This window comes from Perna viridis, chromosome 14, assembly GCF_037379345.1.
Source record: "Perna viridis isolate PV_CMFRI_1.1 ecotype Kerala chromosome 14, ASM3737934v1, whole genome shotgun sequence".
NCBI lineage: Eukaryota > Metazoa > Mollusca > Bivalvia > Mytilida > Mytilidae > Perna > Perna viridis.
The window spans coordinates 17783614-17927792 of NC_142458.1; the positions used below are offsets into that span (position 1 = coordinate 17783614).

At 32.5% G+C, this 144179-nt stretch overlaps 5 protein-coding genes across 14 annotated transcripts; 4 read left to right on the top strand and 1 right to left on the bottom strand.

Annotated features, from left to right (window-relative positions):
- Positions 1 to 21068: 21068 nt before the first annotated feature.
- On the bottom strand, positions 21069 to 50623 carry LOC148598462 (WD repeat-containing protein 35-like). 2 transcript variants are annotated; one of them, XM_088560424.1, is made up of 33 exons: positions 50466 to 50623; positions 48352 to 48469; positions 46403 to 46477; positions 45504 to 45596; positions 44493 to 44594; positions 42239 to 42318; positions 41768 to 41848; positions 41010 to 41175; positions 39921 to 40066; positions 39412 to 39537; positions 38618 to 38710; positions 37575 to 37667; positions 36382 to 36578; positions 35361 to 35433; positions 34555 to 34575; positions 33300 to 33353; positions 32714 to 32823; positions 31883 to 32024; positions 31362 to 31430; positions 30508 to 30636; positions 29794 to 29882; positions 29220 to 29337; positions 28688 to 28773; positions 28163 to 28306; positions 27110 to 27242; positions 26774 to 26836; positions 26136 to 26348; positions 25577 to 25720; positions 24749 to 24881; positions 23716 to 23802; positions 23208 to 23337; positions 22401 to 22469; positions 21069 to 21643 (listed from the first exon to the last, which is right to left on the bottom strand). In XM_088560424.1, exons 1-33 carry the CDS (start codon positions 50487 to 50489, stop codon positions 21478 to 21480), a joined length of 3567 nt encoding a protein of 1188 aa, XP_088416550.1. In that variant the 5' UTR covers positions 50490 to 50623; the 3' UTR covers positions 21069 to 21477. The 2 variants fall into 2 exon arrangements, with proteins under 2 accessions (XP_088416550.1, XP_088416551.1); XM_088560425.1 differs by lacking the exon at positions 34555 to 34575.
- A 94-nt stretch (positions 50624 to 50717) lies between these two features.
- On the top strand, positions 50718 to 55124 carry LOC148598463 (large ribosomal subunit protein eL30-like). Its single transcript, XM_088560426.1, has 5 exons — positions 50718 to 50777; positions 52335 to 52391; positions 52726 to 52871; positions 53854 to 53984; positions 55050 to 55124. Exons 2-5 carry the CDS (start codon positions 52371 to 52373, stop codon positions 55094 to 55096), a joined length of 345 nt encoding a protein of 114 aa, XP_088416552.1. The 5' UTR covers positions 50718 to 50777; positions 52335 to 52370; the 3' UTR covers positions 55097 to 55124.
- Positions 55125 to 57899: 2775 nt separating this feature from the next.
- On the top strand, positions 57900 to 60101 carry LOC148598464 (uncharacterized). The gene is made up of 2 exons (XM_088561665.1): positions 57900 to 58181; positions 58553 to 60101. Exons 1-2 carry the CDS (start codon positions 58147 to 58149, stop codon positions 59235 to 59237), a joined length of 720 nt encoding a protein of 239 aa, XP_088417791.1. The 5' UTR covers positions 57900 to 58146; the 3' UTR covers positions 59238 to 60101.
- A 3298-nt stretch (positions 60102 to 63399) lies between these two features.
- Positions 63400 to 119573, top strand: LOC148598465 (uncharacterized). Of its 9 annotated transcripts, XM_088561250.1 has the most exons (36): positions 71809 to 72162; positions 72858 to 73230; positions 74166 to 74216; positions 79224 to 79333; positions 79995 to 80062; positions 81379 to 81545; positions 81872 to 82105; positions 82718 to 82807; positions 83382 to 83699; positions 83902 to 84129; positions 84488 to 84628; positions 85895 to 86131; positions 86746 to 86838; positions 87699 to 87809; positions 89653 to 89763; positions 90038 to 90164; positions 91881 to 91994; positions 93805 to 93854; positions 95381 to 95576; positions 96184 to 96464; positions 96930 to 97072; positions 97385 to 97541; positions 99867 to 99971; positions 102011 to 102151; positions 103157 to 103492; positions 104646 to 104762; positions 105126 to 105234; positions 105712 to 105767; positions 106233 to 106366; positions 106982 to 107198; positions 108068 to 108178; positions 108763 to 108873; positions 109965 to 110132; positions 110905 to 111261; positions 113237 to 113344; positions 114613 to 119573. In XM_088561250.1, exons 1-36 carry the CDS (start codon positions 72079 to 72081, stop codon positions 114726 to 114728), a joined length of 5670 nt encoding a protein of 1889 aa, XP_088417376.1. In that variant the 5' UTR covers positions 71809 to 72078; the 3' UTR covers positions 114729 to 119573. The 9 variants fall into 9 exon arrangements, with proteins under 9 accessions (XP_088417382.1, XP_088417380.1, XP_088417378.1 ...); XM_088561256.1 differs by lacking the exons at positions 71809 to 72162; positions 105712 to 105767 and adding an exon at positions 63400 to 63523 and having other exon boundaries at positions 105126 to 105290; XM_088561254.1 differs by lacking the exons at positions 71809 to 72162; positions 105712 to 105767 and adding an exon at positions 64362 to 64904 and having other exon boundaries at positions 105126 to 105290.
- A 1689-nt stretch (positions 119574 to 121262) lies between these two features.
- LOC148598466 (S-adenosylmethionine-dependent nucleotide dehydratase RSAD2-like) lies at positions 121263 to 135897 on the top strand. Its single transcript, XM_088561259.1, has 7 exons — positions 121263 to 121851; positions 123109 to 123270; positions 126487 to 126623; positions 127232 to 127324; positions 127846 to 127995; positions 131235 to 131267; positions 133302 to 135897. Exons 1-7 carry the CDS (start codon positions 121455 to 121457, stop codon positions 133464 to 133466), a joined length of 1137 nt encoding a protein of 378 aa, XP_088417385.1. The 5' UTR covers positions 121263 to 121454; the 3' UTR covers positions 133467 to 135897.
- The last annotated feature ends 8282 nt before the right edge of the window (positions 135898 to 144179 follow it).

The window sequence follows — 144179 nt, forward strand, 5'->3', positions numbered from 1 at the left end:
GTTAAAATTAAAAAATAACAAGCGAAAATGAAAAAAGCAAAGAAACTTGTTTTCTTTGAGGCTCTTCTGTCGATATCTTAAGTAGCACTCCAGCTAAGAATCATGCAAAATGAAATGTGATTTATGGGTAAAAGGCCTACATATTTTAATTTTTGATATTTTGTTTGAATTGCCATAGTAAACAGAAATTATCATTGAGTTATTCATATAACCCGTGATATATATAGAATGCACTGTAGATTTCAAAATGAAGGGAGATAACTTTGTAAATGACACTCAAATACATAGAATCTATTGGAATTTCAATGTTGATTATCTCCTAAGAGCATACAGATCTGAATGAATAATTACACATTTCATAGCATAGACCCATGAAACAACTTAATTACAAAAATAAAAATATGTAGCCTTTTTTTGGAGTGTATCATATTTTTCAGATTTTGCATAATTCTTACAAAGGCATCCACTTAAATCTAATGATATGATAATGATATTACCTTTTATATCTTTTACATCTGCTTTTAAAGCCGTAAACTCAGGAAACATTTCCAGAACTGATTCCTCATTCTGTTGTATTGAACGCCCACAAAGTAATGCAATTATAAAACCGAATGTAATTAACTTCATCTGAAATTTACATTTAATGTGATTATTTAACATTGCTGTACAATAAAATGGTAATTCTGTCTTTTTAATAGCAAATTTTACTGCATATTTTAATGAAACCATACATATTCTTATAATCATAATTAATTAAAACAAACAAGTGACTTTTTCTAAATTATTGATGCATGTATTTACAAAATATAACAAATGGCTATGGTAAATATGTCAAAGAGACAACAACCCCACTGGGATAAAAAAAAAAGTTAGATCAAGACAAATTGTTTTTCAATGAATGACGAGGAAACTCTCACACCACAAGGCAGACAGCAGCTGCGAAATGATTGCCCCATATACTCCAGCAGCATGAAATAAACTGAAGGTGTAAGCGAAACAATATATACAGAGACATGGTCCTGACTTGGGACAGGCAAAAATGTGGTACGGTTAAAACGAAATACAATTTGCAGAGTTATTCATACAAAATGGTACCAGGTACATCTATGCTGACGACTCATATTTAGAGTCTAAAGTTATATTTAAGTAAGTTTTGTTTTCAGCATATCATATTTATAGTCACCAATAGAAACACCTTCAAAATATTTAAAAGACTCACATCCTTAGAATATTAAGAATTATATTCAGTTTTTGATTCTTCCAAAAGTGTATGAAGCTCGGAAATGGTCATCTACCCCAGAGCAGTTGCCTCTTATAAACCTCTTCATACACACATGTTGCCAAAAAGTGTTTTAATTAACTCTTTTCATGGTATAGAATAGTTTTCTAAATTTAGAATTATAATACCCACGTTGCATTGACTGTTTCCTCATTAACACATAAAATAAACGTTTGGTTTAATTGTACTTTTATTTGAATTTGAACACTTGTTTTTAAATATCTTTATGCATTTCTCTGTTAAAAATACAAAAATACCAGTTTTATATATTGTAAATTTCGATATGCTGTACACGTGTTTCAAGAAGTAACCTCTCATCAGCAGCATTAAGATCAAACATATGGGAAAATCATAATCAAAATATTAGTTGTATACAAGTAGTACTCATAACCAACTCTATCGAAAGAGGAAGTCACGTCCATCACCGATCATCATCATCTTGTAATACTAAGGAGATTAATATTCAGCACGTTAAATAGTTACCAAATAAAAGAAATAAACGGATGAGCTTGAAGCATCAGTTACTTTGAACATAGTAATTGAAATACCGACAATGATTCAACAACTGCAATAATTTAGCGTAAGGGAATTGCTAACACAAATTGCGACACCAAAATATGAAAAACACCGAAAAACTCCAACAAAAACATGTAATCTGCATAACCATGTTCAAATGCAATTCAGGGAACCATATTCTAGGGGAAATTAAAAAATATATATTCCATGGATAAAGACTACATATTGAAACTAGACACACGCAACAAAACATGAAATTACCAAGAGAACACGGACAAAGAGAAAAAGTAAGTGGTTACACTACAAACAGGGAAAATTGACAAGGTGCACCGATCAGGAAAGAATCTTCTGCTGTTCTAGAAACACTCGACGAGTTGCTCACGAAATGAAAAAAGCAAACTATGACACGGTGAACATTTTGGTTCTTATGGATACCCCAGAACGATCCAAGGGATTATAATGACGACCATAATTTTTTTTATTTAAACAATATAACACTTTTCGATCCTGAAGCCTAATTGTCAGAAGTCTAGCAAGGAACAAACGTGGAAATAGATTCTGCAAGCTCTGATGTAACACATGAATTTTAATATCAAAACACAATACGCAGTAGCTGTAGGAATGTTGCCACGGATGATAAGGAAGTTTACAATATAAAATGACAAGTCATCGCGCCAATGACGAACGGAGCTAATTGTACATGTTACCGATGATGTCTCGACAACGTGAATTTGAACAATTTCCTTTGACACACACTGTGCGTCTGCTTTAAGAGTAATCAAAGCAAACGAGATTCTTGCGGAAATCAAAAGAATGTAATCCAGGGACAACGACATGGAGATGAAACAAACACATCAAAAAACATAAATATATCAAAGACATGGAAATCAAACAAACACAACAAAGAACATAAATTAACCAAAATAATACACTAAGTAACAAAAGTAAATAACTCGGACTCTACTGAAAACTGGGAGCAGATGCCACTAGGTGGTATGCCACTGTGTTACAGTGTCTGTAGTATCCTTTATCTCAAGTTCTTTGAGGAAGATGTGTCTAATCCCCTAAAATGTGATTGTTTAACGATAATACGTCATATTATAGCGGAAAATGAGATTTCAGTATCTACCTAAACGATGTTCCTTCTTTTGGATTAGATCAGCTATAGTCAGGCAAATAAGGATGAGGGAAAGGGTCAGCAAGTAGAAGAGCACAATTTTTACACATGGGAATGCCGACCGCTTTAAAACATTAAACACTCACTTTTTAATTGACACCATTAAAGTTTGTCACATCCGAAAGAGCGATTTTGAGCCATTCCAGTTTCTACAGGACTGCATTGACGCTCTCTCTATCCCTATTACGCAACTATTGTTTGAGTGTTTTCAATACAAAGCAAAGGCATAAAACGTTAAAAAAAATAATGCAATGTTTAATATCCAAATTTCAGATACATGATTAATGAAATTAAAAAAGAGATTGTTGAAATCTTCCTCCATTATCATTTTTTTAGGAAAGAGGTAAGGATGTATCAATGTTCTTGTTTACTTCATTTTTGTCAAATGTACAGTCAAATATTTTAACGTTTGGGAGCTAAATAATGAGGACAAACTTGTTTATATTAGTATTATGCTATAATTTACAGTGAAGCCGAGTTGACGAACCCAATTATTTATACGTCAAGTATCAGAAGAGTATAACACATGTCTATTATACATTAGAAGTATTCCTGTTATAATTACTGTGCCTATTTGAAAACTTGCAAATTCGTTTTATTACATTGAAAGAGGAATCAAGGGAACCAAGGTTATAGCGGCAATCAAAAGAATGTAATCCAGGGACAAAGACCAGACATGGAAAACAGACATACACAACAAAAAACATAAAGTAACTAAAATCATACATACAAAGTAACAAAAGTAAATGAGCAACTCGGACTCCACTAAAAACTGGGAGATGGACCAGGTGCACCGGTAGGGTAAGCGTCCTCTTCTTTTCTAGAAACTTAATTGCTATCACTTTATCATGTACATTGTAGCATAAGGTTCATAAATGTTTTAAATAGCAATCTATTATCGCATTTATTTTTGTTTTATGATTGTAGGCTCTGGTAGATACATTATTACAAACAAGTTCATTTTGCTATGCAGATCTCTCACGACTATCTCTCCATCGATTTGGGCTTGGTACAGCAGGCAGTGTATGCACGTATTGACTTGTATTTGTAAAACATGCATAGCCCAGTTGACAATATATTTTTTGTAGGCCCACATGTGTCTTATTTCACAAACTACTTTGATTATTTTTTTAGTTTGTTTTTTTTTCTGTCAATTCTTAATTATAGACTATACATAACTCTTTCGATATGATTGATTGATTGATTGATTGATGGGGTTTAACGCCCGGGCAGCAATATTGAGCTATATTCAGGCGATGGACATGAAGTGGATGATAAAAAGAACATGAAATGATGATGAAATGAAAAATAGGATAAGACACCAGGATAATGAGGTCAACAAATTTTGATTGCCACTGGAAATAGGGAGACGTGGGTATGGTCGGGCAATTTAGCCTCCTGTGGCTGAGCCCTATGGTTCCTACTCCAGGATAATATTCCAGAGGGTTATTTAACGTGCGAGGAACGTGGCATCTTTCCCAACACGGTGCAAAACTATGGTTTACGGTCTGGTTTTCCGTATTATAGCTTGACAACCCCAGCATGTAACACGCCAGGGGTACCCCATTCCACCACCTTGGGCACACAACCCAGTTGCTCTGTGGGCAGAGCGCCCTAGCCCCCTCCCCCCCCCCGGCTAGAGTTTTAAGCACTATTTAATCGCCTTTTACGACAAGTTCAGCTCTGCTTCAGGCCTATTAGTTTGATATGTACATGTGCCACACATCCAGAATTGGTACTGCATACGAGGTCTTCTTGTTACAATGCATGTTGGAAATTTTGTATCAGTTTGGACAAAAAGTTCATCTGAAATTAGAAATTCAATATTTCTCAGTCAATACAGAGAGTATGATGCGTTGAGTTATCACTTCACAAGAATTCAGTTTTGGTTTTATTGGGGTTTGTGCTGCTTGTGTTCCTGAATTCGTCACCATAGCCTAATAAATTGACACACAGTGACTGGTACCAACGTGATAAACGACTTCATTCTTTCGTAGATATTATTTATTATGATTGAATAAGTGACCCCAATCTATAAGACCAGTACCTCTCTTCTTGGAAAGTTTAATACATTTCTACGTAGCCAATAATTTCCAAATTATAAATATGAAATTGATGTCTTTCCTGGCCAAAAGTATACAGGTAACAGTACCCAGTTGATAATACCACCATTTACGCCCCTTCGGTAGTGTATCAAATAAAGTAATATAAAATCGTGTCTAGACAAAGCAAATTCTCTACACTTGCATTATCGCTAACTCCGTGTCAGCATGTTTCGTTACTTCCATCAGAATATTTTTAGCCATTCATAGTTCTGGTCTTACATTCTACATACATGTATATAAAGATGTTGCTGATGCTCATTCCATATAAAAACAGGTTAATATTGCTTGTTAGTCCTAGAATATATTTATCCAATCGCTTCTTGGTCTAATGTTTCCCTTCTACCATTGTGGCATTATTAGAAAAACAATACATTACGCTTCAAATTGTCATTTTGTGGTCATTTAAAGAATGAACTTGGTCGTTATATTACATTAAATGATAAGTTATTGAGGGTTCATAAAACAGTTTCTACATTTTAGTTAAAAGGTTTATCGAATACTGAGTAAATCAGATGTTAATGTCTTTATGCAAGGCCAGTAAGCAAACAACATATAGACAACGCTTTCAAAGGGATGCTATTACATTCAAAATGTCAACACTTACCAATCAGGTATACTGTAGCACAACTCCTACACTCTGCTTTACTTCCTCTATTATCTTTAGGAGTATGTCTGGAAAAAAAATAATATGCTGCTGGTGTTATCCTCTAAAAGGAATGGTTATTGGAATAACAAGTTAGCACTTTAATGTTGTCCTTAACTTAGGATAATGCCAGATTACGAAAAAAAAATACAGAAACTTACAAGCGAGTATAGGTGCACGGTATCGTGAAAATTCTGTTTCAAACTTTTAACCAAATTTTCTAAAATGTCTTCATTAATGGTGTGAATTAACATTTAAACATAACTTTTAGAAAAGAAACACTTAATTAGGGTTGAAGCATGCATTGAAGAATTTTTATGCCTTTTTCAACCCATTTCTATGCTCATTCTATCTTACCTCATCATTTCTTTGACTATGGAATTGAGAATCAATGTCAACATATTACAGTATGTCTGCTAGAAAATCTTTTTAAACAATATACTTTGAAAATTCAGTTATGGCTTAAACTATAAAAGAAGTCTCTTTTCTAAACACAACTTTTACCCATAAAAATTGTTCACGATAATATTTTTATGTAATAGCTTCAGTATTAACCTGGTAAAATTTTCTAAGGCTATCTCTGTTCCGGTGTTTCTGAGTCTCAGGTTTAATGAAGGTTTAAGAAGATATACCGAAGGCGTTTTAGCTGTACTACTAGAGCTAAACAAATTTATATGTTAACGGGAAAAAAAGAATACTAAAATTAGAATTTGTGTATTCCACAATCCTCAATGACAGTAGTTAGATTAACAACCAATTAAATATACCTGCAAAAAAAGGATATGAACCACTTGATATGTATACTTCGTTTAGTTAAATTCAAACAAGCTGCTTCAGCACTATGCAAACATGTGCAGTATGTAAAGAAGTTAATATACTTTAGAATTTAAAAATATTCACTTTATGTCTCCATTATACAGCTACTATGCTGTTAATCTTTAAAACATTTGTACATTAATGAAGATAAGACCGGCAATTCCAACCTTTTGTAAATTACGACTTACAAAGACTTTGGCCTTCTTAAAGGGCAAAGTTTCATCTGTTTTAATTCCAGGTTTTTAAAGGGCAATTATAGAGCTCTTATCAAATGTTTTCAAAAAGACAATTTAGTCGGTTTAATTTTTTTTTTCTTTTGTTGTTTTTATTTTTTTATTTTATTTTTTTTTTATTTTTATTTTTTTTTTATTTAGGGGGTAGAGAACATATTCAGAAAGATGTTGGAAAACAGAAACTACATTTTTTTCAGAGAAACAAATCAGCAAATAAAAGTTAACTTGATTTTAAACAAATTTATTGGCATTGTAAAGGTTAATAACGGGGAAAGGTCATTTTCAGGCACAAATATACGGTTTACAGCATATGCCCCGCCTAAAACGTTGTCCCCCATTCACCCATCCAAAAATTTATAACTACTAACCATTCACCACTTGCTTCAAATTGATTTCTTTCTAAGCCCCTCCCCCAGGAAAATGTACACTTTGACTGATTTCTCTGAAAACCAATCGTATTCCATTTTTTAGCTATTTACCATTCACCAAGATTTGAAAGAAATTGGCATTGAAAATCATGAAGGCACCTCCAAGTCAACACATCTACAAAGTTCCCCTTCAGAAAAAAGATCTACCCATGACTGATCTTTATTTAAATCAATCCAATCTAAGCTCTTATACTATAGCTCATAACCATTCACAAAAGTTTGAAAATAAACCGATAAAAATGGAGGCACTACTCAGGCAACAACGTGCTGTGACAGACAACCACAAATTGACACTAAGACCGGTCAAACAAATTTATACCTTACAACTTACACGTACTTGCAACTGTTCGAGATAACAAGCAGCTGTGTCATCATGCCATAATATTACTGTCCCTACAATGGAAGGAAAATAAATAAAGTTTTTACAATAACTAATGTTATTTTAGAGCTTAGTATTACACTACTTAAATTTTTATATTGTGTTATACTTCTTAAAAATGAATTGTAGAAAATGATTGTAAAACTTAATTCATCACTTCATTTTGTCTACCCATGATACGGCACCATACAGCATGAGCAGTTTTGTGTGTGTTTCTAGTATAGCATCTACATGCTCCAGACAAGAGCATCTGTAAACTCCAAGTTTTTGTTTTGTTTTGTTTTGTTTTTGTTTTTTTTTTTTTTTGTCTACATCATGTACAATGTATATAAATACTATTTCAGTTATTCCATATTCTTTGACTTTGTAGTATTATTTTATTTTTGTACAATGCACATGTGCACGTTAATGTTGTGTAAAAAATCACATCTCTGTTTAAAGAAAACTCAATAGTTTAGTTATTTACTGCTAGGCATACAGGCAATGAAATCATTTATAAAATTTTTGCACTGTTGAAATTATGTTTTGTAATGAAATGGTTTGCCTTGTGATATACCACCTTTTTTCAGTGTTACTATCTAAAACTCCCAAAGCAAAAAAAATCAAAAGTATGATAGACATCTGTTTACTGAATAAGGGGTTCCTATGTATGTATTACAATAAAACATATATGTGCAAACTAAAGGAAATTTGTGTACCATAATACAAATATAAACGTATATAAAATATTGTCCAGACTCGGGCATATTGTAATTTTGTCTACTGAATTTCTAACAATTTAAAAAAAAAATCTTATTTAATAATCAGGTGTTTTCTCCACATTATAAGGTGAATAACTTCAACAAAATTTAGGCAATTATCATTTTCTGACAATTTACTCAAATGAACACATGAAAGATGTACTACATACACCTTCCAAGTTAATTAAAATTCTGTTTCAGGTAAGCTTTGCTTACATTTTTTTAATATAGTCCTATGTTCGCAGAAATAATTACCTCAAAATTTAAGAAATCGTAAATGTTTTATTACTTCTTCTAAAGAGTTACAGAGAAGGGAGCTATGGTCAGGAGGCTGGGATGCTTTGGTCTAGGGGAGGGATGCATGGATGAAGTACGCCCGTCCATCAACTTCATGCATATGCAATAACTGAGATCGAATCCATCTCTGTGGGCCCCACCGGGGCAATTAAGCCATATATAAACCATGAATTTAAGTGATCTACCCAAATTCCAAACATCAAAAGCCCACACCAGAAAACAAAAAGTAACAGCCAGGACATGAGTTTGTCACCAAAAAAATAAACAGCTGCATCACGACGGGATGATACGCCCGTCGTCTTGTAAAAAACATAATAAATATCTTAGAATTACACGGGGTTTTAAAGGATGTCAAGTCAAGTATATCCTGACTCATTCCTTATTCTAGCTCGTTAAGACGTTTATTTAAGAGACCGACAAAAAATCGCTTACAGCATGTTGATATATGATCCCAAAAAAATCATCCATCCTTTTTATGAAAAAAAAAAAACAAAACAACAAAGTCCTGTAACTCTAAAAATTTTCATCAGATTTTCATCAAAAAGTATACAGATGGTTTGACCAACATTAGAAACAACTATTTACCTTTCAAAAAATTTGGATAAGATGTTCTCAAGTTACTGTGCGACTCGTTTACGACAGACAGACAGACGGACTTAAGACATTTTTATACCATAACACGTCCCGTCAAAACTTTGACTAGCGTTTAAAAAAAAACAGAAATTTGCCCTTGAGGGCAAGGTTCAGTGCCATAAGCCACAATCTATGGTACGCGACCCACTGATCTGCCCACATACAAAATATTAAAAGCCTACATCAAAAGACAAAAAAAGTTACAAACGAGTTCGTATCAGACGGACAGAGTGGTCACTATAGGACAAGACCCAAATTATTTCAAAAAGTTTATAAAAAAAGAATTGGTTTAATTATGCAGATAAAGAGAAATAGAATGCTTTCCTCTGTGGATGTTTACACTTTATCGAAATTAAACAACAGAACTATACATATATATATAAAATAAAGTAATAAAAAGCTTTACCACAGCATATTGAAAGAATAATAAAAGGAACCAAGGTTGTAGCGGTAATCAAAAGAATGTAATCAGCTGGAAAAGACCAGACATGGAAAACAGACATGCACAATAAAGAACATGAAGTAACTTACATCATACATACAAAGTAACAAAAGCATATAAGCAACTCGGACTCCACTAAAAACTGGGAGCATATACCAGGTGCACCGGTAGAGTAAGATATCTCAAGAAACACCCGCGTAGTTGTTCATAAAAAGTCAAGTCCAGGGTAGACGAAAGAGGAAAGGTAAATTATGACACGTTAAATAAATCAGTTTTCATGGCGTAACAATCTACTAGTTTATGATGACCACCATAAAACTTCTGTAGTGATGACCTACAGTGAAGCACTATTTGTTAGAGTTCTAGCGCGATACGAAAAGTCTGTGTAGTTTCAGCAAGCTCTGGGATAACGTATGATTTGTGATATGAACACTCCATACGGTGTTGCTGAAGGGATGTTGCCACAGATGAAAAGAAAGTGGACAATTCTGAATGAAAAGTCAAAACTTTTGTCGTAAAGTTTAGTCAATAGTTTTCCTTTACCATCGATTTCTAAATATAGGTCAAGATATGAGACTTACATCACAGTGTCAGTAAAATCCTTTATCTCAAGTTCTTTGGGGTAGATGCAATGCATCAAATCCCCGAAATTAGGATTGTTTAAAGATAATACGTAATCTACATAGCGGAAGCTGAAGTTAAAGGATCTAGCTAAACAATATTCTTTCTTTCGGCTATAAAGTCAGCATCATAAGAGCGAAGGAATAGGTCAGCAAGTAGAGGAGCACAATTTGTTCCCACTGGAATGCCGACCATTTGTAGAAGAACGCGTCCACCATAATGAAACTGTATGTTGGGGTCATATTTGGCTCATGCTTAGAATGATTTACCTGCTAAGCATTTTTTGCATTCAGTCACAAAAACTGATTGACAGACAGGGGAACAAAGTGAAAATCTTGAGACACATAATCATTTCAAGGCCCAAAAAATGTCTAATTAAAACTTACCGTACATTATATTTCATAAAATTGTACGTATTTCTACATGAACATGTACATCCAAATGTATTTCATTGTACTTAGAAATTCATCTTAATTCTACACTAATGGCATATTACATGTATACATATTCAGGCAAATATTTATAAGAACTTTCACTATCTATCGTCATCCACAAAAATACATTTCCATTGATATCCACTTATTTTCCTAATCGATGAACGTTAAAGATGCTGTTGATGCGTTCAATTTTTTTTTAATTTTCCTGCTACAAAGAGATAATGTGCCACAAAGTATTATGCACATAAGACTTCTAATGAACTGTGCACAATATGCATGTTCATTGTTGTAAATGTTCACTTTTTAAGGCGAAACAAATTATATGAGTGTTTCCAGTCCTATTACACGTTTACCTACATGTACATAAAATGTACATGAAATCACTTTCGAACAACACAGTTTATACACATTGTTCATGTAACATGAAAAAAAATGAATATTGTGAAACGCAACAAATGCACCAGCGTATAACTGAACTTCAAAACAGTAAACACATATACATGTACCCTAAGAAGCAATCAATTTTCTTCAACAAGTTGAAACACACCATAAAGGGAGGCCAGAAGGACCTGACAACAATAGCAAAAGATCACGTTTAAAGAACAGCAACAAGTCCTTATAATCAAACTTTTATACATTACTAATGTTGTTTTCTAGCAAATAAAGAATATTCAATCCATAATCGCATTAAATGGATTCATAAAATACAAAACAAAGTCAAATTACTGCCTCAGTTTTTTCATAGTGCATCTGTTTTTAGCTATGATGTATCTAGTGTACAGTACAGTAATGAAGAAAAAGTCGTATAGAAACCTTTTTGTTTTTTATTCGGAAAAAAAGAATAAATGGTTAAAAACATTATACATGTATTTCATGAAGATTGACAGCATTATTGAAAATAAATATTAAAATATACCAAATAAATACCAGCAAATAATATTTCTAATACCAAATGAACCACTTTTTAGACAGCTGAATGTGTTTATTTGAAGTAATAAATGTTACATGCATCACGTGCATTTGAAAATTTAACTATCTATTGTCATAATATAACTGTAAGAGACAGTAGGAACAGATTGGTTTTTTTTAAATATGGTGGAAATTTGGAAACTACCTCTCTAAGATGAACAATATTGCTGATGTTATTAGCATCTATTCCCTTGTTGGAAAATGGAATACGTATGAATTTCCGATCTAACAGGTTTAAAGAGACGAAATTGGACCATATCAGATATAATGCTGGACAATCTGTATTTCATCCAAAAGGGGTCGACACCTCCTTCCTCGAGTACAATATACATGTTCATTGCTATACATGTACTCTTTAAAGGCAAAACAAATAATATGTGTGTTTCCAGTCCTATTACATGTTTTCCTACATGTACGTTAAATGTACATGAAATCGGTTTCAAATAACACAGTTAACATACATTGTTCATGTAACATGAAAAAAAGTGAATATTGTAAAACGCCCATTATCCTTGTGTCCCATCACAGTTTTCATTCTATCATCATTTCATGTTCATTTTATTATCCACTTCATGTATGTTCATCGCCTGAATATCGCTCAAATAATGCTGCTCGGGGATTAAACCAATCAATCAATCATATCTGTGTTGCATGATTTTTCGAAAGAGTTATTTATAGTCTATAGTTAAGATTTGACAAAAAAAAACATACAAAAAAAATGAATCAAAGTAATTTGTGAAATAAGAAATATGTGGGCCTTTACAAACAATATATTGTCAACTGAGCAATGCATGTTTTACAAATACCAAGTCAATACGTACATACACTTCCTTCTGTACCAAGCCCAAATCGATAGAGAGATAGTCGTGGGAGATCTGCATAGCAAAATGAATTTGTTTGTAATAATGTATCTACCAGAGCCTACAATCATAAAACAAAAATAAATGCGATAATAGATTGCTATTTAAAGCTGTTATGCACCTTATGCTACAATATACATGATAAAGTGATAGTAATTAAGTTTCCATGTAATAAAACGAATTTGCAAGTATTCAAATAGGCGCAGTAATTATAACATGGATACTTCTAATGAATAATATACATGTGTTATACTCTTCTGATACTTGACGTATAAATAATTGGGTTCGTCAACTCGGCTTCACTGTAAATTATAGCATAATACTAATATAGACAAGTTTGTCCTCATGGTTTAGCTTCCAAACGTTAAAATATTTGACTGTACATTTAACAAAAATGAAGTAAACAAGAACATTGATACATCCTTACCCCTTTTCTGAAAAAAAATGATAATGGAGGAAGATTTCAACATTTTCATTTCATTAGTTATGTATATGAAATTTGGATATTAAACATTATATTATTTTTTTAAACATTTTATGCTTTTGCTTTGTATTGAAAACACTCAAACAATAGTTGTGTAACAGGGATAGAGAGAGCGACAATGCAGTCCTGTAGAAACTGGAATGGCTCAAAATCGCTCTGTCGGATGTTACGAACTTTAATGGTGTCAATTAAAAAGTGGGTGTTTAATGTTTTATGGCGGTCGGCAATCTCATGTGTACAAATTGTGTTCCTCTACTTGCTGACCCTTTCCCTCATCATTATTAGCCTGACTTTATAGCTGATCTGATCCAAAAGAAGGAACATCGTTTAGCTAGATACCGAAATCTCATTTTCCGCTATATAGATGACGTATTATCATCTTCCTCAAAGAACTTGAGATAAAGGATACTACAGACACTGTAACACAGTGGCATACCGCCTAGTGGCATCTGCTCCCAGTTTTCAGTGGAGTCCGAGTTGCTCATTTACTTTTGTTACTTTGTGTATTATTGGTATAATCATAGTTCTCTTAATTGCTTTTGAAAATGGTTATGCAGATTACATAAGTTTTTCTGTGTTTTTCATATTTTGGTGCCACAATTTGTGTTAGCAATTCTCTTACGCTAAATTATTGCAGTTGTTGAATCATTGTCGATATTTCAATTACTATGTTCTACAAATAAAGTACTGATGCTTGAAACTCATCCGTTTATTTCTTTTATTTGGTAACTATTTAATGTATTGAATATTAATCTCCTTAGCATTACATGATTTTTAACAGAAAAATGCATAAAGATATTTTTTTTTAAATTGTTCAAATTCAAATAAAAGTACAATTAAACCAAACATTTATGTGTTAATGGGAAAACAGTTAATGCAACGTGGGTCATGTAATTCTAAATTGAGAAAAAATATTGTATACCATGAAAAGAGGTAATTGAAACACTTTTTTTGGCAACATGTGTATGAAGAGCGTTAATAAAAGGCAACTGCTCTGGAATAGATGCCCAGTTCCGAGCGTGATGATTCACTGCTAGAAAAAGTAAGTTCGAAGAATCACAAACTGAACATAATTCTTAATATTCCAAGTATGTGGGTCTTTTAAATATTTTGAAGGTGTTTCTTTTGGTGACTACAAATATGATATTTTTAAAAGAAAACTTACTTAAATATAACTTTAGACTCTAATATGAGTCGTCAGCATAGATGTACCTGATACAATTTTGTACGAATAACTCTGCAAATTGTATTTCATTTTAACCGTACCGAATTTTTTGCTTGTCCCAAGTCAGGAATTTCATGTCTCTGTATGTATTGTTTCGCTTACACCTTCAGTTTACTTTATGCTGCTAGAGTATATGGGGGCAATCATTTCGCAGCTGATGTCTGCCTTGTGGTGTGAGAGTTTCCTCGTCATTCATCGAAGAACAATGGGTGGCTTTGTTGTTTGGGGGGTTGTTGTCTCTTTGACACATTTACCATAGCCATTTGTTATATTTTGTAAATACATGCATCAATAATTTAGAAAAAGACACTCGTTTTGTATTAGTTAATTATGATTAAAAGAATATTTATGGTTTCATTAAAATAGGCAGTAAAATTTGTTATTAAAAAAGACAAAATTACCATTTTATTGTACAGCAATGTTAAAGATGTTAAATAATCACATTAAATTTAAATTTCAGATGACGTTAATTACATTCGGTTTTTTAATTGCATTACTTTGTAAAATTTCAATACAACTGAATGAGGAATCAGTTCTAGAAATGTTTCCTGGGTTTACGGCTTTAAAAAAAAGATGTAAAAGATGTAAAAGGTAATATCATTATCATATAATTAGATTTAAGTAGCGGCCTTTGTAAGAATTGTGCAAAATCTGAAAAATGTGATACACTCCAAAAAGGCTACATATTTTTATTTTTGTAATTTTGTTTCATGGGTCTATGCTATGAAATGTGTAATTATTCATTCAAATCTGCCTGCTCTTAGGAGATAATTAATATTGAAATTCCAATAGATTCAATTGTATTTAAGTGTCATTTAGAGTTATCTCCCTTCATTTTGAAGTCTACCGTGCATTCTATGCAATTTTTATCTCCTAAGAACACGGGTTATATGAATAACTGAATGATAATTCCTGTTTACTATGGAATTCAAACAAAATATCAAAAATTACAATATGTAGGCTTTTTACCCATAAATCACATTTTGCATGATTCTTAGCTGGATATCGACAGAAGAGCCTCAAAGAAACTTTTCTCTTTTCATTTTCACTTGCTATTTTTTTAATTTTAACCTTTTGCAGTTCCTAATTTCTTTTGCATTTTACATTTTACATGAATAGTTTGGGGTGAACATAAATAACTCTGAATATTTATTTGTGTTTCTTGTTGTTTATCTAGTCATCAGTTTGTTCATTTGTTTGTTCGTTTTTGTTTTCTTTTTGGTTCACAAATTTCATTATTGAAATTGATTTTCGAATAGAATTCGATACTCTCTTATTCTATGGTTAATTGTTTTTAAATATGTTCAACAAAACAAAATCTTTAACGATAAATTTACACCTCAGGAGTGTTGACAAATCAAACTATCAAAGGTTTCATTTCAAACAGGATGGAATCAATTCAGGTTATTTTGATGCTCACATGAGATTGATATTAATGTTAAATGCTGAATATAAACATTCCATTGAGTCGTGTCCTTATGCTAAGTCTACCTCCTTAAGTGAACATGCAGTTGATAAATAGATGTTCAGCTTTTGTAATATTCGATCTTCCTATTTACACCCTACAATAATTCTGTTTATACGTGTATATATGTTTTTTATCTCTATCTTCTCGCGCATTTTTCTTACTACATTTTTTGTTTGGTTTTTGTTTCTTTGTTTGTTGTTTTGTTTGTTTGTTTGTTTTTGTTTGTTTGTTTTTGTCGTATTTAGTTAATTTGGATATTTTTTTACAAGTCGACGTTAATGACGTTATAATACCAAATTAATTTATACAAAATAAACTCTGTTGCCAAAAGAGATCCATCCAATCAGCAGGCTTATTTCAAACCAAGTTTAAATCATTAGTGTATAATCGACATTTTTTATTATATTCCCATGAATGTTTTTTTTTCTCAATTTAGTAAAGCAAAATGTTGGTCTTCAGAGATAAGCTCGTTGTTGTCATGACTGAAAAAAATGAAAACAGTGTGTACGTTTTTGTTTTTGTTTTTGTTTTTGTTTTTGTTTTTTTTTTTCATTAGAAATTTGATATTTTTACACATTTTTACCTACCTCTGTAAAAACTCCAATACTAAAGTACAAATCTTCACTATATTGCTAATTCCTGTATGCTGTTCACGTGCTATACTCTTCACATTAGGATCCAATACATAACAATTTAAAGAAATAAACATCATCATAATTATTTAAAAAGAAAAAAGCAAAAATATCGAAATAGGAAGCAAAATCATGCACCGAAAGTGCCAAAGTATGTGAAAGAAGCGACAATATTGTCATAAAAATAAACACAAAAAGTATCTTATGGTAATGTCGTCTTATCTGAATATCCAGGTAAGAGCTTTATCTATATTTGTTCTCAAATGGGGCATCTCTTTCAGAAAATGTTTCCATAAATTTTAGAATTCCTCTTGAAATCACTACCACAAAAGGAGTTGTTTCAGAATTTTCGCGCGCAAATACACGTATATTGAGTCTCTTAAAATTAAATACTTTCGTTGACGATCCTCTTTTCATTCTTTTTTTTAATAACTCTACTTTTCTTTGATTTTGTGTCCATGTAATTTATTCATTCTCAACAATGCTATATAGCATTTTTAGTACAATTAAAGGATTACAGGTTATTTGATGGAAGAAAAAAAAAAAGAAACTTGAAAATGTAATAACTATAATGCATTAACAAATGCAAATGTAATAAATTCATTTTTATTTTTTTTTCTTCAGGGAGAAAACTAGGCTGTAGTGCTACAATAAATTATTTGGATGGGAGAAAACAACCGATATTTGCTTTTTAATCAAAGTACAGAATAAAATTTGAGACCGAAAGCAAAATCTTCCATTTCTAAATTTATTTTTCAGAAATCTCTAATCTGTGTTAAGGTTTTTAAATGATTTTACTGTTTTTATGTTTCTCTCCCAGACCCATGAATTGTTAACAAAAGGCATTTTGATGTTAGAGATGCAGAGTCATTTTACATTGTGACGTCATTAATCATTTAGTTTTGGAATGAAAACACTGGGTAAATAACTGACTTTCACAACGAAAAAACGTCTACAAGTCTATATATTGCTGTCCATTTTTACTGTTTTACCATGTCAAATGTACAAAACATGATAATAATGTGTTATTCTGCATTATATTTTTATATGTGTACCATATGTTTTTTTTCTAAATTTTCAAAATGCGATAGAAATTATTTTAATGACATTAAATACTCTATTTTATCCACTACAGGTACCACATTTAGGCCAAACTGGAAAAGCTGGAATTGGATTTTCCTTCCATCCAACCTATGACATACGGAGTGAAGAAAATAGATACTGAACAATTCTCAAACTCTCGAGTCGATGTCGTGGTACATGAGCTAACAAAAACCTTTCTTTCCATGACAGTAAAAACCTGGGCTGATTCAATAACATTCGACGCTGAAGCTAATTGGATGGCTTGTCCCAAGTTTAAATAAATTCAATTGTTATATATTAAAATATATTTAAATCATTTCAGTTATTTTTTAAAAGTGTTATTGTGACATACTTGTACAACAAAAACATGAATCGAGATTTTATATTTCAAATATCGATCATAAAAATGCACATGAAAATCATAAAAATGATTTTACCAAGAAAAAAAATGGTCTATGTTGAGCACATGTTAAGGTTTTTTTTTTTATTGTTGTAACATTTTCCCCTATGTGCATTCCATTAGCTAACTTTATGTAACGTAAACGAAAAAGTAATATGAATCTAACAGGTACCAACACGAAAGTTCCACATATGAAAACTATATATTGCTCGAATCACATATGATAATTCTTTGCAATTGGTAAACATATGATAAATAAATGATAATTCATATATGATAGTTTACATATGATAGTCAATAAATATAGGGTTTCAATAAAAGGTATTTGGCCAGGTCCTTAAACATAACTTTTCGATTCTTAGATAAAAAGTTGAATTAAAATTCTCTTCAGGATTTTTTCAATGTTACATGGAAGTCTGTATTAAGCAGAACTACTTACTGACAAATATCAAAAACCCGTAAAATCTACTTTCTTTTCTACAGAAATAGGGCTAGCCTTTGTCTGAAAAAAAGTAAATAGATTGAATATATTTCATGGTCTATCTAGGGCCACCGTGCTCCCTTCCACTGACCAACTTTATAGTGATTTTAGGTACCTTTATACTTCCGCTTTACAAATCAATTTATCGCAAAAGTTTATTCTCGGATTCTTTATTCAATACAAGCCTATGTGTTTACCTCACTGGGTGAATGAACCACGACTTTTTGTTACTTCATTGTACGAGCGTCTTCATGGGATAAATATCAAAACATGAATAAACCAAGATAACCAATGTTTAAGTTTTTTTTAAGAAATGGTTCAAGAAAATTGCAGTAATACTAATCTCTTATGAGTTATTTGCAAATTATGTAACCTTACGTATATTCCACCAAAAAATCGCTTTAATTGATATATTTTGATATATGGTGTTATGATTGAGGGGTAAATGTCTGTTAAGAAATATCACCGATGATACTTCTAGAGTTCTTTCGATGCCTCCAAGCTAATTGTTTCAACTGGCCCACGTTTCCAACCTTAAACCAAATAGATACTGTTTCACCTGATCCATATATCCAAACTCAAAACAAAAGCTTACGGCTTCACCTGGTCCATATATCAAAACTAACTCAAAACGAAAGCTTACCGTTTCACCTGGTCCATACATCCAAACTCAGAACAAAAGCTTACTGCTTCACCTGGTCCATATATCCAAACTCAAAACAAAAGCTTACCGTTTCACCTGGTCCATATATCCAAACTCAAAACGAAAGCTTACCGTTTCACATGGTCAATACATCCAAACAGAAAACGGAAGCTTACTCTGGCCAATGGCTTACTTTCTAATGTTTAATCGAACCAAAAAATGTACTTGTCAAAAGCAATTAATTAAACCAGTGTCATGTTCAACGGGGGATAGTGTCATAAAATGTTATCAAAATAAAACTACAGATCTTGATCCTGTGATGCGGAGATCAATCAACAGATGGTGCTGAGAAAGTCTCCGCATACAACATTAATCCTAATCCAGATCTAGCTAATTACCATTCACTATTTACTGACCCATAACACTGGTTCATAAATTTAAACTTAAAAAAAGGCTTACAGTTTCAACTGATCCATACATCCAAACTCAAAACGAAAGCTTACTGCTTCACCTGGTCATAACATTCAAACTCAAAACGAAAGCTTACCGTTTCACCTGGTCCATATATCTAAACTCAAAACAAAAGCTTACCGTTTCACCAGGTCCATATATCCAAATTCAAATCGAAAGCATACCGTTTCACCTGGTCCATATATCCAAACTCAAAGCGATAGCTCACACGCACATAGAAATAGATACGCTAAGATTGGGGCATTGTTTAATCTCATTGATTTTCATATGGGCCTGTGGAACGCCTGTCATCCAAATTAGACAAAGAAAATGTTGACCAGTACATTTAACAATACCAGACTTGGAGTACTTTTACTTAGCATGAATTATTCAGTGAAATATGTATTTTAATTCATCCTTTCTTTCCATACAGCATGCAAAATATCCACAATGAATTTAATTAGTGGATATCATATTGTTGTGCCAGAAGAAGTCATTGCTTTTATATAGATTGCTTTAATAGCAAGTTAGTTTTTTTGATACTTATAGTACTTATGTTTGAATAGATCAATAGATTCAAAACTATTTCCTTATCTGACTTTTCAAATTGAGCCTTAAGATATCATTTGATGTCGACAAGCAGATCAATTGTGTTGGCATTTAATACCAACATTTAATTGAATTATCTTTTTAACACGTCAGTGTAATAGGAGACAGGATTGATCAATCGTCTGAAATTCTTTGTACGAATCATACACATTGTGTTAAAACGCTACACTTCTTTTATTTTTGTTTTTAAGTTGGGGTCTATTTGATGAAAGGTATATTTATTTATATCAGTCTGATCTAAGGAGATAATTCACTTAGAACATCCAATAGTTTATGTTGTATTTCAGCGTCCTTCACAGAGTTATCTCTTTTGATTTTGAATTCCATATAATAAATATCTATTTCGACCAAGCTTTTTATGAAAAAACCAAATGTTAATGTCTGTTTACATTTACATTGTAAAGAAAATGTCAAATATAAAAATATATAAACACAGATATCCAGACCAACTTGTTCAGCCAACATTAAGGAGGTAGACCTAGGATAAGGGACACACAACTCATACAAATCATTAGAACGTTTGTATTCAGCATTTTTCATCAATCTCTTGTAAGCATCAAAGTAACTTGGACTGATTTAATTATGTTCAAATTGACAGCTTGATTGCACTAGTGAAATATATTATGATACAAATATATGGCAAGCCAAAGTGGACAAAAATCAATATTTTGTAATATTAGAAAATGAATTCTTAATACTACAAAATCATTTTTTTAATATTAGAAAAGATTTTTTAATATTAGAAATTCATTTTGTAATATTAAAAATTCATTTTCTAATATTACAAATTCCTGATTTAGTAATATTATAAAATATCACACATTTTGTAATATTACAAATTGAATTTGTAATATTAGAAAATGAATTTGTAATATTAGAAAATCAGTCAACTTTTTTAATATTACAAAATGATTTTCTAATATTAAGGAAATTTGGTGCAGTAGTTTCCATGGAGTTGTGCTTACAAAGGTGCGAAAGAAAAACAGACACTGATAAGGCAAAAACAAAATATAAGACATTATACAATAAATAGAAACATTTTATTACCTAAAACAGATAGCATTACATGGACGGAAAGATTTAATGGAAAGTTACAATTACTGAATACTCAAAACAAATGCCTTTATTCTTAACAAAACATTTATGTCAACTCAAGCACTGAATTCTCAAGAGTCTGCTCCGTTCTTACTGAATGCCTTTCATTCATTTTGTTTTATATTTCATTATAAAGTAAGATCACTTTAAATCACCAGTAAGATCATTTATTGCAGCAAATATTTTCATTTGGTTGAATTAGTATGCAAGAAGTAACTTTCAAAGTCCTTCATGTTTTGTGGTCAACTGTGAAAATAACTGTTTTCAAGTTGACATGTTTCATTAATTAATCACAAATAACATCATTGACAGATTCTAGAACATGAGATTTGTTACACTTGAGTGTGACATAGAGGACAGGTTTGACGGTTTGAGATTTCTGTTTCGTAAGCACGATGTTTACATGCGCTACACATCCAGAATTGGTACTCCATCAGAGGCCTTCCTGTTACAATGCATGTTGGGAACTTGGTATCACAATTTGGACAGACAGTGCACCTAAAATCAGAAATTCAATCAAAAACTGTAAACATACTAATTTTTGCAGTTGACAGAAGACCTCTAAAAATAGTACCCATGAAATTTATTTTTAACACCATATAATGCAAATTATTTTTTTGAAACTGCGAAAATTGATCCCTGCCATTATATTCACTTGACAGAATGCACGAAAATTAATATGCTTACAGTACCTTTTTGTCAATAACAATTATGATAGGCTGAGTTAACAATTCACAAGAATTCAGCCTTGGTTTTATTGGGGTATGTGCTACTTGTGTTACCAGTGTAGTTTTATCCACAAGTTCATAAATTACAGTTGATACTACAAATGTTCTTAAGACCTCACTATGGCATAATTAATTGACATGCAGTGTCAGTTTCCAATATGATAGAACCACATCATTCTTTCACAGATATTCTTCATAAACAAAAGAACAAGTTAATATCCCTTATCAGTCCTAAAGCATATTGATTCAATCGCTTCTTGTTCTTATTTTTCCTATCTACCATTGTGACATTAAAAAAACAATACATGTTGTTCAAAATTATAATCTTGAGATGCTTTAAAGGACAAAATTTATCATTATATTAAAGTATATGATAAGCTATTGAGAGATCTAAAAGATATTCCTACATGTTAGAGAAAAGGTTCATGGGATACAGAATAAATCAAATGTTTTTTTGCAAGATCAGTATGCAGAAAACATATACACTACCAAATGGAGGCTTTTGCATTCATATTGTCTACACTTACCAGTCAGGTATACTTGTAGCACAGCTTGTACATTCTACTTTACTACCTCTATTATCTTTAGGGCTATGTCTGAAAAAATGATAGAAGTATGAGGTACTGGTGTAATCCCCTACAATGAATGGTTATGTGAATAATCATAACTTTTGTTCTTTTGCTATACATGTGACTACAAATTTATCCAGAAATATGGTCCTTAAGGAGGTAGACCTAGGGAAAGGGATATAACTCTTACAAATCACTGGAACATTTGTATTCAGCAATTTACATCAATCTTGTGTAAGCATCAAAAGAACTTGGGACTGATTTCATTCTGATTCAAATGAAAGCTTGATATGCTTTGGTGAAATTGAATATGATACAAACATATAACTGATTTCAAGAGTTTTGTCCCTTACCCTAGGTCTACCTCCTTAACTGAAGAAAAAGACAGATTACCATAGAAAATTCAGGAACCTTTAAGCTGAACCAAATTTTCCAAAACATCTTCATTAATGGTTTGAATTTACTTTCAAACACACCTTTTAGAGAAAACCTCCTAATTATAGTTTAAAGTAGGCATTGAAGATTTTATCTCCCTTTTCAACCCATTTCTATGCTCATTCCATGTTTTCCAAAACCTATCTTACCTCATCATTTCTTTGACTATGGAATGTCAACACATTACAGTATGTCTGCTAGCAAAAACTTTTAAAAATATGCTTTGAAAATCCACTTATGGCAAAAATATAAAAGAAGTCTCTTTTTCTAAACTTTAACCCATATAAATTGTTCACAATAATCTCTCTATGTAATAGTTACAGTACTAACCTGGTAAAAATTTCTAAAGCTAATTCTTCATATTGAGTTCTCTGTTCTGGTGTTAAAGTTTCTAGAGTTTCAAGTTTGATGAAGGCTTTAGAACACATACCGAAAGCTTTATTAGCTGTGGATGCTAGAGCTAAAAAAAATGACAATTTATCCTTTATGTAGGTCATCTTCCACATCTCTTGTACCTGTGCCAAGTCATAATCATCTAGTTTTTTTTTTTCTTGTATCATTATTAATCTTGGTATACCTTAACTTTTTATGTACATTTACACTGTGATGGCCATTTAGTTCAACAAGTATAATTGGTTCCAAGGCCAGTCATAAAAACCCTGGTTGATGGAAATTTCTCACCTACAATTATAACCCTTAAACTGCCTTAGGCTGTTTATTCCCTGTTAGGTAAGGTTGTTGCCTCTTTCAACATTCCCTTTTCCTTTTTTCCCCCTATACATACAAAAAAATATCCTGTGAGAGCTTACAAAGAAACAGTTTTAATTAATTTTCTTACCTAACAATGAGTATGTATCTACAGGATCTATAATGTCTTCATATTCCCTTAAGTACAGTGCTGTCTTCATTGCAGCATCCACATAACCTGTACAATAAAAAGTGTCAGTATTGAAGTGGATTGCTTCTACCAAACATTCAAACCTCTTAATACATGAGGTTGCACACATTGTTGTGCTAGGCATACCCCCACTTGTAGAGGAAGATATCGGACAGCAGCAATATTGCTTACAATGTATGCCCCATTTATGAAGCCACACACTAAATTTAAAATTAACCCATCAATTCAGAGACAAAATAATTGTGACAAGATATGGACAGATAGAATGACGGATGGACAAGGTGATTTCATCATACCACCCACTCATCATATATAAATTTCAATAATTCCAGAAACTAATGTACACAGATTCCAATGATGTGTACATGTGTCTCCTTTACTTTGAAATACAGTCTAGGGCTTTAATTATGGTGGTCCATAGGACCTTTGACAATTTATCAATCCAGGTCCAGGAGTCCAAGATCCCCTTCCACTGACACTTTCTTGAGGACTTACAGTTTTCCTTAGGTAGACCATTGATTTGAAACTTTAGTTCAGTCTCTTTTGAAAGAGAATTTGAATCCCTGAAGTCTCCTAAGCACTTTTGGCTTCAAAAATAGGATATGAGGAGGATTTTGTGTAAAAATCTGAAGATTATAAGGAATTTTTCAAGTAAAAAAGTTATAAATTATTTTTTTCATAGCATGAAAATGACTGCTTTCCTCTCCTGTAAGTAAGGAATTTAAGTCTAAATTGCATATTTTAATGATTACTGAGTACTAGCAAATGTTTGTAGACTTGAAGGACTTACTTAGGCATCCTTGTATCATATGTCATAAATTACTTGCATACAAAATTATACACAAAAATAATTTAAACACTATATTTTTATCTGTGAAATCAAGAGGTATCATGGGTTTTCTGGAAAAAATCAGGATAAACGGAAAACAATTAGGTCTTATGGTATGTCTACATTAAACTACAGCATACACACCTTCATGAAGCTGTCTCTGAGCCAGCAGGTAGAAATGATAAGCCTCTGCTCCTCTCCAAGCATTGTCAATTATACTAGTATCTGTTATGGCAGTTGCATCTTCTTCCAGGAATCCTGCTAAAGCTGAGGCAGCCTAGAAATATCAATTGAATGTTATGACACATGCAATAGTAAAGAGAACTTAACTACCAAAGTGATAAAAGTCAATTGTACGTAAGGGGGAAATGATATGCATGTACCGAAATCACAATATTTTCTGGGACGATAAGCATGATAAGGTTCAAGATACGTTGTGGCTGCTTACAATACTAAAGATACAATCCTATTTCTAAATAAATTGTTTTGTATTAGTGTTATTGCTAAAATTATTTTAGTGACTCAGAGAAAAAAAGTAATATATTGGTTAAATGTTTTATTTCCAAAGGAATGATGGATCAAATCCTAACTATTCATTTCCTCTCATGCATAAGTGGCTTTGTTTTGTAAAACATGGTGGCACCCCTAAAGGACATCTCTTACAATGTATTGTGATAAGTATCATCAAGCATATCAAGATATTTACAAAATCAAAAGTAAATGTACTGCAAGAATAATCAAGGGACCCAAGGTTATAGCGGTAAGCAAAAGAATGTAATCCAAGGACAAAAACCAGAAAACAGACATACACAACAAAGAACAAAAAGTAACTAAAATATACTGCAAAAAGAGAAACATAACTGTAAAATCTTGAAAAGCAAAAGAAAATCATGTCTGGTTCAAGAAACTGACAGCTTCAATCCTATACTACATGTAGTAGTGTATAAATTAAATCAACAGGGATTTACTTACCATTGCACCTTTTTTGTCCTTGACCTTTGCCCTAGAGGTCATCTTCATCTGTTCATGATATTGTTCTACCAATAGTCCTCCCAGCACATACATCTTCTTTATATGGAGTGGTTTTAGTTTTTTCTTTGTCTGTTCATTCGCAACCTGTATGTACAGCAATTATCATAGATTTAATTTGATTTTCTTTCTTTCCATCAGTATAAAGCTGTATGTACACAAAAAAACTTAGATTAACATACAATATTAATTGTAAAAATTAACAAAAAGAATGTACTACTAGTGAAATTTGAACTGTAACAATTCTGTTCATATGAACTAGAAATTTGGAAACAAATGATTCTAAAAATTTGCAATATAAAACCAAAAATATTTTTTTTAATTTAAAAAATGTTGACTGTTTTTTTCTTTTATTGCCATTTATTTAAATCATTCAATATCAAAATGGGAGTTTTATTTATGCAATTACTTAAAATATGAAAACAGAGTATACACTTTAAACAAAACAGTCAGTAAAATTCTTTCTCTCCCATAGTTTACACCTCTTATGTACTACACTCACCTTAAACAATAATTTAGCAGCCTCTAAGTAATGTCCTGCTTTCCTGTACAACTCAATGGCATTAACCACTTTATTTTTCTCCAAGAGATGCTGTGCATATTTAGCCAATAGTGAGTCAATCTCTCGAACATTGTGAGTCTTTGCCAAGTCTATAGCCTGATTCCATTGATTCAGGTGAACACAGCAATCTATCGCCTTCTTCACATGGTTACACTGAAAGAAACAATACACAAAGATAACATTTGAACAATGTCAAATACCCATGCAACAATCTGTCAACTTCTTCACCTTAATTAACTATAAATTATGTGTAAATAATACACAAAGATGACTATACACGGTCTACAAACAAAGCAGAAATGGGCAAAATCTGAAGTAAATATACAGTGAAAAAAGAATCGTAATGGTAAAATCCCATTTTGAAATAGCGGAATTCAGCTAAAAAGTGAAAAAAAATCAAGTCTGAATACAACAATTCATGTTTACAGGTAAATCATGCTGGTTGCATATGCAAAATCCCATCAAGTAAACAAATAATTTTATACCTGCATCAACCTCCTAAAGTATTAAGGTAAAAATTTATCAGCTCAGACAGAGAATGCTAGTTCTTTTTCATGCATAAAACTATAAATTCTCACCCTTATGTAGGCATTAACAGCTTGTTCACACATTCCTACAGTAACAAACATGGCTGCTATTTCCTAAAATTATCAAAATAAAAAGGGATTAAGATTCTATTATACAGACATTTTTGTGTTCTTATATTCTTATCTACTAGTAGAAAGAGAGTAAATTCTATACATGCATGTACAATGAATCAATGAGAAAAACTTTTAATGGTAGATGTGGTAATGCATGAGTAGTTTTTGTGTGTTTGTAATACTATCATATTCGTTAAAACTAATTTCAACTCTATATTTTCTACACAAAAAGCTCAATGGCTTAATACATAGTGACAAATGTCTGCTACTTACAGGTAGAAGTTTGTGATTTTCTGGCAGTGCCATGACCATTTTCTCTAGACCTTGATAATCTTCTAACATGTAGTAACATTCAGATAGCCGCTCCTGGTTTCTACCCTGTACATAGTATGTAACTCCTTGTTGCCTAAAAAAATAATTAAAATTATCGTTACTTGAACAGAAGGCTGCATGCACACCCCAAGCAGTGTTTTGGGATTTTTCCTAATTTTAGATTTACACAGGAAAAGTCTAAATGAAGATCAACTTTTCCACTTTAAGTTTTGTTTTCCGAACTTAAATTATTTTAAAAAAATTGAGTTTTCTACTTGCCAAAGGGAAAGTAGGCCATAATGAACACTTTCCCGCACCAAAATTGCACTTGCCCTGCATGATGGGAACGTGGAATCTTAAAACACTACCCCAATTAAAAACTAGACCATGATATCCTTTATTCCTATCCCAGTAATCATATGGTTAAAATATGAATGTTGACGTCACTGATGTCTTAAATCAAATCGCACAATATGGCATGCCACTATAAAGCTTCTGTCAGAGTAAAGTATCCAGTGACTGCCATAAGTACTTGCAGAGAAAACTGTAACGATGAAGTAATGGACTGACAAAAGGATACCATGATCACGATGTGTCTCCCTAATGAAGAGGGGTATAATCAGCAATGAATAAACTTCTTATAAAACATGTAAGGGTAGACAAGAACAGGACACAATACTAAATCCATATAACAAATATAAAGCTTAGAAATCTGTAACTAAAGTGTGAACAGACAGACAGACACTTAATGGAATTGTAGTATAGAGCTAGGATATAAATATATAACTAGACCACACTGAAACAACCAAATCTTTACCATTACACTGTAAATCAAACTTTATCTGAATCAATTAGCTCACATGACAAAAAATTATCAGGGATGATTTCTACCATCTAGCATGACACATTAAACAAAGATATAAACAAAGTAAAGAAAAGACATAATAATGAAATAAACATCAAGAAAAAAAGACTACATTGAAAAATCTAATTAGCTATGAACATTTTTTTTACCATTTTTGTCTATCAGCATAGTAATCTCCAATAGCATTCCATGCCTCTTCCAACTGTACATCATCTCCCCCAGCTCCTGTCTTCAGTAACTGGACCACACGGAACCAGTCTCCTAATTTCTTCCTCAAGCTTACAGCGAGATCTCTACAACATGATAATCAACATTTATCTCAGAGGCTTATGAAAGTTTGCAACAATTATTGTAATATGATTTTAGGCCTTGCTAATGAGTGACACAGCTATTTCTATTGTATTTTGGAGGAGTATAATATCCAAGTCTACAAATTAAGATTTTGGACTAGACAAGTATCTGTCAGCTTAAGTCCATTAAGTTAGTAACAAAATTTATTCAAGATTAAATACAACCAAACTATACTTTCTCATCATATTAAGTCCACCATTTCAAACCTGGCTTGGGTATGATTTTGTTTTGATAGTTACCAAATAGGTTCCTTTTTCAGAAAAAAATGTTCAGTTTTTTAAATGATATTTCTTAAAGTAACTGTAAAGTCCATCGAAGGATACCTCCTGTCCATATCAAGATATTTCCTCTCAGCCTCCTCAAATCTTCTGAAATAAGCTGCAACCTCAGCTTGCTTCATATCTTCTCTCTGCAAAGAGCACACTTAACTTTTACTTTTTCTTCAAACTGTGTATAGCTTTGCAAAGCTACATGTATTTTATAATGAATTAAATTAATACATGTATTGAGAATTCAGAACACTAAAATACATGTCCACTTACTCAAATAATCTACATTGTATGGAAATTTGTTTCAAATGGACAACTCAATTTTTAAAAAGTTCAATGCTTTGTAATAATTTTTCCAAGAAGAATATTATCAAGAACAAAAGCTACTGATATACATGTACATCAAGTATTGTTATATAGAGAGACAGATTTATTAGATCAAGTAAGTACTAGGAACATGCTGACATTTTACCCATGCATCATAGTAATATGTACAATCTAACTAAAACCCTTTCTTAAAACTAAGAAAATCTATTGAGTTATATATGCAGTGTCCAACAAATAGAAAATTTGGATGTGTATTTACCTGTAAGTTACCAAGTCTCTTCACAAACTCTATGCCCTGATAGTCTTTACACCTTACAAAGGCCTGCTCAGCAACCTTCAGATTCAGTTGCTCAAGGGCTGATTCAGCTAATAGTCTCCTGTAATAATAAAAAAAGAAATTTGTTTAGAAATACTTGATGAAAAGTACAAAAACTGAGATATAATTTTTTATCCATCTTACAAATTTCATGTTTCAAAGTCTGAGATATTATTGGAGGTATCTGAACTAAAATATAGCAAGCGTTTTTGTGTGTCCACTGACGTCATAAATTAGGAAAATCAAAATCTTTAGATTATTCCCAGCTATACAATGTTAATTCTATTTCAAGGAAAATGGATTTTTCAAAGCTATGTAATAATACGAGCATACTGTAATTTTCTACACATCTGAAAAAAAAACTTTTTTCTATAAAGCACATCTTTGGCAGAAGTCAAAGACATAATTTTACTAAGCCAACTGGAAGTAGATATACCTTTAAAAAAATTAATTGCAATTCAAGCCTGGATTTAAAAAATCAAGAGAAAAAAATCACGCCTCCGTAAAAAGCACTGACCATAATCTAGGATGTGGGTTGTCTTCAATGAACTGTTGGGCATCAGCTATACCAACTTTCTCCAATAGATCTCTGGTATCTCGTAGCGACTACAATGTACAGGTAATAATCATTTACATGCAAAACTTATTTTGAGAACAATACAATAATAAGTGTTAACACTACATGTATACAGAATAATGGCAGTATTGAAATCTAGACAGAAATTATTACAGTGAGTCTTGGCCTTATTCTGTTTATGAGGTTATATAAAGTTGTCATTGGAAATGCCAATATTTTTTTCAGTATCAGGGCAGTAGCTACAGATTAGAAATGATCAGTCCGAAGGAACATTGTAAAAATTGATGAAGTTACTGATACAACTGACCAAATGAAACTTTTCCAAAGTATCTTTTAATACCTAAAAAATTTAATGCTATTTTATGCTTTCAAAATTCAGATACACATACGAGTATTCCTCACACATTCATTACAGAGTAGAATTAATAACATTCATTATAGATTAGAATTATAAGAGTAATCATGGGAACCAAGGGTATAGCTGTAATCAAAACAATGTAATCCAGTAATCTCAGTCATGTCAATTCAAGTCTCATAATTTCCTATGATACTATTAAGAGACTAGTACATTACTTCAATAACCACAAGTATGAAATATCATAGATTAATTGCAATCACTTTTTTTCTCTAGGAATTATTCCCACGTATCTTTACCTTGATTTCCATCTCAGCCATACTCTCTTTAGTGGGATTTTCAGGGTCTTTCATGATCTCATCCAGTAGTACAGATTTAATTTGTAAATCATTGAAGTTACAGATGTATCCACTACTTAGGATTGGTTCCTGGATATAACCAAAGATTGTATTTATTATGGCCAGTCACACATTTAAACAATTGAAAAACTTATTGTAAGAAGCCATTGGTTAACGAGGATGTAATATTTACATAACGAGGAGGTAAGAGTTACGTATCTGTTTGTTTCATTTTTAATTCCTATAAATGTATTAATTTTCACTGTTGCTAATCTATCACAGATTCTGTCAATAAAACTCATTCTATGGTATCAATTTTTTTGTGGTTTCAAAAAATTATTAGCATTGTATAGTCCTAAACTCAATTTGGTGGGTTCTAATTTTTTTAGCTGTTCAGTGAAAAAAGCAAAAATAAGTGCAATGCGAAATTCAATATGTTTACAGCATACAAAGATGACACACCATCAACATCTTTAAAAAAAAAGCAGTTCATGCACAAAAATCACACAAAAATGATATCAAGGGATAACATTGTACTTGCATATTTGAATTATAATTACACAATTTCTGGTTGCTCATGTTCTAATGACCTGGAGTATCTAGTTAAAGCCTTCTCCAAGTTTTAATTCAATGGTCAACTTTAAGAAAATAACAGAAGTCATTAAGTGTCAATTACATGAAAAAGGAGTGGAGGTTCAGGACATACGTACAATAAACTTCAATAATCCTTAGTAATAGATCAAGAGCTTTGTACACCAGACCCACACATAATTGAACCATTGACTATTTGCCATAATGATTATCAAACTACTAACCTCAGGATCAAGGTTTCTAAAGATATACATTCTGGTCTTCTCCATCATAGCAAACAACTCTGGATTATCCTAAAAAGTATTTTTTTTTCCTTTTAACGCTGGAATATTGGAAATATTCTAAAGCATATCATGAAATCATAAAAGCTGAGTGTATATCCACCCTCATAATCATAATAACTATATCTCTCCTGCAGAACAGGATAGACTGTCATATTGTGATTGGGAAAAAAACATGTTTTAAATTAGACATTAACAAATTGAATTAGTGTCCATGGCTGGAGGCAAAAGTTGAGAATGAGCATTTTCAGCATTTTTTTTTCAAATTCAATTCAAGAAACATTACTTCTTATAAAATTAATTTACTATAAACAATTTTTATTGTCTGTCTCTTAGTACAAAACAGTCGAAGACTTGACTACCCAAGCCCTGAATGGTCCTAGATAGACATCTAACACATGTAATGTAAAATTCCAGTACTGCTAAAAAATATTTTTTTACAGTTTTACAACATAAAACGTTACCTCAGCCCATCTCATATCCCAGACATCTTTACGTTCAAATTTAAGATGTTCCCCTACAACTTCTTTGCCATCAGTGTCAGTAATCCTAGTGTCAATGTCAAAAAATGTCAGTACTCCACTAATGTCAATGATGGAAAGTCGACTGAAAAAGAACAAAATCTGAATGTCTTTTACTTTACTCTACAAAATATAATATTAAATTACAAAACAAAACAAATATATTAGATGTTTGATAAAACTGAATAAATAATTAGAACATTTACAAAATGTGAAAGCATGATCGTTAGCCAAATCTTCGTTCTACAATTGGACTATAGTAAATTTATACTAAACTATAATTTTCATGAAAACAGTAGTAAACCACCATTTTTCAAGTAAATGCAGACCATTGTCGATTCTTCTTAGAGAAGTTGAATTAAGTGACAGTTAATGTTGACAATAATTAGCACCTACTAACCAAGAATTTGAATTAAATGAGAAATGATTTAAAAACCTACTCACCTAGAAGTTTAATTAAGCAAGAGTAACAGATGTATATAGATCATGACCTACTCACCTAGAGGTTGAATTGAGTGAAAGTTAATGATGTATATAGTTCAAGACCTACTCACCATGAAGTTTAATTCAGCAAGAGTTGATGATGTATCTAGTTCAAGACCTACTCATCTAGAAATTTAATTCAGCAAGAGTTGATGTTGTCTACAGTTCAAGGCCTACTCACCTAGAAGTTGAATTGAGCGAGAGTTGATGTGGTCTACAGTTCAAGGCCTACTCACCTAGAAGTTGAATTAAGCAAGAGTTGATGTTGTCTACAGTTCAAGACCTACTCACCTAGAAGTTGAATTGAGCGAGAGTTGATGTGGTCTACAGTTCAAGGCATATTTATGGGTCAGTGACAACATAGGCATGGAATATCTATTCATTGTTCCTGATTCTCTCCCCTGTCCAATACATGAAAAGTTTTATACAAACAGTCAATCATATTCAGGAATGAAAAAATATTTATTGATCTAGTAAAGAAGTTTGTCTCTTAAAAAACTGTTTGATTGGATAAGGTAGATTAGTGAACACAATTTAGTTCAATAACTACTGCAAGACTAATGTAGATTGATGTAGGGAGAATACATTGGGTAGTCTTTTTTTATTCAGCATAGGCATGGCTGTTTGGTTACAATTCCAAAAAGTTGATGTTGATAAGCATAGAAAGTGATACAGAGAAGACATATTTCAAAAGTTTCAGATTCACAAAATATTTTCTTTTCACACAGAAAACAACACATGAAAATTTGAAAAGTTATTATGTACTAGCTGAGATGGACTAGAATCATAAATGCATTATGAATTACTCTTGCTTCAAATACATATTGTAATCTTTTCTTTGGCTAAAAATCATTCTTCACAAGTGACAATGACTTACCACAATCAGAGCTTTATCCGAGGAACAGATGCAGCAAATAGGATCTTCAGTGTTCTGAAAAAATAAAAAAAAAACTTCAGCTACTCATAACCTTTATATAAATGCATTTATCTAATCTCCATCTAAAATATCTAGATTTTCTTCATATTAACAAATCAAGTTTGTGCTCTATCTACAAAACATAAACTATTATTATAATAATAATAATAATAATAATAAACTATTATTATTAGGTTTAATTGTATGGGTAAAAGAAACATGTATGAAACAGTTCATTTAAATGCATGTACATATATTAACTATTGAAATATAAATATGAGGTTTTTGTGTATCAAAACAAGATTGTTTTTTTTTTATTGTTTGTACTCACTTTTTCCCCCTTTTTTTTGATGACTTTGCTTATCTGACTTACTAAGTCTGACTGAATGGCAAGCAAATTATCATTTCATTGACATTTCTAACATAGATGACAAAAACACTTAAATACATGCCTATGTAATAATAAAAATGGTTTTAATACATGTAAATTAGGTTGTAGGTGGAATGACAGATATAATCAAAGACCGACAAGGTAATTCCATTAAACCATTCATCCCTTGAGTGGGGAGGGAGGGGGTATAAAAACACTGAAATAACATATTGATGAGTGATTGTTTCTGGTATGACAATGCAAATACAGGCATGAAATGCATTTCTACCCATTTAAAAAAAAAAGATTTCTCAATCAGCCTGTATCTATGCTATGCTATGGTTTGCAAAGGAATTGTTTTGAAAATGTATCAAATGCATTTTAGCCAAAGAAATTCCCTTTTCTTAAAGAATATCTGTTATCATTAGACACACCTGATTCATATAATTACATGGGCATGTACTTATCAAATAAGATGGAAAGATCATGCTGAAATTTTACATGCAGACATGCAACATCATTTATATAAGGCCAAAAAACATAATAGTCTTGTTTTCTGCTACCAGCAGGAAAAAAATAGGGTAACTAGCTAGGTAGTGAAATTATTTATTTTTAAAAACAAATAGGGAAATAATCTAGACTTTAACAGTGCTTGAGCCAAAATGGCCATAACATGTTTAGGGTAGGCACAAAAAACTAGAGTAGGTAAAGTAACAGGAAACAGACATTATCTTTAGCCTTAGTAGAATAGTGAATACATTTTGAAATGTCTCCTCTGCTTGGAAACAATCTGATCACAACAAATCAATTTAGAAATTAACAACACAAAAAGTGTTAATATTTTACCTGGAAAGTTTCTTTTAAAATCTAATCATAATGATAAAATATAAAAAAATTATTAAACTAAAAACTAAAATTAGAAAAAAAACTGTAAGCAATACACCTCTCCCCTAAGTTTGATAACATGCACCTTTTGACCTCCAAATTGATATGGATCAAAATTTTAAATAAGATGTGCACAATAGGAATATGCAATTAAAATTCTGTGAATGTAACATTTATTTCCATTCAGTAGTATAATAGAAGTAGTGTATATGAGATAGATACCCCTCTGTGTAATGGGAGGAAGTATTGGACACCCCCATCACCATATATCAACCACTTTGTAAGTGGGGGTATACTAATCTTGTACATGTGTTTTTGCTATAGTATAAATCTAAGTTATTTTAAACAAATAAATTTCCTCTAAAAACTTAGGGAGGTAGACCTAGGGTAAGGGGCACAACTCTTAAAAATCATTGGAACGTTTGTATTTAGCATTTTACATCAATCTTATGTAAGCATCTAATTAACTTGGATTCATTTTATTCTGCTTCAAACAAAAGCTTGAGAGGCTTTGGTGGAATTGAGCATGATGCAATCATATCACTGATTTCATGAGTTATATCCCTTACCATAGGTCTACCTCCTTAACTAAAAAAATTAAATAAAATGTGAATGCAACAGAATAAAAGCATAACATTGACTAATAATTCAAAAATGCATTTGTAAACTTATTTTCATCTCTAGTTTTTGCATACTACAATACATAGAAGGCAAAAAAAATCCAGCTAACAGTGTAGAATTAGGGTTCTTTAAGATCATATCCATACCTGGAATGCCTTGGAAAAATCAACTTCATCCTGGGCTGCTCCTCCAGATGGTTGTTCATCTATATGATGTAACCTAAAATGTAGATATGACTAACTAGAAGGCATGACCATAAGCACTTGGAGGTGGTTGCGTTTGTAATTTATTGATTTTAATGATAATAATTTCTTGGCAGGTTTTTTTATATTTTTTTGGAAGTGGTATCTTCTTAGAGTTCTAATAAACTATCAAAAGATCAGATAAGTTTTACTTCAGTTTTCATAAATTGACAAGTTAACAGACAGACAGACAATGACAACATGGTAATATCAATATACGATCTTTCAGGGTAGTATAAAAACCTAGCTGCTAAACGTAGCTCTATTTTTTTGTATTTTCTTAACGTTAGAAAAAAAAAGATCAAGAGCTACGATTTCGCAGCTATATAAAAACCATACTAATAAACAGAAATGAAAATAAAAATAAATATGATAGAGTATTAACTTAGCCTATTTATAAAAATGATTCTAGATTTGTAAAATAATGGATTTTATCATATATTAAGTCATCCAGCTTCAAGGCTGTTCAAGGGAATACTACAACTAAGACTTTCTTACACTTCTTTTGCACCAGAGTTGGGTTTATAAAAAACTGTTGTGGTAAAATATAAAGTCAATTTAGTTTCAAGTTATTTATTGTATTTTGTCAGTTGAGAAGGTTTATCTTCAAAATCTTGTGGTCATTCTTAAAAAAATGTTGGTTTGCTGTTTATTGACTTACAATTTTCGTTGTGAGTAGGTAAGTAGGTGATTTTTTTTCTTCTGAAAAAATGCCAAAAAGTAAAGCCAATGCACTAAAAATAGAATTTAAAAAATTGGTTTTGGAAAGAATAAAAAAAATTGAGTAGGTCAATGAACAGCACACAAACAATTTTTTAAGGTCGGCCTTTTGACAATATCAACTGCTCCCAATAAAATTTCTCTGACAGATAGAAATAATAAATAATAATGGCAGATTTGAGATAATTGTTTCCTCATGTTATACCTCTCTGTACCAGTCCTCCTTCTCCCTGCAACCTCTAAAGTTGACAATTTCTTAGGATTTTTAAACTGCCATGTATAGAAAGCTTCCTTAGAGGCTGTGACAATGTGAGTTTTAGTCATTGTCAGATACACTGGGTCTATCTCTACATATTTAGAATCAAGAGGAGTTCCAATTGAGTTACACAGGACCAACACAAACTGAAACCATAATGAGAAAAGTATTTAATCAACATGATCAAAGAGATCAAAATACATGTAGGATATTGCAACATCTTTCACCACTTTAAAACACACAGAAATTTAAGTTAAGGAACAAATTGAAAACCTATAGTTTTATGCCTACAAAACACATTCAAATATATTTTCGCGGAGTTTCCCAAATTCATACAAAAATCATCTGATTATACATGTCATTCATAAAATCATATTTACAACATTAGTTTACCTTAAAGATTTAATATACACAATTTACAAGTCATTTCTTTAGTCCTAAAAATTTTTTTTTTTCGGAAGTTTCACATAAAGACCATATTCAGGTGAAATACTGAATATATTTTTTTGTATTACATGTCAAAATCTGTATCATATGCTGTATCAACCCAAGAATCCTATATCACCCCAATATAGGGTGATATAGGTCGAGGGTTGATACACCATGTGATGCAGATTTTAACATGTTGTGTTCATTATATCACATATTTTAACTATACTTCAAGTATAGTCTGTGAAGGGGTTTGTGCAATATAGGTCTAGGGTTGTGATATAGGGTATGTGATATAGGTCTAGGGGTGTGAAAATAGGGTATGCGTTATAGGTCTAGGGATTTGATATAGGGTATGCGATATAGCTCTAGGAGTGTGATATAGGGTATGCAATATAGGTCTCGCGGTGTGATATAGGGTAGATGATATAGGGTTTAAACCAAGTTATAATGCATATACAAAAAAAGTTATATTGTAATCTAAACATATGATATAAACATTTATTTGTATGTTGCACTTTTTCCTGTGTAGTAGTAGAAATATATATCCACCAATATTACATGTGTATCATATTTCATGATAAACCATAAAATGTATATGCATGTATGGTTTGGGATCAGGCAGAATAAATAAAAGAGATGGAAAAGCTGATATTTTTCTTTTGTTTAAAGTGATCTAAGAATTTGATTTAAAAAATGCAATGCTCAACTACCTGATTAGTTGTGTCATCGGCTTTTGTTGCTAAGCAACAATAATCTCCACATGCAGTAATGGCAATCAAATTCCTCACATACTTCACATATTTCTGAAAATAAACACGAAAATTATTTTTATATAATTTAATTTCAGACGTAATACGCTTTCTGATTAAATAAAAAATTTTGTCCATCAGCTCATAGACAACATTTTGTCATGTGACTGTGACATCATCAACCCTTTTTGCTGTTTAACTTGTTAAATTTTGATACTAAAATTAAAGTATAAGGAATGAGTGTTATATTTTGTCTATCTATTTGAAATAACATCAATGCCTGTGGTACACACTTACAATAACCTTCTACACAGATTCTTTAGTGTGTACCACCTGATTCCTCATAGATTAAAGAAATATAAGTCATTCCTTAAAGACAATGAAGCATTAAGAAACTTGTGACTTGAACATTTTTTGACATTTTGATAAATACTTTGTATATTCTGAGCAGTAAAACTACTTTTCTTTAACCCATGGGATCTTGAATAAAAAGGTGCACTTTAAATTAAGAGCAAATAAGAGTAAGTCAAACCTGTCTTATGTGGCCTTCTAAAGGTTAGCAAAGCCGTGGTAAGATAAAACAGGTGGTCTTTATATACAGGTTAGACTTATACAGAAAGCACTATATAGGCATATTATAATTATAGTCTTTTAAGACAGGTCAATAAAATCATTGCTGAGTACATGTGGTTTGACTGTATTTTGAAAGTTTTAAGGTGGTTCAAGCAATGAAATGGGGAAACAACGTATCCTGATTACCATGAAAGTATAATTGTTTATGGAGTACAAACTTTCATGGTTTTCGTGGGTTTGGTAAATCATGAAATATGGTTCCCAACAAAAAGAAAATTTCCCACTCATTTTAATGACAGAGTTTTTAAATCCATGAAATCAAGAATCCACAAACTCATGATTTTTTCTTTTAACAACGAAAATTGGAACCCACGAATAAAAGTACTTTCAATGTAAATGAAGAAAAGACTGATAGTTTCTATAGTACCTACCTCTCCATTCTTAGTGTCCCAAAATATGACACAATGCTCTACCCTGTCAGGTTTGGTAAAGGAATACACCACAGTATTAGAACAATACCCCCACTGAAAAAAAAAAACAAAGTTCTTTGTAACTTTATTTTAAACCTGATCTTACGAGATCAACAAACAAAGCAGAAGTAAATAACAGTAAAAAAAGAACAGTAATGGCAAATACTGGATTTGAAAAAGAATTCCACTTCAAAGAAGAAAAAAATCAAGTCTATTAATTTTAAATATACATAAAAGTCTGTGTCTTGAAATATATGATTCTCTATATTAAATAAAAAGCAGGTATTAATAATCAAAATAAAATCTGTTAGGAACTACTAAAGTTTGGTTCTCTACCAATTAAATCTGTTGGGAACTACTAAACTTTGGTTCTCCACCAATAAAATCTGTTGGGAACTACTAAACTTTGGTTCTCCACCAATAAAATCTGTTGGGAACTACTAAAGTTTGGTTCTCCACCAATTAAATCTGTTGGGAACTACTAAAGTTTGGTTCTCCACCAATAAAATCTGTTGGGAACTACTAAAGTTTGGTTCTCCACCAATAAAATCTGTTGGGAACTACTAAAGTTTGGTTCTCCTCCAATAAAATCTTCCATATTAATAATCAGATCATGACATTTTTTTCTGCACTTTTATAGAACACCTTGTAGTCTGGTCTGATATTGACAAAGTTTATGAAGCTTTTTTGTTCTCTACCAATACAAATTGTCTACATTAATCAAACAAACATCGTACAATATTTGAACACAATACCTTGTAATCTGGTCTGATGTTGGCAAAGTAGATAAAGCTGTCCACAGCCAGAGCTATCCTCAAACTTCCACCTTCCCAGGAACATGAAGCTATCTGTTTTCCTGGTACCTTCAATGTCCGCAAATGCTGAAGTATGAAATGTTCAAAATATATTAAAATATTACATTATTGTTTAAGTATGAAGAGTCCAAAATATATCAAAATATTACATTATCATTAAAACATTTATTTCAAGACACTACTTGAGTACATCAAGTGTCCTGAATTCTTAGCTTTACCACAATTTGAACTAAACCCATCAACACTTCCAATACAATGTTAGTAAGGCCTCTGAATAATATATGTATAAATAGCTTTCGAAGTAGAATTCCGCATAACATTATCCAAAGTGTCTAAATATTGTTACCACTGAACACCTGTGTGATCTTTTGAACAGTCTTATCAAGTAGGAATATTGAAAAGGTAAAATTTAGATGCCAAAGTCATCTTAATTGACAGCTTGTTCTTACCTCACCAAATGGTGCATAAAACTGGACTACGTTGACCTCCTTCTCCTGTCCCAAGGCTCTCTGTGAGCCAGCCACAGCCAGAACAGAACCAGTATGGTTCCAGGCGATCTGGGTTACCTGCATACCAGTATCAATCAAAACTGGATCTAGAGACAGAAAATTCAATTTTAATTGTGAACAATCAAAATAAAAAAAGAAATTTCACATCAGGTCAAAATAAATTATTTAGGACTCAAAATATATATGATCATATCTTGAACAAAAATAATGCATACAGTTGTCTAAAAGGGCAAGGTTTCTGTTCATTACTGTGAAAGTACTTTAATTCCTGGATATCAATTTTCATGGATTAGTGAAGAAACACAAGTTTGTGTATTCTTGAATTTGTGGTTTGAATGTTTTCAGTGTACACATCAATGAGAATCTCTTTTACTTTTGGAATTAAATTTCGTATTTTGGTCTACCCACGAAAACCATGTACAATGGTACCCCACGAACAATAGTACTTACACAGTATATAACTATACAACACATTATATGGCATATTGAAGAATACTTTCAAATAATTGAAAAAAAAAATGCAATTTCATATTTTTTGTAATAGGTGAATAATTTGTGTTGATCCTCACAAGTAGGATACAAACAACTATTACCATGTGATAACCAGATATGTAATTCAATACACATGTATACATGTAAATATTTTTTCTACAAATTCTTAACATTGATGCAAACTAAACTGTGTTAACCAGGTAAATAATTCATTTGGAACTTTCATTCGACAAATTCCTTAACTTTGATGAAGAAACGCTTGAGCTTCTCCACTGCCCTAAGGCAAGGTTTTAAAAAGTAAACAACAAAATGGGAATACGAAAAATTTGAAATAAATATACAGTATGGGTAAAATCCGTATTTGAGAAGGAGGACTTCCCTTTAAAACAGAAGCAATTCAACAGAAAGTCACAAGTGTAAAATCGATCATAAGTAATGACTTCACAATACTATTTTCTATCATGGCACCATAGCTTATTGTCAATTTCACACTGACAACTTCTTGTAATATTGAATACAGGTCTGTCAGACACTCACTTTCATCCAATTCACTTCTCATGATCTGACACCTTCCAGTTTCAAAACAGATAGCCAGACTTGGACAGTTTGGCTCTACATATCCATTGGTGCCATTGTACCACTGTAGTCCAGCAATAGTCAGGGCTCCAGATACTCCGGACAAACAGTAAATTTGTACCTTGGACTGAAATATCAAAGTATACAGTATGTAGAAATGCTTACTACTGTTAACTGGAAATTTTTCAAATGTTCGCAAAGGCCCATCAATGTGAAAATTTGTGTAAATATGAATGTTATGTTTCAGGTTTTATAAAAAAAATAATTAATATATACACCCACCAGCACACAAACTTCAAATACATAAGCTTAGACCAAAAATCCTAAGGTCAAACGGGTAAACTGAAATGGAATATATACAACCACCAATGCACAAACTTCAACTTAAAAGTTTAAACTGAAAATCCAAAGGTCACACTGGTAACACTGAAGCACTGATTATATATACACCCAAGAGTGAATTAACTGTAAGTTATAAGCTTAGTCAGAAAATCCAAAGGTCACAGTGGAAACACTGAACCACTGATTATATATACACCCAAGAGTGAATTAACTGTAAGTTATAGGCTGTCAGAAAATCCAAAGGTCACAGTGGAAACACTTAAAACACTGAATAAATATGGATTTAACCAATACTTTACACAATGTAAACTGTGTTTAAACTAACATATACATCCACAAAGTTTGATACTATACAACCACAGCCTATCTATACTTACAATGAAATTTCCTGTATTGTCATAAATATGAGTCTCTCCATTGGTCATTCCAAACAGCAGAATTTTACCATCAGGAGACCACTGTTAGAAAATTACATTTAAAAACAAATAAGATATTGCATAGAAAATATTAAGTGAAAGTCAAACACCAAAACAGCTAACATCGACTACACATTTAACAGCTGTTAAAAATAAATTACATGTACATGTATATTAGGGTTCAGTTTTATATGATATAAATGTGAAATTTTTAAATAGGATCTCATAGGAATATTAATAATGGGGCAACTGAGCAAGTGCATGATTTTACTACAATGAAACTATTCTTAAAAATAACAAACAATAAATACTTCATTGGGACCTGATTCATCTAGACATGACTTATTAAGTATTCCTTTGTAAAAACAATACAGAATAAACACAGTTTCTTTTGTTAAAGTATCAAATTTCCAAGCATTACTGATAACTTACAGCAACATGTGCTAATTGTTGACCTTTCAGTTCCTTCCCCCATATTCTGTTTCCATCCACTGATCCTACTATAACTGCACCTATAAAGAAACTATATATTTAAAAAATGGGAACACATTTTTCATTTCCATTGTTGGTAATTCTATTAGTATTTCATATATCACTGAAATAGTATGTGAGGCCATCATTGGCCAAATAAAAATTCCATCTGAATAGTGCTAATTATTGAGAACTTGCCATAGTGGCAAGTGATGATTTCCTTACTATTATTTTAATGACCATGGCCAATACAGCTTCAATTATCTTAAACATTACAAAACATTGCTTTTGTCAACTCGAGACACTCAGGGGCTGCTCTGGCTTCCAAAAGTCTGTCGCCAGAAAAATCGCCTGCTGCCATTTATTGTCGCCAGTTTTCAGAAATTAGAGTCAAAGGGTGCCAAATAAAATTATACTTTTTAAAAAAAATATGACAATATTAAGTCCACTAATAATATCTTTGTCAATTCATCAAAAAAACCTCTCCATTCATGACATACATGTACCCAAGATTCACTTTTGATGCATGTATAAAGCAGGTTTTTAGCTCTAGTCTGTCACTTTCATATACATAAAAATAATAAAGTACTACTCCAGAAACAGTTATCATACTTCTATCAAAGACTTTATATTACAATTCTCATATAGTCCCTGATTTTAAAACATGTTCACCACTGTCCATTAATATGGTCTAATTTATCTAATACAATATAATTTGATTTTTTTTATATTTTTAACAATCTTGATTCTTTTTTTTTTCAAGTGATAAAATTTCTAGCAAACTACATTTTGTATCATGGACCATTAATTGTGTCCCTGTTTAATTATCTTGATGTCTGAATAGCATTTCTTTAATTAGATTTTGGGAATCCCCATTCTATTTGTTAACCGATTTTCCCACCAAAAAAGTCATATGACAAAAGTGTAAACAAAAGTCATCTATTTTCTTTTTTAATTCTTTCATTATGAAGTATTTAGACACTTCTTGATGGGATAATCATTGTTAATTGGACTTAATTTATTCTGTTATTAGGGAAGTCTGTTTCTGAATGTATTACATGGTTAAAAAGGGCTGTGAAGCTTGTGTGTAGCCATGGGCACATGGCCTTAATTGTGTTTACCTTCGACCAGATGATGAGAGTTTTGATTGGCTCAACAATATATTTACATTTGATTGACACCTCCCATGAGGATATTGTCAGTCACGGTCGCTGGTCTAATTACTTTTAATTGCCTTCAGTCATAAATTGGTCATGGTCAATTAACTCTGACCAGGTGTCAACACAATTGTTTAATTAGGGACAATATCCGTTGCTGATAAACTTCCTGTCAATTTTAATATACAAAACCTAGGCACCAAGAAAATTGCCAACTGGCTATTTTTGTCCCCAGATAAAATAAAAAATTGCAAATTGCAACATTGGCAAAGCCCAGCGCGACCCCTGACACTTCATGTGTAGTGTTAAGGATGTTCCATGGTCATATTCAGCAATTTTTGTCAGATTTTCTGATTTTGTCCATTTCGTAGCGTTAATATTATTTTCTTTTCATAATTTCATTAAACACACCTTAAGATGTTATATGGGAAGTTTTTATGAAACCCTTGTTATATCTTCAGAGGTTTTAACAGATAAAATCAACTTATCTAGAGAAATCCTTTTCCAGCAAAAATTGTGAATGCTTGTAATAAAAAAAAAATGAGCACACTGACCCATCTACTTTTTTTCTTCTTATATTGTTCTAACATGAAAGATATAAAAAAGATTTCACAACCCTTTAAAATTCTTTTTATTCTTAAATAGACCAGAAAACATCCTTTAATCCAGCTACCTAGTGAAATTTTATTCTGACAAGTTGAAAGGGTATATAATTCACCAATCTGACAGCGAAAATAAAACCTCATTGAATTTTTTCTAAGTGTGCCCATTTTGACTATATATATAGATATACAATCATAAACTCCTTACCCAAAAGAATTTTTTCTAAAATGCATTTAACTTATCTATAAAAAAAATGTTTCTGGTACATTTGTTTCTCAAATTTCACATCTTAGGGAAAAAAAATCATATATGAAACCAAATCTTCTCTAATCAAAACATGACAAAAGATAAAGAATACCAGCTGTTAAAGGATTCATTCTAAGCCAAACTAAGAGTCTTATTGGCTCCTGAAAATATATATTTTTACTTAATTTTACTACTGCTATTGAACTTACCATCTTCATATACAATGCAGATTTTCTGACCATCAGCATTCCATCCCATACTTCGGACTACAGATTTATTTCTGTTATTTATCATTTCTTCATACCACATTCCTGCAAATACAAAAGGCACTTTCCTCTACATGTACTTTGTTTCATGACTTCATTTGATCTTTAAACGGATTCTATGTTGTATAATATTAAAAGATGCTATGGCAAAATTGTTCTTCCTGAAGCATTATAGCATCATTATACTATGGAGAAATTTTTTTCACACTGATACTTCATGTATCTTGGAGGATAAAATTACATAATATATTTAGATCGTGTTGCTATCAGTTTTAAGAGATCAGTGCCATATAAATTTCTATAGTACTTAATGAAATTTCTATGGTGAACACTGAATACATCAGTTAAAACATAAATATTTAGGTGTCTTGTGAATATTTGTAGACACTTTTGTAAAATAAAATACAGAAGGGAAATTTATCCATGTATTAATACATTATATAAAATGCAGACCTAATTTTTGTGACATACAAATTTCCCTATTTCATATGCACAAAGTATAAAAACTAGTATACACAAAAATTGTTCCTATTTTCCTATTGCTAATTGCAAAGCTGAATTTCATCATTTCTTTCATAAAATCAAGATTTACTGCATATACTTGTGTAAATGTACACATCAACTTGTAGCTTAAATCAATATGAAACTTAAATATATAACTTTCTGTCATCCAATGTTTTTTTTTTTTTATTATTTTAATGTAAAACATAAAATGTAAAAGTGCAAGAAATCTGTTGTGTATTTTCTGAGAAAACTGCTATTTATTGAGAGTATTTTCTCCAAAAGAATTTGGTTGGAAGAGTGTTAAGCTCTATTGTTAAATGTTTGGACACATCCCTGGTAAAGCAATTAGCAGGAATCTGTTCATACGTTCTTGTTTAAAATAACACCAATTCATGAAACTATAATCTGTTTTTTTCTCAAATTGACAAGGCTTATATGACTTATACAAACCTTTATACAACATCCATACTATAATAAGTCCATACTGATCACTGGTAGTCAGCTTCTGGTAATGTTCATTCCATGTCACAACCTGTACTGCTCCTAATAAGAAAATACAAGTGAGTGTTACGTCATTCTTTTGTATTGTGACCAGGGGTCAGAATATCAAGATGGTTTGCAAAACTTTCAAATTATTGAGCTGAAATTCTAAGTCAGAAGATTTACAAATTTTGTTTTTACATAGTTGACAAAGTCATTACTATATACATAAAATGTATGTAGATAAAACAACACATAGCATTTATGGAAAAAAATTGACGCTGATGAGAGCAGTTTTTTTTTCAATGAAACATGTATGTTTTAAAGAAATTCAAAGAAAGATAACTCAGGTCAAAATACAAGCTACATGTAGTAAAGTCAAACTGAAACTGACAACAACTCCTAGCCCATCTTTGTTGCAATTTTGGGCCAAGTGAACAATGCCTGGAAAACTATTTTATGTAATCCAGTAGTATGAGTCCTGGTTTCATGGCATAAAATGTAGTTTAAAAAAAAAAAGAAGTATTTTACAATTAATACATTAATTACCCTTATAAATAGTGGAGATTAAAAACTTTGTTATCCAACTTTGTTTCCAAAGTAACCTGAGTTAGAAATAATAGCCTGCCAGCCAGGGCTTGCTAATTTTAACAAAAATATATGTAGCCATATTGTAAATGTATTGAAAAATTGTAGTCAGGGCTGGCTAGAATTTGAGTGAGTTTCTTACCCTGAAGTTACGTTAGAAAAAAATACAGAACACCTTTTGTTAAATAGTTGCTTACTAATGATTTCAATGTCCAACCTTTGACAGAATTTCTTTCTTTATTTTGTCATACTTTTCTATTCAACCAAATATTGACACCTACCACTATGTCCCTCCAGAGTCTGGTTCATAGATAAGTTACTTGGAGCAGCTAGACCTTTTACTTTGGCATCTTTCCCTGAAACACAAAATGTAGTTCATTTGCTTTGTTATTTTCACCTTGCAAACAAAACAATATGTTTTGCAGATTTGCTTATTGCTGAATTTTCCTCTAGTCTATCAGTCAAATTAACATTAGCATTTTCTACACATCTTTGCTGAAAGTTGCTTTTATATTATTTTTTTTATTATAAAAAATTAATCTAATATGATTGCATTGGACATATACATATGTACATGATATTGAGGACCTCTGAAGGACAGATTTTTTAGCCAAGTTTAAAACCTTTGTATCCAATATAAAGCTTCTTTTTAAAACTTTTTAGTTACTTTATGTTCTTTGTTGTGTATGTCTGTTTTCCATGTCTGGTCTTTGTCCCTGGATTACATTCTTTTGATTACCGCTATAACCTTGGTTCCCTTGATTACTCTTTCAAATATGCAAACTGATAACTATTCAATTCCTGATCAATTCAGTCTAGGTCATTTCATAACTTCAATTGAAATCCTTTGTCATGATATTACCTTTTTTCAGCAGCTGGATTGTAAAATTTCTGAGTTCCTAATTTTGTCATTTCCAAAGGGAAGGTTAAACTGTAACTCTCAACTTTAAGTAATTAATGATACAAGTATTCTTTTAAAAAAAATAAAATCTTCACAATAATAGTGAAGCTGTTATTCTCTGGCAGGATTTGAGAGGATATGAGCAATTTCCCACTGTTTGACATTAGTGAGTAATCAACCAGATATTGTAATGTTCCAATTTTTCTGAGAAAGAGCATGTACCCCCTCAGGGTTCGACATTAACGGTTGCCCGATTGCCCGGGGCAAGTAAATCGCCGGTCTGGGCAAGTAAAAACGACATCAAAGTTGCCCGACTGGGCAAGTGAAAAAAATATGTGCCCAAATTACATTATTTCTGATCATCGCAGCTCTAAAACATCGAAAATTACTTCTGTATAGTTCGCTGTTCTTCCCGACCTTGCTGACTTAGATTATCATTGGATAGTTTTCTGATTTTCCCTTTGCCAAAAATAGATCGTATGATATTAATGTCGACCAATCGGATGCGTCCAATTGTACATCTATTTTCGTTATCCAATTGAACATCGCGATTTATTTATGGAATTTCTTACTTTGGAAAACTGTAAGAAATCTGTATCGAAAACTTCGAAAATATGAGAGAAAAAGAGAAATAAAATTCTATTGAAGATAGTTATTGTTGTCCATTTGTTAAACTAAAGATGTGAAATAAAAACTCCTCACATGAATACTTGTAATTTCTTTGCTTCTTGTTTTACCCCTTATTCCCGCAAAAAATATGACGGCTTTTCGATTTATTTGGCTTATTTTTATTCAATTTTATTTAATTCAATGGTAATCAGTATTACATAGGTTCATGAATATGTCATGTTGTATTTGGTGCAATTCTGACAGGACAACATGAGCTGAGCTTTGCCATCACTTTGTGTATCCTTTGTCTGACTGGTACATTTTCTATTTGCCTTACAGAATTCTCTGAAAATAGTATACTCAACAATGTTGATTGATCATGGTGTCTAACTCTATGTATCACTGTAATCGAATCTTAGAATGGTCAATTTATGTTAAACCACTGTCATCTGCATTATAGTTGAATAGTTTCTTGCCATCCACGTCTTATTAAACAAGGGTTTCTGGTTTAAACACTATATAGTGACACAAAGTTCCGGGCAAGTATTTCAATATTTCGGGCAAGTGAATCACATATGTCACTTGCCCGACTGGACAAGTGAATATAAAAGTTAACGTCGAACCCTGCCCCTCTATTCCCACTTTAAAATTACAGCCTAGTGGATATCCTAGATGGGTCTATTAAATTTTCATAGCAAACCATTAAATAACAAGTCATACCTGAAGCTGTTTCTAGCTTTAGAACCTTTAACAGTCCTTCCTCACCACCACATGCTATGTAGCCTTGGTCTTTATTCCATGAAACATATTTCAACTTAGTGTTGTTGGGTATGGCAATCTGAAAGAGAAAAAAATATTACACAACTAGAATATTAAACAAGAGGCTCTCGAAGAGCCTGAATCACTCACCTTGTAAACCATGCCCTATTAACTCATTAGGTAAAGGAATCGTGCTTTGTTACCATGTTTGACCAAAACATTGCTAAAAAAGAGCATATATCAATGAATGCTGTAAGTTCAACTGAGTACCTAAGGCACTGTAAAATGTTGGAAATACATGTACCTTCAAAGTGTTTTATGAACATCTGGACAAAATTTAAAAACTGGTCCCCCATGCCCTTTTATTCCATCAAGGGGAGGGTGCATAAGCCCTCTATATAATTACTGAAAAAGAACATAAAATAAAGTTAAATTACGGCTACACATTTTCATCATCACCATTCACCTCAGGTTACCATACTACAAGTACATTTTATGCAACCCAATTATTGTTGAAGTCAAAGCAAGTATAAAAATTAAAGGGAAAATGGTTGCCATTTTGAAATTGGCTGTCCAGAACAAATTTTCGTCATCAATGTTCAACTTAGAATACCATGTTTCCTACAGAAATCAAAAATCATTGGAATCTGAACAACTGGAGAAAATGGTTGCAAAGTGGCAGCCATCTTAAAAATGGTACAGTTTCTGAGAAGATTTTCGAAGTTGTACATGTGAAAAACGAAAAAAAAATCTGTTTCATGGGCCACAACCCCTACAATAGAAAATTTCTGCATACATGTAAATCGGTCTTCTGATAGTGATCAATATTAAACTCTATCAGAATTTTGCCAAATTTAATGATTGATTCACAATGTTTTAACTTCACACATCCAGCAAATTGTTCTTGAAATGGGGAGTGTTAAAAAGTATGGTAATCACCATTATTATAATTAATGTGGATTTGCAATATTTTCACATTTATTAATTACTGGCTCAAACCAAAGTTTGTCAGACTATTATCTTCCATCTTGGCATTAAATGCTCTGATTTTAAACTTTAAAATCATAAAAAGAAAGATAACTTATGTACATAATCTGAATATATGTGCATTACTTCAACTAGTCTTGGAAAGAAACCATATCTTTACTTGAGTCTAGGCTTGAAATTAGTACCGTAAATGAAAAAGTAGGGACATAATTGCCAATGCTCCTTACTACTTGGTGTGGCTGTTAAAATGTTTACTATGATTGTAAAGACAATACATATTGGCAATCAGAATTTAACTTAAATTATAAGCTGTGGGCTATCAAACCCAAATTTTTGGTTAAAACCTAGTTCTATCACATAAAATCACACATTTTATGTTTATCTTTCATCTTTTCATCAGATATTTTCATTTTTTGTTTGAAGTCAATGAGTATCATAACCATATTCATAAAATGAAAAAAAAACTTTTAACCTTAAAATGATAAAAATTCGTTCCACCATATGAATCCGAAAATGCAGTCAGTCGTAACATAACAAGATGTCAGCTTCTAGGCCAGATGACTTCGTGTTTTAATTCGGGAATATTATCTTCCAAACAAGGTTTGTTGGGATAAATTAGACTTCTTTTTCTTGTAATTATATAGTTTTGTTGAAAAAATATTCTTAAAATGTCTGAATTTAAAGTTGATTTTTACACCTTCAAATGAAGGTCCCATGATAAAACCTTGCATTTTGACTATAAACAAAAAATGAAAATATCCGATGAAAACAAGAAAGATAAACATAAAATGCGTGGTTTTATGTTATAGAACTAGTTAAAACCCTGTGACGCAGTGTGAGTATCATAACCCAACTGTCTATCAATCAATGCTGATATATGTCTCTACACTGACTCTATTGAACACAGAATACTTTTGACAAGAAAGTTAATATGTTACGGTTTTAAAATGACGGCAGTCTGGGGCTTGAAGCCATTTCATTAGCCCTTATTTAGGGAAAAGCTTCATTGGCAACCAAATAAATATGACTTGAAATGCCCCTTAAGAGTGCAATCGTATAGCTAATTTGCAACTACTGAGATAATTTACCTTTTTACTCAAATAAACAAACATTGTTTCTAATAATTCATTCGATCATAACACTTTGTATTGTATTGAAACTTTCAAAATTCCTCTCTTTTTTTAGAACGCCGCCATCATTGGAATGCGACAATCGGAACAACTCGGGTATTTCCCTCCATGAAAAGAAGTTTATCTTTGTGCTTACGGAAAATCTGAGCAGTTCCGATTGTGGAATTGGATTGTGATTTCGTCGTCCTGTCAAAGGGAAATAACTAAAACTCTACCGGAAATAGAAAAATGCACTCTGGGTAGATATCCTTTTGCCTCGTGGTTTGCAAGGTGTGTGGACGTGAAATATTTTTTAGAAAAGAAACAAACGATAATTACTAGTAGCTTGATCGGAAAAGCGTCTATGTATTGTTTCCAAATGACAGGACGAAAATTTAGTAATTTTTTTTCAAGAAAACACCGCTGTAAATGCATCTTCAGCATTAATTTATTTTAAAATTGGGAGTTGTTAATTTTATTAAATAATAATTAAAACTTACAGGTGTAATGCCACAATTTCACGCCCCATTAGTTACTTTCTATGTTTCATATAGCTATTTATAAGGGTCATAGCTAAGTTCACATTAGGTTTAAAGATACCTTATCTCCCAGTCTCATAACTGCATACTTAATTTGCCTTCTTGGTACCAAAGAATACTAAAGGGAAAATAAAAAGCGCAGAAATTAGAATTTCTTTTTCAAAATTTTAGTATTATTAGTGGCCTAGAGTAGTTCTATAACATAAAACCACGCATTTTATGTTTTCATCGGATATTATCATTTTTTGTTTATAGTCAAAATGCGAGGTTTTATCATTGGACACCATTTTGCGGGAGTAACATTCTGGCGAATTGACCTGCGGGATGTTTTTTTTCTAGATATAACGTAATAACAAATAAAAATATTTAAGAATGATTGACATACAAAGTTAAAAGACCTGGATAAAAAAAAAACTTTTTACCAGATGCAGAAATTCCATTTAAAACATCCAAATTTGCTTTTAAATCAGCACATGTAAGATTCCATAAACACCAGAATCGATAAGTCCTGAGAAGCACGTTTCCGAATAGCGATCAGCAAATATTTAGGATTTTTAATGGTGCAACGAAATGAATATGAATACGAAAATGCTGTCAACCGTAACATAACAAGATGTCAGCTTCTACTAGGCCAGATCACTTTGTGTTTTAATTCGGGAATATCTACCAAACAAGGTTTGTTGGGATAAATTAGGCTTCTTTTTCTTGTAATTACATAGTTTTGTTGAAAAAATATTTTTAAAATGTTTGAATTTAAAAGTTGATTTTGACTATAAACAAAAAATGAAAACATGAAAGATGAACGTAAAATGCGTGGTTTTATGTTATAGAACTATGGCCTAGAGTTAATCGTCCATGATTTACCCTACACTAAGAAAAGAAAGTGAAGTTTGCAGACTACCGCTGATTCATCCGGCTTTCATATAATAGTCATATAGTATTACTGGGAATGGTGTGGACAAACTCCAGTAATTACGAGATATTAATGACTGACCTGTAGTCTTCAATGTGAATCACCCTCGACAGCGTTATCTATATGCTCTCAGTTATGGTGGGCTATATACCACTGCGAAGGTCTCACCAAATACCCTGAAATACAAGTATTAACCACAACGCTCTGGTAATCGTACCACAGTAATACCTAGTTTGACGTTTTGAACAACTGTGACTGGTTCCTGTAAGTGGTATTACACCTAGAACCAGCATTAGCTAACCATTAAATTTCTTGATTTCTGTTATACTTTTGGATTTAGTCTTAAGTATGTTTGAAATCCTTCCTTGCTCAATTTTTTTTTTTTTTTTTTTTCAGAATTCCTGCTTGAATTGCATAAGCAATAGAAGAAAAATGGCACCACAAAAGAAAACCGTAAGTTTTCATGGTGAAGTTTTCTTATGATGTGCTTCTGAAGCTTATAAGATTTTCACTGATGTTAAGGCCATGGTTTCCACCATTATCATTCGCCTGTATTAAGGAATATTTGGTAATTGTTCTGATTGACTAATAACATTAATGAATGGTAGGCTAGCCTTCTGAGAAGAAAAAAATCAAATTTCTATCATTTGAATTCCATAGAATTTCTAATTGTCATAGAAAATATACAATTTCCAAAATCAGATGTGGCAAGCTTTCTGTTAATATAACATGGTTTCTGTATGATTTTAAGAACAACTAAGGACTATAATATATCTTGTGTTTGTAGAAAAAGAACATTGAGAACATTAATTCTCGTTTGGCTCTGGTGATGAAGAGTGGTAAATATGTTCTGGGATACAAGCAAACCTTAAAAACCCTCCGTCAAGGAAAAGCCAAGCTTGTCATTATTGCTAACAACACCCCACCACTTAGGTATGTATTCTTAAAAGGGATATCATCTTCTGACCTAAATGTAGAATATTCCATTGATATTTTCAGGCCTGATGAAGGTTTCAGTATTAAATAATCTTTTAAAATAGTTATTACAGTAATAATGCCATTAACTGTTGTGTTCATGAAATATATGACTGAATTAAGTACACAAGCAAGGTTTCATCTTACCAAATTCATGCTTAAATAAAGAAATTTTCTAAGAGCAAAATCAACACTGTCACGTTTTATCCAGCAATTTAGAGCTAGATAGCATTAAGATGAAGTGTTGGCTGCTTGACCATGAATCTGGAGCCAAAATTTCAATTTTGTAATTGGCAAAGATGGATCAGGGTCATTCAGTGGTAAGGTTACTGACAAAAATTTAATCTGGAGTCACACTGATGTGACTAAGATAGATTCCTGACCTGTCAGTATTTCTCTTTTTCTTTGTTAAAAGCATATTGTGAAATACATGAAGCAGTGTTTAGATGTCCTCAGTTGTTGATTGGGTATTCCAATTCCATGAATAACAAGGTAACTAGTTGCAGACAGGTAATTAGAGACTTGCTCTGGTTTTATAATGAGTATCAGATCTCACACTTTAAAGAGTGGATATGTTATAATATTTTTGCAGTGATAAAATCAGAAAATTTAGGCCGACTTGAAGTAATTTCGTTAGTTTTTGGGCCTTGCCTGATCTCTTGATAGGGTGTCCACATTAACAGTAGTTATTGTCATGTCAATGACTTTAAAAAAATGAATAAAACGTTTACCGCAGTTAGAAATAATTAAACTCAGATATATATAAATCAACTTAAATATTTTCTTCCCAAAAAAAAATTTGTGGAATTAATAAGAAAAAAAGCTGATACTTTGTTTGCTTTACAGTTAATTTTCTCTTATATGCAACTTAGCAAAACGTTTTCTGTTCATTTACATATGATATTTTTTGATTGATATTTTATTTATCTCTGTCTTGTAGGAAGAGTGAAATCGAATACTATGCTATGTTGGCCAAGACTGGTGTCCACCATTACACTGGCAATAATATAGAGTTAGGAACTGCCTGTGGTAAATACTTCAGAGTCTGTACCCTGGGAATCACTGATCCAGGTATGTGTATTCTCTGTCATATTACACTGGTCTGATAGGGGATTGTTTTTATTTTTATACCCCTGATGAAGATGATCAAAGGTTTTTGTCAAGGGTCATGATTAATTTTTGAGGCTGGTAGCCCAGATTTTTACGGACAAAATTTTGGTACATAAGAAAACTTGTTTGAGGATATGAACTATTTGTTCATTGTTAAAGACCCTCATGCAACATTGAGGTGCAGAACAGGAATGAAAGCCCTGTTCCTTGATAATTTTTAATTTTTGTCATTGTATAGTGTGATTTGTTGTTACACACACATTCACTCGTTCTCTCATAGCCTCCCTATTTATATGCATGATGGAAAACCCTAAAATGAGCAGTTGAAGTTAAAAATGAGCTTTGGATCTATGAATTAAAATTATACAACTGATTCATATAATCTATACATTTTACAAAATACTGGAAGCGGAAATTAATAAGCAGTTGTAAATGAGAAACCAACATTGGTTATGAACCATTTTCGTATTATTAAATCTGGTTACCGATAAAAGTTAACCGAGGACACTATGTTTCCGATCGAATGGTAACCAAGTAAAACTCCAACCGTAACTTTTGTTTACAATATAAAAAAAAATTACAATTCGCCAGCTGGGCTACTAAAATAGAAAAAATGGTCACCCAGGCACATTTATCGTTGCCATTGGCAAATGGGCGACCATTAATCTTTTCCTGTCTGTGTTAGTCTTCATTTGTTACCAGAACTTCTCTCAAACTACTGAACAGAACTACAGACTTGGCATGTAGCAAGGAGACAATATGTTGTTGCATTATATAATCTTGGAAATTTGATCCCTCAGTAGTTGAGGTTATGCCACTTTGAATTAAATTGCACTAAGTCTTGTTATAATAACTTAATGTACTAAATATAACGAGTTGTCAGCTCTGTACAAAAAAAAATGATGTCAAAAGATTGGTCTTAAGTCTTCAGTTTCAGTCAATGTGATGTTTTGTACAGCTAAAGTTAATCATTGTCATTTACATTTGTATGATAAATCTTACTAATTTTCCTTGTTTTAATTGCAGGAGATTCAGATATTATCAGAAATATGCCAACAGAACAGCAGCAGTGAACAGATTGAAAATAAAACTTAATCTGTAGATTGCTTTTACTGATTTTATCATAATCAATACTGTGCATCTCAATTGTCTGTAAATGTGCTTTGTACTAAGCTGAATTTTGGAGTTTTACACCTTGTCCATGCCCCCAGGTTATAGTGAAGTCTGGGTTCCTTGTTTATGTTTTATTAGTTTGACCTTAGTCAGTTTGGCAAATCAGTTTTCCACAATTTTTTGGTCATGAATGCAGATATACATTTGTCATTTGGTATATTGCTTTGCCATGACAAGTTACAGGTCAGTTTGCTTTTTGTTTTGTTGATTTTTTTTGCTTAGTTATGGCCCTTGGACTTGCATGTTCATTTAAAAAAAATTAGTTTTCCACACTTTTTTCCACATGCTTGCCAATGTTCATTTGATATTTGGTACATTGCGTTGCCATAAGAAGTTGTAAATCAAGTTTAAACTTGATCAAACTTTTGATATTTTTTTTTTGCTGAGTTGTGGCCCTTGAATCTGAAAAAAAGTTAATGGAAAAAACGTATTTTCCATCATGATTGAAGATGTACCCGGTACATTTGATATTAGGGGCCGAATATCTATTTGTGAATACATAGTTCAAAGAATAGACAATGTTTTGAAAATGGTATCCTTCATGAATAAATATACATGTATTAAGGGCAGTTGATAAATCAATAGGATTTTGTCAAGGTTCATCGACTACTTTTATATATAAAAAGAACTGGGTGAGCAATACCATTTTTGACAAGTGGCTCTGCAGTGTTTTCAGACGAATTTGTCAAATAAAATGGATGTGCTATATATGAACAACTACATTTGTATAACAACTCTGGAAATAAGCTAAGCGGTTTCCTAAGACCATTGTTCAAATTTGCATCACAGCGATGAAAAATAAAGACTGAATAATTCCCCTGCATTTTTATACACTTTGAATATGGATTTGTGGTCCGTAAACACTTGGTTTTCGTTGGGTTACTTCAATTTGAACATTTATATGTTGAATTTAAAACCACAACAGGAAGATTGATATTGTATTATTTTTTGTTATTTATGCTTCTGTTTCTCCGTTCATTTCTTGAGTAAAGTAAAATTTTGTGGACTTGCATGGGTCTGCTCTTACCTGTAGAAGTATCAGTGTGTCCATACTTATCATAACTGTTCGGGGTTGGACATCTGCGGTCGTATCAAACTGCCATGTGTGGCATTTTGTGTTCAATTGGGGGGAAAAGAAGATCCATTGATTGGTTCTCTTGGTACCCCCGGAAAGGTATAGGATGGCGGAGACAGAAAGATCAATGTTGTAAAGCTGCATCTTCGGAACAATTGGGATTTAATTCCACATCAACAATACCAGTATTGTATTAGTATTCTGTAGTACATCACAGTCACTAAAGAAAAATGTATTGACATCGGAGAAAAACCTACTAATGTAGTATAAAAAAATCCTCGATTCAATTTATAGAGTCTAGCTGTGATCTACTTTCTACCAAATACGCAACTCTGTTAAAATTGAATTTTATGGAAAGGTCAGTACATTGTGCATTTTGTCATGCATGTGCGATCTTAACTAGGAAAAAATGCATCCCTAACTTTCTTGAGAACAAAAAATATGAACGAATCGCAAAGCTATGATATCACAAAACTACAACACAATTGCAGCTTTAAATTTTTAATTCAAATTCAATTCAGATGCTGAGCTAACAGGGTATAACCAAAAAAAAATCTCACCCTTCCAGACAGTTTTGATACTGATATTTGGCGACGAAACCAAACGAGTTTTAACGCGGGTACATTCCACAAGTTGCACACCGAATTCAAAATCACACTCTTCAGTTATTTGAGACAAAAATTTACTTGTTCTCTAGCAAACAAAAAAGTTGATCGAGTGCGATTGAGCCGAAAAACTTGCACACTTTACACTTTTTGAACCCACCAAGACTCGACCTTGATGTGCATGCATTCCTATTGACTGGGTCATATAGAAATTAAATATTAGTATAATAGATGAATGACGATAAGGAATAAAACGTAATCGCTTCTAACGTAACGTTTTGTCGCGCAGTTTCCTATTTTCTCGATCTAATTCAAAATGTAAGTTAATAAAAAGGCATATCCAAAAGAATCAGTGGCCTGCTGCTTTTTTTCAAGTGCATGGAACGGATATTTTTTTCTTTTCATTTAATTTAACTATCTTGTTTTTGTTTGTTTGTTTTGTTTTTTTTTTTTTTTTGTCAATCCCTTCCTTCCTGAACCGATTTCTTCTCTTCCAACCACCATCCCTTTATTCCAGCCCAGTTACTAGTGTTATATCAGAAATTGAATTTAGTCATTCAAATGTTATTATAAGTGGGTTGAATAACTCAATTCAAATTTTTATATATATAACCCTATAAAGCAGTTACATTTTTTCTATTTTGATATCTGGGTAATTTTTTGAAAGAGGAGGGATTTTAACGGTGGCAGTATATATATCGTTTCCATAAAGAATGGGCATTAATGATTTTAATTTTGTAGTCGAATGAAAAGCATAAACCTACTCTAATGAATACTTTTAGCCTTTTAAAAGATCTAGTACGGACTCGGTTCGGTAGGAAAGGATAAATAGCCTTTTCGAAATATATAGGATCCGTTTTCATTCAATAGATATAGTGCAAAAACTTTCCATTAATAGCTTTACACAATATAAAACTATGTGAACTTTAACGGCATTAGAGTAAACAAATCCAAATCATGCAACGGTGTTTTGCCATTACTACTATAACGTCATTTGCCGAAGTATATACGCATAACGGGACCAGTTGGCAACTGGTTGATTCGAAGGCAACACAAAATTGTTGTGAACATTTGCCATATCGTTGCGAAATAAGTTGCTATATGATTTAAGACAAAAACAGCATTGACAGAGATTGTAGCGATTCATTTAAGAAATCATATATGACGGCGTTACTGGATTGTGATGGCCTAAATCAAGAAATCTTCGAAGATCTTATCCTAGGACTAGTGACTGAACTTACCTTTGATAAAAGCCATCGTAAGATTCTCAATGGGCAATTCGGACTCAAGTGAACAGGGCTTTGAGTAAGTTATACTCTAATTATTCCGATTTTAAAACATTCCGTTCATGCTGCACATTATTTACATTCATATTTTATAAATTGGAACTATTGGAAGGTTATAGATCAAGTAGTTTTATTTTCACGAATATTGAAATAGCTCTGTATTGTTCAGTAATCTTCCAGACTATTGTACAATCGTATGTTGATATATATGGAATGTAATTTTAGGACAAGTATACATAATATTTCTTTCATGGCATTTCCGTGTATGATTACCGTGTCATTTTTAATGCTGGGGACCACCTTTTGAATATAATGGATTTTGTTGTGCTACGCAAACGTTTGCAATTATGAAAAACTAAAAAAAAATACATTACTTGTTCGTGATTCCAGGAGATATAACGGCGAGGAGGAAGAGCAACCTCAAAGAGCTGCTAAAAAGCATCCAAAGGGACGACCGAAACACAGACGAGTGTTAACTCCCGTCGACGGACCAATTATCGAAGAGCCTGATAGTGAAGAGAACTCAAAATCGGTTAGAGCAGAACCAATATCTCCGGCAGAGGTGCCTGCCAAGAAGCAGCAACATTCTGAAAGAGAAAAAGATTTTCGCACCAATACCCAGGTCAACCAATCAACGAAGAGACCTCCTCCAATTACGGAAAGACCAACACATTATAGTGAACCTATTCTTGACAAGAACTACTTAAACAATTCAAAGGGTTATGATTCGGAACGATACAAAATCGAGTACACTGGCAACAATCGTGCTGCCCTACGGTCTTCGCAAAAGACTCTTATAAAAAGAACTGACGCAGGAAACAGTGCAAGGCAAAAACCGATGGAAAAACCTAAAGGGTATGTACTTGTCCGGAAACCGAGTTCTAACCAGACGGCTTTGCCCGACTCATCTGAATTGAAAAGAATTAACGTACCGTATTCTAATAATATGACAAATACTGTGGTCAAAGACAAACCATTGCCAAGAGGAAATGCCGATGACAACACTAATACACGTGATATTGTGGATTCTCATAGTACCGAAAAAAATAGCCACCCTGGGATGTGGATGCCGTAAATCATAGCGAAAGATTTTATGCTCAATTCAGAATGGTGCTACTCGTTTATGTTATTTTTCTTCTGTTGTATTTCTTTTACTGATTTGGTGCAATGTTTTGTATTATGTTTGACTGAACTCTACAACAGGCATGTTGATGGTAATATACTTTGCCTTGTGTTGTTATTTTGATCGGTAATATTCGTTTGACAGTGGCCAGAGATTTACGGAGGGTAACCCGGTGCTCCAAATTGTTCCTCAAGACAGAAAGTGAAACTATGCATTGTATGCACTTGGGGCAATAATACAATGCTAAATAAACGAATGTGCCACATTGTTTTTTTAAATGTATTGCTTCCTGATAGTTTCAATGTCGTTACAACATTTTTTTGTAATTTTCAGATTAATTCGTAAGGTAGGGCCAGGACAACGCCTACAGGAACTGTTTTGATTTTGACTGAACAGTGACGTTACGCACGCTATTCGGTAACATCAGAATTCGACGTTTGTCGACACTTTTCGTTTCATACTTGCTTGCTTATTGAAACACGTGTACACGTGTACAGTAAAGCAAAATATACAATAATTTTTATTGGTAGCAATTATTTAAAACATCTTGAACATTTCGTAAAAAATCGAAAAGATTGATTATCAGTACTACCGGTAAATTAAATTTGCAAATGGGTGGAATGCAACCGCAACATTGATATACATGTATGATTTTATATTACAAGTACCAACAGAAGAAATTGGACCATTCACAACTTAGTATTTCGATTGAAAGAGCTTTCTATCCATCTGAAAATCGGGCTTTCATCAACACCCATTAGATAGTTGATTGATTTTCTTTTTTGCTCATTTGCGTTAACCAAAATAAAAAAAAAATTATGACTCCATTTTCTGCATTAATTTTATCTATTAGCATTCTGCTTTTCTATACATTTTAAAATTTCTGTCAACACTATTTTGCGTTTCAGTCACTCTACTCCGATCGAATTCCTATAAACTATAAGAATTTATTCTATTCTATTCTATTCTATTCTTATTTTGGTTTATTTTTCTGTTTGTTAATAACACAAAATACAGATACTCTTAGTCTTTTTATATCGCTTTGATTCTGAATTTTTCGTCTCTTCAGTTGCATGTTCTATACTTGTAATTACAGAGACGAGTATAAGTGTCTGGTTCTTGTCAACTAAAGCGGAAATTATTTATTTATTTCACAATTTTCAGATTGACGTAAAACGTTCCAAACGTTCAAAAAGTGAAAGTTCGACAAATCGCTAGATATTTTTGTTCGAATTTTATCCGTTTTAAATGGCTTAAACCATAAAAAAATTAAATATATGTATTCCTAAGTGTATGTACAATTACACAGTATCATTATTTCATAGAAGAAATTCTCAGCTGATTGTAGAATAACGTTGGAGCATGAAATTTTCTCAACAAACCCGGAAAATATTGACATCTGACATTTTGCCAGACATTTTCAAAAAGACGTAACTTTATTGCTTATATTGAAAATTTTATCAAATGCTGACGTAGAATTGCTGAAAGTATGTACATTTTTAGGAAAAATTAATCTGAAAAGAATATTGTATAAATAAGTTCTTACATTAATAACAGAATTTGATTACTGAGCACTTTTAGAAATATGACTATTTACCAACACTTTCATTTTTGCACTGAATATTTTGTTTGCCTTAAATTAACGCAATTTCGATAATTATCTCAAAAAGAACACATGAAATTATTCTTCCAAGCAAAATTTGGCGAATTTCATACCTTCTGCAATAGCGCAATTCACTGTTTTAGCTTTTTTGGACCAACAGTATGTTACACCTGACATACGGAATTTTGACGTTTTTACGGTTTTTCGGAAAGTTTAATTGATAATAAAGAATTAGAAGTACCGTGTGCAACAAATATTCAGAAATTAAATTTGTTCCGATTCCAAAAGTATACAGCTTTCACATAAGCACAGTTTTGATTGTTTTCAATAGTCATTTATAGTTTAGATAGGCGTGTTTTTTCGCAATAGCGTGCGTAACGTCTGTGCTGTCTTGTTTTATTTCACCCTTATAACTTACTGTTTTACAGCTCTATGAAAATAACAACTTTCATATAGTCTTTCTTTGAATAGTGACCACGCGGTATAGATATATGTAATTCAATATGAGTTATGGTTTGTTAAATATCAAGGTCATATTTATACATGTATGCAAACGATCAGATGATTCATGCATGATGCATGATGATTTGTGGTTAATATTCTAAAAAAAACAATAAAAGTGCGTGTCTTATGAGATCTTAAATTTACAAACGTAAAAATACTGGCCCGATGCAGGTATTGCAGCCGTTGACTGTGGGTTCAATGGAAGTGAAAACAGCATCTTTAGGAACGGTCTAAACTTTTTTTCATATGGGAGCTAGGGCCCAAGAAAGAAATCTCCGTGTGCTCGCCACGTTATATTCCTGCAATTGTTTGCCTTCAGATTTTTTTGTCAACAGAAAACAAAATGGTATCCATCCGTTCAACACTGAAATCGATAGAGGATACCTTCTATATTTGGTAAGAAAAATAAGAAAAATTGGAGGTGTGCATCGTCGACTACACCACCTTTTTGATTCGGCGAAATTTGAGTCAAGGGAACTATTTAACTTTTCTCAATTGTTGAAAACCTTCTTGGCACTTCTCCTTTCAAATTGCTTTGCGGTTAGTTTAAGATCATTCTAAAACAATTTATATCGTGGTATCTAACGGATATTTCAACTAAGCAAAATCAATTAAATTCAATATTCAGTAAAATCTTTTCAAAATGCAGATTTTATAGCCGTTTTATGTTTCGAAACGGTACGTCATTGTTTGTCATTTTTTGACGCGGAGTTTAAGATCCCAGACTACCAATGGTAAAATATGTTTGCTTGTCTTCTGGCACCCATTGGACCTTCACATGTATATGTCTCCGCATACCTCTCAGGTGACAAGGTGAAAGTGATTCCGGATAACCTTAGACAAACAATTTCATGCTTGAATGGGGTGAATGCTCGTTAATAATGCTCGGATCAAAAGGGGAAAGTTGTACATGTAACATTCAGACCTTGCATACCTGTTCAGGTGAAAATAATAGCATAAATGGTAAATACAAGACCGCATGAATATCTATTAGGCCGAATACTCACGGTAACAATGCTCTATATTGCGTAAGAAACATTCAGAATGCATATGAAATCACCCCTTTATTTGGAGTGTAAGAGGTAGTTCTGTATCTTTTACAATCCACAGCAAAAATGTTACTGTGCTTTGTTATCTATACAACAAATCACAAGTTTTTTTTTCTTGGACACGCTATATATAAGTACTATTATATTTCATTCAATTTGATATATTTCAACACAATCGGTTCTACAAAACTTATATGATTAAACACTGTTTTTTTCCAGAATTTATCGATGTGTAAAATCGGACCATTCACTATGTATGTTTATTCTCTTGAATGTTCTCATTAAGTGAAATAGACATTGCAAATGGCGGCATTCAACCGACAACTTGACCACAGGTCCTTGGGACCTGGATTTATAGGAGATAAACGAAAAAACTGGGCATAGTATAAACAGCATTAAATAGCAAGCGGACTTGTCTGAGAACACATATAATAATTCAAATGTGGAAACAAAATGATTTGATATTTTTTGTGATGAAAAAAAAATCCAGGTCCCAAGGGCCTGTGAACGTGACATGGCTGTCAATTTCAATATTCACAGTATTTACGGGCTACTGATAACTTTATTCTTTCAAAAATTGAAGGTTCAAATATGCAATGCCGAAATTTGATAGAATAAAGCAGATAATACCGTTTTAAGCCTCTAAACTGCTCTATTTAGACAAAGCGATGGTAGACATGTTGTTTACGATATGTACATTGAATTTTCAGTTATTAAAAACTGTCATTGATGAGTTCGTAAAATGTTAACAACCAATCATATTGCACGAAAAAGGCATAAGCTAATTAGATTGGGATAATACGAGTTTAAATGCATCTGCCAGGTTCTTAAATTGACATATTATGGAACAATAATAAGAGAAAAAAATCGATTTCATGCCACACTATAGTGACCCAGGTGAAAACATCCAGGTGAATGGGGGAAATATTTGTAATGTTGTTAATATATTTGTTCAGTAGTACTAAGTAATCACAGACAAATTTTATGTCGTTTATCTAATGAAAAATCACCAAATAATTACACACTGATGTCATAATATTTGTTTACACCTTTTTGGAATAAACCTTTCACACGTGGTAATGGTAAGTTGAATTAATTTGATTCCATTACAAAGATGTTGGTGATTTTGACACAGAAATGGTGACTTTATGTCAAATTTAAGAATTAGGTTTCATTCGTGATAAATCATTTAGATTTTATCATGTGAATTGATGGCGCATTTAATTTGACCCAGGTTATAACTGAATATATAGAAAGGGTAAATACAACATTGTCTAAGGAAAAGAATGTCGGATGTAAAAGATGTTTGTCTCGTCTTGGTTGACCTTAACATATGATCATTGGTTTCTCTTGATGTTGTGTTTAGGGCATCTTTGGTTACAATCAACTCCGGTATAAAGGCGTTTTAGTTACAATTAATACACGTATAGATCTTTTTTTTCTTACGAATATGTACTGTCAAACCACAGGAGCTTGAAATCTTATCAACATATGTAATTTAAGGATGCATGTTATGAAGCTTTAATATACGGGTTCACCACCAGAAGCAGCTTGGAACTGTCGCGTACCTCTACTAGAAACTCCTCCTGTTAGTGATCGAACTGGTATTTATAGAGCTTCATACAAAATTTTAAGCTGATATTGTAAAATTTGTCCTTTGTGTAAGGCTATGTAAATGAAATGAAAAGGGGCAAATTTCTACAAATTAGGCGAAACATTTTTTTTGGACTATAGCAAGGGTGGCTCTCAAACGAAATTAAACGTTTGTCTCTTGAGGCTTGTCTTATATATTTCTTAAACTCTTTGTTCGTAGTATTTCTTTATTTGCTTATTTAGAATTTTCCCAGAAGAGTTTTTGAAGGCCACAGACTGATAACAAGACAACTTGAGGACAACTAGGAAACATTGCCGAATTATCCATGTATCGGCATGACAATATATACAGATTTTACGAAAAGCTGTATTTTTTAACAAATTCCAAGATGACGTCTGAATAATTTAATTTGGGGTTAACACAGTACTATATGTATTTACATTGACTATAAAAGGCTTGAACAGATGAAGCATAAAAAGACGAATCTGTTCATCCATTGCAAGGTGCATTTATTGAGATGTCATTAACCACAAAATATGTCAAATCCACGTTATTGAAATTCTTTAAGGATACTACCCTACCATTTTTAAATAAATAAGCGAAACGTCAAAGCGGGCGTTATAGACACTCAAGGTCGCTTCGCTCGACTTCAATCGATGGGAAACCCCTTTGTATTTATGTATCACAGTTTAAAGTAATTCGGGTATAGAAAATTATGAACCATGAACAGTTCAACTTAAAATATTTCTTATATTAATAACAGGAGCATTCCTGCAGTTGAATCGTTATATAAATACCATGGGTATTTAAATCTTTTAGTTTTTATTTGGATCTGTTGCAATATGGAACTAGATTTGAAGGGAAAGATGGTAAGTCGCTTTCGTAACATGTCCTTTTAGAAGTTGCTTTAAAGTCATACATTATTTTTGTCAGCAAATTTGTAAACTTGTCGACTGGTTAGATAAATACTAAGGGTTTAAAATACATGTAAGTGATTTGTTGGTTGTCCACGTACGTCTACGTTGTGCAATCTGAAATCTATCTTTTATTTCCGTGGAAGTAGTAAATAAGAATTAGAGCAGGGTATTGGTCCAAATATTTTCCCACACTCGACATTTATTCTGACCAGCATTCCAATAATACCAGTATTTACCAGTTTTAGGGCTATATTATCTAATTTCAAGAAGAGTATTTCAAAAATATCACCCTGTATAATGTCTCTCTCAGACACGCGATTGCATACAATTCAGAAAGTTCTGCTTGCATCATTTTTTCTTGACTAGACCTATAATTTAACTCAGTGACCTAGATTTTAGACATAAAACTAACAGGGCGGAGTTAGTTATCATTGGGGTTTTGTATGTTATCATGATAACACATAGTTACATATTACTTATAATGGTTTCATTCGGGGATGTCAGGAAAGCTTTTCTGTGGAAGTTGTATAACCATGAAGACTAGTTTTGGCCCGAAACTCCCAAGTCGGATACCAGACGGACTTGCCCTCACTCTTAATACCAGATTAGAAAAGACAAATTAATGTGTTTCTATGTTACAAAAACAAAAACAAAAACAAAACAAAAAAAAAAACAACAAACAAACAAAACAACAAAACAAAACAAAACAAAATGGCAACCTTACACATGTACCACTGATATATTGTTCATACCTAAACTATCACAGATTTATTACCTCTGTATAACTTGAAATAATATCATGGATAAGACATAAAATGGATTTTTAAAAAAGATTACACGTTGAAAGGTACATAAAAGTATATTTCAATAACCTAGTCTCCGCAATAACCAAAATAAGTTTTTAGAGTAACCCCATATATATTTTGTCACACGTTTTCGCTTCCAATGAGGGAGGGTTTCCCGATTTCCCAGCCTACAGGTATAATGAGGGTTTACGAAATATGAATTCTTATTTGTAAATATGATATTCTAATTATCAGAGGAGTGTTTGTTTTATATGACACAGACTATCGAGTATTTACTTTGGACATATTTCAACTTACCAATTTGTCGTAAAATTTTGGTAGGCAATTTAGACAATTCACTTGCTACTAGTATTTTCTTGTTTTATACTAAGTTCGTTCTTTTCTTCTAATGAATATGAAAATACGAGCAAGTATGCAGATATATAGCAGTCTGGAATTTAAATTCGTGGTCATATATGAGGACACTTAAAGTACAATTGTGACATATATATTTCTTTAAAAAAATAACGTCGATGTTTTGAAACACTTTAGCTGTCTGTCAGTCTGTCCTACACACTTTTGTGAGTCCTCGGTAATTATTGCATGCACACATTTTCATGAAACTTTGTAGGTAGTAAGGATGGTATGTAGATTTGAACGTTACCAATTTATGATTCACTGAATTTTATGGGGGTTATATACTCCTTTGAAATTTGGAACTGGGAATACATACGATCAACTTAATTTAACTTCACTTGTCAGGTGTGCTGGATAGTCCTCGACTTCTGAAAATGATGTCGTCACTAATTTTGAGCTTCTTTAAAATTGTAATGACATAGGAATGTCTGTGTTGACAATATTCCTTTAGTTACCCGGATTTAGTTAACATTCATTTTTTTTCTGTTTGTTCTGAATTTTGACAATGATTCCATTATCACACATGCATACGTGGCGTTTAATTCTGTCATCATCGAATTCTGAAATCATGATAATATAACGAATGAAAGATTCGAAATATAATGTCACATTTTACAAGTATAATCAAATAATCATTGCATATTTTCTTAGGTAATCAGAAACTGATTTTCTTTCGTAATCAAATACATAGAATAAACTTATAAAATAATGATATTTCTGGTCTACAGTACAATAATGAATGGAAAAAAGTCAGCAATTCACATACATGTAATAAATCCCATAAATCTATAAAAAAAAACATAAGAATTATTTAAGTAATATTTTTAAATAATGTATATTAGTTGGTCGATGCCGTGGGCGTTCACCCAGTCGTTACCTATAAAATAATTCCATACAGAGTCATAATACGGATTCCATTTAAACGTGACCTTCACTTTAACCACCCTTAGTATACTAATATGCCAGTATATTGCGTTCAATGTGTAGTAGGCGAACACGGAAATAGACTCTTATTGATACACCTTTGTGAGATATCATATCAGTTATTTACTGTAGACGGAAAAAATTCAAACGGCTTAATTACGTAATATTATTTACTTTTTCATATGAACACTGTCACGTTTGGCCTCCTGAATTGTCAAATTTTATTTCTATAGTCTAAGATCTAGAGCAGTCACGAGAACCAAGATTCTAGCGGAAATCAAATGAATCAAAGAGTCTCGGGGTGGATACAGGCGGGGCGTGGCGGGCGTGTGCCACCCCCCCTAAAATTTGCAAAGCATGGGTTGTCATGGGAAGATTTAGGCAGTTTTAGGTTGAAACTTTAATTTCTCGCTAATTTTACCACAAATGATATCTACATTGCACCCACTCTAAAAGAATATTTAAAATATTTAACTGCGCCCCCTAATATAAAATCCTGGATCTGCCCCTCTTTTCAGACATTGAAAGCAACCGTTTTGTAAGGAATGAAAGAAGTTTCAGACCACTGTGATTTGATGAACCAAATAACATTCATCATTTTGAGACTGTGCGGTTCGCAATGCTATGATCGATCATCTCGTGATACTATCTCTTCATTTCGTCCCTTGAGCGGCATGTTCCTATTTGCAACACACGGCACAATTCCAGTTGTTTCACCTTTTCGACCTAGCTATCAAGTTTATCTCGATGACGCTGAATGTTGATTTATTGTCCGTTATCGCCAAGGGATCAATTTGTTTCGTGTGAGATTTATATATTCTCGTCGTGTATATATAGCTGTTCTTTTATTTGTTGTCGGAAGACCCGTTTCGTCTATTCAAACATACGAGCCTCAACTCAAACTTTTACCACTTTGACATTTTGTTTATATGTAATAATTCATACATCTCTTTTACATTAAATAAAATTGTTCGCCCTTCTTAGTGATTTGAAAATGATTCCGAAGGAAGGACCCTTCTGACTGATAAAATATTTTTCATTTTAGGGCAAAACTGAAAATTTTGTGACTTATCTGGGCGCGAGTGTCTTGTAATTCGTACTTTAAAACTCGATCAATCGTTACTTCATTTCTTTAATTTCATTATGCGTTGTTGTTTTCTCTACTCTATCCGCTCTTCAGTATAAACCATATGTTAGCATTTAATTTCTACCTCTAAATTTACAAAATTTATATTCTAGATGAGACAGCCATATTACACTATCAAACATTTTTTGACCCGGCTGATATGTGCTACATGAACGCTTTATTCCAAGTTCCAAAGTTAAAAATCTAGCAGCCTTCACATGATTTCAATCCGGATGGTCAACCTTTAAAACAGGATTTGTACTTGTGTATTTGGCTGCCTAAAGCAAGAGCGACTTTTAAACGAGGTGCGTAGTTATGGAAGCTTAATCTTTAGCCTTTTAGATGTATCTCTAAACAACATATATTATACCGATCTTTTTTTAAATTGATACTAGTAAAATTAGGGATATATAAATGATCTTTTGGCCACCGTTATCTTTTGCTAAAAAAAAAAAAAAAAAAAAAAAAAAAAAAATTGTAGCCATCCTTTTGCCAATGATTAACGTTTTCAGTGTGAGGTTTTCGTATAAATTTTCCGCTCGATAAACTTAATTATAGGTGTCAAAAAAGTTATTGATGTTCCTTACGATATAATTCAGACATGTATATATACATATACAGTTTCATAATACATGTATACCCGTATCGCTGGATGTGCGGGTTTACTGTTTGAAAGCAATTATGCAACAGCATACAATATACACTCTGATACCCGACTCTAGATATACAATTTTGTAGTTTGGACGTATTATATACTTTTGTCAACATAACTGATGACTCATTTATTTGTACCAAATCTTTTATGGGATCTTTTACACCTCTTTACATGTATTAGTTTACTGAATTGCATTTAGTATGTTGCACTGAGACAGTTACTTGTCATTATAAACAAAGTAATGCATAGATACTATGGATAACGATATCTAGCATGCATACGCATACAAGGAAGACAGCTTTTGATTGGGTTCATTGTACGATTGTGTCATATGAAACCATTTCCCGTGATATTTGTCGTCTTATTAAGGGAAATTGCATTTTTGGCATTTTATCTTGTTTAATTCCGATGAAAAATTTTCAACCGTTGCTTTGTGTTGATTCTGATTTTGTTGATTCACTGACCTATGAAATTTTTATCCATTCTTAAATCTAAATTATTTCTTTATTTCTGGTCCTGCCAATAGTATTTAATTCTAAATTTGATCCTATTCAAATTACTGCTCCTTTAGTACATATACATGTCTATCTGTGTACCTACTTTGGTCCTACTTACCTACATATTATCTTCACACCCACCGGAGAACAAGGTCAACAAAAAGTCTCTCCACTCAACACCGGTTCCTTCTTTACCAAAACTTCTGCTTTAGCCCATGTCATCATCTTCAACTAGCTTAACTCTTCAACAGGTTTTGGGGTTGGCCTGTTGGTCATTTATTTCGCAGTATCCATCTAGGGACTGTCTAGATGCTTGCCTGAACTTAGCATTCCCAAAGCATGTCCAAACCATCGAAATCGCCTTTGATTTTGTATCTAGTATTATGTAGGTGGAATCTGTCATTTTAATTGGGCCGTTATTTAATATCTTATTAGGCCAAAAATATGTATGCCTAGTCTTTAAGTCAGTATTATATAGTAAATTAGCATTTAATAGGAGTAGTCTATACGACTAGAAGGAATGCACTTAACGATTCCCACTTCCCCATTCAGTGAAAACAGGCTACCGGAGACCTTGTCACTAAGACTAGACGATCCTTCATTTCGGATGCACACAAACACAAACAACATAAAAAGTATAGTTTGATGAATACATACCAGGTGTACACTTTATATTTTAACTACATGTACATGTAATTAACTAAAAAAGAGATAGCTATAAACAGTAATTAATTTTATTCCTTGTTTAACTTGTTTTCGGAAAAGGACTAACCAGTGGTTTAACGTTTTGAGGAGCCCTCACGTCACGGTGTTGATAAATAAGGGTTAGCTGTAAGGTAAACATCTATAGGTTAACTGCAGTATAAGTACATGCAGAAATATGTATACCACTTATGACCTCAAACAGGTAACCTGTCCAGGTGAATCATATAGACAAACCTCTGGTCGCATCAAAAATAGATTAAATTTCCATTGACTTTCTTTTCATATATACAGTGTGGTATTTTGGGAAAGATTTAATTCGAGTTGGAACTGAAGACACATAACACTTCAAAGTTGTATTATTCTTAATGTAAATTTAAAATGGCTGATGAAAATGTTAAGCCACCGAAGAAACTGTCGATTTCTGGTCAACAAGATGTTAGACAAAGGGTATGTATAAAACAGATAAATTACATGTACAGTATAATTTGCTTGTACATTTAGTTCAGTTTAACTAACAAATTTCTGCGTATGTTTGAACCGGGTCAAGTTACGGCTTAGTCTTTGGGATTGTCGGTGGAGTATTTGCTATTGGTATATTATACCTAAAGTCACCTCGTATGTTATCGTATTTACTTAATTGTATTTCATATTTTTAAGTCATGTAAATGTAGATAGCACTAGTAGATCTAGTAAGACAGTAGATCCAATAAGATAGTAGATCTAGTAAGACAGTATGTACATCCTGTAAGACAATAGATCCTGTAAGACACTAGATCCAGTAAGACAGTCGATCTTGTAAAATAGTAGATCCTGTAAGATACTAGATCAGTAAAACAGTAGATCCAGTAAGACAGTAGGTCTAGTTTATAGACAGTAGGTATAGTTTATAGACAGTAGATCTAGTAAGACAGTATTTAGTCACCACAAAGGTTATTAAGAGTAGTTTCGTGAAATCACATGGTTAAGGGTAATATTTACAAAATTACCGAACAAATAAAAGGAGTAGTCGAAAGGAAAGTTAGTATAAACAAGTGGCAGGGTAAAAACTGTAGAGTTGAAAACCACCGCAATTTGCCAGATTTAATTGGTAAACAGGCATTTCAAAGTATGAAAAGTGGATTAAACCAGGTTTTATAGCGCGTTACCAATTAACCGTTCGTTTCTATTGCGGTTCATTATTTCTGGTTTATTTCAGCACAAATGCTTGGATATCTTTTCGGATGCTAGTATGTTTTGAAGTGAATATTTAAGATTAACAGTATATCAGTATATTGTGTTTCTAGTCAAGAATTATCAATTCAAAGGAAGCATAAGCACTTTATCTTAGTTTTACTAAGTGAGAGACGGAAATTCAATTAGATATTATACCATATGATGGTACCACATCAGAATGAGTACTTGCAAATCATTTAGTATTTTGGATTACTACTTACCTATAAAACACCAAAACTGGTAACACGGGTTTCTATATTGATTTAGAGGGATCGAGAAAGAAAATAAAACAGGGATCCAGTTAATGCAATTGACCAAATTTCCTAAGAATTTTTATTTTAGTATTTTGAAATAGTTTCCGTTCATCGTTTGTATACATTTTTGTACATTATATGTACAAACGATTCGGCAAATAAGGAAAGGTCGCGGTAATCTAAAGTGTAAAGTACATCGATTGTCCGGAAATAAAAAAATATTACTTATTACAATTGTTTTCTACAGAGGTGGGGACAATCTTTTTTATGCATTATAATTAAATAAAAATTTAACTTCTATTCAAAGTTTGGGTTCAGAATAAAACTATACTTTGGAGTTCGTTATGCTCAAAACTTTCTTAAGAAATCTGCAGTTAATTGCCTGTTGTTTTATTCGTTCCTTTGAACCCTCTTTTTGCCTCTTGAAATCGTTCTGTATCGTTTACGTAGGAGGAAATTGTCGAATCGATATAAGAGTAAGTGCCGCTTAATTTCACCATATAAACTTTGATTACTCGATTTACATGTATGTATGACAAAAAAAAAATACCATGAATATATGTGTAGGCAGCTGTCGAGATCAGGCATTTTTCATCTCTATTGAAGAAAAGGTGATATGCTTTGTGCTTAAAAAGGTAGGATAGCATTGTTGGATTCGTGCCCTATAGAAATTTATTTCCCCTGGTATACTAAAAATAGAAGTACGTGTACTCAAATATATATTTTTGGTTAATACTCTTTAAGATATTTTTGGACAGGGAGATAAAAAAAATTGGGATATTTCTTCAATATTGCTACTGTTGAATGGATTTTATTTCCCCAAAAAACTTTTTTTAGAGTATCTGTTTCCTCTCTGCAAACTAGTATTTTTGGGTATCATATTAAAAAATATAGGTGGTTGGGGTAAAACATTTTTCACAAGGGATGAGCCTTAATCCAATAATAATAATAATAATAAAAAACATGATCACAAAGATTTCTCCACTTGGATTGTCAGTTGTCAACTGCTCCTTGAATCATGCGGTCGGCTTTAAACACTAGAAGAGTGCTTCGCTTACTAGTTAGTATTTTACAAACCGTATTTGCAAAAATTGAGAGCAAAACGTATTCCTGCTATTACATAATAATTTAGTTTTTTGTACAATTGTAAATTTCTGAAATTTATTCTATTGATCCCAAAATCCTGTGTCGACGATTCCTCAATTTGCAACAAAATGACTGACTCCTAAATGCACCAGAAGGAACATCTTTGAGTCTACAGTTTTTATTTTGAAATGGAAATCAAAGTAAACATTCTATTTTTTTTACTTTTACTTTTCTCTATTTGCAGAAATATAAAGTAAGTGAATCGACGCCGTCTCCGACTGACTCTGAAAAAACCGGAAATTATTTTCGTAATTTAGCGTTCCGTCCTTCAAGCACTGATGATGGATCTTCTGGAAAGAGGGTTTCTTCGATTCAGTTTGACACTGGTCGTTATGACCCACACGACAATGATGATGTTTTTGTGATTTCACATTCAGATAGTTCTGTATATTCTCAAAAATCAAAACAAAAGCGTGTAGAAAGCAATCGGACTAGTGACGAAAATCCGACGAAAACAAAGACAAGGAAAATCTGTTTCATTATCATATTCCTAATAGTTATTCTAGGACTTATAGCAGGCATAGCTGTGATAGTAGTGTTTTATGTTATTAATATAAGTAAGTATATTTCACTATTTTTTTGAAGTTTAATTTTCCGGATATATAAGATTGTTCCTGAACCGGTTCGATACTTATTTAACCGGAAGTAACAGACGACAAGAAGTTTTCTATAGAAAATAAAATAAAATCAACATCTCCTGCTCAATTTGGTCCGCTCAGTTTACCTTAGTATTCCAACGGTACACCAAATCACAAATTTTATTATGTTATTTGCCTGCTGCATGGCATGACTGTCTTTATTCAAATGGCATGAAATTCAGTTATATATATATAGGGAACCGCCCTCTTTCAAGTCTACAATTTCTTATTTTTAGATGTGACTGCTCTTTCTTTAATTCCAAATTTGGAAAGTTTTATGTAAACTCTAATTACTAGTTTCAAATTATTACATGACTGTGGTTGTACTTGAGTCTTAAGACAATATTGTTATATTTTTCTGTTGAGATTCAAAATTATTTTTAATAAATAAATTTTAATTGATACTATCCTTCCCTCTACTAGTATTTGGTCAGTAGCCATAGAAACACAAGACAAATACATGAAGCATATGATTTTTTTCTCGACTTAGTAGGCATAGTTTCGCTTTTTACCTTTGGTTTTGACCTTAAAGACACTCAGATTCTATTCTGTTGAAATGCAAGTCACATGTTTGTTATTATTTTTGATGATTGACTGTGAAAATACTGATAACTACGGTAAATGGCATTCCAAAATATTGAAAATAGATATTGCGTCTCATATGTTATTTTTTTATACTGAAATGTAGAAAGTTTATAAGTATAAAAGAACTGTACTGGCTTTCTTTTTTAAAGAAATCTGTTTAATGGCAAATTTTGACCTGTGTCACAGATAGATAAGTTTGCCTATTAACCCTGCTTTCATTATTTATCCTGTATCAAATGCCTTCACTAACATATACCTGCTTATTTCAGATGACTCAACAGAGACAACTCAAAGTACTGTCTCTCCTACAACTCCACAAAGTAAGTTTTATTGCACAAACATGAAACGTGCAGGTTGCTAGCTGTGTACTAACTTTTAAATGTCTTTTTTCTTTAACAGAGCTAGTGAATAAAGGGAAGAGAATTTACCTGTGAATGAAAATCAAAATTTTTTGTTATTATTAATTTGTATCATAATAGTTGCTTGAAATACTAATGATTTGATAGTTTGAAAAAAAGTTTTTTTTTCTTCTTGGTGGTAAATTTATTTTTATTAATAGAGAAGTGGAAAGATAGATATTTATTTTCACTTTCAGGATAATTTTGTCATACATGTAAGGAGTAAAGCTGGTTCCCGCAAAAAATACATGGCATTAAAAAAACTTTTCATTGAATTTCCACTCAGCTCTATGGAAAGCAGTCTGGATACAAGTTTACCACATATGAAATATTGATACAATTTAATAATTATATATATATATATACCGAAATCTCCTTTAATATTACTGTAATTATCTTATATCTTTACTTCAATCATTGTCAGCACTTGATGCTTGGTGAAGGTTTGACGATTTTCAACTGTTTGCTTTTAACTTTTCCTTTCCAAACTGTAGACCTTTTAACTATGTTTGTTGGGAAATACCAATGCCAGCTTTGCATTGCAAATGATTTTGCTATTTTCCCTCTTAAGTTTCTGTAAACTTAAACAATTGCAAAGAAGATTGTTTACCATGTTGAATAAATTAATTTATAGAAACAAATTCTTGCTGTTAGTTTGCATTTAGCCATAAATTGTAATGTAAAGAGAAGCCATGTATTTACATAAGTATTACATCAACCACCTTGAAGTTAGGTTATAATGGGGAATTATGGACAACAATAACAACCCCACATTACATAAAGTGGTCAAATTTACATCCTGTTGTCATGTAATTTGTAAATTTACAATCCACAAACACTGCATTAGCATAAAAACCTTGAGATTTAAAGAATTTCCTGTTCTACTAACTGTATACCTGTTGAAATTGCCTTATAAATCCTTAGATATCTTTTGTCTTGGAAGTTGTTTGCTTTTATAAATTTCATGTTTTATGATATTAGTTAATTTTTAGTAGGGTGTTTATACTTCAAGTTAACAGGGTTTAGTTATGACTAGATTTTACTTGATTTTTATTGGATTTTACAAATTAAAAACAACAGTAGTTAGAATGAATGATGATCAGAGTTTAGATCTTCAATCCTAGGAAAACCCAGAACAAAAACGCAGACATATTTCAGCAGTTTATAAATGGGGAAGGGTCAAGGTATTTTTGAAGGGGGGTGGAAATCCAAGTAATCATTTGAATCATTTGCTCTTTTTTACCCTAAAAATTTTCCAATGTCAGAAGAGCAAGGGAAGTTCCATTTCCCCAGAACCCTTCCAGGATCAGCCACTGAATAATGATATTTCTGCGGCCTTAAACGATTGATGTTTTTTGTTAGGAAAATCCTGATCAACTAAGACAGACATTTCTTTTGTTTATTTTGTTTCATAAGGCCTTAAATGGTATGTTAGTTCTACGATCTGAGCCATAGATACTCAGGGTTATGAAATACGTTTTTTAAATCGCAAAAATAGCTTGATAGTAAAACTGCTATAATCAGTGTGACATCATTACAGAGTTTTAAAAATTGAAAGTTAATGGTTATTAAATAGACAATATTATTGTTTTTGAATAAAAATTAAAAAAAAGATCCTGTATACCTGTGGTCAGAGCCTGTACTTAATGTACTTCTCTTTGTTCCTTGTACTATGATTCACCATTTGTGGTTTCACTTCCGTGTTTAATATCTCTCAATTAATGTCATAAGAATCGTGGTTGAGTTCTATTTTTATCAAATTCTCACAAACTACCCATATATGAACTTATTGAACTAAAGTGGATTATTTTCAGAAAGGAGTAAAGATGTTTGTAAATCAGTTTTTATTAGTGTTCTTAATAATGAATAGGAAAAATTCTGATGTACAAATCAATGTCCATATTTCATTAATTAAAAAAGATAATTTAAAAAGTATGTCATAAATAAATGACAGTCAACGGATTATAATGTAGACAAGTTCATCCTAACTGGTAATATTATCATGTAAATTATTTTGAGCATACTGTTAATGATTTTATGATCAGGCCAAAAAAAAAGAATAATAGTCTTGTTTCATGCTACCAGCATGAAAAGAAAAGAGTAGGTAGGTAGGGAAATTACATTATTTTTCAAAAAATATTTTACATTAAGTTAATGGGGAATCAATCTAAACTTTAACGGTGCTTCAGCAAAAATGGCCATAAATTGTTTAGGGTAGGCTAAAAAAATAGAGTAAGCAGGGTAGCAGGAAACAGACATTTTACTTTTTGGCCCCGGTCTCTATATTAATGTGCACAGCAGAACCCATATATATATGCAATCTTATTAATATAAGACCTATTAACTACCATTCAGTCACAGCATGTATGATCTAACAACTATTCAAAATCATGAAAGATGAAATCTGATTAGCTGTTCAGAAGAGTCATCAGAACAGAATGTAGAATGGAGAGTTGTTAGATCCTATATGCAGTGACTGAATGGGACAATTGATAGGTGTACTTTTGGGATATATATAACTTGTTCTTTTTTAATTTAAACAAGACAAATACTAACTGTAAATTCTGAGATTATTGTGTACATTTGTCATTTTGGATCAGTATTGTGGCATTAGGGGAAGTTTAGTACAGGAGCTTCTATTATTTCAATCACAGTTCATTCATAGTTGAGCTATAATAAAACAATGGCAATATTTTATGAACCTAATATGCCCCAATAGCAACATTTTATTCTTCAAACGTTAAACTTCTTTGAGAACAGAATGGTAGTTCCATTAGATGAACTTTTTGTCTTGAAAAATCCTTAAATAAATCGATGTAGATGCTGATATTTTGCCGAAAAAAAATATCGACTTAATAGTCTGAAATATACAGTACTTGTAACATCTAGTCAGTACACCTGGATCGGATTAAAGCATCTTTCTCAAAATGTGATGCAAAGCCATGTTTACAATACATGTTATTGTGCAGAAAACAACTAATGTTAGATGAAAAATTACTTTAACATGATATAGATAATGGGGATGTTTTTTGTATGCACCTGGTCTGTTGACATGAATAATGGTACATGTACTGTTCTATGTAGAATTTGTTCAGATTACCCAGGTTCAAAATAAATTTAAAGCTTATATGAAGGGACCTTAAAAAGTGTCAGGTTTAGACTAAATTAAGGTTTTTATTTTTTGCTGGGTTCGGTAAAGACATGATTCCCAAGTGTAATCAAGGAAACCAAGATTCTAGCGGAAATCAAAAGAATGTAATTCAGGGACAAAGACCAGACATGGAAAACAGACACACACAACAAAGAACATGAAATAACCAATATAAAATGTACAAAGCAACAAAAGTAAACGAACAAGTCGTACATAGCTTATTTAAGATCTTCAGAAATACATTAGAAAGTGATCTGAGATAGGATTGTTATTTGTTGCTCCTGGTTAAATAGAAATTTGTCAAATCATTTCCCTAAAGAGGAATATAGGATGATCATCTGAATGAAAATATTTGTGGTTTATTTCATAATTGTTAAATTTACCGTGAGGTGTTAACGGTAAAAAATTATTTGACATGCAGATTTTAAATCATCAAAATTTCAATGAGTGTTGTGAATTTATGCATTGAAATTACATTCCATCGTTCAGACAGCATGTTTATATTAAATTGTACCTTTTTGTAGTCAATCATCTCAACCCCTTCTCATATATTTGTATAAGAAAGGAATTCATGAAAAAGCTCATTTTACTTCATTTGAATTATAATAATAGAGATGAATTTAAATACTATTCAATGTATCTGAATTCCATTTTAAATGATCATTTTGTCTGCAACTTTAGGCTTTAACTAAAATAAAAATATGTAAAGTGCAATTCATGCTGAAATTGGTCAAGTTTTGTTGTGTGTCGAAATATATATATATAAAAATGCATTTAAACACCATCTTCTATTATTTGTATAGAAAAGGAATTCATGGAATCACTTTACCACATGTGAATTATAATAACAAAGATGAATTTAAATACTAGTCTTTATAAAAATCAGAGAGGAAGTGATTCATGCTTTTCAAAAACCCATGGAATTCAGTTTTAATTCCTGTTCAGAAAGTGTTATAGATCACATAACCAGTCTTAGTATTTCATTTTGGGGATGCACTTTTGAGATAAAATTTATATAGATTGTACATGAAATTAGCACTTTGCAAGAGTTATGGTTTTTGATTTGGTTTGATTTGGTTGATTTGAGAGGGAGAATAAAGTGTAGTTTTCTCAAAAGTAGAGATCTAAATGCAGAAATAACTATTGTCACATAAAAATATAGCATATGTAGACCAAAAAAGCATTGTCTCATCCGTGGGTTTTTCTACACCATGAATCACCTTACCTTAGGCAGTGTCCAAATTTCATGTGGACTGGTATTAAATATTATTCTGTGTATCTGAATTCCATTTAGAATGATTACTTTTGTATGCAACTTCCGGCTTTAGCCTAAAGATAGAAATAATAAAATTTGATTCATGCTGAAATTTAACAAATTTTATTTTGTGTGCAAATATTTCAGAAAAATTGTGGAAATTTATGGTTCAAGCCAGTGATGGCTAGAAAATGTTTGATGCACATTGTCATGTGAATTTTTCCTGTAAAAGGAAAAAAAAATATATGTATTTAAACATAACTCCATGCTAGATTAAAACAGTTTGCTTTGGGTTTGTACGTTAAAATATTGCCATAATAATGGCTGCTTCTTTTCTATGTAAAACATTTATCAAATTAGCTAGACTCGTGCTTCCCAAATTTTTGAAGTGCTTTATTGGTTAGTTTCAAATAAAGCCAACATAGATATTTATATGTATAAACCAGCTATTTCAATTGAATTAGAATTTTTTTTTTGATTTGCTGACAAGTTTATAATTCATTCTTTTGCTATTCATTTGCAGATACAGTCATTTTAGAAAGTAGCGTCAGACTGAAGAATGGATGGTCAGATGACCTTTACAATCCCTTGTCAGATTTTTATAAAACTTTGGCACAAAATTATACAGAGGAGGTAAATCTTTTGTTTGTTCGGAATTTAGAAAGTATTGTGACTATTAAGTATCATTCTTTGTAAAAATCAGGCAATAGGTGGCATATCATAATTCTCAATTTGTTTTTTTCTGTTGCCTTAAATATATTCAGTACATCTAGTAAACAACCTAAAAGCTATTTATATTAATCCAGAATCATTTGTGATATTGATATCTTTTTACTGCTTGTATGGGATAAAAGTGTGGGAACATTTTTCAATAGTTTATTTGAACTAAATATAACCAACAATATCTTATTGTTTACTTTGTATTTGAGTGTCATTTACAGAGTTATCTACCCTAATTTTGAAATCTACAGTGCATTCTATAGAATTTTTATCTACTAAGAACATGGGTTATATGAAAAAACCGAATGTTAATTTCTGTTACTATGGCATTTGAAACAAAATATCAAAAATAAAAACCTCATTTTTCTATTGAAAAATTTCTGAGCAAATCCAATGATGCAGATCAAATAATGGTCTTTTCATATACAGAAGGCATCCTTGAGTGAAATTATATTTTCTGATTGGTGGGGTTTTGACATGTATGTTTCTGATTTTTCCAATTTTGCCTGATTCTTTCAAACATTTACACTTAATTGTTTTCATTTTACAATAATGAATGACTTTTCTATTACAGATTGACAATCTCATGCGTAGCAGCAATAATTCACAGTTTTATGTTGGTGTTAATGTCCTGGATTTCAGGTATATTTCATTCATAGTATTTCTTATTCATTTCATGAAATTAGAGTAGATTTAGGAAATTTGATTTCTTCAAATGGTTGCATATCTGGTTAATACATAATTTCTGAATGAGCTACAGCTACATAATACTATGTATCCATGTCAAAAATTGAAAAGAAGTTGTCATGGATTTTATACCTACATGGCTGGTTAGAATTTTAAACGAAGCATTCAGTCTGATTTTTCTAATTATTTGATATTTAAATGCAAATATTTAAGGAATATTTCATAAAGATTAAAAAAAAACAAAACAAATACAGAAAAGCCCACCAAATTGGGCCAGACCCGACAAAGTAGTCAAGGATGTTAAAAACCTCCATAGTTAGTTACAAATATAGATCACCTTGGAGGCTTGAAAACATAGTAGGATTTGCACCAAATGACCTCAGCCTCGGACCAAAAACTAAAAAGGTATTCATAGATTTTTTTATTGGATTTTTATGATGAGTTTTGACAATGGAATAATCATGATAATGGCTAATTCCAATTTTACAATTGGCTCCTTAAATTAATTTATTGGTTTCCACATCCATTACGATTTGTTGATAAAATTTATTTTGAGTGTTAAAAAGTGCTATGAAAGGACAATGTATCTAGCCAATCTTCATTAAATTCAGTAAGTGAACTACTACTCGTAACATAAGTATTGATATCACAAAAAATGATACAATAATTTTTTTTTAATGTTAGAAACTTGAAACACACAAAAATGCAAACTGTGTTTGTGTTGCAGCACCAGCTTTTATTCATGCTTATCAAATTAGCTAGTAAGTGTCTATAAAGAATTCAAGGGGAAATACTTGCTAAATGCAAGTTGAAATTCAACTTTGTTTGTAGAAAACTTATTCCTACTTGCTAGAATTTGCAAGTGGAATTCTATATGTCATATAAGTAAAGTTTAGAAATAACCCCAAAAAACTTAAATTTAGAGAGTGTAAATTTTCAGTACTTGCTAAATTTAGCTAGTGGAAAAAAATTTTGAGACTCAATCCTTGAGTGTCTATGAAGAATTTGAAATTTTTGTCATAGGTCACATCGTCATGATGCTAAAAATGGCTAGTTCAGAGAAACTCCAGCTGTCCTTATGTCTTTTACTAAACTAATCCAATTGCTAATGTTTTAAAATTTGCAGATAGGTATATTTTTTTGTGATATCAAAGGTTGATATGTGGATTATACACAAATGCAAAATAAACACAACATTTTATGGATAAAATAGCAATAATCGGTACTTCCACTGCCAAGTATACTTAACACAATCTTTTTTATGTTTTCAGTCCAGGCAGTATATTTGTACATTCTGAGATCTCATTTTTACCAGATGTGTATACAGTATTTACTGATGTCATAGATTTATCAAACAGTGTTACTGATGTCATAATACTAGAGTCATCTCTAGGATCAACTTCATTACTCATTGATACTTCACAAGTATATGTTCGTGGTAAGTCACCTTACAACCCAAGTTTATATTAATTGGAAGTCACAATATGACACAAGTATATGTTAATGGTAAGTCACCTCACTACACAAGTATATGTTAATGGTAAGTCACCTCACTATACACGTATATGTTAATGGTAAGTCACCTCACTACACAAGTATATGTTAATGGTAAGTCACCTCACTACACAAGTATATGTTAATGGTAAGTCACCTCACTATACACGTATATGGTAATGGTAAGTCACAATGCAACACAAGTATTTCTTAGTGTGTATAAATACACATGCCTCTGTTTATGTTGAAATTTTTTTCTTCTTATTTCAGATAAATGCTCATCTTTAGATTATAGGACTTGCTCATCTTTCCATGACTTCACAAGTTTTCCTAATTTTTATGGACAAAAGTCATATGACACAGCAGTGACTTACTTTCAGAATAACTTACAGCCAATCATAGACCTTGATTGTTCTGGTGTGGCAACATTTGTCTTGTGTGGGTTGAATTTCCCAAAATGTTACAAAGCCAGACAGTTTCTCCCTTGTAGGAACGCATGTGAAAGTAAGTAAAACTAAGAAATTTATAACTTGTTTTTTGTATTAATGAAGTAATTACAGTTCACTTAAAAGCCATGCAGAGGATAATCTGTCAATTATTTTTGTTAGCCTTAAATTTGTAGATGTAATAGTGTAAATGCATCCAGTATATTCTTATGATAATTTTATAACCAATTAAAGAAATGATAAAGATTGAGAGAGTAGTAGAAAAACTGTTTTTTGTAGTGAAAAAAAAGGCAGGAAATATTTTTCAATAGAAATCAACCAAACTGTTTTGACTAACTTTATAAGTTTTCCAACCTTAGATATAACTTTTATTTGTAATTCATAAATGTGACTTGCTGAAAGTTTTTAGGTTGTTTAGAAAGTTGAAAGCATTCTTTGATTTATTACTTTTTTTATTTACTTTGTTTGCATAATTCTTAGATTGGCCTGTACTTGATAGTTATTGCACTATATAAACTATTGAACATAGGAGAAGCAACATTGAAATTTTCTATGTACTATAATAAGTCACTAAAATCCCATGAAAGATATTTTCATTACACTGTTTTGAATTCTTATTTATCTGATTAATCATCTGAAGATTTTATTCATTTTGCTATTTCTTACGTAGAATTTAACACAGAGTGTTCCAAGAGTCCTCAGTTTACTTCAGTAGATTGTTCTTCATTGGTGAACTCAAGTGATCCTAATCTTTGTCTTGGTAAGTAGCTGATATTAGATAAAAGATGACAATATTCCTTATGTTTCATCAGATTCTGGTACATGACAATTTTAGGGTTTATAGAAGTAATCAATTAAATGGTTTCCACTTCAATTAGATCCAGTTTATTCATTTATTTCCTGCACAGAAGGGGGAAAAGGGGGGATTGTTATATCCATATCTATTACTAACTGGTTTTTCAAGATGGTCACCACTGCAACTAATTCTCAAAACCACTTTATGTTGTAATACAAGTTTTATATAGGTATGGGATTTAGTTTTGGGCAACAACAGGTTCCTGTTTCCTGTTTGATGACTCAATTTATATCATACATACTTAAGTACGGTGTGTTGGAGTATTACTAGTGGGTAATGGCTCATAGATTTCTTGTTTGAATTCATTCATGATGGAGATAACTGTGACTGTAATGTTCATTGTTAAGATGATTGTATCCATTTAAAACTATTGCCCAGACTTTCATATTACTGGTAACTTTCAGTGGTCATTTTTATTTTGCACTGTATTTGCATAATGATTTCTTTTATCCTAACTTCAAGTTCAAATTTTTGTTAGCAATACCAACCATGACATCAACAACTGTTGCTACAACAGCTGAGGAAACATCAACAAAAACCACAACAACAACAATGGCAACCTCTTCCATTTCAACAACACAGTCTACTTCAATGACAACCGAAGCAACAACTACCATGACAACAGAACCCACAACAACTACCATGACAGCAGAGGCAACAACTACCACAATAACAGAACCCACAACTACCATGACAACAGAGGCAACAACAACCAAGACAACCACTTCAGCAACAACATCAGAAGCAACAACAACTACTTCTACAACCACTGAGCCAACCACAACCACTCCAAAAGGTACAGCAGCCAAAAGGGTTACAATTCGTGTAAGGTCATGATGAGGGTACCCATCTTTCCAAATTACTTCTAGTTTTGGAACTGTGAATCTCATCCTTTGATGTAGTTTATTATATTTAATGAACCCTCAGATTAATATATTAAAACATGTAATGGCAAATTTTGCAACTTTTTCTGTATTAGGGAATATTTTTTTTTTCAGAATTATGTGAGGATGTCCAAGCAAATGTATGTAGAGAGGTTGGGATTACAAGAACTACATTTCCAAACTTCTATACTCAGCTATCACAGTCAGCTGCATTGGTTACATTCAACAAATACATCAATGAAAGCTGCTCTCGGAATGCCACACTTCTTTACTGTAACTTATTCTTTTCACGTTGTAGTGATGATGGAAAAATAGAATATCCATGCAAGAGTTTGTGTTTAGGTAATTATAATTAGAATTTTTTCAGTACATAGATTTACTGATTCTACAGAACTTACAAAACAAATTTTTGAACTGTCTGACTGAATGTTTAACATGAAAAATATGAAAAAATCTTCCAGACAAAATGAAATTTTGTTTAACTTTTCCTTCAGTCAGGCACATTTTTCAGTTGATGTTACTTTAGGACTGAGAAAACTTATCTAAATATGCCCATCTTTTGACAGAATTATAATTGTGTATTGTTGTTTGTTTGCCTTTACACAATTGTACTGTAACTCAAAATCATTTCCCTGGATTACAAAACAAACTTTGGTATATCTTATGTATTTTTATATTACTTATATATGTAATGTTTCAGCTGCTGTCAGTGAATGTGGTTCATCTATTAGCCTTGTTAATGAGCAGAGTTGTAACAGTCCTGCCTTTATGGACCCTTTATGTGTTGCTCCCTTGCCAGCACCACCAACTCCACCTCCAGTAACAACAACAACTCAACCAGGTGAGTAACAAAGCTAACCCTTTATGTGTTGTGCCCTTGGCAGCACTAACTCCACCTCTAATAACAACAACTTCTCCACCAGATGAGTGACAGACCTCTATGTATAGCACTCTTGCCAACCACCAACTCCACCTCCAGTAACAAAAACAAAAACTCTTCTGCCAAGTGAGTAACAAAACTCACTTTTCATGTGTACCACTCTTGCCATTATGGCCAAATTCCCCTTCAGTGTAAACAACTTTCCACAAGGTTAGATTCTTTAATTACTCTTTGTGTCTTGTTTCAACAGCTTCATCAGGTGAGCAAGAAAACTGTCTCTATATATGTATCATCCATACAAACACAATCATATGGCAATGCCTTTATCAAATGAGTGAGTGCACAATCATATGGCAATGCCTTTATCAAATGAGTGAGTGCACAATCATATGGCAATGCCTTTATCAAATGAGCAAGTGCACAATCATATGGCAATGCCTTTATCAAATGAGTGAGTGCACAATCATATGGCAATGCCTTTATCAAATGAGTGAGTGCACAATCATATGGCGATGCCTTTATCAAATGAGTGAGTGCACAATCATATGGCAATGCCGTTATCAAATCAGTGAGTGCACAACATAATTCGTTGAGTTTGAATATTAATATGTTTTGAATAAATAAAGATTTATATTGAAAAGTTACCTGCATTCTACTATTTCAGGGAAATTTTACAAATCAATACTAATTTTTGACCTTGTTTTGATTTGGATATTTTTATGATGAATATTTCTGAGAATATAGCAAAATCCATTCAAAGCAATTCAGGGGTGGATCCAGGCACTTTGAAAAGGAGGGGTTCTGGCCAGGGTTCCTCTAAGAAAGGGGGTACTAGGACATAATTAACTATTTGTTTGTAAATTTTACACTTGAAAATGACAATTTTTTTCTATGAAAAGGAGGAGTGTCAACCTTTTACACCCCTCTGGAGCCACCACTGCAATTGAACATGAAAATAGACTTATTCTTAACGAAACCCTGACTAAACTGTTTAACTGTAGAAACCTGAAACTTTTAGTACTTTCCAATCATTTCATATATATTATTACCCTGGGTAAACCAAATCCCTGTCTAAACTGGACAAATTCTACAATAAAAACAGGGATCAGTTTTAACTTTTTTTTACAGTAAAGCTGTATCTGATTCAAAACTAAAATTAACATGTTATTATAAGCCTGAACACATATAAAAGCTATTTCTCATGTTGAATTTTTTTCATTATTTTAGCCTTATGTGAAGAAGTTAAATACCCAGCTTGCCAACAGTTCAGTAACACCACATTGTTCCCCAACTTATGGACAAATAAGAACCATGATGAAGCCGTCACTGCAATGCAAGCTTTCCAACCTATTATTAATGACAATTGCTCTGATCATGCATTGAATTTTTTCTGCAGTTCAACATTTTTGCAATGTGATCCAAGCACTGGATTTCCAAAATACCCATGTAAAGATTTGTGTGAAGGTGAGTGTACATTGCTAAACAAAAAAGTGCTAGATTTTAACAAGAGTTACCGTATGCTTCTTTCACTAAAGATCTGTTTTGGCAGATGTTATTCTTTTGCTTTCTAAGAGTGTATAACTATGTGTTTAATCTTTTACTGGTAATTTATATTTACCACATAAACCGAAATATTTTTCAATGAAAATACTGAAGAAAATTTCTTAACACTAATATAGCAGAAGATAAACTGCTGTTTAAGTTGGCTGTTAACAGGATATAAAGTTTGAAAGGTCTTTAAGTGGGGTAATGGACAATTAAAAAGGCTTCTACATGTAGTTTTGGGGGTTGGGTTAATAGTATGGCTTTTTGCTGTTTTTAGTCTTATTTGAAAGAAAAATATCTAGTTTCTAATTTTTTATGTACCAGTAACTGGAATCTACCATGGTCACCTTTTCTGAAATTTTAGGTTTTCATAGGATTCAAAAGCCTTATGATTGGTGTGCCTCATCAGAAAACTCTATGTTCTATATTTATTGTCAATACCAAATTGAAAAATAATTTGCACTCTATTTTCAAAACAAATTTATGATAATTGATACCTACTACCCTACTATTAAAATCTTTTATCTTTCCAGCTGTTGTAAAAGACTGTTCTCTTCCTGCTACTAGCTTTCCATGTCAGAAATTACAAACTAGCGACTGTGTCTCAATTATACATGACAAACCTAGTAAGTATTTGTGTTTTATTTCCTTCTCATTTGTTACAAGCATATACTTTTTACTTTTAACTGTAAGTTTTTGTAGGAATCAGGCAAAATGGAAAAGAAAATCAGAAACATTTTGACAGATTTATCTGCCTTAAAATGTTCATTTTTGGTGCATTTCAATGAAATTATAATTCAATGCACCGAAATGACATGGAAAATCTTGTCTTTCTACCTTGATTTTGACTACAAATTACAGTTTCAAAATGTTGGGTTTTTTCATACTATGTTTCACCCATTGCCTGATTCTTACAGAGACTTATACTTAAAAATGATTTCTTTGTAATTCACCTGTTTTTCTAAAGGTTTATTATGGTAAGTGCTATCTGTAAATTTTTCTGGTCATCCTGACATTTTGTAATATACTTAACTCATACTTACTTTTAGGATGTTTTTTCTACAATGTTTGTCATCATGGAGACTGGCACGCAACTACTTAAGAACCACTAATTGGTATTAGATATTGGCCATTAATAATTATAGTAAAAATTAAGCCTTTGCTATGAGAAATTCAAACAGATTATTGTCAGCAATCCTGGGGTTCAAATTAGATTTGGTCCATTGTTTGAGACCCTTAATATCTCACCTAGGATCTTTGAAACTTACGTACCCAGGTCTAGAACCTTAAATCCTTTTCATTGGCACTTTATGAAATTTGGTTTCATTAATATGAAACTTAGAAAAGTCCTATATCTTCCATTTGTGATAGTGGATTTGGTCCTCTGACAATCATTTCCATTTTATTAGACTAGCTTTATGAATTAAAGTTCATGAGTTTAGGATCATGAAAGGCCTTTTAGCAATATCTGCTATGTGTATTACAGACTGTACAGAAACAGGTCAGTTAACCTGCCCAGATGGGAGCTGTATTATGTCAGAATGGCTGTGTGATGGAGAGGCTGACTGTCCAAGTAACTGGGATGAACAAAACTGTTGTAAGTTTTAATATTGCTTACAGACACATTTTCATGATGTTTTAGTCTACACTATTTTGTGGTGAACAAATCAGATGAGCATAAAAAAATAGTACACTTGAAATTGACATGCAACCCTTTTAACTCCTCTTCATTTTTTAAAATCACAAATACAGTGAAACTTCTCCAAACTGGACCCTCAGAAAACTGGTCTTCCCATTCAAACCAGCCATTTTCAAAAGTTCTGGCCAATGTACCTAAAAACCTGTGTGTTTTGTCTTCTATATACCAGCCACCCCCTAAAACTGTACATCGGCCGGTTTTCCACAGTTTTAGTTACATATTTCAAATAAAAACAACCTCTCAATTCCAGCCACCCGGTTATTTTTCACCTGTAATAAATGTGTCAGCAAAACTGTTAATGATTATGTAATATTACATAATTAATAATTCATTCACTGACCGGTTTGCATTTCATCAATGGACAAATAATAATTGAAGGGGACAGTAGTTTTAACAACAAATTTAATTCAGACATTACATTTTGTCACTGGTTGGCAGTTAATTGGTGTGTACACGTCAGGCAACCGGGGTCATTTAATAGTTCGATCTTTACAATATTTTAACTGTCAATTAATGTGACCTGTACACAAGCCAAAACAACATAGGGGTGAAATTATTAGACTTTGTTGAAAGGTAATTAACGGAAACAATACAAATAATTAATTATCATCAATAGCTCTTTGATCTTTAATACACATTCTTTCAAAACCGTGAACATTATTTTGTCGGCAGTACCGTTTGTAAAATCAAATCATTTACGAATAATGCAAGCTTTGAAATGTAATAAAAAGCCAAAAGTTTTGAATTTGCATTATACATGTCTGGACCAACAAACTGACAAGGTGTAGGGTTATAGAACACATTAATGGAAACTGCTCTTGCTATTTTTCACAAAACCGGCCACCCCTATAAGGCAGCCATTTTTTCTTGTCCCAGTGGTGGCCGGTTTGGAGAAGTTTCACTGTATCAATACTTTGAAAGTACTTATATTCATGGGTATCAATTGTCATGGTTTAGGGGAAAAGCACAAGTTGATGGGTTCTTGAACTCAATGTTTTGATGATTGTGTCATACAATTAAAAGTAAATAATTCTTTTTGTTGGGAGTCAAAATTCATGGTTTACCTTACCTACGAAATCCACGAAAATTGGTACCACATGAACAATAGTACTTTTACAGTATCCAAAAAAAATGATTAGATGACAGAAGCCACAAAAATTGATAAAAAAAAATTCACAGTACAAATATATAGGTTTATATGTAGACTCTACGCATTGACCAAGTTGATAATCATATATCAGAAGTTAAATCATTTTGAGCCTCTGGTGAGAAATTAAGTAGCAGTCTTATAAAAATTCACACAGGAGGTGATTCATGCATGTTAAAAACCCACCAAACTTACTTATATTTCTTATTCAGAATCAGTTACCAACCACATTACTGATCTTAGTTTTTCATAGATTGTACATGAAATTGGCACTTTGCAAGAGTTATCATTCTTGATTTGGTTGATTTTAGTGTTAGATAAATGTATGATTTTCTCAAAAGTGCAGTTCAGACAACAGAAATAAGTATCGCTACAGGGATTATTTTTTTCCTGTTTTTATTGGAATTCTGCTATTTCAAATCCAGACTTTACTACTACCATTTTTTTTACTGTATTTTTACTTCTGATTTTGCCAATTTCGGCTTTGTTTGTTGACCTCATATAATCATCCCTGAATATAGCATAAAGGAAGGGAGATTCTGTTTCTTTTATAATAATCATTTTGAGATTTTTTATTAAATTACTTATGTACAGCCAAGTGCACCAGTGACCAGTTTCGGTGTAAGGACGGGACCTGTATCAACAGTACCCAGAGATGTAATTTCAATCCAGAGTGTCCAGACATGTCAGACGAAAGAGACTGTGGTAAGTTTACTTCTGAAATTTCAGAAAGTGTTGCCAAGGTTTTAGTGAAAAAGACCTAAGCTGAAATCCTGTTTAGAACAGTTCTGTTAGATCATAAATTCATGATTTAAAACCACCAATTATTTACATATATATATGAAAATGCAGACAAGTCAACTTTAGGTTTTGCAATTTATTTCAGTGTTGTTTCATATTTCTTTTTAGGAATAAAATGTAAACAGAAGAAACTGATATACTTTAATTCAAATATGTTTTTGTTTTGGTTATGTTATAGGACACCTGAGTGAATATGTACCGGGAGTCCTGATGGTAGCCTACAAAACTTATCATATTCCTGTGTGTTATGAAAGTTGGTTTGACTCGATTGGTCAGTTTGCTTGTTTATATGCATTAGGAAATGGGTAAGTTATTCATTCATATAAAGTTCCAGGCATCTGAATTTCACAAGAAGTCGTAAGTGTAAAGTTGACCATAATTAATGATGTCACAACTGAAAATAGCATTGTGACATCATAAATTATGATCAATTTCACATTTTGACTTTTTGTGTATTCGACACAAGTGCACTGAGTTTATGCTATTAAATCTTTCTCTAATTTGAAACATCTATCAATCAGTGTTTGTTGATAATTTCTTAAGGAAACATTTAGTTTAAAGAAATTGATTGACCAAAATCAATGTTGACATTATCAGAATAATAGACAGGGGTTTCATTATTTTTTTTGCAATGCAGGTACCATTGGTTTTGTAGCAGGTACTTTTCATCATTTTGTCTGATAAAAAAAGCATGAAATATTAATATTCTGGAGATACCTTTCAGTAGTTTAGAAGGGTAAAAGTACCTGGTACTGCCTCTTAATGAGAGGCTTGAATAGAGATTCGCACGCAAATTTGATAGTGTCATGCACATTAATCTGTCATCTCCTACACAGACCTATAACTGCTTTCTGATTTCCTACACATCATTCTGCTAGCTCATAAGCTGTGTCATACTGGATGTGAAAAAATGCACAGGGCTTGAGCATTACTCCTTACAAATCTGTGGTTGTTTCTGGTGTACTGTACTAATTTGCATAAAGGGATAGAGTTTAGGGCTGATTTTGGCAGAGGTATGAAGCTTTGAAATCAGGCATATACACTCTGCCTAGGAAATTGATTAATCTGATGTTGTTTACAGTCATTTTTAAAATTAGAGAAAAGCTTCTATAATATGAATCGTGGGTTATTAGATGTCTCAAAAATCTTGATAATTAACTTAATCACAGTACACGTAGAAGGTTTGAAAATAGGGGTTGTCCTGTTGAAAACACAAATAAATTTCCAGCTGGAGTGCCAGGTGATTTTTTTTGTAAATTATTTCATTTTTGGCTGAATTTCATATGTGAAAATCAGATTATAGTATGGTGAATGCTGTCAGGCAGGTGGGACTTTATTATCTACTAATCATAGCTTCTTGATATTTGGTATCGAGCATTGAGTAGGGGTCCCATATTTTGAGATCTGATTTCTGATTTTAGGCCTGTTGGACATCTACTTCCTCATTGGCCATTTCTGTCTTTGACGCATTTTTGGCCCTTAGGACCAGGCGATCTATTGCCATCACTTGGCGTCCATTGTCATCATTGCTCTTAACAATTTTTCAAATTTCTTCTCCTCAGAAACAGCTGGGCCAATTTTAATTAGACTTTGTATGAATGCTTCTTAGGGTATTCTGCATAGAACTGTTGTGGGGATTTTAGATCCTTTGAAAAATATGGTCACTATTACTAAAAGTAGAACATAGGGATCAGACAGAAGATTTTCGCAGATATCTCTAAATCTGTTAGGTTATGCCAAATTCTGAGGTAGGATAAAATGTTTGGCATGATGAGATCTATCCTCCTCACTACTGGACAGAATTAAGTGAAAATTGATATAATTGTTCCATATGAGCTATAGGAATTTTTATCCTAGGAAAAACCTGGTTGCTTTTACAAAAATAGAATGTTACTTATTGAACCAGTTGAGGGATTCAGGCTCTTTAGGACCTTTAGTTGTTTAGAATCATTATCAAATACATTTTGCTTTTTAACAGCTTTATAATATTACAGGTTTCTAACACTGGATTTTTATTTCAGAGTCTACACAAATTCATCAAGTACTGTTTACCCTGCAAGCCTCTACGGTCATTTTGTTGCTACTCAAGAATCTGGATCTATTCCAACTACATTGGGAGGCTATATTGTACCTAAGTAAGTCTCTACTCCAACTACATTTGGAGGCTATATTGTACCTATTTAAGTCTCTATTCTAACTACATTTGGAGGCTATATTGTACTTACTTAAGTAAGTCTCTATTCCAACTACATTGGGAGGCTATATCGTACCTAAGTAAGTCTCTATTTCAACTACATTGGGAGGCTATATTGTACCTAAGTAAATCTCTATTTCAACTACATTGGGAGGCTATATTGTACCTATTTAAGTCTCTATTCCAACTACATTGGGAGGCTATATTGTACCTAAGTAAGTCTCTATTTCAACTACATTGGGAGGCTATATTGTACCTAAGTAAGTCTCTATTCCAACTACATTGGGAGGCTATATTGTACCTAAGTAAGTCTCTATTTCAACTACATTGGGAGGCTATATTGTACCTAAGTAAATCTCTATTTCAACTACACTGGGAGGCTATATTGTACCTAAGTAAGTCTCTATTCCAACTACACTGGGAGGCTATATTGTACCTAAGTAAGTCTGTAATCCAACTACATTGGGAGGCTATATTGTACCTAAGTAAGTCTCTATTCCAACTATACTGGGAGGCTATATTGTACATAAGTAAGTTACTATTCTTACTACATTGGGAGGCTATATTGTACCTAAGTAAGTCTCTATTTCAACTACATTTGGAGGCTATATTGTACATACGTAAGTCTCTATTCCAACTACATTGGGAGGCTATATTGTACCTAAGTAAGTCTCTATTCCAACTACAATTTCAGGCTATATTGTACCTATTTAAGTCTATATTCTAACTACATTGGGAGGCTATATTGTACCTAAGTAAGTCTCTATTCCAACTACATTTGGAGACTATATTGTACCTAAGTAAGTCTCTATTCCAACTACATTGGGAGGCTATATTGTACCTAAGTAAGTCTCTATTCCAACTACATTGGGAGGCTATATTGTACCTAAGTAAGTTACTATTCTTACTACATTTGGAGGCTATAGTGTACCTAAGTAAGTTACTATTCTTACTACACTGGGAGGCTATATTGTACCTATATGTAAGTTACTATTCTTACTATATTGGGAGGCTATATTGTACCTAAGTCTCTATTCCTACTACATTGGGAAGCTATAATTGTCCAGAAGGATCTGGGGATTAGCTTCCCCATTCTATTGGAAAATTTTACGAGTTTTCTTCAGGATTAGGGTATAAGTAATTTATTTTGGTGTTAAGCTGATACATGTATTAGTGAAGATAATTTTCTTCAGGGTTTTCTAAATTTCGACTTTTTGAAATCAATATATGGTTGTAAGTTGCAGTACTAACAGGTACATACTAGCACAAGATCTTCCCTTTAAATTCTTAATTAACCTAGCCAGGGGCTAGGTGCTCTGCCCACAGAGCAACTGGGATGTGTGCCCCAGGTGGTGGAATTGGGTACCCCTGGTGTGTTACATGCTGGGGTTGTCAGGCTATAATACAGAAAACCTTACTGCAAACCATAGTGGTGCACCATCTTGGGAAAGATGTCGCGTTCCTCGCACGTTAAAGAACCCTACTGTGGTATTCTCCCGGAGTAGGAACCATAGGCCTCTGCCACAGGAGGCTAAATTGCCCAACCTTACCCATCCCCCTTTTTTCTAGTGGCAATCAAAATTTGTCGACCCTATTATCCTTGTGTCCCATCTTTTTTTTTTTCATTTCATCATCATTTCATGTTCATTTTATCATCCATTTCATGTTCATTGTCTGAATATAGCTGAAATATTGCTGCTTGGACGTTCAACTTCAATTCTTAATTGAGATGTTATACATTTTCTTTACAGATCTACGTGTAAAGATAAGTTGGTTGTGTCATTAGAGTGTAAACCCAAAGGTAAGTTAAGTAATATCATGTAAACGTTGTTCCGTTTTTTGGTATTTTTTATACCCCTGTAAACAGAGTTTGGGGGGGTATATAGGAATCACCCTGTCTGTCTGTCTGTATCTCCATCCATCTTTCCACATTTCTTGTCAACCCAAATCCTCCTAAACTGCTCAAGAGATTTTGATGAAATTTTATAGGAAGGTTTGGCATCACATGTGGATGAAGGAATATAATTACTTTTGGAGGACTCCAAAGGTTTTTTTTATGTTAAAACGTCTTCAGTGCAACTCCTCCTAAATCGCTGTACAGATTTTGATGAAAAGTTATCAGAAGGTTGGCTTACATATTTAGATATGCTTGAAGGAATGTGGTTAATGTTTTAGGACTATATGAGCTTAAAGGCTGTACATTTAACTCCATCATTTGAAGCAGTGGGGGAGTTCTCTTTGTTAATAGGTCACAGTATTATAAGTTTTTCCCAAGATATAGAACTAATTTTGTTTATGGGTATATATGCCAAGATCAAAGAAATTACCTTTGGGGAAAAATTAAATAACCCATTTTTGCAGCACAAACCAGAAATTTTGAAGTTGCAAAAAAAGACCAACTTCCAAGGCACTGCACTATTCTTTATTCAAGCAATTTAAGCATGATGGTATATTTAATTTAATTTTGATGAAACTTAATGGGATTCATATGTAAATGTGCATGGAGGTATATAGTAAGTATCTGAAAATACTGCAAACATGCTCACAAAGGGAATACATTCCAACACCGGTATATAAAAGCTTTGACAACACATGAATGCTAGGGTGACATAATTTTGTTCAATATGAAGACATTAGTACCGCTCTATGAAAAAAATAGGCAATAGGTGGCACATCATAATTCTCAATTACCATAGGCTTTTTTTTTCCTCAAATATATTTAATACATCTAGAAAACAACCGAAAGGCTATTTGAATTTTTTCTAAAGCATCTGTGACAAAGATATTTTTTTACTGCTGATATAGGGAAAATATGCAAGAAAATTTACCTGCCATTTTCCATTGTGCATTTCAACTAAATTTGAAGTTTTTTGTGAACAAGCCAATACACTTCTCATGTGTTACCAGTACATGAATTCACACTTGTCATGTTGCTTCGAATGATCCCAGATTTGTCTCCAAATAATCTTTTGAGGTCAATGAAACAATGTAATTTTAAATTGTGACATTATTGATCTTGAAGTTGAAGGAGAAATCAGTAAGAAAACAACGGGAAAATATATTATTTTTGTCAATGGTGTCCATAAGTATAAATATGTGTATTATTCGGGATTTTTGTTGTTTGGTCAGTCATCAAAATCAAATTACAAACTTGATGTAAAATTTCCATCAAAATCTTAAATGCAAATTATGAAATCTGTAAATTCAATGAAAAATTGTCAAACCAGGAAAAATGTTACCCATAAATAAAAATGCTCTTCACACAGCCTTTTTGCTTTTTATGACTAGTTAGCATTCATTGGTTAAATTCTTTAACTTTTTGGACAGGTTGTGGCCAAAAACTGATAGGCAGCGGTATGATTGGCTATATAGTGAACGGTAACAAAGCAGACCCAGGAGAATGGCCGTGGCAAGCTGCTTTAGAACTGCAGGTGAAATCGTCACAAGGATTCTTCAGAAAACATCTGTGTGGAGGTGTCCTCATAGAACGTAAATTTGTTCTGACTGCAACACATTGTGTAGCGTGAGTATAGATGTGTATAAAATGTTAAAAGGGTTCTTATACCTGAAATATTCTGGTACTAATTTTTCATTTTGTTTTTATTTTTACTTGTAATTTAATCTTGCAGTCCATCTGACAGTCACACCTTTTTTGCAACATCTTTGCAGCTACATTCTATTTTGTGACTTCTTGTCTCAGCCTCGTAATATTTTGACACCAGGTTTGTAGACGTGCCATATTAGGCAAGTTTTGTTGATTTCAGGCTTGAACAACATCAACTCGCCCCGAGACAACTGGGTTTATATTTTGACCATATATTAAAGTATGGGTGCTGGAGTTTCGGGTATCTTTAATGGGCATTAGCTCACCTTTTTGGACGAATTTCACATTATGAAAATCAGGTTGTAATATGGTGAATGTTGGTCAGGAGGGCAGGCGGACGGGGAAATCATTTATGTAACACCTTTCTCAGCAACTACTAATTGCTGCCTATTGATATTCGGTATCAAGTATCAGGTATGGGTTCCATATCATTGGATCTGATTTCAGGTTTGTCAGACAACTTCTTCCTGTTAAATAGAATTCAGCCATTTCTATCTTTGACCTATAATTGTGTTTTTTTTTTCAGTGAATACACAGACAAGTCTCTATACAGAGTTATATTAGGTGCTACCAATCGCAACACTCTGGGACCAACAACAAAAACATATGGAGTTGAAAGAGTAGTTCAGTATGATAAAAATTGGTATAATTTCAAGAAAGGGGACCTTGCTCTTCTCCAGCTGAATGACACTGTAGACTATACTTCATACATCCAGCCAATTTGTTTACCATCAGAAAATACAGTAACTCCCACAACTTCTATATGTTATGGTACAGGATGGGGTCAGCTCACTGGGGAGAAAAATGGTAGGTTGACATTAAAAAAAATGCTTTGAGATCCGTTTGAGGAGCTCTTTACATAGTGTGTACCCTGTAAGTTAATGTTATCGAGACTGTTTAAAGGATTTTACTTGCTGTTTGGTTCACTGTCTTGTCGGATGGATTATCTCCCTTTCAAACTGATTTTCATTGTTTTCTGCTTTTTGTTTTGAAGATACTATAAGCATACATAAATGGTAAATGGAAGTATCATTGTGCTGGTTATTATTAATATCATCAAATGCAGCATACACAAATGCTTTCATATGATTTAATATACAATGTACCATATCAGTCAAGTTTGGAATAAATCACTACATTTCCAGAAATGATTATATAGCTTCTGTGCAAATACAAGGAGATATTGGTGGGTTGTTTCTTTCTGTTTTCCAGTGAAAGATAAATTACTTATTGTTAGACAATGTTTAATACATTTATGTATTAAAAATTCAGGGAATTTTTCTGATGACTTGCAAGAACTGAAGTTGAAGCTTTGGAAGACAGATAAATGTAACAGCAGTAGAGCATGGAATGGACTGATTGATGAGGGATATATTTGTGCGGGTTATGAATCAGGAATCCGGTCCATGTGTTCAGTATGTTATTTAGGCATGTCTTCGTATTCAGACATTATTTTGGCATTACAATTATTTTCATTTTGTCATTTTAATCAAAAACATTCTGGTTTTTTTTTGGGATCTAAGAAAAATCCTACATAGTATTTGGGGGGATGACTCAGAAGTTAAGTGTGTTTTTTTTTAATTGGGTTCATGGGGAGGGGGATGAGGACTTAGAAGTTAAGTATGTTATTTTCACTTGGGGTGGGGGTGACCCAGAAATTAAGCGTATATTATTTTCACATTTAGGAGTGACTAAAAAAGTACTTGTATATTATTTCCACACTGTAGGGTGACTCAGGAGGACCAATGGTGTGTAAGGACAACCAGAATAACTGGTACCTAACAGGAATAGCGAGCTACGTCAGTAACAACTGTAACATGACAAGTCACCCTAACGTCTTTACTGATGTTAAATATTTCCTGGGTTGGATAAATAATAATACTGGTAAGACCAACTGTTGGTATAGTATACAGGCAAAGTTATTTCACATGATTTTCACCCGAATTGAGCAAATATACTTTGTGACAGAGTTCACATGAAATTTGGATGATTCAAGCATTCACGTGAAAATCGTGTGGATTGTTCACATGTAATTTGTGTAAAGTGAATTTATCGTAGATTTTCTCTATTAATTTTGCTATTTTCAGCATGAATTTTAAATTTTGTGAACAACAGATTGATATTCATGTTGTGATGTTTTGGCGGAAGAAAGTCAGAATGATGTTATCAGATTTATTTCACTGTGTGATCTATCTAAATTTTTTTACACTGGGTTAACATTTGGTAAATCACTGCTATCTACTGTGAAAGTACTGTTGTTCGTAGGGTACCAATTTTTATGGATGTTGTGAGTATGCCAAACCACAAGATTTCCATTGATGTGAATCCTTAAAACATCAAAACCACAAATTCAAGAATCCAGGAACTTGAGTTACTTCCCTTACCCATGAAAATTGGTATCCAAGAACTAGAGTACTTTCACTGTAAATAATAATTACATTTTAAATACTATACATACCATATTTTACGGACTATAAGTCGATGTGGTGTATAAGTCGAATTGCCTAAATTTGATTGAAATTGACGAAAAAAACAGACAAGATAAGTGGAGGGTCGAACGTGTGCATTTATATCGTACATGTCAGCGGAGATCCAAGTTGAGTGGTTGTTTTTAACAGCATATTATTTCAGCGATGTTACTAAGTATAAGATTTCTGAATTAAATAAATATATGTGTTTTTGTTAAAGAGTACTTTGTCCGCGAGTTCAATTATTTTTATTGAATGATGTGTCAATGGGTCTGAAGCCATAGATCATCAGGAGTATGAAATTGTAAACATGTCAAAAGTGGGCAGCCATGTGTGAAATAAGCAGGGAATTCGTTTGATGAATTGGTCATAATTACGAGTGGTAATTGGTAAACAAAATTACCTGGTATTACAAACTACAATAAAAAATAATTGTTACCTGCAAATTTGGTTGCAATTAGCCATTTAGATAACACCTTAATTGAATTATAATTTGAGCCACGTGCGAATGTGTTGCCACATACCATAAATGGGTATAAATTTGCATATTAAAGGACCAATGACTCCACAACACTTGATAATGTTTTCCAAGTTAAAATAAGAGTTTTGTTAACGTGTTTTCTAGAGTTTATTTATATATTTTAACGGTTTCAAAGTCACAGAGTTTTTATTAACATCATCGTATTCGTTCATAAAGGATAGAGGCAATGATCAATAATGTTCGTATTCAATTGCTGGTTTCACTGTTTGAGTAACGGCTTTCATTGATTGCAGTTTACCAAAAATTTTGAATTAAAGCAATCAAAAGTGAACTAAATAAATCTAATGAAAAGCATTGTCGATGAACATTTTTCTTGAAAAATCCGTAGATAAGTCGAAGTGGACGATAAGTGGAGGCTGATACTTTGCTGAAAAAAAATATTGACATACAGTTCGAAAAATATGGTACATGTTTCTTAAAAGTATGCTAACTTTACTGAATAATTGGCTTAGGATATTTATATAGGCCATGCCCAAAATTAGTGGACTTACTTTATTGATCTTTGTTTATTACCTAATTTCTATGTATTTCTAAAAATATAAGAAATATATCAAATATAATTATAGGAATTGAATGTTTACTGGTCCCACATGGACATGAAGCTTCTTCATAAATTCTGTGTGCTATGGTCAGCTCTCTTACATGCCAATGAAACATCAGAAATGAAACATTCAACTCTTTTACCCTACCGGTGCACCTGGTCCATACACCCAGTTTTAAGTGGAGTACTAGTTGCTCATTTGCTTTTGTTACTTTGTATGATTTTACTTTATGTTCTTTGTTGTGTATGTCTGTTTTCCATGTCTGGTCTTTGTTCCTGGATTACATTCTTTTGATTACCACTATAACCTTTGTTCCCTTGATTACTCTTTTAAAAGAAGCAGCAGTACTGATGATTCAAACAAGGGTTAAGCTATGGAAAAACCAGGGTTGAAATGTCTAAAGGAATAATAGAAAAATCATACAACACAAAAAAATAAAAAATACACAAAAACAAGTAGCACAAAACAAACTAAAACCTGGAAGTAAATTCAGATGCACCAACCATGCAGTTCCTGACACAAGCAGTGATTCGTTTTGAAGTGGTCAGGTCAGTAATTTGACATGAAGTGTGTCAACCAATCAAATTTCCTCTTGGTGAGAATAGCAAATGTGCTGGACGTAAGAGAAAATTATGGTAATTTTTCTCTATGATTTCAGAATGTAAATTCACCTGTAACAATGGGAAGTGTTTGTATGACTCAGACTTGGTTTGTAACAGGGAAGATAACTGTGGTGACAATTCGGACGAAACTGTTCAGTGTGGTGGGTATACATTATACAATTTATTTTAAATAGAGTGATGGCATAGCACCTGGTATGGCAGGTAGGGCTAGGGCTGTACTAAATATTTACTGCATGCTGTACCAAAAATTCTTTTCTAAAAGTTAAAAAAAGCACATTTTTGACTCGGTAACTAGTTTTCACAAGTTCAAACATAGCGTCTTTCCCACTGTATTAGTTGAGATAAGTGTACTGTGCCTTGGTGTGATACTGATTTCAGTACAAAACTTGGTTGCCTATTCAATGATTTAAATAGCTTTCTAGGTAAAATTCTGCTTAGTGAACTATTATCAGCATTCATGATAATAGCATATATACAAAAATTTTATTTTTGCAACAAACAAATATTTTTGCTGTATTGACAACAAGAGAAATTTGGAACAGTATTTTTTTTGGTGTGGTTTGTATCAATAGAAGATTTCAGAAATAGCAGTTAATGAAAAACTAGGAAATAATGTCATACATGTAATAAGCATTGTAATGCCATATCTTATGACAATTTTTACACTTACTTTTTCGTGAAATCAACAACAGATGTTGACATTTGCTGTAATGCATTGTAATCTACAAAATTCAACACTAATACAGGAGTCCCATACAAAGACATATTCAAAGGGGTATTTCCAGATCCCCATAAGTAAACTAAAAACCAATTTGAACTTTGTATATATATGGAATTTGAATGTGTTTTTTAAACACCATTTTTTGTTATTGTTTTTCCATGTGTAATAATTGGTTTTGTTTTGTATTGCAAGGTTGTTCTCTGTATGTTGTACAGATATTGGCCAGGTTTGTCCTTTTTGTGTTTGTAGTATTGACTAGTCCAAGGATTTCCCCACTTTTGCACTTTTGATATCACCTCAATCCTCTCAACGTTAATTACATTAACCAAATTTTTATTGTTACATGGACTGTCTCTAATTATTTTTTAGCTCACCTGGCCAAAGGCCAAGTGAGCTTATGCCATCACTTGGCGTCAGTTGTGGTGGTGGTGGTGGTGGGCTAATTTTAAAAAATCTTCTCCTCTGAAACTACTGGACTGACAGGTTTTAAACTTGGCATGATTGTTCCTTAGGGTGTTCTGCACAAAATGACATGATTTTTGATCCATGAAAAAACATGGCCACTGTTACTAAAAATAGAACATAGGGGTCAGATTGCTTTTTTTTGGAAATAACTCAAAAACCGTTGTCTTTAGCAAATTTCTGGCATGGGTAATATTGTTATGCATCATGAGACAGACCTATGCCAAAATTTTCAAAAAGATTGGTCAACTGATGTAGGAGTTACGGCCCCTGAAACAGTTTTTTTTGCATTTTTTTGCATGTGCAACTTTGAAAATCTTCTCAAAATCCATTGCACAGAATTCAATGAAAGTTGGCATTTATGTTCCTTAGGGCATCCCACTCATAATGACCATTGGGATTGTTGATTCATGAAAAAACATGGCCGCCATTACTAAAAATAGAAGATAAGGGTCAGATGGCAGTTTTTTGCAAATAACTCAAAACCGTTGCCTTTAGCAAATTTCTGGCACGAGTAAAATTGTTAAGCATCATGAGAAGGACCTATGCTGAAATTTTCAAAACCATTCATTGACTAATGTAGGAGTTACAACCCCTGAAACAGTTTTTTTGTTGTTTTTTTTTTCACATGTACAACTTTGAAAATCTTCTTCTCTAAAACCATTTAAGATCATTGAATGAAAATAAATATAATAGTTCTTTAGTGTATTGTTCTCAAAATGACTTGTGATTTTTAATCTGTGAATAGATATGGCTGCCTATACTAAAAATGGAACTTCGGGGTCATAAAACAGGTTTTTGAAAAAAAATTCAAAAATTGTTGCCTTTAGCAAAATTCTTGTTCAGGTCATGAAAATGCTATGAAAGGCATTTCTTGCATTTGACAATTTAGTTGATTTTAACTTAGCCTGTCTCATTCCTCAAGTTTTTCAAATAAGCAAATGGTTAAACAGGTGAGCAATTCAGGCTCTCTTGAGCCTCTAGTTTTTGTTACAGATACATCTGTGTCATGCAGATTTGAAGATGATTTCCTGTGTGGATATAAACTGGATGGATTTGAACAACATCGACCAGTTCTGGAGTCACAATTACCTTCATCACTTCCTGCCTATGATCACACCTATGGGAGATATCCAGGTTTGTGTATTAACATTACTTAGAATCTGCAAGTACATATCTGTTAAAAGTATAGGAAGTTTTTATACCAGTACACCATTCTACCTTTAACCTGTCAAAAATTATCCCATAATATACTGCAGTCCTAGGGAAATGTAACAAAAAATTTTTTCTGCCTTTTAGCAGAATTTCAATATTTCAAATCCGGTTTTTACTGTATATTTACTTCTGATTTTGCCAATTTATGCTTAGTTTGTTGACCTCGAAAAATCATCTCTGCAAATGTTGCAGGTATTATTTGAAGGGTATATTAAATGCATTTAGGCTAAAATCGGATTAAATACCAGCAGTCCTTTTCACAAAAAATCGTAAGTGTAAAATTAGTCGTAAGTTATGATCTCATAATAGAGTTAAGTATTGTGACGTCACAACTTACAACTAATTTTACTCTTACGATTTTTTGTGAAAAGGGCTGCAGATCATGTAGGTACTGTAAACTGAAAAAATTTCAAGCTGTCTTTTTTTTCATGCTATTGGCTGTCAATCTACTTTCCCTCAGTTTTGAAGTAATGATATTTCCTCAATTTGAGTTACATATGTATACTGTAACATACTAATTTTCGCTATATTCGGGGTGTACAGAAAACTGTGAAAAATAGTACACGCAATATTGATTTTTAACCTATATAACGCTAATAATTTTTTTAAAACCGCGAAAATTTATACACGCAAATATGTTCACTTGACAGAATCTGCGAAAAATTACCAACCGTGAAAATTGATAGGTTTATAGGCAAATTATATGAAATTCACACCTGTTTAATTTTTGTGTCAAAGATTACTGTGAAAACTGTGAAAATAGCAAAAATAAAACTGCTGTGAAAAGTTTACAGTAGTTAATCTCCCTGTACATAATTTTTAGACTGAACCATACTTAAAGTAGACCATGGCTGCTATATTAGGTAGTCACAGTAACATAACTCGCTATATTTCACCTAATTTTTTACATAAAGTTTTTTTTTTTAGGTTACTTTATGGCTGGGAAAACAACTTCTGTAGTGGAGGCCAAAATGACCTCTCCTAAGTTCACCATCAGTGGAAACTCTTGTCTCAGGTTTTACTACAATCTACGTGGTGACCTAAATGCGGGTCTGAGGGTGCGCCTGACTTCATATTATTCAGGTCAGGCTATTTCAAGTGTCCAGATGTGGTCCTCTGGTGAAGGGAAATTTGCAGACAAATGGAGATTGGGATATTTCGATCTCAGTAGTGGGACCTATGATGTTATGTTTGTAGCCAGTGACCAGATGAAAGTTGCCATTGATGATGTGAAGCTGCATGATGGATTATGTACACAATCATGTAATACTTTTACTGATTTATAATTAAAATATTAGTTTGCTTTTTTGTAGAAAAATTCTGAATAAGGAAAATTAACACCAGTCAAAGTAAGGCTAACTAGAAATAATTACTTGGTTCCTAGGCCCTCACTGGTCTTATCCATTAGCATCATCATGTCATTATATCACCAAAAACTCTTTCCTCATCATTTCACTTAAAATTAAAACAGTGTAAAGCAATCTCACAGTCTATGCCATTAAATTTTTCAGCTACTAGCCCAAACAGTCAATTTCAGTAATATTTCTTAAGAATGCAACTGAAATTCTTAGATTTTTCACTAGCCCATATCAATTTTTACTAGTTTCAGGTTTCAGACTGCTCTCATTTCTTTTTTGGGACATTAAAGTTGTTTTCCTGAAAAAAAAAACATCCAAAGAATCAATTAACCTTGTCCATACACACAAATGGACAATAATTTATCAATGCCTTTATGTACTTTCATAATGATTTGGCATAATGTTTGTTACCATGGTTACAGAAGCTCCCTTGATTTCTCTTTGCTTCTGATTTTGTGTTCCTTAATTAAACTCCAAGACGAAGTGGACAGCCATATTGTTTGCTTGAACACAGCTATTTAATAACACATACATTTCCCTTTTTACAATGTTCATCATTTACCCCCGCTTTGTGGGAGGTATATAGTTATCATGGCGTCGGTCTGTTGGTTTGTCCTTCCATTTGTTCATCCATAACTTTTTCTACTTATCACAAACACTGATTTTTTTACAGAATATGGTATGCCATATTGTGGGATTCAATGTTTGACTGAAGTCACATCAACCTCCAATTTGATGACTTAGTTTGAATTTCAACTACTGTGAAACTATTATTGTTCGTGGGGTACCAATTTTTTTGGTTTTCGTGGGTAGGCCAGAACACAAAATTTGGTTCCCAACCAAAAGGAGAATGCCATTGATGTGTATACTGAAAACCTCAAAACCACAATTTCTAGAATCCACGAACTTGTGTTTCTTCCCTAATCCATGAAAATTGGTATCCACGAATTAAAGTACTTTGACAGTATATGATAATGGGGTGGGGAGCAGGGGTATTCTTTAGTGAGCTTTGTTCACAATTTTTCTAGTGTTAAATTTTTCTCATATGTATGTTACAGTGTGCACTGCCAATGAGTATAAATGTAGTACAGATATTGGGACAGATACATGCATATTCCATGATTCTCTATGTGATATTGTCAGGGACTGTCACTCAGATGAAGTCAACTGTAATTGTAAGTTAAATTTTTAATTAACTTTTTGAGTTTCGTAAATTTAGACTCAGACCTTAAAAATATCTAGAAGTGTCATACTTGGTACAAGTTAAATATACTCTTCATCAAATCTGTGCAAAACTCATTATCTTTGATATACATGTACATGTACAAATCTGGCAAATCAAAAGCCATTTTTCTACAGATTTTAGTGAAAGTTTACAAGAAAATTAATTGATTAAACAAATAATGAAGTAAACCTGTACAATATTAGTCATCAATAGACATAAGATGTAAAGAGAATACATTTACATGTTCTTTTAACTAAGTCCTTTGCAATTTTTATATACAATGTAGATCTGAAATTAAAATTGTTTTTCTTAGATGATATCCTCAAATACAGATGTGGGTTTGAGAATGCAGTTCTATGTGGTATTCAACAGGAGACTTTTGACAATGGAGAGTGGTTACTGATAAACCAAACTTACACAAGGTCAACCGTACTTTACAGTGACTCCTATCCAGATCATACTACTGGCACTGATGAAGGTAGGTCAAGGATGAGGCCACAAGGTCAACTGTACTTTACAGTGACTCCTATCCAGATCATACTACTGGCACTGATGAAGGTAGGTCAAGGATGAGGCCACAAGGTCAACTGTACTTTACAGTGACTCCTATCCAGATCATACTGGCACTGATGAAGGTAGGTCAAGGTTGAGGCCACAAGGTCAACTGTATTTTACAGTGACTCCTATCCAGATCATAGGACTGGCACTGATGAAGGTAGGTCAAGATTGAGGCCACAATGTCAACTGTACTTTACAGTGACTCCTATCCAGATCATTCTACTGGCACTGATGAAGGTAGGTCAAGGTTGAGGCCACAAGGTCAACTGTACTTTACAGTGGCTCCTATCCAGATCATACGACTGGCACTGATGAAGGTAGGTCAAGGTTGAGGCCACAAGGTCAACTGTACTTTACAGTGACTCCTATCCAGATCATACTACTGGCACTGATGAAGGTAGGTCAAGTTTGAGGCCATAAAGTCAACTGTACTTGCAATGAATTTTACCTAGGTAATATTACTGGTTGTAATAAAGGTAGTTCAAGGTCACGAGGTGATATATTTAACAGTGAAAGCACTTATGAAAGCAAGTCAAGGTCACCAAGTGAAATTTAATTTACTGAGACTCCTACACAGATATTGCTGGTACCAATGAAGTAAGGTCAAGGTCCCAAGGTCAAATGTAATTTGCAGCGACTACTGCCCAAATTATAATTTACCAGCAGTGAAAATTTGTGTAAGATTGCAATATCTACTTTAGTAATTTTCTTCATAAATAAGAAAATTACTAAGGTCAAGAATTTTAAAAGTGTTTTATACTAAAGTTGTTGATTATTGAAAAGTTTAAAAAGGTGGCCATAAGAATAATCATAATGTATTACTATAGTAATGATCTAAGTTTTACTCTTTTTGAACTTTCAGGTCACTTCCTATTTCTTATGGTGAATCAGCTGACTCCTGGTGAGTTTGTTGGTTTGTCAACGGATGTGGCCCTTGATGAGAAGGTTTTTTGTCTGAGTTTCTGGTACAGATCTATTACTGAGGCTACATTTAAGGTACAGTATAGAATTCAGCATTCTGACTTTTGATGTCATGTACTTTTAAAACTACCATTAAAGTGTGGAGAAAAAAATTTAAACTTGTTTATAAAATGCATCTTAATTTCTTAAAACCAACAATGGGTTTAAAATAACATTATGACCATGGGGGAGGTGTGGTATATATCTATTTAATTCAAACAACAAATATATGACAAAAAATTTTAGATTCTTATTATTCCAAAGGACATATAGGGATTGAGTATACTGTTTTACCCTTGTCTGTGTTTCCATCTGTTACAATGTATTCCATGTCACTTTTCTCAGCAACTACTCACCACAGTGGTTTCAAATTTTGATATATTCTTCCTGTAGGTATGCAATATAGTTGAGAATTTTTCGGGAAAATTTGACAACAACTTCCTGTGTTGTACTGTGATTGAAAGTGGGGGTATCACTAGTGAGCAATTGCTTACAGATTGCTTGTTCAATTTACGTATCAACAAAAGATTGACCAGTTATTTACTAAATATGCTTACAAGTAATTTACCCTATAGTCTTGAATTGAAAAATGTTCCCTAATTTTAAGACAACGATCATTTTAAAGTTATCTGTAATTGTAATATTCTACAGGTTGAAATTACAAACACAACATATTCTGAGACTCTATGGAAGTTTACAGACAGACTGACAAATGATTGGACCAAGGCACAATTACAGCTTCCTCCACTAGGTGATGCTACCATCAAGTTCATCGTGGTACGAGAGACTCTTGCCAAACATGGGTACATCAAACCACATCTGGCATTGGATGACATTCTCATTGATAGTGGTGTATGTCCTAATTATAGTAAGTACATGTGTAAAAATAATCTCTATTCTTGGTTTGGTCTTCAGATTACCACAGTGTTCGCGAAAATTGCTGGTCCTGCCGGTCCTGACAGCTAAAATTTGGGTAGGACCAGCATTTCAACCTCTTGTGCTGGTCCCATGATTGACAGCTGTTAAAAAGATTTTGTGAAGTCTGATTACATGGGACCAGCAAATTTTCAGTGGGACTGACAAAACATTTGCCTTTGTCAGTCCTATGTCCAACAGCAGAAAAAAAGTTTTCACGAATTCTGTTACCATCCATTCATAAAATGATAAAGGTAGCCAAAAGAGATGCTATAGATAGAAATGATTGATTTACTAAAATGTACATGTACATGAGTACAAGTGTACTAGTTCATTGAAATGAGAATCAAAGGAGCCAGAATTCAGATTGTCATCAAAAGAGTATAATCTAATAATATCAATAAGACAGGAAATACACATGCACGACAAAGAACATGAAGAAAAGTAAATGAGCAACTCGGATTCCACAAAAAACTGGGAGCATACACCACATGAACTGGTAGAATAAGAGTCCACTGCTTTTGTAGAACCCATGTTTGGCATGAGTTGCTCATAAAATGTCATGTCCGGGTCTATAAAAGGAGAAAGAAAACTATGACAGTGTTAACAAATCCGGGCAAATAAGTACTCCATAACATCCAGGAGTTTGTGACCGTAATAATCCTGGAGTTCATGACCATAACAGTACAGGAGTTCAGGATGACTACCATAAAATTTAATGGGTAATGGCTTTAATAATGTAGCAGCATAATGTATAATTCTGTTCCAGAAGCCTGATTGTAAGAAGTCTTACAACCATTCATAAAATCATATCATTTTCAGCATGCCCTGAGAACTGGACAAGGTGTGGTAATGAAAATTTCTGTTTCTCCCCTGAACAAAAATGTGACAGAAAATTGCAGTGCACTGATGAAACTGATGAACAGAGCTGTGGTAATTATAAAATGCATTAAATTTCCTGTCAAATATACCAATGTATGAAGTACGGGTATCATGAAAAGTTATATAAAGCATGAAACATCTCTTTGTCAGATCATACCTCCAAGTTACATAGAGTGTTACAATAATTTTAATGTTTGTAATGTGGATTGGCATGCCATGAAGAATTACTTGCGATTATTGTGACTATGTAATTTATTACTTGGAAGTCATGTAACTTCTGAGTCTTAAAACCATCTGATCAATCGTCAATCAAAATGATTTCCAGTTGATAACCACCTTAAAAGTACTTTAATTTAATATTTTAAAACTCCTTAATTTGAGAAAATTTTGGTTGCGTTGTTAGGAAACTTTAAAATCCTTTTCTCAGCCATCCATTGTCAATTCAAAATGAACTTTATACCTTTAGACATACATGTGGTATATACATTACATTGGAATTCAAAATTCTGTGGGATAAAATTTACCGTGTGCCACCTATATTATAGGATCTGCCTGATAACGGTTTATTTGTACAGTGCAATCTGCCCTTATGGTGATTATTCTATCAAAATGTAATTTCCTCTCTTTTTAATAAGACTGCACAGCATCAGAGTTCCAGTGTACTAGTGGACGATGTATCCCTCTAGATCAGAAATGTGACCTTGTGTCCCAGTGTCTGGATGGTTCTGATGAAGGATCAATTTGTGGTATGTAGTATTACTTTATCATGAACCTGTCAACTTTTGGAATTGTTCATGTGGAGATTATCCCCCTTTGACACATTTTTGTATTAAAGGAATTTTCGTTGAATACATAAAATTATTTATTATTTTAGTATAGTAATTATAACCAAAAACCTCCCACAAATCTTTCATTTTTATGATGGAGATTCTAAATTGTTTATTGACTTTTTGGGAGACTCTAATAGAGTATGGTTAACAGGTATGATAGGGAAACTTTAATTCACAATTTGTTGTGATATTTTTATCAATGAAAATAATAAGGATTTGTTCTCATGGTTGTAATTACATTGATGAAATCTTGTATTAGGAAATTTGTTTCATAGTTGTGGCTGATTTTTATTTTTTAATTTTGTATGTTTTCATACATTTACAAGATGCCTAAAACATATGTATATATTTATGAAATAAGTTTGATTAAATTTTGTTTATTTCCTTCCATGATGCAAACTGCCAAAATACAGTGTAATTAGTGCCCCTCAAAAACATTTTTTCAAACCTTGGACCTCAAATTGTTTTATCCAATTTGAGGGTGTAAAAAATACAGAAATTAAGCTAATAGAAATCAAACTGGACAGTTTTTATTGTTCTTTTATATTAGAATCACAGTTTAAAAGTGCCAAAACATTGTTTGCCTTAGCTATGCAGCAAGTTGGCCCAAACTTTTTTCAAACAGTGTGCCAGAGCCCTATCAGAAATAAGAAAAATATTATTACACATGTGCCACTGGTTTGTATGTTTTTGTAAAGCAATTAGTATTTATTTTACCGAAAGCAGTGTTTCAGTGAATGTTGACCCTGCTCAAAGAATTGTGAAAATTAAAATGTTAAATGAATTGGATAATCTCAATGTAAGACTTTCTCCTGCAAAAACTTTTTGTGACAACACAACTATCAATCTGCTGATCAAAAAATCTAAAATTTATGTTGAAAATAGCAATAAATTAATAAGTCATTTTTACCAAGAAAAAGCTGAACAGGTTCCACCCACTCGTTAAATCTGGGCGTTCTTAAAAAAAATATTCATGAAATAAATACAAATCTCCATTAAATATTTAGATTCTTTGAAGAGTGTTTCCTGTGACTTTGAGAGCCCGTATTTATGTGGTTACAACATCATAGCAAATGCTTCCAATACTGATGAGTATAGATGGCAGAGGATAGCAGGATCAACACCATCATTTTACACTGGACCTAATACAGACCATACCACGGGTTCTCAGCAAGGTAAAATTACATTTTTTTCTTTTTCTAATGTACCGTCCTTGAACCAATCTGCCCAGCTATTTGACAGGTTGATGATTGATGACCTTTGAAGGCAGAATATTATATTATTGATTTAATTACTTATGTGAACAAAACAAAAATGAAGTAATTATAACTTAATAGTTCACACTTTAAACTCAAAAGTAACTACATTTAATTTATAAGTTTATGTTATAAACTAAATCTGTGTAAAAAAGGGAAAAAAAAGATCAAATCATTTACTATATGAAGTAATCAGCCTCAAGATTTATAAAGAGCAAATAACCACCAATATAGTGGATCACAATCATGACAATGAATGTATGCTTGAAATAATTCAGCAGACATGAATGTTGTGTTTTAAAATAAAATTCCTTCTTTTCTGGATTTTATGTTTCTGTTTCATTTTTATAGTCTGTTTACTTCATTTTGTCAGTTTCTACTTAATTTTGATAATGCATGAGTTATTGTTCTTAATTTGGTTGATTTAAACGACGACGAATGTGATTTTCTCAAAAACACACAACTGTATACAGAAAGGGCTATATCGTTATGTAAAAATATAGCATATGAAGACCATGGAATCATTGTTTAGTGTTTTTTACTAAACCACGAATCACATTTACCATAGCCTGTGGTTGAATTGCTTAAGGCCTTGAAAATTGTTTTAAAAAAAAAACTCTGGATACAAAAATATTTTTAAAATAGTTCAAGACATAACATTTACACAGCTGATTTATTATTTATTATGCAGGACATTATTTGTATGCTGAAGCAAACTCAGGAGAGAAAGGAGATCAGGCCATAATGAAAACAGGTTTCTTCATAACAACAGGGAATCAGAGTCTGCATTTCTTCTATCACTTGCTCTTCAATAGCATCACCAGAACTGGTGGCCTCCAGGTGGCAGTGCATTCGGTTACTACTGATTCCCAGTTTGTAGCCTGGTACCAGAATGCTTCTACTGGAGAACCATGGCACGAGGGATGCATTGATTTACCAGCCAATCAGAATGTTTCTGTGATTTTTATAGCCAATCGTTATCCAAATTTATCCATACAGGATGCTGACATTGCTGTGGATGATATTACTTTAAAGACTGGTGCTTGTGGTAAGTATAAAGCAGATTGAAAACTACAAATGTGAAACTATTTTATATCCATACTTGATGTGGTATAATGGAATCACTAAGTCCATTTGTCTTTCTAAGTTTGTGGCAGTGATCTTGTCTCCCAATGAATTGAGTGATTTCAGATTTGTTATACAGCTTTATGTAGGTACGGCAAGGTGTAATGAATTTTAGTTGCTGTCTGATATCAAATTCCTTTTTGGCAGGACTTTGCAATTTTCACTTTATATTATGCATAGAGAAATTTTTTTACAAATCTTGGCTCCCAATTGATGGATTTATTTCAAATGTAGTACATGTATGTGGCTTTATGTAGATGGTTCATACATTGTAAGTTCTTGTTTACTGTATGTTGTATCGTTTGGGGTATACCTAGCAAAATTTCAAACTCATGTAACTTTTTGTTCAATGGTCAAAGTCATCCTGTAACTTTTAATAGGTATTGTCTTTCTTTGGTTATGAAGTCTTCCCTTTCTTAAAATCCTTTAACAAAAGATATATTACAATATAATCATGATAATGTAAATACAAAACTTTTCTTAAGTTTTTGGTTCAGTGTTTATGAAAGAGTAATCAGGGGAACCAAGGTTATATTGAAGTTTTGTGGTTGTATAGAAATAAATGTCTGTCCTTGTTAAGTTTTAAACTCAACATCCTGATGTATTGTAATGAGAATTACAAGGTATGGCATGTGTGCTAATTTCACACCTGAAGGTTTTGTCCATTGTATACATTTTTGTTTTGGTTACATGATATGGCAACAATCTGAGAAGAAAAGAAAATATGTGTGTGTGTGTGTGTGTTTGGGTACCTGACTGAATGATCTTCCAATGTATCTTCTTATAATACAGATGGTCATAATATGCAGGTTAATTTTTCATCGAATGTACTACATAGTAATACCTTCCCCATAGTCATTTAAGACAGGTTATCGCTGAATACAGATGGTCACTTAGACAGGTTACCACTGAATACAAATGGTTACTAAGACAGGTTACCATTGAATACAGGTGGTTTTTTATACAGGTTACCGCCAATTAAAGGTTGTTGCTAAGACAGGTTATTGCTGAAAACAGGTGGTTACTAAGACAGGTTATGGCTGAATACATGTGGTTACTTAGACAGATTACCACTGAATACAGGTGGTTACTAAGACATGTTACCGCTGAATGCAAATGGTTACTAGGCAGGTTACCCCTGAATACAGGTGGTCACTAAGGCAGGTTATTGCTGAATACAGGTGGTTACTAGACAGGTTACCCCAGAATACAGGTGGTCACTAAGGCAGGTTATTGCTGAATACAGGTGGTTACTAGACAGGTAACTGCTGAATACAGGTGTTTACTTAGACAGGTTTTCCCTGAATACAGGTGGTCACTTAGACAGGTTACCCCAGAATACAGGTGGTCACTAAGGCGGGTTATTGCTGAATACAGGTGGTTACTAAGACAGGTTACCGCTGAATACAGGTGGTTCTTTAGACAGGTTATTGCTGAATACTGGTGGTTTCTTAGACAGGTTACCACCGAATACAGGTGGATGCTAAGACAGGTTAATGCTGAATACTGGTGGTTACTAAGACATGTAACTGCTGAATACAAATGGTTACTAAGAGAGGTTACCACTGAATACAAATTGTTACTAATTAAGACAGGTTTTTGCTGAATACAGGTGGTTACTTAGACAGGTTATTGCTGAATACTGGTGGGTCCTTAGACAGGTTACCGCCAAATACAGGTGGTTGCTAAGACAGGTTATCGCTGAATACTGGTGGTTACTTAGACATGTTACCGCTGAATACAGATGGTTACTAAGAGGGGTTACCGCGGAATACAAATTGTTACTGATTTAGACAGGTTACTGCTGAATACAGATGGTTACTTAGACCGGTTATTGCTGAATACAGGTGGTCACTAAGGCAGGTTTGATTGTAATTCTGATATTTATATTCTTACAGAATCTAATATTGATGTGGGGACAACTGAGACACCACCAGTAGTTACTACTACCCAGGGATCTAGGATCACTACAGAACACCTGACAGTGACAACCAAGGGTTCTACAGGTACATTGTAATGTAGGTAATTATCATTCTTAGGCATGCTGTAAAATGTGGATGGTGTATTGTAACATGTGGATGTGGATATAGCTAACACCTTATATCACCATGGTAACTTAACACTTATAACATAACATATTAACATGTGGAAACACAATATTGAAAAGCTGTTTTTAGAGATGTAATGACACTGCTGTCATCTGTATGTTCTTTTGGTCTTCTGTAACACCATTGTGATCACAAAAAGAAACAAACCTAGTATATTTGTAACCCATTTCAGTTTTCAAGGTCATAGAGTCAAATATTTGCATAATGAGTTTGACCTAACCAAATATATTTTGTTGTGATATCCCCCTCTCCAAGTATACCCCATAGACATTTTGTATGGCACAGGTACTTAGTCTAGAATCCTACTGTTTTTCAGGGTCATACAGGCAGGTTTTTGCATTGCTAGTAAACCCCATATTTAGCATATCAATACTGCCTGCTATTACAATGGAGAAACTGAATCTTGCTAATGTGTATACATAAATCTGTTGCTAATTGGAGTGTGTGAATTAAAGCTGGATGGTATTAAAAACCATGATGTTTCAAAACAAACAAAACAACAACAGATATTTGTAATTTTTATACCCCTTGTGTTGAACACATATTATTGTATACCATTTTCTGTCTATTCTTCCTTGTTCTAAGTTTTTTTCTCCAACTCATAGGCTTTATTCACACTGCACGAGCGAGTGATTAAAAATTTGTATTTTAAATTAAAATGTCGTGTGAAGACTCCCACGACTATGTTTACCATGTTTACAGTTGTTATTCATATTGTTGATCACCTAAATACTTGTTAATTTACGAATGTTATTCACATTTTAAAGATTAGTTGGTAGCGTATCAACTAATTATAATGGTAGTGATATCAATGACACAATGACTTGATGACTGGAGGGGAGGTCCTTGATGATGTAGTTGATGTTGGGAGAATTTAAGGTGTTGTTTAATTCATTTCTAATGTTTTTTTTCATGGGAGAAACAGATTCTCCCTCATTTCTCTTGGGGATTAAAGGATTTCTCCTCTTTCGATAGTTAAATTTTAGATTTTAAATATCTTGAGTGGAGAAATCCTGTAATCCCCTGGAGACTGAAGGATAATCTATATTTAACTACTTTATTCTATTCAGAAAACTTATGCTGTGTCAAAGGATATGCTGGTACATGTAATAACGACAATCTAAATTTTGAGCTGTATCAAATTTTGCTCCTTTTCTTTCTTTCAGGTTGTGCAGCTAATGAATTTAGATGTGACGATGGCTTTTGTTTAGAGCGAACCTATCTTTGTGACTCAGTACCAGATTGTGCAAATGGAGAAGATGAGGAGAACTGTGGATCCTAAGGACAGTAGCAAAACAAATACAGAAGAACTGATTCAGATATTTATAGCTTGGTCTTCTAAAGGTCAATGATAGACTTCCTGGAGAAGAAAAGACTGAACATTAAAGCATATCTTATCATCATTTGATCTTTGAAAATAAATCATAAATCATAAAAAAAAAATCTAAATGCCAATTAACTAATACAGATAACATTTATCATCACAAATGCTTGTCTTTCTGACAATGAAATTACTTATGAATTTGCCCCATTGTGTTTTTAGACCATACACATGTAAACTTATATATGTGTTTATAAATTATTAACATTTGAAATCATGTTTGTGTTTATAGAACATACACTTATGTAATCAAGTCTTATTTTAAACCATACAAATATGAAATCATGCCTGCATTTTAGACCATAGACGTGAATTAAATCTGCATTCTTAGGCCATGCAGATGTGAAATCATGTCTACAACTTGTAAAATCATTTCTGCATTTTTGAAGACCATACACATGTGAGATCATGTCTGCATTTGTAGACCATATGCATATGAAATCATGTCTGTTTAAAGACCATACACATATGAGATCATGTCTGATTATAGACCATACACATGTGAGATCATGTCTGATTATAGACTATACATGTGAGATGTCTGTTAATATACCATACACATGAGATCCTGTCTGGTTATAGGCCATACAAATGTAAAATTGTATAGGTTTTACTGCAATGATGCTGTACATGTTTTTTGTTCTGATGCATATTAACCTATTTTAAATTTTGATACATTTTATGTGTTGTACATGTAGTTTACTGTGTGAAGAGGGCCAGTTGTCTTACTGTATTTCTTTCTAATTATTATGTAGAGTGTACTTTATCATATATTTTTACATCAATATATTGTTTTAAATACTTCAGAGTGTTGAAACTCACAATAAGTTTTCTGTAGTCTGTTTCCTAATGTCTGAAGAAAAAAAAATTAAAATGCACTTTTATTTTTCAAGGGAGTTAACTCTGATTTTGCCAATAAATTCTGTTAGAACTTTTCCTTCATATACTATTACCATTTATATGATAAATTATTGTTCATTACATTTATCAAATGCCTTGAGCTAATTTACTTCAAGAATACTAAAAGTATACTAATATGTAACTTTTCCCATTGAATCAATAAATATAATTTTGCATGATTTATATGAAGGCTGATACATATTCATTTTGGTTGTGTTATTATGTTTTTGCAATTTTTTTTAATGTTAGAGATGGCATTATAGAATCCAATGCATTCCTTTTTTTGTATTTATATCCCCCATTCAACAGGTGGTAATATATTGGAATCACCTTGTCTGTCTGTCTTTTGAAATTTTAGTCACAAAAATCTTAGCTCACAAAGGACAGATTATTTGAAATTTGGTATTTGGCTTTGTATTGATGGGCCATACATATTGTAATAATTGTTTTTCATATTTATGGAATGCAAGCCATTTTTTCAAGTTTTTCAAAGGGACATAACCCACCAACACCCAACAACCTGGTTGGTGGTCTCAATAAATATTTTTTTTAAAACTTAAGCTATTTATACTTCGGTAAGTAGCTAAATGGTTTGAAATTGATTATTCAAAGGTAACCAAGTACTTACCGCAGCCACGATTGCTGTCCATTGCTCCAATTAGACAGTTAACCAGTCTTTGAGTTGGAAAGTTACTTCCCTTTGCTCAAAATTTAAAAAAAGCAAAGTCGGGAATATGAAAAAGGTGTATTGATTTTGGTTGCTGTACAATATCAGCTTCCTGTTTCCTTGTTTTCATCTGATTTGATAATGCATGCAACTTCATGTCAGAGGGCATTTAAATTAAAACTAGATGTTTATATTAGTTCACACATGATATTGAATTGAATCTCTTTAAACTATAAAAAACTTTTTAATTTTGAACTGATTGATTCAAAATTAGATAGTTGTGAGTAGAATGGCTGCTATGAGATATAACATATTTAAATGAACCAAATAGGAATGTAATTGTAGCTGAATGGAATTTAAAACCTGTAAATTTTTTGTAATTTTAGGCCAAACTATATTTATTTTGTCTTTGAATTTGTTGATAATGTTTTTAAAATTAGTCACCTCATGTAAATTATTATGTGCAAATATGGAGTTTAGTGATCATGTGATCACTGTGACCTCAAAAATGATTTTGTAAAGATCAAAAGCAAACAAATGCTGTGGTAGATAGATTTCATACTTCATCACATACCAACAAGTAAAGGGGAGAATTCCAGGGAGTTAGAACCCCAATTTATTGTAATCTTGTTGATTTGTACAAAACTTGAGCAAATAGTAGGCTGGTCCCCACTTTTTTGCCTATCAGGATCAGAAAACACCTCTTTTTTCATAGATTTATGGATCTGCTGCAGAGAAGACAATTTTTTGGTAATCTGTACTTTTTTCCTTTGATCTTATTGACAGATATTTTTCTATCTCTGGTACATGAACAAGATATTAGAAGTGATTATGACATTGTCAGATCTTAAGATAAACTTCCTGTTTCCCTGTTTTTGATTTTGATTGATTTTAAGTTTAGTATGTGACTTTATATAAATGAGGTTTTTGTTGTAAGAAATTTTGGTTGCTGTTTAAATACAAGTGGGTATACCTGGTATGGCAATGTTTATAGGGCATTCAAATTAAAACAAGATGTTTATATTAGTCCACACAAGATATTGAATTGTATCTTTTTAAACTGAAAAAATTATCACCTTTTTGGACTTATTGATTCAAAATTATATAGTTGTGGATGGAATGGCTGCATATGAGATGTATAAATGAACCAAATAAGAATGTTGAGTGTTGCCGAATATAATTTGAGATTCAAACCAGTAAAGTTTTTGATAGGAAAATGAAGGAGATTTTCAAACCACTATTAAACAAGGATTAGTTTATGCAACATTAGTTTGAGCTCTAAAATTTACTTGTGGAAAACTAATGCAACATATGTGTTCTGTTTTAGGTCATATAAAATTTAATCAATATAACAGTTTTAGGTGACTAAGTTACTATTTAGGAAAAGCAAAGATTTTTTTTATGTTATTCATCTTTCAACCATTACTATGTGAATTTGAATTATAGTGGCCAATTTTAGGCCAAACCAGTTATTTTTTGTCTTTGGATTTGAGTCACCTCATGGGCTTTGTGATTATATGATTACTTTTTGATAATTTGATCACTTAACCAAAAAAGTCACGGTCACTTGATTATCTAAGACTTATTTGATTATTAATGTTAATATTAAAACTATTATGTAAAGATATGGAGTTTAATGATCACATGATTACTGTGATCTAAAAAATGATTTTATAAAGGACAAATCAAACAAATTCTATGGTTGACAAGCAAAGGGGAGAGTTCCAGGGGTTAAAACTTTCATTTTTTTTTATGGAAATCATTTTCACTTGTGCAAAATTTGGGCAAATAGTAGGCTGCTCCCCACTTTTTGGACTATCTGGATCAGAAAACACAACTTTTTTATAGATTTATGGATCTGCCGCAGAGAAGAAAAAAAATTGGTAATCTGTACCTTTTTCCTTCGATCTTATTCAGATATTTTTCTCTGTCAAACATGTCAAGATAGAAAGAGCATTAGGAGTGATTGTAACCATGGTAACCTCATCAGATTTTTTAACATTACAAAGCAATAAAGTATTGTAGAAAGGTAGAACACTTTCCAAACATTCATAGAACCCAAACAAAAATATAATTTAGTATGGCCTAATATTTCTATACCTTTTATTTATTGTTGTGATATTATGACCTAGCATGCCATTATTTTTATCAACACTATTCAGATATAGCATTGTCATTATATAATTTTTATATTGTAAAATATTGTTGATTTTTTTTATGTATATGTACTAAAAAGGTGCTTTAAGTTTTCACATGAAATTTAATATCTTTGAAAGGACATGCTTCATGCTCTATTTCATATAAATAGAATGGATTTTACCATTTTGAAAACTAGAGTTAAGTATACACGATTTAATAACATATCCTTAACTTTATATTCATAGTGTCATAATGCCATGCACTAAACTCATCATGGCCATGTAGATGCGAGGGCTAATCTATTTAAACATAACTGGGCTCTTCGCGTACATCACTCTCAATTTTGGAATGAGGGTTGTGTCCCTCGTATGATCCTTCATAGGTAATCAGCTTTGTATATTTCATTAAATTTTTCAATAGGTCTGATCACTACCAATGTATAAATTAGAATAGTGCCCACACACCCCTCCCCCAAGTACCACATGTGCTTAAGTACCAGTCCACATAAAACTCAGACACTGTCAATTGTAAAGTGATTTATGGTGAAGAAAAATGCCACCAAACAAACATTGCTTTTTCAGCCTACATTTGCTATACTTTCACATAACAACAATCTATTCTGCATTCAGATCTGCACTTTTTAGAAAATAAACCAAATCAAGACAAATCAAGAACGATAACTCTTGCAAAGTGCAAATTTCATGTATTATTTTTATTTCAAAAGCACAACGACCAAATGAAAAACCTAAGACTGGTTATGTGATCAGTAACTGTTTCTGAACAAGAAACAAGACGGAATTCGGTGGGTTTTTGACATGTCTGATTTTTAGAAAAACTGGTAAAACCCTAAAGCTGTCAAACTTGGGTTTTATCATGTTAGTGTTTTACTATTGATAATTGTCATTGTATATCATAAAATGTCAAGAAAAAATGTTGAAAATCTTTCATATCATTTTATTATTTTACATATGTTCTTACGAATATTTTGGAAGCAGTTTATAAAAAGTGATAATTAAAAATTGTTATTTTTGTAAAAAAAATATATATATAGTTGTCTTTTTTAGCCCTTAGCAAAAGTTAAGATTTTCAAGTTAATTTCTGTACTTCCTTTTGTAATTTAAGTTTTGAATGCCCATCATTAACAGATGCATTATTGCATGCCACTGTCTGTCTGTCCCTCCACAGTAAAATAAATGATAGATTTTTAGGGATTTCGGTACATCTATTTACTATAATGTTTAGTGTTTGTTGTAATGAAAAGATGTTTTTATACCCCTTGTTTGAAAAACGGAAGGTATACACCCTTAAAGGTATATACTGATAATGCTGTCTGTCCATTCGTTTATCTGTCCCAAAATTTAATCTGTAACTAATCTCAGATCCTGAATGGAATTTGATGGAATTCTAGCACATATTCTTTATCACATAAAGGTATTATATGTTACCCTCTGAAAGGTTGAGTAGCCTTCCCCAGATGATAACTTTAGAACATATTGAAAGATGTTTTTTCAAACTTTGTATCATAAAGTAAGATCAAACTTGACATAATACAGCTCCAGGTACAAAAGAACTTGCATCAGTGTAGAGACGAAAAGGTTGAACGTATCGACAGTATCCCAAGATTGGTGGTTGAAAAGAAACGTTATTTTTCACCTTTTAAGGGCAATAACGCTTACAAGGAGTCGTCATTGACTTTTATCCCTGAAGACTTTTGTAGTCCTAATAATAAGGATCATTTCAGCTATTGAAAGAATTTGGCTAAACCTATAAACAGTTTTGGAGATATATGCTAAAAACTACTGTCATAAATCCTATATTCTATTTTTAGTAACGGCGGTCATGTTTTTCGACTGATCAAAAATCCCCACATCAGTTCTATGCAGGATACCCTAGGAACATTCGCACCAAGTTTGGTTCCAGTTGGTCAAGTAGTGTCAGAGGGGAAGATATTTGAAAGAAATATCATTTAAAATAGCAAAAAATGTTGAAAAACTGCAATAACTCCAACATGGCCTAACGGATTAAAACAAAAATTCTCATCTTTCTCAAGTTTTTCAGCTTTAATGTTTTAGTTTTTCATTCATTTATAACTCCCAGATGTCAAGACAGATTCGTTGTAAACAAAGGATAGAGTAAGTATAAAATGGATTCGGAATGGAGATGAAAAACAAAACGTGATGTTCAAATAGATTTATTAATTAGAGGTCTTTTAATCAATATATCGGTACCAGTCTTTACCAGACTTTTGTACTCTTTACCACTCTTTGTTTAGTAGGACCGTTTTATTTTCTATCAGAATTTAGCTACGGTTTTGGAGATATATGCTAAAAACTACTGTCTGACCCCTATGTTATATTTTCAGAAACTGCAGCCATGATTTTCGACGGATCAAAAATCCCCATACAGTTTCTATGCAGGGTACCCCTAGGAACATTTGTACCAAGTCTGGTTTCAATTGGTCAAGTAGTGTCAGAGGAGAAGAGTTTTGAAAAATTGTTAACGACCACGGACGCCAAGTAATGGCAAAAAAGGAATTCAAATTAAATTTTATGTTGGATGAAGAGTATGCGAAGTCAACTATTATGACGTTACATGCAGTGAACATGCACAACAACATTTTTCAAAAAAACGTCAAGTTTATTGGAATGACCTATAAAGATATGTATAAACTAACTGTACTGTCTCTCTAAAATTACATTTCTACTTTCGGTTTCATACATACTATATATATAAAATTGATAATTCATCTGTAAAGTCTCAGTGGTAATCCTCGTTATGCCTGTATCATTTTCAGAAAGTCAGTCAAGTTTTTTCTAATATGAGTTAAAACTTATTGGTATTTATATACAATACGATGTGACCTGCGTAATAGATCAGATCACTGACATACTTTATTTGAATAAGACACTTTGGAGATAAATATGGAGATATATATTACGCTCAATATATGGGGTGCAATCATTGGCTTTATATGCGTAGTTGTAGCTGTATTTGGAATGGTCAGTCTTATATCATGGATAAGTAAAAAAGACACAAGACCTTTGAAAGCTTTCCCTGGAAATGTTGAGGAAAAAGTAACAAATAAGGAGAAAACCACACACTCGCGTGAAAAGTCTTTGGAAGCAAATGACACGACAGATATGGACCAAAAAGTTTCTAAAGTTACTTCACCCGAACCTATTATTCCACTAAGTGTGAATTACCATTTTACAAGACAATGCAACTACAGTTGTGGATTTTGCTTCCACACTGCCAAAACGTCATTCTGTATGCCGATGGAAGAAGCCAAAAAAGGACTTCGCCTGCTGAAAGAAAAAGGTAGGTTAACTTCATGATTACAACCCACTTCTTCGTGGTGCACACTTACATGTATTACTAGGAGTAGAATTACCTTAATTTTGTTCAGTTGTCTCCGTGGAAAACAGGAGTGTTATTGAATTCCTTGTTTCAGAAATGCATTAATAAAAATTAGTGCAAGAAAAGGCAATCTCATACCCAATGGCAAAATTTCAAGTTCTTATTACAGAGTTCTGTCGAGTTAAAGAAGATTGAAATCTTACTTGAGGGTGATTGAAATTTTCTGATCTTGAATTTTTGGTGGTGTTTGATTCCTTTCCCTCATTTAAAAAAAAATATTTTGTAATTTGTACGCCAGTTCAGAACGACCTGCTTGCACTTGTTCCTGCTTGCCGAATTTGCCCCTTTTGAGAATCTCTGGATCCACCTCTGATATTAGCTGGTTAGGAAATTAGGGACAAAAATCAAAACGTGAAAAATCTGCTTTCTATACACGAACGGGCTGAATAGTGCATCAACTCATGTTGTACCTGAAAGTTCTACCTTTTTGATAAGACTAAGGGGTCATTTTTAGCGGAACCTATGAATACAGTGCCGAAAACGAAGGGCTTCAATATTTTTTCTAGTATTTCGAAAAGTTACTTGGAATAAACGAACAATGGCTTGGAATATAAGTATGTAGATATCTATGAAATTATTCCACAAGGTTCCATAGAACATTTCGAGGCTTAATGACTCTCACATGCTTCGTTTGGAGGTTAAGAAAAGAGGAGTTCAAGACTATATACTAACGTCGAACTTTAACGTCGAACGTGTCATTGTTTTCCTTTCCGCTTTCGTCTTCCCCGGACTTGACTTTTTATTACTAACTCGACGTGTATTTCTAGAAAAGCAGAGGACGCTTACCCTACCGGTGCACCTGGTCCATACTGTCAATTTTTCGTGGAGTCCGAGTTGCTCATTTACTTTTGTTACTTTGTATGTATTATTTTAGTTACTTTAATATGTTCTTTGTTGTGTTTGTATGTTTTCCATGTCTGGTCTTTGTTTATGGATTACATTCCTTTGATTTCCACTAGAATCTTAGTTTCCATGATTACTTTTTAATTCATGAGTGATTTTCTGGAAGCTTTGACTCAACAGGAATTCACCATTAAATAAACTTTTGACAAAAGTGTATTATAATTTCAAATGGAATTTGCAAGGTAAAATACAGACGACAGAATTATTCGTATAAAAATAACAAAATATAATAACTTACAAACTGCATAATTTCAGGTATGGAGAAAGTGAACTTTTCTGGGGGAGAACCTTTCCTTGTCAAACGTGGAGAATATGTCGGTGAATTATGCAAATTCTGCAAGACTGACCTTCACCTTCCTAGCACCAGCATCGTCAGTAACGGTAGTCTTATTACAGAAAAGTGGTTCGAAAAATATGGTGAGGATAATCTGAGTATATTTTTTTCTCTTTGACCCTTCAAGAATGATTAATTTTGCAGAACTGAACCAGATACGGGGGCTGTATCAGTGCTGGAACAGCCGATTTTTATCTTTTTTTTTTCGGGGGGGGGTGGGGGGAGGGGGGTAAATTTGTGTATTATTTGAGCACATATGCAGAATAATATCCAAAGACCCTGTTTTGATGCAGCACAGCTATTTCTAAAATATATGTACGTCCCATTACAACATTGGTTCGCTAACTTTTATTCCTGTTATATAAACAAACAAACAAAAACAAAAAACAAAATAAAATGAAGTAAATGACAGAGATCATTATCAATACATATGTGTACTGCTCTTTTAATTTAAAAAAAAATTATTACAATATTTTTCTCCTATGTTTCATATGTGACCAGATCGATCAACAAAAGATCAACATCAGAATTATAAAAAAAGTGTATCTCAAATACAATTCAAACAATAAATTACTATTTCAGTCCCACCTGTTTCTTATTGGTACATACATGAACACGTTTAATAAAACTTTTCCGTTGCACTGGAACAAAACAGTGTGAATCACTAATTCGCCTTATGATATGTGACAAAAAGGGACTATCAATTGACACATGTATCATAAATTAAAACATAAGCAAAACTATATAGATGTCAGACTGGAGGTGATTCATGCATGTCTAGGTAACAATAATGCTCTTTCATTGCCTAGGTGTTAATGAAGTTAGATTTGCAGATTTCTTACATCTTTCATGATTGATAGATACGGCTTTGGTCAAGTGGGTTTTAATCAGAGATTGCCAAATTGTGTGCTTGAGCTTACGACAAATCGTTAGGTGCTGAAAATAATAATTTTGATTGCCTAATGTGCCTACTGCGTAAATTTCTTCCGAGATAAGTCGTGTTGTGTGCACGAGCGAGAGATCAGGTTGGCGTTTTAACACATTAACAGCAGCAGTTTTGTAAAAAGTTTGTGTTGAAACGTGTAATTGGAGTCAGGAAAAGAGTTACGGAAGTGGCATCTTCTTCAATTTATAGTGTTGTCTCAAAGTGAGTGTTATTTGATAAAATAATGCTTATTTTGTCACTTATATTTCCTATCCAGAAACAGTTACAGACCTCATTGAAACCAGTATTAGTTTTTCATTTGGTTGTTGCACTTTGCAAGAGTTCTCGTTCTGGATTTTGATGTTTCTATAAATGTATGGTATCTCCAAATTACAGATCTGTATCGGGGAAAAATACTGCTTTGTACGGTAGGGTTTTCTACAACACGAATCAGCCATTTGAAGTGTCTGAATTACATATGGATTACTTTATAATAACTATTTAGCATAAAATACGCAACATTAATAAATGATATAAGTTTATAACGAGACTAAACCCTGAATGATTTTACCGAAGGGAATTTTTTTAACCCATATAATTTCTCAAATAGAATAGGATAAAAATATTACTTGTGATTACCACGTCCTCTGCAGGGGAAATGCAGGATGTTTACTTACCAATAAAAGTTATATATATATATATATATATATATATATATATATATATATATATATATATATATATATATATATATATATATATATATATATATATATATATATATATATATATATATATATATATAGCGTTGCCATCTTATTTTCTGTCAAAACATTTTTGTGTTTTTTTAATTCATCCTATACCATAAACTATATGCACAGGAGGGTTGCCCCTACTATCAAGTATGCAGCCCGATTAGTAACACGAATAGTTTCTTGTCGGGCTGCATATTTGACAGTGACAGTAAGCCCCTGTGCTTTATGTGTAACACATAACACTGATCTGTTATTTTCCCTGGAAAATTCGAGTTATTGAATTAAGTATTACCTCCTATATTTCCTGTAAATGTAATGTCAAATTTAATCAGGTCATAAAAAGTAGTATTGCTTCCTGCTACCAGCAACAAAAATAGGGCAGATAGGTAGAGAAATAATTTCATTTTTCAAAAACATTTTACATTGAGTTAATGGGGAAACCATTTAAGGTTAGGCGCAAAAAATAGGATGGGAAACATACGTATTATTTTTGGGGCCTTACATCCAACTGGGTTGCGACATGCTACATGACTGATTCCTCTAGTACCTTCCGAAATAAAGTAATTAAACCATTTTCCGCACTATGGGTTTACGTCTTGAAATGAACATTTATTCAATAGTTAATATGCATCGTATAGAATTAACACAATTCATTTAACTTATTTCTAGCTGACTGAACAGATAAGATTTCTTAAATTATACTTTTAATGAAAAGTATTATGGGTTATCAATAATACATTTATAAGTGCCTTTAAAATTAAATAGAAAACACAAAAAAATACGGAATACAGACTCAATCTTCAGTTCCTACTATTGTAATGATGCATATATTACATAAGTACATCAAAGTTTTGAAGTAAAAGAACCTTTACATTAGTGCTTAACCCTTTGTGTATGGCAAGCCAAAGTGGACAAAAATGCCTATTTATAAATATTTATAAATGATTATGAATATTTGTAATTTAATTATAAATATTTATAATTCATTTATAAATATTTATAATGATTATATTATTTAAAAATATTTACAATTCAATTATAAATATTTATAAATATTTATAAATAGGCATTTTTGTCCACTTCGGATTGAATTACAAATATTTATAATTGATTTATAAATTTTAATAATTGCCATATTTATTAATATTTATAATTATTTATAAATAATAAATAAGACATTTTTGTCCACTTTGGCTTGCCATATTTGTTCACTGAATTTTACATTTCTACTAAGACGCACTTTCCCAGTTAGCGATCGAGGCGTGTTTTATTTTCTCTAAACATGTAGGTTTTGAAATCCCAATAACCTGGTAAATTAATGGCTGTGGTGTTTCAAAATAGAAGTGGTCGCCATCTTGGAAAAGATTAAAACATGCTCTCAATTTTGGTTGAAGGTTTGATTTACCAGATAAATGGTTGAAATCAGAAACAAACAAAACGTCTTAACTTTTCATGTTTATCGTAGTTGAAGCAGGTTTCTTACATCAGTGACGTCAAGGAAATCAAATCCAAAACTTTACTCAAAATTAATTTATATGAATTTGGAATCGCAAAAACATGAAATGAATACAAAACATGAATAATGTTCTTAATATGTGTGATTATCGTGTCTTCTTCAGGGGAATACCTTGACATTCTTGCTATATCATGTGACAGCTTCAACTCGGATGTGAATGAGAAGATTGGTCGCCAACAAGGTCAAAAGAATCACCTTAAATCTCTCAGACAAGTTCGCGAATGGTGCAGTCAGTATGAGGTAATATTGGTGCTAATTTTAGATGATTTGGCGGATCCAAGCACCCCGATGACCTGGACCCCTCTTACGGAATAAAGTTATTTTAAAATGTTTTATTTTTATGTCAAGACATTAAAAAAAACCAGAATTTTGTTTATATAATTCAATAAATAACTAAGCATGTTTCATACCACCACTTTATGTGAGGGTGTATAGTCGGGTAGAGGTGGTGTATGTCCTTTTACCCGTACGTTCTTCCTTCTGTTTCGCAGAGGAGTATCTATTCTTGTTTCAAAGTGTTTGACAAATGTTATTTCACATAAATACAAAAAACAAAGAAAAAAAAATGAAATGTATGAACGTTTCTTGCTACTTGATCCGCTCTACATACATGTAAGTATGTCTAACACGTTTTTAAAAATAATTAAGCCTAGAACTATATGCTCTGTATAAGTCCTATACAATCACTGTCAACATTTTCTCTAAAAGCAGGCAACACATACGTAATCGCTTTGTCAAGTTGCCAAGTGGCTGAAACATGTACGTAATGACGTTGTCAAGTTTCCGAGTGTCAGGAAACATACACGTAATCACTTTGCCATACTGATTTTCATCATTAATTTCATCAGGTTGCTTTCAAAATAAATACAGTTGTCAACACATACAACATAAATGAAGATATGGTAGAACCAATAAGAGAGTTAAACCCTTGCAGATGGAAGGTAAAGATAGTCTCTAAATCTGTTTTACTGCGAGTTTTAAAAATGTTCTTGGCGCGGTTTCTTAACTTTTCTTAACATGGATGGTAATGTATTATAGACTATTTCACCTAGCAAAATGTACAGTGAATGAAAGTGCTTGTGTTACGACGTGATATTTATTATTTTTATATGCAGAACTTTTCAAAAAAAGACTATGTACAAAAATGTTCACCGTCAACAGAGATGTTAGAAATGAGTTATATTCGTCCGTGGATAACAAATATAGTCTATTATCTTTTAGATATATTTGTTTGCATTAAAATATTTGTGGCATGTCAGGGTTGTAAGTAAATAGAATATGTGTATTTTTATCTTATATGTACAATCTACATATAATATTACTAAGTTGATATATTGACTTTTTTAAATGTCCTTCCCCCAGGGGTATTTAAGTTTATTTGTATTTTAAATAGGAAAACTCGTGTACCGTTTGTGTTTAATTCAAAATTGCCATTTATTTTATGTTCACTACTTGTATTCAGGTATTCCAGTGCCTCTTAATTGGTGGAGAAAATGCAGGGAAGGACGCCATTAGACATGCAGAATCGTTTGTTGTTTCCGACGAAGATTTCAAATTATTCTTAGACAGGCATGAATCAGTATCGTGCCTTGTTCCCGAGTCCAATGAATTTGTAAGTTGTTTGCCTATCGATTATCATATAACGTTGTATTGACCTGGGTTTCAAAAAACATCTCAAACTGATTTTTCCTCATACCTTCAATTTCAAGCAAGTCGGATTATTGAGTAGTTGAAGTTTGAGTTGAAGGGGTTTATGAGGAAAATCTCAATTTGAGAGTTGTTATGGTATTTGGCCATAGCTTCAAAGTAATTTAGATTGCATGACTATTTTATTTTGCACCAAACACTCTCCAAATATTTATTCTATTAAGGAGGTAGACGTAGGGTAAGGGACACAACTCTTACAAATAATTAGAACTTTCGTATTCAGCATTTTATATAAATCTCATATGAGCATCAAAGTAATTTAGATTGATTTCATTCCGTGAACATATGACCTTTTAAGGATCGTGAACCACTCGGTTCGCTACACTGTGTATGTTGACCGTCTCTGTTTCATGTGTTGACGTTTTTGTCCTGTTTTAGGATTTTGACATATTTGTATCATATCCCACTGCTGATGCTTCAAGCACACTACTGTTTACAAGACTACTGTCTATACCTACATGTTAAAATTTATAATGAAGATCCTGGATAGTAAAGGAAGTAATTATTTATTTAGGGAAAGGTTTGTTGAAATGCGAAAATATGTAACATTTAACCTGAATGTAAAAGATATGTCTCTATAAACCACACTCTCTTTGTACCATTAATTTTATGGGGGTTATTTAAGTGGTTCTGAATGTTCTGAATTCATTTTCAGATATCTCCAAAGTTCACTTATTCATACATGACATTATTGTACATTTGTACTTAAATTTTCTCACATGAAAAAAAAATGTTTTTTTTATATGCTACTTATACGGGAGCATTACATTTCCGAACTTTTTGCTCCTACATTTGCGAACAATTTGTACAATTATCATTTGCGATCCAATTGATATATACTATTGTAGTTTGTATAGACTTTACATAAATATTAATATCACAGTTCAGATATGTAGTTTGGTCTGTTTTGAAAGAGAACGAAAAATGGTCCTGAAGCATTTCACGGGCATTATAATGATCAATTCAACCCAGCACATTCATCTGTCTGTGTGTTCATTGAGGTACTGCTTCAAATTCAGGCTGTGAACTACATGAATATACGAGGTCTTGAAACAATATGGCTTCCGAGCAAAGCACAAATGGAAAAAAAACTAGACTTTCTCATGAAACAGTTTGAACAGTTCACGACGGATGTTATTGACAGAATTTCTCTCGTGAAAACCCTTGGTTTTAAGTTTGCCGCCCATCCAGCTTGTAAAACTGTGATTTACTGATGTAATTGTGGCTATTTTATTTAAATATTTTTTTAAAACTTGGTTGTAATTCCATGTTCATATTTGTGTGTTTTTTCATTTCAGAAATGTAGATTTTAATAAATTAAATAGTGCAATATAGCTTACTTGTAATCCTGCTTTCAACCCAGTGGCATGGTTAAGCATTGTAAAGATGCATTTTTTCAAAAGTTCGCAAATGTTAAATTATAAAATAGTTCGCAAAAAGTTCGCAAGTGTAACAAAAAAAGTTCGCAAATGTAACAAGAAAGTTCGCAAATGTTATGCACCGACTTACACAACCAATTTCCATGTGTTTTGAAACACATGGAATAATATGTTAAGGACTAGTGTGATAAATGTATGCTTTTGTGCGTGCAAAAGTACATGAAGACATATGGTTTCGACTATCATATGAAAACCAAACATTTGTATTGTTTTTTATGTATGAAATATTATTGACAACATGATTACCATATGATTTTTATTTACGTGTTTATCACGACTTAATCCATACTGGTACACCCGGCCAATGCTCTTAATTTTTATTTACTTTATGGTCTTTGTTGTGTTTGTCTGTTTTCCGTGTCTGGTCTTTGTCCCTGGATTACATTCTTTTGATTTCAGCTAGAATCTTGGTTCCCTCCCTTGATAAACCTTTCAAAACAAATATTTTCATATGTTTTTTTTCAAAGTGATCCGAAACATATTAAAAATATGACAAAAAGCGTTTTTAATATAGCAACACTGTTAGAAGAAACTTTAAGGAGCTAGACCTAAGGTAAGGGACATAACTCTTGAAATCAGTGATATGCTTTATCATATTCAATTTCACCAAAGCCAATCATCTTTTCATTTCAAACAGAATGAAATCAGCCCAAGTTACTATGATGCTTATATAAAGATTGATGTAAAATGCTGAAGGTGTTTTCAAATATTATGAAAAACATATTACAAACAAACGTTTTGTAGGTGTTTTCAAACATATAAAATACATACGTTGCAATTTTTCCTATGGATAAACACTTTTTTTATATTTTTAGGCCTCAACGAAAAAAATATTTCTGAGCATACATATATGTTTAGAACTTTCTTATACCAGTGGCGGATCCAGAGTTTTAGGTAAGGGGGGCCCCAACAACAATTTTTTTACAGGATCACTGGTGAGGATCACTAAGTGAGAACTTTTCATGGTTTAACGCACAATTGGTCAACATTTTTTTTCTAAAAGGGGGGGGGCGGCCCCCGGATCCGCCACTGTATACAATCATAATAAAAATGTAAATACAAACAATTGGTAGTTATTGCTTTTCCACCAAGCACGCTGTATTTTAGGGGATACAATGACGACTATTTGGCTCAGATTACAAATAATATGTTTAAGTCAGGTAACATGCCTACCTGAGAACGCTGGCTTCTAAGAGCTAGCATAATAAAGAACCAGCTCAGCGAGGTCTGTTTGACTGGCATTCCTACCTGCGAGTTGTTGCTTCTGTAACGTGTAAGATAGCACAATAGAAATCCGGCTCAGCGTGTCAGTCTAGTACAAGGCAGGGGGGGGGGTCTGTTCGATTGGACAATCGTTCCTTTCCTGAAATGCATGAAATTTCTTGCCATAAGACATTATCAATCAATCAATCAATCAATCAATCAAAACAGATGGCGTTGATTGATTTTGATTGATTGATTGATTTCCTATGTGGTCATAGATTTAATGTTCTTGAATTAGCGTGGTTTTCTTTTTAATTTGTTATGATAAAACGCCTTTTAAAAATTGGCGTTCACTTTTTCGTACTTAATCATAAGATTTTCTTTTATTGAATAAAATACAGGTCAAGTACAAATTAGACTAAAAAGGTTTTATTATTTAGTTATTTAAGTTATTTAAAAGTATTGAATTGTCTATTGTGCTTTTATTCTTATCCATTCACAGATGAGAAATTCGTACTTGATTTTGGACGAATATGTGAGTATACAGGCATATTTGTTACGCAATCGGTGTAATGCAGTGAAACCTGTCTAAACCGAATCCTTAATAATCTTAAAAACCTGTCTTAACCAGACAACTTTTAAATCCCTTATATATATTTAAAATTATTTTAAACCTTTGTTTAACCAAACACCTGTCTAAACTGAACCAATTTTAAAGTCCAAAAGAGGTCCAGTTTAGACAGGTTTTACTGTAAAATGCCCTATATTTTGTTTATTAAAATCATTCTTTTGAGTACAAAAGACCCTATATATTTCTATTCATAGCAAAATGCCCTAGATATTTGACTAAGAAGCAATTATTTTACATTAGCAAAATAAGACTTGTCAGACTAGGGCAAACAGTGTCTTACCAATGGTACCGAGAAAAGTGCACTGACAATTCAATGTATTTGTTGTAATTGAGGATAGGTGACGGCCGTTTTGCCATCTTTACTATGAAACTCGATGAAACATCATGTGAACACAAAATATCATCAACCCAACTTAGCAGGAGTAATATAACGCTCATGATTTCTGCATGGATGTCCATTCGTCCACCCACATTTTTAACTGCAGCCTTTATTTCTTATTAAGGGCCTGACAAATTTGGTTGAGTCACAATATGTTTTAGATTTTGCAAGTCATAAATTGTATTTTCAACCAAATGGGGTTTATTTATTATCATTATTTATTTCCATTTCACTGTATGAAGTATCAAGACCAGGGTCAGATTTTTTTTCACTTCTAGGAGGTGTAGGCCAGGACTTTTATTTCCTAAAAATCTCCAGGCCCACCCTCAGCATCTTTGTTGATATTTTGGCCATATAGTTTTTTGGGCATATATCTTGTCACAGTTTCTCTCTTTTTTTCTTCATATAATTTGACTATATAGGACGTCTATTCATATAAAAGATGTAAAACCGTTAAGCCATTGTGAAAAAAAACTATTGATAAAATCTTGTCTTATACATATATATATCTACAGACTTGGCAACTATGACTTTTTAGCGAGTCTATTAATTTCTTCATAGTTATCTCAACAATTTCACTAATTGGACTTTATGTGTGGCATACATACTAAAGCTCAACTTTATATGCAAGAGTAATCAAGAGAACCAAGATTCTATCGGAAACAAAAGAATGTAATCCAGGGACAAAGACCAGACATGGAAAACAGACACACACAACAAAGAACATAAAATAACAAAAAAAAAAAATACATACAAAGTAACGAAAGTAAATGAGCAACTCGGATTTCACTAAATACTGGTAGCATGGACCAGGTGCACCGGTAGGGTAAGCGTCCTCTGCTTTTCTAGAAATACCATTATCTATTTGACACCTTAGGTATCACTATATGATACTAATTTTCTGCACTATTTATTTAGTCTTTTGATTTATAAAGAAATTAATTTTTCCTTATCATGTCCAATAACTTTTTTTTTAAATGTTCATTAAGATACTGTGCTTTAGGAGTCAATGTTCTTAACGAACTAGCAACATCCTTAATGGGAAATTGTAAGCACTATACCAGTATCTCATATAAAGAGGAAAGAATAATAATATTCACTCAATGACCCCAAATACGCCCATAATATCAGAAGAGCAAAGTATTTGTAATTCATGAATTCATTCTGTTTTCTGTTAAAGTATAGTTCATTATAAAAACAACGGTAAGGAAGCAACATCCATTTGATTTAATGGGGGGTGGGGGGATGCAATTATGTGTCCTGGATTTTTTTCAGTATAACTTCTGACCTGACTTTTTATTTCTTACTCTAGCCAGTTCCTTTTTTCAAACCAGATCCTATTTTTTCTACCACCTGCATCATTTTTTTTGTATTTTATCAAATTGCTCATCATGGATTTTTTAAACATATATCATCGTCCTGCCTTCTATTTCAATTTTAATTTTAGCCCCGTCCCCCTTAAAAATCAAATGGTTGCTCCCTAACTTATTATTTTCTGTATAGGTTTATGTCATTACGAAGTAACATCTACATGTATAAATAACACCATATAATTGTAGATGCGTTTTCTGGACTGTACTAAGGGAAAAAAAGACCCGTCTCGTTCTATTCTTGACGTTGGTGTCGACAACGCATTGTTATTCAGTGGATTTGACGATAAAATGTTCTTCAAAAGGGGAGGTAAATACGTATGGAGCAAAGCAGACCTTCAACTGGAATGGTGATTTACTCCTAAAGTGATCAGTCCTTGATTGAGTTTTTTTGCTTTGTATATTTCGGTTATTCAGTTGATAAATTGTAATTTAACTGGACATGTGCAGGAGAAGACAAAAGTAGACTTTCAGATGAAAATGAACTGAAATATATGTTTCTTTTTCTTGAACACATATATTGTCTTGGACAAACATATATATTGGAATATGGCAGCTATTTTATTCCTTTTCAGGTCTTTGTATTTGATGTGGTTACGGAACAGGAAGAATTTATGAAAATGCTATTTTTTTTTTTTTTTTTAAAAATCGGCATTTTAAAAAATGAAGTCTTTTTGATTAATATTGAAACTATATCTAAATAATATCTTCTCACGTCACTCATAATTTTTGGGTAGTATTATCCTAATTGTAAGTCGGTCATATATTTATCTCCCCTGGTCTTGGCCATGTGGGCTATTGCTATCACTTGGCACCCGTCGTTATCCGGCGTCGTTGCTAATAATTTATTAAAACTCTTCTCTTCTGAAACTACTTGAACAATCAGAACCTAACTTGGTATGAATGTTCCTTAGTGTATTCTGCATAGAATTGATGTGGTGATTTTTTATTGTCGTCGTTACTAAAAATAGGGTTCAGGCTAGGTTTTGGCATTTATCTCAAAAGGTTAGGCTTCGCCGAATTCTATCAGTTGACAAAATGATCCGCATTATAAGACTTACAAAAAGTTGTCAGATGACTCCTTGTTAGAGTTATTGCGCTTAAAAGGAGAAAATTGTGTTTGTTTTTACAGTTTTTACAGTTACAAACGTGATGACTTTTCATTCAGAATTGTCAACTTTCCTTTCATCTGTGGCAACATCCCTTCGGCTCCTGCGTATGGAGTATTCATATCACAACTCGTATGTTATGCCAGAGCTTGCCGAAACTACGCAGACCTTTTGTAACGCGCTAGAACTCTAACAAATAGGCTTCTGGAACAGGGTAATGTTGCTACAAGATTGAAGTCATCACCACAGAAGTTTTATGGTCGTCATCATGAACTCGTGGATCGTTATGGTGTATCCATCTGCACCATGAAAACTGATTTGTTCAACGGGTCATAGTTTACCTTCCCTCGTTTGTCTACCCCGGACTGGACTTTTTATGAGCAACTCGGCGGGTGTTTCTATAAAGGCGGAGGACGCTTGCCCTACAGGTGCACCTGGTCCATGCTCCCAGTTTTTGGTGGAGTCCGAGTTGCTCATTTGCTTTTGTTGCTTTGTGTGTATGATTTTAGTTACTTTGTGTTCTTTGTTGTGTATGTCTGTTTTCCATGTCTGGTCTTTGTCCCTGGATTGCATTCTTTTAATTACCGCTATAACCTTGGTTCCCTTGATTACTCTTTCAGTGAATAGCTTAAAAACTGTGAAATATAGAAAAAAAACTTTCAATTGCTGAAAAGACCCTTATGATAAGACTATAAAAAGTGTGCGGGGATCTAAATTGTCCGACGACCCCTTGTTAAAGTTAATGCCCTTGAAAAGCGAAAAATTATGTTTTAAGCAGTTTTCAGCCTATGTCTTGAAAACTATTATAGATAAAAAGAAACTTTGAATTGATGAAATGATCCTCATGATAAATCCTACAAAAATCCTCTTTGAGTCAAAACTTTCGGACAATTCTTTGTTAGAGTTATTGCCCTTGAAAACATTTAAGCAGGCGAGCAATTCAGGCTTCTGGGAGCGTCTTTTTCTTTGTTTTTGTTCTGGACAGCAATGAAAAGTATCCTTTCATGAACCAATACTCAGAAAATTGTAACTTAACACCACTCAACACTTCATTACAAATAATCCACCGGGCTTAAATTGTAAACTGTTAGATCCTTCGATGATTTTATTTCGATGTACAAAGGTTTGGAGAAAAACGAAATCAGTATTAATGGTAAAAAAAAATATTGTATAAAATATGTATTTTTTTATGGTATTAATATTACTTTTAATTCTCCATTACAATAAATCATGATATAAACAGATGAAGAAGTAAATCTGATTTTTATTTATGTTTTATAGTTTTCTTGATAATTTTATTTTTACAAAATGTACATATCTATGTACGCTTTTGTGACAGCAAGTCTTAAGTAGCAGTCTATATAAAAATATCAGACAGGACGAGATTCGTGCATGTTTTCAAAAACCCACCAAATTCAGATTTAATTCTTAATCAGAAATGATAACAGACCACATAAACAGTTTAGTTTACTAAGAGAGGAAACGAACGTCTGTCACTGCGTGGAGCTTATTTTCCATTTGCAGTGTCTGATTTATATATGGATGGGTACATAAAAGACTTGTATATGAAACATTTTCACAGCTTACTAACAGGTTACTTTGTACAAATGTATATATGTTGTTTGCATTGATTTTGTACGTTGTTCAAATAAAGCCAAGTTTGGCAGTACCTTGTACATTGTATAATTATGATTTTTCAACACTGTATACTTCTATTCCCTATACTCAGTTAAAATCCCGACTTAAAAACATTATACATCGTTGTTTTTCCAAAAAAAGATGGTACACCTAGATACAAATATAGTTCTTGGTAGAGATTCCTCATACTTTGAAAGAAATAATTCCAAATCATCTTCCAAATATACGGACGAAGATGTTTACAAAATGCTGGAATTTTTAATCAACATATTTGTCCAGTGTGGTGGACGTGTTTTTCAACAAACGGTCGGCATTCCAATGGGAACAAATTGTGCTCCTTTACTTGCTGACCTATTCCTTCACTCTTATGAGGCTGACTTTATAGCCGATCTGATCAGAAAGAAATAATATCGTTTGGCTAGATCCTTCAATCTCAGTTTCCGCTATATAGATGACGTATTATCTTTAAACAATCCTAATTTCGGGGATTTGATACATCGCATCTACCCAAAAGAAGTTGAGATAAAGAATACTACAGACACTGTGAAGTCAGCCTCATATCTTGACCTACACTTAGAAATCGATGGTAAAGGAAAACTATTGACCAAACTTTACGACAAACGTGCACCTGGTCCATGCTCCCAGTTTTTAGTGGAGTCCGAGTTTCTCATTTACTTTTGTTTCTTTGCATGTATGATTTTAGTTACTTTATGTTCTTTGTTGTGTGTGTCTGTTTTCCATGTCTGGTCTTTATCCCTGGATTACATTCTTTTGATTACCGCTATAACCTTGGTTCCCTTGATTACTTCCTCAAATTAATATGTCTGCAACAGTAATAATCTAACACATAAATCAGTAACTGAAAATAACTAACTGGTTGAGTAAGAAACATATCTATTATCTCATAGACCAAATTTTGTGATGTGATTGATATTAAACGTGAGCAGATTAAGCGTAGACAACTCAGAAAAAGTCAAAATAAATCAAAGACTGAAGTCTTCAAAGTCGATAATCGTCAAATATTCTACGTCACTGTCTTTGGCTTGCTTTTAACATCAAAGCGAATTCAATGCGGTACTAAACTAATTCCCAATGAATTAGTGATTTTCTTAGTAGATATATGTATGGACTTGGTTAAAAATTTAAAAAAAATCACAAATTTTAAAGAGCTGAAACCTGACAAGTTTAGGTCGATTGATTATCGTACATTTGTACATTACAAGCAAAATAAACTGTATTCCCTTTTAAAAACATATTTGACATTTTAGAACGTTTTAAAAGCTTATACCAGTTTAAAAAGATCATTAGAGATTGTGTTTTACTTTTGAACTTTGGCCTTTGTTGTGTTACGCAACATTTCTTCAATCGGTTAGGGTTGTGTTGTAATGTATTAAATGTACTGACTTTACTTTTGAACTTTGTTGTGTAACGCAACAGTTCGTCAATCGGTTAAGATCGGCAAACTTCAAGCGAAATTGCGAAATGTTCTATTTAAAATCATATGACTTCGTAATTGTGATGACCCGAATTTTTCTTAATCAAAACAACTCGGAGACTAGGCGTTACTCATGATAAGCAATATTACATACAGTGCAATGCTAATCGATGCTAATTCATATACGAATGTACAGTGCTGTCATTACGAGAGCAAGAAGATGTCAAAATAACTGCACATGTGTGTATTTACCTGCACAAAGAAAGACAACTCAATCCTGTTAATATTATATTTACATAATCATCTTCTCAGCCAAAAATGATACGCATTAGAACCTTGAGTATGCACATAATCTAGCACGTGTTTTATGCGTTTACCAAATGCTTTACGAATATAAATTGTCATGCAACTTTATGCATTATATACAGGTAAATATACCGAAGCAAACTCGGAACAGCATCTGACGTTTGCTATTCACTCTAGGCGCTGCAGCCGGCTCTTTCAGATAAAGTCGTAGAAAAGTGAATGATTTTACGTTATCCAATTGTCAAACGATTTTTGATTTGAATGATGTCCGATAATTTCGAAAGGCTTGTGTGCAGCGGTACATGAGAGAGGAAACGAACGTCCGCCGCTGCGTAGATTTTTTATACAGAAATGTACAGAATCCAATGACACATGGCTAAAACGTGCAAGGAAAATAATTGGGATGATCCTCAAACACAATACTACTGAATGAAATATAGTTACAATTACAGTAAGTAGACCGTTACCAATGACATTTGTGAACTGGAACTGATAAAAATCTCTTACTTCCAGCAGTTTATCTGCCCGAATAAATGTGTCTATTTGAATGACCACCGAGCTTTAGTTGTTACTAATTTGATAGATGAATTTATTTAGCAAAACTGGTATTTTCCTTGAGATATTTCAGTTCAACAAGGTCAAAGATAAACTCAGTGTAAAGACTGAAGGTATGGAAAAACAAAGCAGCATATAGAAAAACCCCAACAAAACTATGAGTGACATCAGGTGTTCTGGAAAGGATGATATGCAAGTGACACCAGTACAAAATAGTAAATGTTGAAAACACTAACATGAAAAGTGACTTTGTTGTGTCTTTGAACTTTTTTCGATTTTTATATTATTTCATTGATTTTATCTTTATCATTACTGATTATTTTTTATTTTGTTTTCATAATTAGATGTTGAGAAGTCAAGTTGTCACTTTTTTTGCTTCTCAAAACACATACATACATAAAAAAGTATTTTACCTCAACTTATTTTTTCACATTCATACACGTACAATCTATATCTAAATAGAATAAGCAGAGACCTTTCAATGTCTGTCACGTATGTTAGTCGACCCCAAATGATCGGAAGACGACAACTCATGCCTCAGCTGTCTGTGTAATAAACGACATAACGTGAACAAAATAGTTTTCATTGTGAAGCGGATCATTGCTCTTCTATTTTTAGTTTTTTTTGTTATTATTTCTTGCAATTGTAAGTTGAATTTTGGTGGCATTTTGATGACGTCATCCGTCTTTGAAATTGTAATCAAGTGAACCAAGATTCTAGTGGAAAACAAAAGAATATGACCCAGGGACAAAGACCAGACATGGAAAACAGACACACTTAACAAAGAACATAAAATAACCAAAATAATACATACAAAGTAACAAAAGTAAATGAGCAACTCGGACTCCACTAAACACTGTGAGCTCCGCGCGCTTATAAGATTGATGAAAAAAAAACTATTTTGGAAAAAATTGGATACTTTATTTAGAAAATATGGTTGCAGGTAAAAACAATACATAAACATTGTGGAAAATATCGACATATCTATTTGTACTTGCTTCGAAAAAGTCAGATGAGCTCGTGGAATCCTCGCAATCTGACTGTTCATAAAGCTTGTCAAAAAAATTTGACATTTTCCAGCACTATACATGTATTGTATATGTCCTTGAAATACTTGGTATAAAATGTATCATAAAAATGGATAAATTATCTTAAAAATCAATAAAACATAAATTCATATTTTTATCTACTGTGTTTTGAACGAAAGCAAACGTTCTCAAAAAGTAAGCATTAAACGTCTTAGATAATTGGAACAAAAACAATAGTTGTTTTGCATTCTTTTCGCGACATGTCATTTCCGAACTTGCATGTGCATGTTGCTGTAGAGCTTTGCCACAGCTTGAGTTGTGCTCGCTCTATTGAGATAGAAAATTCCTAACATATGTGCAGATAGTCGCTAGTTCTTAGAGCCAATCAGCAAAAGGGAACTTTACTGAAATTCGAAATCGAGAGACCAACATAACTGTTCGGAGGTCGACCAAGGCACAGACCATTTTCCTCTCGAGGGACCTTGGATTTTATGCTGAGTTAAAAAAAGAAATCGCGCAAGTGCGAAAATAGTTTATTTCTTTCCGCATTAGCTTGAGTATTTTTTTAAAATCTAAATTGTTAAATCATTGTTAATATTAAATCCATCATTTTACCAATGCTGTGTAATTTTTTTTTGGGGGGGGGGAGGGGGAGGGGCTCAAATTCACAAAATCAATTGTTATGTTTATGTTAAGATTAACGAAGGAAGATTGCATTTGAGTCGCACCCAAAAGTAATAGTTGTCATTATGTATATACAATCTTATGAAATAATGAATATTTATTTTCACATTGCTATAATTTTATCTACTAGTTCGCTACATTTATGGATTTACTGTTCAATTTATTATCACACATTGTTAAATCGTTTTTATATTTTGTTTAATATCTGTTAATGCTGTGTTAATTTTAGAACTCCTGTAACGACCACTTACGTCCTGTAATAATTCACTTCATAGTAAGTGACAAATATATTGGTATGTGGTTGAAGTAATATATGGTATCTTCTTCAGGTAGAAGTAGTTTCAAGTATCACATTTTCATCTCAAATCGAGATGTGACATAATGATTGGAAAATTATGATTGACCGTGGTAAACACTTGTCTGAAAATAAAAATGTACATAGAGACAATGTCAAATATTTTTATTTAGATGACATACATAAATAAATCGATAAAAAAGACGAAAAATAAATGTCTAGCCCAAGTTTAATTCATTCTCGTATCATGTACATTTATCAGAATATATTTACATGTAAACTTGATCTTATTTTAGCTGCAGGAAATTGGTGGACTTCTAGATGGAATTGTTTACCTTTGGCAGGGAACGGGGAGAAGAAAAGCGACAGAATACACATCGGACATGATATGGAACACAAACGTAGAATTATCGTGTAGATTTCAATCGCGATTGCGGTTTGATAGACTGCAGTTAGGCATAGAAAGCCGAAGTCGATGATCAGACCAAAATAATGGATCTTGTGGGAATGAAGAAAATTCCTGATATGGGTAGCCCATGCAGAGTAAGTTTTACCCCACAATTTTATTTTGGTCTAAAGGGAATGTTAAACTCTTAATGATGTCAGAAAGAACAAAGATTTGTCTTTATTGGAAGTGGATGACTCAGAATACAATTATGTTCAAAGTTCTCTAAAAATAAACTAAATTATGTACAGTTTAAGGAGTTATTTCCATTTGTTTGGAAGTTTAAAGTGCTTTCTATGTAATTTATTTCATTCTTACCATTTTAGTAAATTACAAAATAACGTGCATTCCTTAATAATATTACATTTAATGTGCATATTATTACAATATGCTAATCTCATTTGATAATCGGATTAACACGTGATGTTTAAAGAATGTTTCACGTGTCGATGAAACACACCAAAGCTATTTGAATAGGTCACGCCAACAATTAAGGGGACTACTTCTATTGTTCACTGTATTGTCTATTCTTATGCATTTTTAAAATATAATAGAAGTAAAATAAGAGAAACATATGCAACGTAATGTTAAGAATTGAAGGTTTCTTTTTGATGTTTTATGGGCGTGTAAAACGTTCACCGGTCGCACATTGTGGATAAGAAACGCCTAGCGTTTCATTGAAAATGTGCTTTTACACGCTGATGAAACATTCAATTTTTAAGAAAACGTGAGTTTGTGATCTCTAATATGAACAAAATTTGGCAAGCGCCACCTACTGCTTGGGTCTTCCACGTACACCCTTTTAATTCTTCTGTTATTTCATTCGAACGCATTAAAATAAATGTAGAAAATGAATGTTGTCGAACTTGTTTCATGTATTCATTAAGCAAACTTATATTTCGTTTAGTAGATTATTCCTAATATTTTATACCTGAAGAGTATCCTTATGTGAACATACATTAGAATTTGTTGCTGATGAGAGGTAACTCTTTGAAACACATGTACAGCATGCCGAAATTTGCAAAACTTATATGATAGATATTTTTGTATTTCAAACCGAACTTGATATCGACTTTAATATAGGAATATTTTGACAAGATTTTAAATTCAATAATATAGGGAGTTTCCTCCTTTCAACCTTAATTTTAAGCTCTCCAGTCCAAAGGCTGTTACTATTATTTGGCCTCCGTCGTCGTCGTCGTCGTTAACAATGTTTCAAAACTCCTCTTCTCTGACACTACTTGACCTTTAGGAACCAAACTTGGTATGAATGTTTCTTGGTGTATCCTGCATAAAACTGAAGTAAGGATTTTTGGTCCGTCGAAAAACATGGCCACCATTACTAAAACCAGAACAAATTGACCAGACAGAAGTTTTTCGCACATATCTCCAAAACCAAAATTCTGACGTGGGGTTAAAGTGTTCAGCATGATGAGATCTGTCAGTAGTCAATTTCTCTTTTATTCTGATAAATTCATGATTCATTAAAAACATTTTTAGTTAAATTCCCAGGAGGAATTTGTTTATTACAATAAAATTGGGTTGTATACAAGTAACACTTGTCATATAAAATGGTACAGAAGTGTTGACACCATGGACAAATACTTGTTCTGTTTTTTACTTGTGGCGACTTCTTACACAATCTCTCTCTCTCCTATGGTAAGATTATATATATATATATATATATATATATATATATATATATATAAAGGTCTGAAAAATTCCCAACGATGTTAGAATTGTCAAATTTGCGATGCAAATTTTTGGTCGTTCCCTCCGCGGGACTCGAACTCGTACGGCTGTGACATCTATGGCAACACCGCCTGCACAAACTCCAGCGCCCTAGACCACTCGGCCAGTTAGGCTATATAAAAAATATAGCTTTCGCTGGCCGGGTCATTCCTCCTCGTGGGATTAATCTAGGGCTGTAACTTAGTACACGATGTATGGTAGTACGGGACAGTTCATTTAGATGTTATTATGTAGGATAGAGGATCAAATTAATGATGCATGTCACAACAAATCAATATTATACAGACCTTTCTATACGTTTACATATTTTCCCTGTATCAATTTGGTCCGATGGAGCAGTGTAGAGTCGTCACATTCTGAGACGTTTATATATATATATATATATATATATATATATATATATATATATATATATATATATATATATATATATATATATATATATATATATAATACGTAAACACATTTGTTATCATTTTTGTTCTGTTTTCGATCTATTAATTGTTACGTTTGATGTTTGTTTTTTATTTTTGTCAAGCCAAAATTGCTTGATTCATTCGAAACTGATTTCTTTGCTTTGCTTTCGCTTGTGGTATTTTGAATTTCTTTAATTAATATGCATTCAATTTCATTTGAATATTGATGAAATTATCGAGGAAATAAATTTGTGTTTCTTTTAATGTGTACTTTTAAACACCTATATAGTAGTAGTAGTAGCAATACCAAAAGAACAGAAAGGAAATAGGTAAGTAGATACATCAATGTACGCACATCAAAAGTACGAACAATTTGTAACATTTAATACTGAATAAGTTACCAGAAAGGGAGATAATCAGTATTAGTAAGTATTTATAAGTGAATGAAAATATGTCTGTGCATATGCTTCTTTCAAAAGCCAGAAACTTATTGCAAAAATGGTTTACAATAATAATAGTAGTCTTGTTTATTATTTCTTAGTGTCATTTTTCACCATTAAATTCCTGATTAATGATATAACACCAATTTAACAGTATTCTTTCTTATTTGTTTTCCCATAAATACAATAGACAGGTATTTCATGCAAAAGTAGGAACGTAAGTGTTATTTTCTGCCAATTATCATATATGTTCAATTACTGTCAATTCATTTTAGTTGCTCAAAAAGGGCATATGTAGTATAAAATTGCAAAATTGACCAATATCTGTACTAAATTCATGTTTCATGTAAACGTAATGGTCTTGGTTGATGTATATGATGTACATTAATGAACTTTTTATATACTCTTGGTTTGATCTTTGACCTTACGAAGACCCCTATGTGGTGAATCAAAGATATCATTTTCGGATTTTATATCGAAAAATAATATTCATAAATTAATATTCAAGATAACTCGACTTTTAACCGAATTTGTTTTTCGATATTGAAAACGTAGTCTACGAAATATTTGCAGGATATTATCTCGACAGACCTTATGAATCCCATTTTGAATATAACTTTGTTAACTTTGTCTGCTTTGAATGTTGGAACATGCATTTGAATATTTGATGTAAATATAGATAACTGTCAATGTGTTCAGGCTTACTTAATAAAGGTATGTAAGTGTAAGTAATTTGAATATCTACAGAAGCCTTCTGGATTAGTAAGGATGTTTTTGTAAGGACGCTTACCCAACCAATGCACCTGGTCCATGCTCCTAGTTTTTAGTTGAGTCCGAATTGCTCATTAGCTTTTGTTACTTTGTAGGTATGATTTTAGTTACTTTATGTTTTTTGGTGTGTATGTCTGTTTTCTATGTCTGGTTTTTGTCCCTGGATTAAATTCTTTTGATTACCGTTATAACC

What these genes read in the sequence shown, in the direction of transcription:
- LOC148598464 (XM_088561665.1), top strand. Translation starts at nt 58,147, where the DNA reads ATGGGCAATTCGGACTCAAGTGAACAGGGCTTTGA. An exon ending in TCAAGTGAACAGGGCTTTGA is followed by an intron (nt 58,182 to 58,552) that starts GTAAGTTATACT and finishes TCGTGATTCCAG; the next exon opens with GAGATATAACGGCGAGGAGG.
- LOC148598462 (XM_088560424.1), bottom strand. Translation starts at nt 50,489, where the DNA reads ATGTTTGTTTATTTGAGTAAAAAG. An exon ending in AACCCACATCCTAGATTATG is followed by an intron (nt 29,338 to 29,793) that starts GTCAGTGCTTTT and finishes TTATTATTACAG; the next exon opens with GAGACTATTAGCTGAATCAG. An exon ending in TATCTTGATATGGACAGGAG is followed by an intron (nt 28,307 to 28,687) that starts GTATCCTTCGAT and finishes ATCATGTTGTAG; the next exon opens with AGATCTCGCTGTAAGCTTGA.
- LOC148598463 (XM_088560426.1), top strand. Translation starts at nt 52,371, where the DNA reads ATGGCACCACAAAAGAAAACC. An exon ending in TGGCACCACAAAAGAAAACC is followed by an intron (nt 52,392 to 52,725) that starts GTAAGTTTTCAT and finishes TTGTGTTTGTAG; the next exon opens with AAAAAGAACATTGAGAACAT. An exon ending in CCTGGGAATCACTGATCCAG is followed by an intron (nt 53,985 to 55,049) that starts GTATGTGTATTC and finishes TTTTAATTGCAG; the next exon opens with GAGATTCAGATATTATCAGA.
- LOC148598465 (XM_088561250.1), top strand. Translation starts at nt 72,079, where the DNA reads ATGAATATATGTGTAGGCAGCTGTCGAGATCAGGCATTTTTCATCTCT. An exon ending in GTCAGACGAAAGAGACTGTG is followed by an intron (nt 89,764 to 90,037) that starts GTAAGTTTACTT and finishes GTTATGTTATAG; the next exon opens with GACACCTGAGTGAATATGTA. An exon ending in TGGATTATGTACACAATCAT is followed by an intron (nt 103,493 to 104,645) that starts GTAATACTTTTA and finishes TGTATGTTACAG; the next exon opens with TGTGCACTGCCAATGAGTAT.
- LOC148598466 (XM_088561259.1), top strand. Translation starts at nt 121,455, where the DNA reads ATGGAGATATATATTACGCTCAATATATGGGGTGCAATCATTGGCTTT. An exon ending in TAAACCCTTGCAGATGGAAG is followed by an intron (nt 127,325 to 127,845) that starts GTAAAGATAGTC and finishes ACTTGTATTCAG; the next exon opens with GTATTCCAGTGCCTCTTAAT. An exon ending in TTCCCGAGTCCAATGAATTT is followed by an intron (nt 127,996 to 131,234) that starts GTAAGTTGTTTG and finishes ATCCATTCACAG; the next exon opens with ATGAGAAATTCGTACTTGAT.